The following is a 121,896-nucleotide window of genomic DNA, read 5'->3' on the forward strand; positions in this document are numbered from 1 at the left end:
CTACTAAAAAAGCACAGCCAGCTGCTTTGAAGCTCTGCAGCAATACCAGGTGGCACAGGGACTGAAGCCACTGCCTTCCCATCTGAGAGAAACAGTCATGTTACAGTAGCGCCTGCAGATAAGATCCAACCCCCTTGTTTTAACTGAAAAACTCTTAAGACTGTTTGGGACTTGTTTACATAAGAGGCCACTGTTTTCCCACTCGTTCATCAATTCACTAGCTACAGGACTTACACGTTGACCATCAGTAGAAAAGGAGTATCTGCTGGCAGGCAAGTTTCTGTGAAAAAGCTCCAACACACTGAATTAGCTGCAGTGTGGGCCCTGTGTGGATTTGGGTTGCTTCTGGCAGAACTTTCTATTTATGAAACGATTTGGGACAGAGATGGATTGAGGATCTTATTTGAAAGTCCCAGGAGATTTTTTTTACATGATTACATGCTGTGGTAAAAGAGATAAGTTTGATTTCTTGCATAAATTATGACTATTAATAACTGAATTATAAATTTAAATATTATTATAATGAAGCCTTTAGTACCTAACAATTATAGAGTGTTACAAACTCTGAAATAAACACTACAAGTCTCTAAATAAACAACATATTTGTGGCCTGAAATTGGCTTTTTTTCTTCCATGTAGGAGACCTTGGGGCAACAGACTTCAAAGCTTTGGATTTTCATTTACTCCACAGAAAAGCAAACAAGCGTCAAGAGTAAGTATGAATCAGACCCTGAATCCCACTAGATCTGGCCTCCTCTGACGGAATTTCCACCCTTCTCTCATCCATTCTTCTGCTTTAGTCTCCTCATTCAAATTCTTCTTCAAGATCCTATGTGCTCGTGCACTTTCAGACCTCTTCCACATCTCATCCCTCTTACTCTTCATTTTGCAAACTAGCAGTTCGCTGTATTTCTTACAACAAGGAGGCTCCAAGATACAGAAAGGCTAATTTCACCACCTCAGAAGTGTATCCGTAACTCGCATTCTATTTCTGTACCTAATTCTATATTCAACACCTTTTCGTTGTTGTTGTATTTGCCTTTGAGTCTGCTCAGAGCTCTCACAATCTGTTTTATTTGGCTGTGAAGAACCATGTCCATATGTAGTGTTAAGGGTGAAAGAAACCACAGAGCTGCAGCTAAAGTGGGGCTGGAAAGGGGCTCCCAAAGCAAACACAGAGCTGCCAGAAGAGTTTCCTTCTGAAGAATACTGTGTTTCTCAATAGTGCCTGGCTCATAGCCCAAACTAGGGTTAGGATTAGCACTAGTATTGAGACAAGAAGAAAGACTGATATGCAGCTTGGATGGGGCTGGAAAAGATCTGGCAAAGGCGAAAAAGGGCTGCTGAAAGAGTTCTGGTAATATTGAGGATATGGCCTCAGCCATGTCATGAACCTTTTGGCCTAGCCTAGGCTTAGGGCTGGTGGAAAGGAAAAGCAGGAGCTCCAGTTGGAGTTGAGCTGCCAACGGAAACAAAGGACTGTAAAAGAATATTTCTCTGAGGAACTGACAGTCCAGGGAGCTGCTGCTGTGTCTTTCCCAGGGTTTAGGGTTAAGCTTGAAAAAAAAACAGACCTCCACTGGGAGCGATGCTGCAAAGCAGCTGCCGGTAAACAGTTAGTTTAGCCAAGGGGGAAAGTTTAGCCCATGTAGGGGCTGGAGTGCCCTTGCAAAGCTCTGCCAAGGACAAGAGTGTAAGATTATGGCTGGAAGCATCCATTTCCGTAACAGATGTACACAACACTGTATTTTGTGCTAATCTGGTACACTGGCACCTGTCTTAAGTTATGTAATATATACACATTTAAGAAAGGTATGACTCCAAGGAGAAGTTAAAAAGGGGGAAGATTTATCCCTGGTTCAGACTAGATTGCTCTGTCATAAATGAAAGGAAATAGAAAGGTTTTTAACTTTCTGACACATGGAGAATGGGGAGACTGGAATTCACACACAGCCAGTGGCAAAGGTGCCAAAAAGGGCATGAGCAGGGCCAAGCAGGGCCACACAGGCTGCAAACCCTCGGCATTCTGGGTCTGCCTTCAGGCACTGCTGGTGGGCTACTGCAAAGGTGCCGCTGTCCGCAGCCCACCTGAGTGCACTCGCTGCCAAACCTTTCCTCCCTGCCATCTTCCAGCCTGCGTCAGCACACGGAGCAGCTGACAAAATGGAGGAGGAAAGCGCAGAGCCCAAGATGGATTGTTACACTCCTTGCGGTGAAGTTAACTTTGGAGGAAGCCTCGCTCGGGCATTTCCACTCAGCTCGTGCCACCTGCCGGCAAGCAGGAGCCGCTGCCTCGCAGCCGCAGCCCGAAGGCACGCAGGCCTTGCGCCACAGACCTTGCGCCACTGACCTGCCGAGCTCGCTGTGCCCCAGCCGGGGAGACAGCCCGGCCAGGCCCGACCCGACGCCTCGGGGCCACCGTAGCACCTCTCTCTCTACACGCGCCCCCATCTCCAGGGGAACTGGGGCCTCCAGACCGCCCGTTATCTGCAGAGGCCCGGCTGGCCTGCTGCACCCCGCCCCGCGGGACGGGGGCCGCTGCGCCTCGCCTCTCTTCCCCTTCCCTCCGCTGCCGGAGCGACCCGGCCGGCTCCAGCGCCCGGCAGCACCCCCGTCAAAATGGGGGCTCCGCCGCGGCGGTGAAATGGCTGTCGGTCAGCGCTGTTCGCCCTGCGGAGTGCGCGGGGGCTCCCCTCCGCCTCCCGGTGGGAGCGGCCGCCACACCGCGGGCAGCGCTTGATTGACGGTCTGCGGCAGCCGCGGTTGCGGCAGGCACAGCCCCGCCTGCGGCGCCTTCCAGAAGCTTCCCCGCCCTTCGTAAAGATGGCGTCCGCGCCCGGCCTGGGGCCGCAGCGCGTCACTTCTCCCGGCCTCCTCGAGCCAATGGCGCTTGCCTGCTCCGGAGTCACGTGGGACGAGCGAGCCAGGCGCCGGGAGAGCGTGGAGCAGCCTGGCGTCACTTCCGCTCTTGTGAGGCGGCGGTGGGGAGTTGTGTGCTCGGTGCCAGTCGGGGTGAGAGGGCGAGGAGCGGACGCGCAGGTGTGCAGGGGCGGCGGGGGGGCTCGCTGGGGCCGGCAGCGGCGGGAACAGGGCCCCGGCCAAGAGCGAGTGAGGGCCCGCGGCCTGGCCCAGGCCCAGGCCCAGGCCTAGGCCTGAGGTGGGCGGCGGGCGCGTCCCTGTCCCGTTAGCGCCGTCGCGCCGCCCTGCCTAGGCGAGAATGGGTTTCCTCATGCTTTGGTACAGGAGTAGCTTCGCTGTCTTTCCTTACCGTTGTATTTGCCGGTTAATATGCTGGAATGTTGATGGAGTTCTGTTTTCTCTGTAATTCTGGTGTCGTTCATCCTTGTTCTTAATCTAATGCTTGAAGTTGTCTTGCTTCAATTACCGGTTTCAAAACCAGCGTAATCACGGAGTTGTCCCTGTAAGTTTCTGCAAACGGTACAATCCCAGTGGAAAAGTGGGTTTAGTGGCATAGGCAGGACGTGTTTCTGAAAGAACTTTCACTTATAAAAGCAGGATTTCATAACTGAGCTTCAGAATGAAGTAACATTTTCTAGCAGCAGGATTATGTTCCCATTTTACCTTGCTTGTGGTTAATGCTAGCTCTCCACTGCTGTGGGTGGTTATTTCTCATGCAAGTTTAAAGTTGCCTTCGTTTAGAATGATCTTAAGTTATATTTGGCACCGTACATGTAAGCTACGAACAATTGTTTGAAAGAAAACATATTGGTTGTTGGCGCATCTTGTGATATCAGAGGTTGCGTATGGTCATAATTAAAGTATTTATTACTACAACAACTTGGTGGGTTTATGTATAATGTGTGCACTGCTTGTGGAAGTAAGCTATCAGTTTTAATACTGCTGCAGTCTGGAGTCCACTTCTGCTGTCTACTTGCCCACGAGTGATGTCACAGTTCTCCAGTCAGAACTGCGCAAGTTGACCTGAACTCGTGTTCTGGGCTGTGACCTTGACTGAATGCTATTTCTGTAAAGCTAATTAGTTCGTGAAAGAATAGCTTAATACCTGTCTAAAACTTGTTCTACTCTATATATTGTGCTGTTAGCTTTTTGGGTTTATACTTAGCTGAAGTTCAGATAGATTTGGAGCACCTTTTCGATCATTTATTTGGAGGACGGAGTATTCGTGAAGTGTTATGTCTCAAAATGAAAGTTGGCAAAGTAAACATAAGTACATGAAGGGTTTTGATGTAATTTACGTGTATGAAAAGCAGTACGTTCTTCTGTTCTCAGGCAAGTTGTGAGAGAACTCTGGAAATGGGAGACAAATACAGATAGAATTGAACTACGTATTTAAGGAGGTTCTAGCTTTTATTACAGTACTCTAGTCATAGTACCATTTCTATTACAGTCTATGGAGTAGATGAGATAAGTAGCAAGTGTACCTTGTTTTCTGAAAACCACATAACTAAATAGTAAAGCGTGTTTTTCTCATGCCCTTGCAGGAACACAAGTGTATTAAATTACCTAAGCAACCATGCTGGCTGCAAGGCTAGTATGCCTGAGGGCGTTATCATGCCAGACTATCCGCCCCAGCATTACTCAGGCTTCCCCAGCTTTGAGGAACTCCAATATAAAAGCATATAGGCTGTGGCAGCCTAACCAGGTAAGGCAGTTCTCTTTCTAATGGTTCTGACTGCTGATATTTTAAAGAGTTGAGTGTTTTGCCAAAATAATTGCTTTACATGGAGTACCTGTTTTGAATGATCATGAACCTCTTGTTTCTTTGAGGTACACGCTCTGATTTACAGAACATTACTCGATCAAAAACCAGGGCTTTAAGAGCAATTAAATTAATATCTTCTATTTCAGTTATTAGTTGCCCATTGAAATTGGAAAAGGAGAATTTAAATGAGGTAATTAGCAATGGACAAGTCTTGCTATATAAGGTAGAAGAAGCAGAAAGTCTTGTCTGACATGTTGTCCTGGCTCCCTGTTTCCAAGTAAGAGTCTTAAACATAATGTTAGATATAAATATCTTGAATATAATATTAAAGTAGAAACTTTCTTTTCAAAGACTTTAGCGTGTTTAAAGGTGTGGTCCAGGTTAGAGCAATTTCTGCATTACAGCAGGACTATCATTTGCCTAACTATCAATTTTAAAAACTGGACTGTCATCATCCGAAGACACTGTCTGTTTATTCTTCATTTAGGGAAGATGTTTCAGACATGCTTTCTGTTCACGTGACAACTATTAACATGCTAGATATTGTTAGATGCAAAACACAACAAAACTGAAATGCTGTGGTAAACTTCTTGAATTTTATTGTTCTAATGGCTTGTAGATATCAGGTTGTAGTGTTAAACTCGCAGCTTTGAGTGAGCCTTTCATTGCTCAGGTGCCTGTATAATAATCTAGAAACTCCTAGAAAAAAATGGTAAGGACACTTCAAAAGTTGTTCCTGAACTTAAATATGAGTTTATTCTTTGTTGCTCTTGCAGATTACTAAGACTTTGAGCAGCATGTTGTGTTTATTTGGAGCTTGTCAGCCTTAAAAATTTTAAGTTTATAAGCCTTCATTCAAGGTTTGTTCTCTAAATCAAGGGTAGAGTTGAAAGCATAGAATTTGTGATGGCTTTCCAAATTCAGTGTCTGTAAAGTGTAAGTATTGTGCAAGAAAAGTGTATGCATAAAGAGTTCTTACATAGAAAGCAACATAATTTTTTTTACAAAACAAAAAAGAGTATGTTTTTATATTAAAGTAAATAAATAAATAAAACCCCTACCTCGTGGGACTAAAGTAAAAGAAATGCAAACTGAAAACTTCAGCTTCTGAAATTCTCTGCATTGGCGCTGTACTACTAGAATGTGCGAATGTTACTCACAACAGTTCCTAAACTTTAATGGTCAGTTGTTTTCCTTGAGCACAGTTACTTCATGTCTTTGGGAGGTAAGCAGGAATAACTAAGAGACTAACAATTTTAAGTGTAGCAAGTAAATTGATAAGAAATGTCATCTATCTTACTTCATTTAGTCTTTTTTTATGTTATTTCTGAATCTAACAGTGTTATGCCACCAGAGTAAGAACAGGTGTAAGGCGTGGAAAAATTGGCCAGGAAATTAAAGAAGCAGCATTTGAGCCATCTGCAGAAACTGCACTTAAAGGTAAGGTAGCTCTGCTTTAAATACGGAGAATCTTAGAAGCTTAACTTAAAATTTCCTTGAAGGAATTGAGTTTCTTTCAAACCATTAAAGAAACTGAGAATATTGTTTCATGTGTAAGTTTGCTTAGGGATCTCCCTCAAACAACTGGAGACAGTTTCTCTGCTTGTCTTTCCTTGTAGAGTTTAAAACTGCAAGTGTGTCACAGTATAGAGAAATTCCATGTCTCTTCTTTAAGCTGCTGTTGAGAACTATTCAGTCAAAATGGTTGTCTTTTAATGGAGATATAGTTGCAGATATTGAAAAATATGCTAACTTGCTTTGTTACATCTACCTTGTATAGTGTTTAAAGGAAGCATTTTTGTACAGCATGTAGAGTTTGCAAAAAAAAGTTTCTGGTGTTATGCAGGGCATTGTCTTAACAGTGCTTGTTAGTACAGCTAATGTGGATTGTAATTTCAGTGGATTACATAGGGATTTTTTAGATAACACTATTTGGCAGAACGGACTTGTAAACATCCTATAATAGCACTGAATTGATAAATAAAATATATGTAGATTGGCTAGTGTCTTGACTATAATGTGTTAGAAAAACGCGTAGACTTAAAGGGAGTTACGCAACTGAAAGTCTTTGGTCTCAGCAGCTTTTCTATTTTAACAAAATTTTATGATTGATATTTCTATGAGTAGCAGTAATCTGATACCTGGCATATAGGCAGTATGTCTAAAAATCAGACAGTAGAAACTGGTGGTAGATCATGTGGAGTTGTTCATGAGCTTTGGAAATCCTTTTTTAAACTTATTTGGATCCAATTGCTGCCAGAGAGCCCTGGATGGAGCAAGTATTTAAGGGCAGATGAATGAGAGGAAAGGACACAACATGTAATTTTTCTCCTGTTCTATAGTGAGTTGGATAGTGAAATGATACACTATATCAGCTGACAGGTGAACTCTTCTGTTGGAGAACCTGTTAACTAGTTTTATGTTGGAATTGCTGTCACTAATGAAGGTCAGTAAACTTGGCATGTTACTAGTTAGTGTCTTATTTCTTACTCTGTTCTATGAAGTTATATTGTGTTGGTAGGGTGAATCTAGAGTTTTTCACATGTAGCTCATTGACAACTGGTAATTTGAAATTAAGTGGAGCTTTAAGAAAGAAGTCTAACATGGATCAGCTATTGTTGATACAACAAAACTCATGTGAGGATGTTACTATTCAAGAAAAAGCATTGATAAGAGCATGGATTTTATTTTTCTTTATACAGCTGATCGCCTGGGGAAATTAATTGTTGCTGGAGGGGCTGCTGTTGGCCTGGGGGCCCTCGGTTACTATGGAATGGGCATGTCCAGTGAGATTGGAGCTATTGAAAAAGCTGCGTAAGTAAGGTGGCTTTCTGTTTTAAGTAAAGAATATATTAAGCGAATCTCCCTCGTCTTTATATGTTCTCTTCTTTTGCTGATGTCACCCAGTGTACACACAGCTTATGGGGTTTTTTTTAAGCTCTGAACAGAAAGCCCTCACTTTTTTCTGTACTTTTTAAAGCATGTAACTGAAAGCAAAATTTAAATTACCCAGGTTTAAGTGGATATTGACTTAAGTGACTTGTTTTGCTAAATGTGAAATTTATTTGTGAAGAGTATGCAAATATGTCTTATGAGGTGTGCCACAGATAATTTATGAAGGGTAGTCTTCTGTAAAACCTGTTAAGACCAGTTTGCCTAGTGTTCCTGTGAGACTGTTCATTAAACTTCAATACAGCATGTTGGAAAGAGAGTCTCCTTGGAACACACTACTCATCTTGGCATAAGCTATGCTCTAATAAATATGTTTTACTTAAAACTTTGATGTCTGAAAAACTTTTCATTGATACATCTATCTGTGTTTGGATTTTTTTTTTCTCCAAAAGCCTTGAAGTAATGGGCCAAAAGAGTGAAATGGGAGAAAATGTGTGCATAATGTTTGTTTGGTGTTAGCAGGAAAAGCTTCCTGTCCATAGTATGACCAAACCTTACTGCAGAAACTCATTCATAATGTCTTAAGTCTGTTGCTATTGTTAGAGCTCTCAAAATGACATTCATGCCTGTGATGTCAGATAATCATGTGGACTGTGACTCAGCAATTTGTGAGCTGCTTAGCAGGCTACTTAATGCTCAGTACACGTTCTATAGGCATTTTCCTTAAACCAGTTTGTTACACATCATTCTCTATTTTTCTATAGGTAAAAAGTATTCGTTACTCTGTTTCCCCTGTATACTTTCTCCTTAGAATCGAACTGTAATTATCATCATTTGCAGTGTTTCTAGGGAGTTATATTACATTAGACCAGCAAGATTTAAAACTTCAGCCCCTGTTACAAGATGAACTCATGGCAGAAGTTTAGACCACACCAAACCTTACTTATATCAATAGCTATGAATATATTTAACAGCTTGATTGTGTTTTTAGTTAGTCTTTATTCTGATATTGGTAATCACACAGCTGTACGTGACTTAGAAGTTATATGCTTATTTTTCAGTATTTGGCCACAATATGTGAAAGACAGAATTCAAACTACTTACATGTACTTTGCGGGAAGCATTGGCTTGACGGCACTGTCTGCTGTAGCAGTAAGCAGATCTCCAGCACTCATGAGCCTTATGACAAAAGGCTCCTGGCTGGTAAGCTTATGTTATAAAAATAAAAACATTTACTGGGAAATGACCCCAAATGTGATGGTTGATATGAAAAATATTAAATGTAAATTACTCGGTGAAAAGTAAGTCAAAACTTCACTTACACTGATCTCCTTATCCATTAAGATTATGTAACTATGCTAACGATATTCTGTGGTTTAGGATTTGGTGATTGTAACTACACGCTGATGTGCACCTTGTATACTACTTAATAGTTTGGCAGAGACAAATTATATAAGAAAAAAAAATCCATGCTGTGCTATCCTTACCAGCTATATGCAAGTAAGAATCTGTTGTACATAGTCATCTGAGGCTAATGACGTTGTTTCTGTCACTTTCTAAAATGGAAACGGATGTCTGTGTGCATTCCTACTCCTCCCTGTGCTTTTCTGTATAGCTCTTTGAAAGCTGTCTCCTGTTTGCCAAGACTGAAATGATACTGGTAGGCAAATCATCGAGGCATACTGCTAACAAAATGTGTCTGCTTAGTACATACTCGATGTGTTAAGTGGAGTGGAATGATAATAGTTAAATGGCAACATTTACGTAATTTATGGAGATTAATTTAAAAATGCATCCTTGGTGATAAACCAAAATTGTACATTTTTGACCAGTGTGCTAGCTGCTGGATAATTCTCCTTGCAATCATCAGTAAGAGGAGGAAATGAGGTTTAAACATCATTGGTGGCAAAAGCGTGTGAACTGAGTATTAGCTTTGTGTAGAGAAATGTACAAGAAAAAACTAAGGCTAACATTTCAAGTACTTTAATAAGGACTAGAGTAAGTGGCAGAACTATATGTTTTCCATTATACAACTTTACATTATACAACTAAGAGATTATTGCCATTTTACCACTAAACTTGGGTTCCTAGAACACTGGATAAAATGGGAATTTACTGCAAGCTAGGATCTGCAAGCATTTGACTGTAACCTTACAGGAGTAAAATTGACAAACACCCAAATTATGTATCAGGTTGCTCTTTTCAGATTTATGCTGCTGACTTTAGAGCAGGAGGTGAGAACAGAGACTGTATGTCCTAATGCTAACTTGAGCCCTGTAATGCTTTTTTTACAGGCAATAGGTGCAACTTTTGCAGCTATGATTGGTGCTGGGATGTTGGTCAGGTCCATATCCTATGAAAATAGTCCAGCAGCTAAACATTTGGCTTGGATGATGCATTCAGGTGTGTGATTTTCATTGTAGAGATGTCTGTGCTTCAGTGTGACCAGATTCTTAATTTAACAAAACTTTGACTTTAAGGTAAATTTTTATATACTGCTGTAGGAGAGTTAGATTTTTACCAGAGGCTTGAATGATTTCTTGCATGTCCGTAAAACAGTATTTTTTCATAATCTTCTAAAAGTCATGCTCAAAATGGAGATACGTATATACCACATTGGATAGAATTAGTTGATCTTGTAGCTGCTTTGGGTTTGTGATTGCTTTCTGTCACCATAGCTTCTGTAAGCACTATACTTGCTGTTCTTCAGCTCTGAAGGATAAGAAAGTATTTGAAAACTTGACTAGAAAAATGATATTTTTTTTAGTATTACACTGCAGCTGTTTAAATACATGTTCCCATCAGGTATGTAAGCTGCAACCACAGATCATTTTCTTACTAATGATATACCTTCTTCAAATAACAGTGGCTATTATTTTTAAAACTGTTTTTCCAGAAATAATTCATGGTTCAGGAAAGACATGTGCGTGTTAGGCACTGGAATCGTATTTGCCTCTCCAGAGCTAATGTTTTGACCAAGAAGAAATTGTGTTTATTTTGGGGATTGCTAAGTTAAAAACCTAATGTGATGTTAATGGACTAGATAAGAGGTTTCATACAAGACTCTAGCAAAAAGTCTGACTTAATTACTTAATTATTGCCTAAGTAATTATTGTAACAGAAATCCGTTCTGCTTTTCATTGTTGAGTGCTCCTATGGCTATTATGTAGTTGATCAGTCTGCCAGGTATCGCTTACCAGCTCTGTTCTGAACATATCAGTATGTTGACTGTTGTTAGGCTTTCTTCCAAAGACCAGCTCCCTGAAGTGCTCTCCAGAGCTAGATAAAAGTAAGTCATGGAATTTAAGGTTGCTAATTTATTATGATCCCTTCTAGAGAGGTGCATGATCAAGTGTGTTTATATTTTGTCATGTAAGTAGATTAGTTTGAGCCATGTTACCTGACTAGAAAAAAAAAAAAATTGCTTTGGCAGGTGGTGTTTTTACCAGATCTGTTCCAAATCTAATGGGTGGTGTTTTGTTTTCCTTTGCTAGGTGTCATGGGTGCAGTGGTGGCTCCTCTAGCTTTCTTGGGTGGTCCTTTGCTGATCAGAGCTGCCTGGTATACCGCTGGAATTGTTGGAGGGCTCTCAACTGTTGCCATGTGTGCTCCAAGTGAAAAATTTCTGAACATGGGAGGACCCCTGGGAATAGGCTTAGGCTTTGTTCTTGCCTCTTCGATCGGTAAAATACTGTTTTAGTACTATCAGATAAACTAGGTTATAAAATCAAACTACTAAGATGCAGCTCATGTTTCAATTGCAGACTGGGCTGTCCGGTTACTATATGCTGTAAATAGCCCTTGCAGGCCTAGCACAGCAGAAAATGCTCTGTTAAATGTGTTCTTGAAAACAAATGTGAAGTTACACTTCTGGCACATTAATCTGAAAAATGGCCAATAGTGGTGGCTTGTATTTTTAGTTACTGCTAGTGGGTAGGGAAGACAGTAAACGTGGTCTTAATTCTTGGTCCTTTTGTTCTTCTCCCTTTTGTGTTTCTAGGCATAGTAGTAGTCCTAGGGACAGAAGTACTTTCACGTGAAGTACATGTGATTCCCTAGGGTGTTCAAAATTACTGGATCAGGTTGTATATGTGACGTCTTCAGCTTGTGTGTTAAAGGTCTTGGTATCAAAAAAGCACCACAAATTGAGAATTGAATACCCATTGAAAAATGTGTGCTACAGTAACCACCGTTTGACCTAGCTCAGAGCAGCCGATACATATAGTAGCTGTCTTTAATACTATTGTACGTTCCTCTCCAGGATCCATGTTCTTGCCTCCCACTTCTGCTTTTGGTGCCGGCTTGTATTCGGTAGCCGTTTATGGTGGATTAGTACTCTTTGGCATGTTCCTGCTCTACGATACGCAGCATGTTATTAAGCGTGCAGAAACTATTCCGTATTATGGAGTAACAAAATATGATCCAATCAATGCGTAAGTATTCTGTGTTAATGCAGCTGATCTCAATGACTGTAAGAATTTGCTTCAGGCTATATCAAAGTATGCTTTTAAAAATAGCCAGACCTTTTATTTATTGTTCAAAAGTGTATTGCTATTAAATGTGAAGGATCACAGGGTTTAAAGATGTGGTGTGAAAATAGCTAGTGAATTTAAAACTGAAAGCATCTGCCTGAAATGAGAGAAACAGGGTTGAATGTGGTGTCACATGCCTCCAGCAGCACTTCCAGAAAGTGGTTTTTTTTTCTAAAGCATTGCTGGGAGAATTTATAGCTGTTTTCTGAAAATATCTGTCAGTATCAGCTGAGACAAAAAATGCTAACTCTTTCATAGTCATTTAATATTCACTAGCCTTTGTCACTAAATAAAAAAGCTTCAACAGTGTGACAGGCAGGGAGAGAAGGATTAATTGGCTCTCAGTACACATAACTTCCTTGTAAATGTTGTCTGTGTGATCTTAATTGAATTATTTATCTCCTTGATTCTGGTTTCCTATAATTAAAGTAGAATAATACTGACCTTCTTCAAAATTCTTGGAGCTAAACAGATCAAAGTACAGCATAAAAGCAGACAGCTCCTGTATGAGAACAGCATACTGTCTTTTAAGGCAGAGGTGGTAGAACAGAAATACAGGGTTTTTTTGACATACCAAGCATTGAGGACAATCATAGTTGGGTTTTGTTAGAGATGCTTCATGAAGGCTTTTAAAAATGAAGTGTAATGGTGTGAAACACCAAATAATACAAATAGTAACAATAATTCACTTCGATTTCCTGTTTTCTAGGTGCATGGGTATCTACACAGATACACTGAACATCTTCATTCGGGTGGCCACCATGCTTGCAGGCGGTGGAGGTAGCAGGAGGAAGTAAACAGAGACTGTGTGTCTGGCAGCCTACCTTAGTGCACATACTAAATAAAAATTCATGGTTACAAGCAGTTTTGCTGCAAGTCAGGAATATAAAGCATTTCAGCATATCGTTTCAGTGCAGTGTGATTCAGGCTTACTAGTTTTTCTTCAAACACTTTCCAGCTCAGTGTTAAAATAGTGTGAACTGCTTCTAATCATACATTATTTTGGGAAAGTAAATTATTTTTAATATATGGGTAGAAGAGTCTGTCTGCTTTTTAATGGGTTTGACAGCAGGTCAAGTCTTTTTTTTTTTTTTCATTCTTTTTTTCCTGTTATTGCATAGTAGAGGCCATAATTTCTAAACAGGTATCCCATACGCAAGTAGAGACACAAACTACTTCATGAAATGCTGTTGAGATGCAGCATTTTTCAGTTAAGATTGCGTTGATGTTTTAGTGACACCTCAAGAACAAATTATGGCACTAAATGCAGTAATGACTTCTGCCTGGGCAGATATTTCAGCCAGGATTAAGCAATTGTCAGAAATGCATTGGATTTGACCGGTGAGGTGACCAAAGAGTGTAAATGAGACAAGACGAGGAAACTATGCAGCATTTGTCCCGTGTGAACTTCAGTCTCTTTCTGGAGTACAAATGAGAACTCAGTGCTTTAATGTTGACTGGATATAATAGCTATGTTCTTTTGATACTAGATTTACCAGATTACTGAATAGTAATAGACGTGTGTCTGTCTTCCAGTGACTAAATCTCAGTATTGCAGATGAAGCTCTGTCCTTCAGAAAAGCTTTTAGTGCGTATGTCTTACAAGCTTGTACAATTGGCACAGAAAGAGGGAATTGAGGATAGGCTGCTGTAAACCCAAGTATCATAGATTTACCGTACTGTCGTATGCTTCAGTCTGTAACTTTACTCCCAATTGATATGTTTAGCTTGATCTAAAAGAAATGTTCCCTATCAGGGAAATTTATTTAACATTAAGAAATATATACTTACCAAACTCTCTTGTTTTATGTTGGAATAGAAGGTGAATTCTGGGGCACAAGAAAGTTTAGAGGTAATATCAACAACTCAGACTTTCAATTTCTGGTAAATATGCTGCGCTTATGTATTGACTATGAACAATAAAATTCTAGTCTCACAAGTTGACTACTCTCACTGTCCCTCTGTTAATAGAAATATTTTAGTGCCCCTGCACTAATAACTTGAAGAGTATTATAAATGTTTGTTTTGGCTGCAGTTTCGTTTTTAAGAGAGTATGTATTCCTCTGTTCAAAAAATCCACCAAAATTGTATCCAGTTTCAGTGGCTAGAATCTTTTTGGATCTGCGCTTGCTTCAGGTGGTTCTGTTAGTGCAACCTGTTGGCTACTGACTACAGCAGCCCTGCTTTTATGTCTGTCATATACCGTAGTATTTTTAGACTTGTCAATCATAGGAAAGAAACTGGATTGTGAAGAACCTTGTTGGAACTCCTTTGTGCCTAAAGATTATACGGCACAACCTAGTTCCTGGCGCTGTTAACAGTTGAAGAAAAATCTGTAGTACTTAAGAGGAAGAAATCTCTGATGATGCTGAGTGTAAGTAGCCTATTTAGAGGGGTTTACCTTTTTAAGCAATTTCGTATGCTCAATCAATTTCTACATACTGTTGCTGTAGGTGAACAAACCAGTGCGCTTGTCCTCAAATCCTGAAATTTACAGAATGATATCTTACAATGAAATTCTAAAATTTGTACTTGTAATAAACTGGCAAAACACATTTTGGCTAGACTCTGTGGACAGAGTTTTAGAGATTGAACCAAGAGAGGGATCCTGGACTGTTTGAGACAGTAAGGTGGAAAACACAACACCCTACTTAGGGAAAATTTTTACAGTGAAAGTGAGATGATCCACTAACCTTTTAAGAAAAAACAGGCCAAATAGTGCTTGAGGAAGCATGAGCACTCTTTTGTGCCCAGTCTTCTGAGAAGATGCAGCTTGACTCGTGGGTAAGATGATGCCTGCAGGAGAACACTCAGTGCCATTCGGTGTGGGTGTCCAAAAGGAAAAACAAGATTAAGAGTTGTTCCTTTACATTTGAAGTCCGAAGTGAAGAATTAAGATTTATCTCAATTAAGACAGCTCTGCTTTGGGGGCAGATGAAAATCTAAATTGTGGTAGTTTGATCGGCACAAAACCAGGTGCCCATTTTTTCAGGGAGAGCATCTGTCTGGCAGTTGGTGCTGGCTTAGTGTCAGGCTGCTTTTGGAATGGAAACGGAAAACCTGAAAACTTTTTAGAACTAAAAAGTTCTTCAGATTTACCAGTTGAGTTTACCAGGGTGATGTTATTGTAAGCAATTTATTTTGGATTGGGTTGTGGGGTTTTTTTACCCTCAATTGAGAGGTCTAATTGTAAAACTTGTATTAGGGTCCATTAAGTGTACCTTGCTCAGCAGTTTTGAGAGCAAATACAGCTGAGGAAGAACTTTTTTGTCTTCTCATAAACTGAATACTTTCAGAAGGAAATTAGATGCTTTATATCCTAAGTTTCAGATCTGTAAAAGCTGATCAACACTGTGGTTAGACCATCTAATTAATGCCCTGTTTCATGTGCTGTAAACTAAGAAGGGAAAATGGTTGTTATTAGGAGGGTATAAACTCAGAAATGCAAAACTAGTTGAGGAGTAAAGCCTTTTTATTTTTATGTTTTGAATAATTAATGTTACCAGAAGAAGGAAAAGCCTTTAACAAATAAGGTCGAAGAACATAAAAAATGATAAAGCAGATGTGTGTCAGAGTTGTGGTTGGACACAAGGTTCAATGGAAACACTGATTACCATGTAGCCTACTAATCTGTGACTTTAGAGTCTCTCAGCTGGAAGTTTGAGGCATTTGTACAATGGTTGTCTTTAAGGCTCTGATTTTATGAAAGGAGCAGCAGCTGTTGTATTCTGTCTTTCAGTTGAAAAAAGGGCTGAAGCTGTTTGCCAAGGTAAGTTGGGGGCTGGGAGGGAAATTGAGTGCAGAAGTACATATTTCTGAATCATCCCGGGGAATAAGGGATGTATCCGTGGATTCACATTACTGATACGTCATGTTCAAAAGCGACAAAGGATATGTCTGAAAATCTTGGAAAAAAACCCTAGTTTGAATTCTTATCATTAAATAAAGGCATATTCCAGAGCATCTTGTTGCACCGGCCGAAAAGAAACTAGATAAACTCTTAAAGTTGCATCTTCATAGAGTCATTGCTCTTGGAGGTGGTATCCACATATATTATTCATTAATATTTTATTAAAAGCTTGTGCCATTCTAAGAAGAATCTGTATTTTGCATGTGAGAATTTCTTCTAACCAGTTGAAGCAGCTGTTTCATAACATAAATATAAGGAAAATACATTTTTATGGCATAAAAGGAAAATAAAAATATGAGGAAAATAGGGTAAACGGTCTTGTTAAATTTAGAGATAAATGAAACTAACGTTTGAGCCATGAGAATGCAGGGACCATTAAGAACTTTCAAGACACAAAGTTAATTTAATTCAATCCAGGCTAATGGAGAACCAACCTAGTTCTCTGGGAGTATATGCTTGCCTGCATTTTCAAAGGGAAAGTGTGTGTAGCATCGAAACTGCAGGCTGTAGTTGTGTTCACTCCTAGAGGCAGTAATGAGCATCTGGGATATAGTAACTACCAAAGACCAGAATAAAAAGCAAGACCGAAGTTGTTATTTCTCCTAGCAGTTTATGGCAAGTTGATAATCACTTAGGAGACTGTGCTGGAGCAGGGTTTAAAACATCCTTCACAGCTTTTTCAGCAAGTGCCCTGCCATTGCTTAGTTTGTGCCCTGCAAGCGAAGCCCCTGCAGAGCTGCCAGCCAGCATGCCTATGAGGCTTGTTTATGGTGCTCATGGTCTCTAAGCTCTGTGTGTTGACTCTTTTGTCTCTTCACAGGTCATTCTTCCGGATAGCCTTGCTCTATTAAGGTGGAGCTTGCAGCTGTATTTATTTTGCTCGGTTTTAACCTTCCTCCTGCAGGCAACGTGGTAAAGATGGAATAATAGATGTGTCCCATTTTCCCCTGCTTTCTTAGGTGATTTCTGTTCTCCCTAGCCTCAGAAGACTAGAGATACGATGAGAGCCATTTTACCTGGTAGATGTAGACTTCTAAAGAGAGAGCATACTGAAATGAGGGAAGGCTTCAGTCCAGAAGTGTTTACAGTGGATGCAGTGCTAAGTGCTATGTGTGAGGGGAAACATTTTCTTCATGTGGTAGTCCAGTCCTCTACTTCAAGCAAGATGTGATTTAGGAAACTGTTTTTGACAGCTAATCTGCCAGGGCTCACACTTTCCTGACAGGGCGATGAGAGGAACTGTGTAACCTTATTAGGGAAGCAGAGCTGTTCTCTCTGTGTGTCATTTCTTCCCCCCAGAGTAGATTAAAACATGGGTGCCTAAACAGGGAGGATTATCCTCCTTGCTGTTTACCCTGGCTGTAAAAGATTTGTCCTTCTTTAACTCTCAGCTGCTGCTTGAGAAAGCACTTTTTCTTTGCTTTTTCTTCTTTCAGAAAGATGATAGAAGAATACAAGACACTATTGGGTCTTTTGTGCAAACTGACTAGTCTGGTCGTCCAGTGCTTAGTTCCAGAAAACTTAGTATGAGGAAATGAAGCTGTGCAACGGTAGATGTCTGGGAAGGCATCTTGCTGCTTTTTTCCTGAATAGATAAGGCATTTAATTAAGCTGGCAAGCCTTCAAAGCAGAAAATACTGTGCAGCTGTCAGCCTTTAGGGCTTTTTGGAAAGATTTTGTGATTGATCTGCATATTGATCTCTTTCTTAAAAACATAAATCGTGTCTCTACTGATCTGACAGGAGGTGGTTGCAGGGATAGCAGAGGGAGTTTGGCCTTCTGAGCGGAATGCCTTATTTGGCTGCTGTGGCCTCTTCCTTATTCTTCTGTACATTGTAGATACGCTGATTGTTACACACAACCAAAATAAGTTCATAATATGAAGTCCAGAACTTGAACTAATGCATCTACATTTCTATAATGGTATGTTCCAACTTTTTCCTGCCAGCTCATAGAGAGACACATTTTTCTGAAGAGAATGTTCCATCATTTGATTTAGTGTCGGCTACTTGTGTAAGCTTGCATGAGCTAGAGTCCCATGATCCAGTTCACTGGGCACCATTTCAATGCAATGAACACAGACTGTCTCTCAAAGCATTTGTGGTCACCTCAGTTGTATTTATGTAACTAGGAAGGAGTGGAAGAAAAAACATGTACTTCTTCAACAATGGTTTTACTTTTAGCTAGAAACTGATAGGAGAACTCTGCTGAAGCTTTTATTAAGAGCCCAAGTTTTGTCCGAAGTTGTCTTAAGAGACATAAATGAAAAGAGAGTGAGATTTTTGCATTTCAGCTCAGATTGTATTTCTTCTCATTTCCTTTGTTTCCTTACAGTGTCTTGGGTGGGGGGAGGAATCGTGTAAGTTAGTCTTGCTCTTATGAGTTCTTCAGAAATCCTGAAACTGCTTTCAGAAATGCAGTTCTTGTTTGGTTTTGCAGGGAGAGAGTTGGCATTTGCTTTTTTCCTTTTTTACTTGTGGCTTTTTTTTTTTTTTTTTTTTTTTTTTTAGAAAAGATAGCAATGGATGAGGATGTATTGTACTGCTTAGGAGGAAAAAGTGATCTTCATCTCTTGATGGACCATCACTGCAGTTGAGAAGAAGGTGAATTGATAGTAATGGTAGCATCTGTAACATCCTGTGTCCACTCTAGGTCGTCATGCTATTTCTCTAAATAAAACTGTGGTAATGAAAAAACAGATTTCCAGTAATTCTTTTTGGTGTTAGGACCATTAGCAAGAAGTGGGAATACCTAATGTATTGTAAGATTGTTCATTCATACAAAAAAAACCCCAAAACACCAGAACAAACAAAAAACCCCGACAGAATGAAAAAAATGCACTATCAGTTTAAGCTTAGCTACTGTGTACAAGTTAGTAAAAAGAAATGCCTCAGTGCTAAAGATTTGTTCAGTCATTAATGATGATGTCTACAAGAGCAGACCAAATGGTGTCAAAACAGAGTAAAGGAATTAACAAAGATAGCATGTATTTCTGAACCTATTCCCATTCATCACTGGCAAAGGAGAGGTGGTTAGATCTAAAAGTAGTTAGTTTGAGACATTTTGCGTATGTGTGAATGAGACCTTTATGTTTCTGGATTGTCAGTTCTGTGTTATACTTGTGCTCAAAGGCTATTCTTGCTTGGTAAAATGGGGTGAATTCTGGGTTAGTGACTGATCTCAGAGCCTTGTGCCAGCAGGTTACTTGCTTTTGTAGCAACTGGCTTTCCAGTGCCAGATTACAGGTCTGAACAGCCATCCACATTGAGGGTTACCACAGATTGGTGTACTCTTGTTTCCTGTGTTGTAAGAGCCTGTCTCCAATAACGTCACTGAGATGGCTGGATGTTGTAATTTCAAAATTTGAAGTAAACTTATGGCAACCATTTATAAATTCTAAGCTATAAACTGAAGATATTTATCAAAGAAAAAACAAGCTGCCTTACCAAATTATTTTCAAATATTGGAGAGTTTAAATAATTTGTCCTGCTCTTTAATGTCAGCAGAAATAGGGAAAAATCATCTTTGTCTTTTGGAGAGCAATTAAGGCTGTATAAAGACACCAGGTATGCCAAGTGTTATTGTTTTATAGCTGTACCATTAGAGGTTTCACGAAGGCCAGTACACGCTAGTTCATTGCTTCCAGCAGTGTTAGAGGTGAGGCAAGTCAGATGAAAATTGCAAAGCTACAATTACATGGAATATTTTCATAAGGTGAGATCTAAATTTCGTTGGTATTCTATTGTGCTAACTGAAAATATGTGACTGAGTCGGGTCTGCTTATACCAGCTGACTGGTAAAGTCTGTAAAGAACTCTTTCTTAGGAAAATAACCGATTTGTATGGTTGTGCAAAAAGTTGAAGTAAATTATTAGATGTTATGCAGCCATTTAGATCATGGTTTAAAGTGGAATTACTTGAAACATGGTGGAAATCCTTAGAAACATTAGCAGTAGCCAATATTTAGGGTCAGATTTTAATTTAATTGCAGGATAAACATATGCCCTGCCTTTAATGTTCTCTGACACACATAAAAAAATAAGGAATCCTTATAAAAGGTGGGGAATTTTTAGCCAAATTCTGTTTACATATCACTGAGTAATATCACTGGACCTGCAAAAAATCCCACAGAGCTTTATGGCCATAATTAGGTGTGCCGGTTGTCCTTTTTATTTACATATAAGTAACAACACAGAAGCACTGGCTGTAGTGCTGAAAAAGAAGGAAATAGAAAATTAGCAGGCACAAGAAATGAGCTGGATTTGCTTTCAGGAACAGCAGTTCCAGGATTAGGTAGAGCATGTTTGATAGTCAACTGGGTGTGTGCCCTTTGGGAAAGAAGGCAACAGTCAAGGGCAGAAGGCAGAGGAAGAGCTCCATCAAAGATGGAGTCAAGAACCCCTCTGCTACCACTATCTGTGACTTAAGAAGGAGTGGCAGGGGTAAATATTGGAAGGAAGAAAAATCAGCTGGTAAAGGCAGGCATTTATTCTAGTCCAGGTAATGAATAACCGACACCTGCAATGGATCTTAGCAATGGAGGGAGAAAGGAAGGTTAGAGCTGGTGACATCACAGAATAACTCATCCTGCCACAACAGCAAGGAATTCATGAATGCCAGGGAAATGGGGAGACTATCAGCTGTACAGGCAGGAGCTAAGTGAGCAGGTGAGCAGAGCCTTGCAAAAATCATAAATTAAAAACTTACCTAATTCTCTAGTAGGTGAATCTTTTGTATTAAAATTATGAACATTGAAAGCAGAATAAGCATATATTGAGCTCTGTGAATGTGAAGTGTTTGTACTTCCTTCAGGTATGCAAAGGGTAGTAGTAAAGGCCATATTTTGTAAACATTGACATGATGATTACATCAACCGTGATGAATCTTTCCTTAGAGAAATAATGAATGTGAAACAGGCTTAAGAGTGGATATTTAAATCTGCTTTTAAAAATAATAATTAAAATTGATTATTTGAAGCAGTTTAAACCAATGTCTTCCATAATGTATGGAGGCATAATACAGTCCATTGTAGTCCTAGTCTTTGAGGTGTTAATTTAATTACAGGCTCAACTTTTGCCATAGCTGTAAGGTTCCTTATATTTGTTATGCTACAAGTCCCCCTGAAAAGCAGGGGGTTTTAACAAACACCTGAGTACCTAGCAAAGTTTTTAAAAGACAAACAATAAAAACCCCAACAAACCAATCAACAACAAATTGAAACCCATAACCACCCATAACCAGCCACTCTGAAGTACATGGATGTATTTGGTGGTATATACAGAACACAAGGCTTTTTGTATAACAAAAAAGGAAGGGAATGGAAAACTGAAGTCCTGAGGAGGGACAGGAAAGCAGTCTTGGCATATATGGGTTTTGGGAAGGCAGTTCTTGGGGATTGGCATGGCTACAGCAAGCTGAATGCTTTGATGAATAGGCCAGGTAGTAGGGGTGTGCTGTGAAACTGAAAAGAGGGCTGCTGTGGCCAGGGAGGGTGTGAGCTTCCTGACAGCAGGTGAGAGCGGCTTTGCCTCAATAGGGCAACTGGTGATGGTGAGACAAACCTTGCTGTCTCTCAGTGGAGAGCTCCAACTTCTCGTAAGATTTCAAAAGCTAACTTATTTCAGCTTGGCGTATGCATTAGTAGGTTTCTAGCCACAACACATTATGAGAGATTATCCTGAGTGAAAATTTAGCCCTTGTGATGAGCAGGAAATTTTATGCTTGAACTTTCTCTCCCACAAGAAATGATGGTAGAGCGTAAGCATGTAGGTATGATTTGTGACTGATTAAGATAAGAGCACTTAGGTTTTCATGCACTTCTATTTTATTAAAAAGTCAAAATATTTCTGCCAAAAAGTAGGCTCATGCCTTACAAAGAAATAGCTGGGGGCAATCAGTTAAACAGCTGTAACAAAAAGTGTTGTTCACCTATTACCAGGTCATAATAAAGGAAAAATGAGACTGGGGGAGAACTGCTTGAGAGAGAGAAAGGCATGGGGGTGGAAGAAGGAAAGAAAGCAGTATGAAAAGAGAGCAGACTCAGGGGCAGAAATGGAGGTGACTGTGAACACGAGGTGAGGATATATTTTAAAAGCTAACCTAAATGAGTGTGATTACTGGCACATATATGCTGAGTAGGGGGCACAGGCAGCTGGCAATGGCAAAGGTTATAGGCAGGTTGTGTGAAATAAAGGTTAAGAATCAAAGAGCGTAAGACTAAGGATAGTTTCTCTTATAGAAGGTGAAGTGTCTTCAGCAGAATAGATGAGAGTATCTAGGCTGCAGATACTGTACACACTGGAGAAAAGAAAAATACAGAAATTGATCGTTCTGCCACACTCAAGTAGCAGTCACTGATCCTCTCTGATCTGAGGACCAAAACCACTTTGCAGGTAACATCTTCCTATTTGCTTGACCAAAGATGTGAAGATGGTGGCAGTCTCCTTTGGTAGCAAGCAGACTTGGAGGTTTGTGGGCAATACTTCAGACTCATCTGGCAAAGTCCTTTTGTGCTCTTTTTGGCATAATAGGTTTTAAGCAAGTTTGTTGTTTTGGCTTCTCCAGAGTCAGAAATACAAGAGCAGGCTGAAAGGCAGAGGCATAAACCGTTTAAAACTGTTCCCCTGGGCGGACAGCAGAGCTTCCCACCACCTGCTTCATTGCATCTCTGTGGGGTATTTGCGCATGCAGCGATAAGTGTGCAGGTTTGCTTCATTTCCCATCACAGTAGCTGGAGGGTTTGGATTGTGGTAAGAGAGGAGACTGAGCAGCAGCCTGTCTTTTTCAAGCAGAAAACAAATGGGGCATCGAAGTAGCACATGCTGCTTTCTTGCTTGGGGTGGATGGTATGATTACAATGCAGTTATCTATGTTTAAAAAAGAAGTCTTTGTAAACACTCCTGTTGCCAGTATTCTGTTGTAAATATTTCAGAAGAAAAATGTTTCTTTTTTTGAGGTAGGTGTTGGCAGCAGCTGCAGTGCATTTAACATTCCAACATTTTTCCTGTTTAATTAAATTAACATAGCTGGAAGCGTCAGTAGCCATCATGTGATAAGGTTCTCTAATGCAACTCATAACCCATCTTACCTGGTTACCTTCCTCTTCTGTATTCACTTTTATTTCTTACTGCACACGTGGGAAGAGAAGGCAACGGTTCTAGTCAGTGCTAAAAGGACACGAAAAATTCTTTGGGTATTGTTGCAGTTTACCCCCAGTCAGCAACTGAGTACCAGCCAGCCTCTTTCTCACTCCCCTCCGCTGGGATGGGGGAGAGAAATGGAAGGGTAAAAGTGAGAAAACTTGGGGGTTCAGCTAAAACAGTTTAATGGATAAAGCAGAAGCCATGCGCACAAGTAAACCAAAACCAGGAATTTGTTCACCACTTCACAAGCACAGCTTCATCAAGCCTAACAGTTACTCAGGGAGACAAACACCATCACTCCGAACATCTTCCTTCTTCTCCCCCTGGCTTTATATGCTGAGCATGACGCCATGTGATCTGGGATATCCCTTGGGTCAGCTGTTCCAGGTGTGTCCCTTCCCAACTCTTGTGCACCCCCAGCCTGCTCGCTGGTGGGGTGGGGTGAGAAGCAGAAAAGGCCTTGGCTGTGTGTTAAGCACTGCTCAGCAATAAGGGAAACATCCCTTTGTTAGCAATGCTGTTCTCAGCACAAATCAAAAATACAGCCCCGTACTAGCTACTGTGCAGAAAATGAACTGTACCCAACCAAAACCAGCACAGGTATAAATTCTTAGTGGGTTTGTGTTAATATATGCCTTTTATGAGACTCTTTTCATTTCTACTTCACCTTCATGTTTAAGGAAGAAAGCCAGTTGGGTGAGGCAGCTGCCATTTGAAAAGGCAGAACTGAGATGCACTCATGATGTGATCTTCCTTTTTTATATTTCTGGCATTAAATAAGATATGCTGATATCAATAGTCATTCCTTGGGGGTTGGGTAGTGGATGGTAGTTCTTTATTAACAGAGAAGCATGAGAAGACCTTGAGTAATGCAAAAAGCTTTAAGATAGTCGGAATAGGTTACAAGATTTTGTGGCATGAAAGTTTTAACCATTTATGATTAGAGAGACTATGTCTTTTGATTACAAACGAGGTGGGGTTTTTTGTTCTTGGTTACCATTAAAACATTCTGTTCACATGGTGGCTACCTATGTATGGTTATGCAAAGTCACAAAACTGACTTGCCAGTAAACCAAGGCCTTTCCTTTCTTTTGCCTTCAGGAAAACCAAAGCAATACAGCTTTTAGAAAAAATCTTTTAATGGTGTTCACTGTACATCTTTTGTCTTTAAAAAGCAGGTTTAATTCAACTAGAAGCATATGTAGCATCTTAAAACAAATTACAGAGGAAATGTTATTTCTTGCTTTCAGACTCCACATATGCCTCCCCTCCTGCCCCATCTTTCCCAGACATTTCAGTAGGTCCTGGGAGTCTAAAAAACAAAGGTGGGGGGGGAGGAGGGGAGGGTGACCCCAAAACCCACATAATGGAAAATGTGGCTTGGAGTCAAGTTGGTAGAAAAAGGTCCACTGACTTTTCTACAATATCCTAAATTTTGGTCGTGTTAATTTCCTAGATTTTCAGTCTTAAATACATAGAATGATAAGAGACTTCAAGATTTAAGTGATATTTGATTCAAGATTTAAAAGTGCAGTGGGTTGAGTTCTGTAGAATTAGGCATATATTGGTTTTACTTTCTTAATTGTCAGAGCCATACTAAGAATCTATTAACTGCTTATATCTAGACTCCCTTTGCAATGATTATTGTCCTGTGTTGTTCAATGTCTTCAAGTATACATGAGCTTGCCTAGAACTTTCTCAAAAAGTGTAATGAAGATAAAATACTGTAGTCACTATGTAAGATATGTACTTGCTTCAGTGCTACCATTATGCAGCCTGATTGAATGCTGCAGAAAAACAACTCTCCTACCTATTCTTTCATGTGCTTTATTGACATTTCAGACCTTCTGCAAACCTTAGAGAGTGGGCTAACTAGCTCATGAAATTTCCCAGCTGTTTTACATGGTCAGTTTAGGTTGTGTTTTGTGTCTGCTATTTTTCCTTGAAAAAGATCATGTCTCCTTGTTCTCCACTATCTATGCAGGTATTTGGTATACACAGTGAGATTGTCACTGCTCAAAATCTCTCACTGGATATTTTGAAAGAAAAGATGTAACAAAACCAGCAGAAAAATGTCCTTTTTAACCACCACTAAGGAGAAAATTGCAAGGGCTACATGCTGTGTGAGACTTTCAGCACGACTTGCTTGCCTGTACCTTTCCTTCTTGTGTTTTGTAGTCGCTTTGCTGACTGTGAATTACCACCTAGTCTGCTTTTTTCCTATTTAATTAATTAAATTTGACTTAATATGTGGAAGAATGAAACCAGTTTGTAAAGTCACATGTCCTATCTAAAAAAAAAATATCTCATTTTCTTCTCCGTGACTCCTCTCATCCTGAGCTTTGCTGTCAGGTGGTGCAGGAGTTAGGGGGTAACTACTGCATCTTTACAGGATTATCACTTAACCTAGAAAACCGACAACTTCCATCTTGAGATCTTGGTGTAGGTTAACACCCTATATAGGAAAGTCACTTGCTATGTTGGTAAAATCAAGTGAGTACTTTCCTGAGCAGGACTGGACAAAATACAGTCAAAGATTTTCCTGAATTGGAGTGGGACAGGCTGTGCCATGTAACCAGCACAAATGCAAGTTTGAAATTCTTTGGTAACAAATCAACCTTGGACTGCTAAAATGAAAAGCTGCTGATGGAATGGAAAAGATTATTTGAGGAAAGCCAGGCTGAAGAGATTCTGCTGTTACCAGCTTGGATTTTATTCTATGCTCAAAACTCTATGGGCCAAACTTTCCTCTCCATTTAGAGTTTGTCCAAAGCAACATAATGTTTCTGTTGGTATACATTTGATTAAGTTAATAAAATGGACTGCAGGGATGTTTCCATGTCAAAAATAATGCTTCTAGTTTGCATAATTAGTTCTAGTTTATATATTTTATGTAATTAGTTCTTTTTATAAATCAGCGAAGTGACAAAATCTATTTGGTAGTACTAATGACTATCCCCTTTTTAAAGGGGTGTACAGAACTTCTCAATAAATTAAAAAATCGTTACTGTGTTAAATGGCAAAACTGTTGACTTTAAAATCACAACAGCTCACATCCATATGTTTCAAGTATTCAAAAAAAGCCTGAGATCATAGAAACAAAATCAATCCTCTGTCGTCCCATTCATTTTTCTCTATATCACTGACTGAACTGTAAAATACTTTCTGAGAAGCTTAGTACAGTCTGAAAAATCAAGGTGTGCCAACAGTGAGGCAGGGATGTTCAAAAAGCACTTTCAAAATAGCATTATCTGTAGCAATTGTTGGTAGTGATTTGATCCTGGAGCCTTGCTAATGTCAGCCTTGGCACAAAAAGACTGTCAGGTATTAGCAATCTTTACAATACTTAGATATTTCTAGGTAAGAATCTAGAAATAAGCTTTTGGGGTGAAAATTGGTAGATAAAGGGGTGAGCTGATTTGGAAGGCTGTTGACCCAGTGCAAGAAACAAGCCAAATCCAAAACCTGAAATATGAAAACTTTGAAATTTGGGGAGGGGGAAAAGGGCAATGTATGTGCACCGGAGTGAAGCTGCCTGTCCTGCTGCAGTTCCAAGTCTGAGTGGCTTGCAGGTACCACTCCCAGCTTTTAAGGCTACATAGCTCAGATCATATTCTGTTTGTTGAACCTTGATACTGTGTTGAATTTGATGGACTTCTTAAAATTGATTGTTAACTGGAATCTCTGTAACAGACTTAATTATATGATATAATAGATACTGAGAAGTTAATAATAAACTCAGAAATCTGCTGCTTAACCAGCTGTCCTGTTAATTATGTTAACAACACATTGGCAATTGCTTTGATTTAAACACTCTGGGTTTGGTCTGCCTTTTCAGTTCCAGTTCATTGTCTGCACACCTTTATTTCAGGTGTGCTTGCTGCCCTTCCAAGCATGCAAAGGAGCACACAAGGTCACCTAAGAAGGCTGTTGTGAACCACACACAAACACTCTCCATTGCAGCATCCCTGTATACTCTAATACTGAAAAGCCAGGTGCTCCTTTCTAACTGGTAGGACACTCTCTAATGCAGCCAACTGCTGCCTGATTTTGAGTAAACTACTTCTCGTAATAGGAAGGGCTGTTTCATTTCATCCATTGAAGTGCAATACAAAGGCCAAATCTCCACCCATTCTGAACACAGCATTCCTTTCATCTGCCTTATATAAAGGTAAGGTTGCGCTGGAGGCAGATTAGAGTGCTTGTTCAGCCTCAGTAAAGACATCTGGTCCCGTGACTAGTTGGAAAGATGAAGCTCCTGGTACTTTGTGAATTTTTGTTTGTCTTTCTTTTGTTTCTCAGTGCATTTACTGCAGAAGGTACAGTATATTCTTCTAACACAGTCGTATCCTTTCTTATTCTTTTCTTTTGTGATATAAAATACTTATTCTCTATGTTGATTTTAATTAAAAGAAAACAAACAGAGCTTGACAACTGGAAAGGAAAAAATGAATTTAGGAAAGGACTTAGACTGCAGAATGTGGTTGCATATCAATGCTTTGATTTGTACAGATAGTAGTGTTTCTTCTGTTACTGCTTGTTGCATGTAGAACAGCATGATTAACTTTTACCTTAATCTGTGTTCTGAAACCTGCTCCTCTGAAAAAAGTCTATTACTTTTCCAGTAGATAACCATCTGCCAATCTAAAAATAATATATTTTTTCTGAATTGTGAGAAACGCATTAATGGAAAAAGTTTCTACCCTTATGGAACAAGGGAATATGAAACATTCAGGTCACCAGAACTGGAGTAAATGAGAGGTTCTTCATAGAACAGTGAAACAGGGGAGGGTAGCTCTTCTGAACTTCAATCAGTCTTGACTTGTTTTTTAACCACTGGTATTCCAGTCTTTAATTGCAGAATTCCCTTGTGGCACCCAGTAACCATTTTGCAGTATTCTAAAGTGTGCAAATTCACAGAGTAGTTTAAATCTTAAAACCAGGTTTTTTTACATCTATCTGTAGCCGCATCTCTGGAGATGTCATTCTGGGTTTGCAGGGAGACAGTTTAGTAGGATTTATAAATTGAAAGGTGCAACTTTTAGAGTTACCTGTTCAGATTTGATGTTTGATGTTGTAAATCTTGGAGACCTACCATGATTGTTCCATGTGTTTATTTTACATAAGATGTAAAGAATGAATATGAGATAAGGAAAAACAAATAAGCTAAACGTTCAAAGGTCAGGAGCAGCAGATTTGCCATGCTTTGTATTTTCTAGACATCTCATTAGAATCACTTTATTTGTAAATATGCGTGTGGAGAAACATGTGGAAGTTGTCTTTCAAACTGGTCAAGTAAGCTGCCCAGTTTTCTCGTTTACTGGAGTCTATTCTGAGTGGTAGAGCTGTTTGCCAGAGCTGTGGTACCTGGAGTTCTTCTGCTCCCTTTGCATTTTCTACTTCTATTTATTCAGGCTTCCCAAACCCATTGATGAAAACGTAAGGAAGAGTGCAAAGGGAGTTGGAGAATTTCTAGATTTGTCTTCAGGAGCATAGCAGAAGTCTGTCCGGGAAGGACAGGAGACAGCAGTACCCTGTAAATCTAAATGAATACACTCAGCATCCCGTAATAATGCTCCCTTTTTATTACTGTGCATCCGAGGGGTTTGGTGCTTCAACGAGTCAAAAGGTGGATAGAAAGTGTGCAAAGGACACTGCTCCTTATCCATAAACACACTGATGGGAAGGTAGATGTGCCTGGGTGTGCAAGATGAATGTACTTTTTGTGTAAAACCTGTTACATCAGAATGAAATGATGGTGACAAGCTACTTCAAACCTCTTAGATGCTAGAGCAGCCACAACCACTAGCCTTGGCTGTAGAACCGTGCCACAGGGATTTCCAGAAACATTAAGCATATATGAGATTTTGTTTCTGAGATATCACCTACCTCTGTCCTTTCTGGTCTACCTCAGCTCCAGTGTCAAACATTCTTCTCTCTTTAACGTGTCCAGTACATAATGTGCCAAGTGCAATCAACAGCTCACTTATTTAGGTCTAGTAGGGAGGGAATAATTAAATGGCTTTGCTCATCCAAAGTAATTTATTCTACACTCCTGTTCATATGGACACGGAGATATGCTTTTTCCCTCTTGGTAATCTTTTATATTTTCATTAAGTGATGTAACTATAAAAAAAGTGCAGAGTTTCCTTCTTAGGTTAAAACAGCTAGAATTTGCCGCTTGTATTGCCTGCCAATATGTGACACTTCAAAGGGTAAAAAGTCTTCATGTATCTGGCGTATGTACTAGTAATGATGGAAAAGAACAAATTAATTCACATTCCATGCTAGGAATGGGAATAAATAAATAAATACAGCTGTGCACAGATGTAAACATCAGTCATGATGATGTTTTGTTTCACAGATCTCTCTGTTCAAGGATTTCAATGGTAAATATGGTAATTAAAATGTCTGTGGACTCTAACCCATTTAGAATATATATGTACAGCTATTTGCATTATCTGTCTCCACTGGTAATGTATTCTTTTTCACCCTTAGGTCGGAAGGTTAAAGAAGTCAGTCGCTCAAAACTACTCAAACTCAACAAAAAAGTGCATAAAGGTAATTAGATTTACAGTTTCATTGCATTAATTAGTTAATCATTATAGATAAATCACAGCATGTAGAGGTTTTTCTATTTGAAAACTTTGCAGAATTTTCCATGAAGGTATTATCTTCATTGTACTGCTGAGAAATTGTTCTCTTTTCACAATGAACTTATTGAATGCTTGGATTGGGAAGAAATAAGAGTAGAAGAGAATCTGTTTAGTGCTCACAGTGTAAAACAATCAAGAGAAATATGATCTAGTCTGAACAATGCATAAAGTGTTCATATCACTTCCTGCTTCCTGAAAGGTTTTATTCTTGTTTTGAAGGCAGGAAAAACAGTATCATAGCATAGTTCCTCATTAATAAGAATAGTCTGCAAAAGTCAAGTTTTATCATGCCTTGGCCTTGCTGTATTCCATCACTGTCTATTTGTGGCTGCACCCATCTCCATGTTTTGAGACATCAACCAAAGCGTGATTCTTTAAATTTAAATTTAAATTCCTAAAAATAGTTTTTGAACCCACAGCCCTACCAGGAACAAAAATTACCTGAGATGGAATTTGTCCTAAATTTGCGTGTCTAAAGACTGCACAAGTAGAAGTGCACTTGCATTGAAGTACTTGGTAGTTTTTTCAAGCCAAATGTGTTCCCTGCCCAGAGTAAGTGGAAGGGGAAGACCACCCTGTAGTGTTCTGAGACCATTTATTCTGAGGGGAAATACAGAAAAGCCACAGCCTTCAAAGTGAGGGCAAAGCACTTTATTGCTTTTTAAAGTAGCCACATTCTGGATGGGAGTTTAAAATGGTAGTTTTCTTTTCAGAAAACCAATATCTTCACTGTCTGGGTCTTAGGGTTGGTTTTTTTTTTCTTTCCTTGTTTTCTGAGAGGCTGGTGTCTCACTGTGAACTGGTGTTCAGATGCAAATACTTCCAGCTACAAGCTCAGTAATCCTTGCCTATGTACCTCTTTGTTTACTTAAAATACCCTGTGTACCTGCACAGGGCTGAAATTATCCTCATTTGCTTGGCTCTGGAACAAGGTAATGCCGTGAAGGAGTAAGGCAGCTCAGAGTCAACTTAGCTCCATGTTCAAATGAGCAATCAGAGAACTAAATCCAGAATTAATTTTCTCATTCTGCTTAGAGCTACTTTTGATAGCAAAACGCAGATTTGCTGTGGAGTCAATGTTTTCCAAAGTGGTTATTGGAATTTCTGCCATCATATCAGTGCTTTCACTGTATAAATATGACAGTTATATCTCTTAGTGATCTTGTCCACTTTCGTATATCCTTACTATGGTGATTTGGCACTGTCATTAGTCCAAAACTGCTCAGTTTACTTCTTTCTGTATGTCCATAGTGTCCCTAGTTTCAGTAAGACCCCAGTAAAAAAGCCTAAACCACAAACAAGTTTGGGATAAAATGATTAGGTATGCTCTTTAGGATAACAACATCTTAAGTCTTAAAGTTTCTAAAGTCATTAAAATGGCTAGCTGACAACTTTCACTAAAGATATGGAATTTGATCTAAAATAGTCTATTTCCTGTTTGCTTATTTACCCTCTTCTAATCTTTTCATCATAAAATGACTAATTTGAAATTCCCAGCAAATTCATTCCAGCTGATAAAATACCTTAAATGCTCTATTGCTTTTTGTATTTAGGTAAACCTAAGTGGAAATCCTTGTGCTTCTCTGTGGTTTTCCTTTAGTTTGTGCCTTTCCTTCCAGTATCCAAGTGCTGAATCATGGGCTTTGTTTTATAGGCATTCTCCTATTGGTATTGGGAGCAGTGAATCATGGGCTTTGTTTTATAGGCATTCTCCTATTGGTATTGGGAGCAGTGAACCCATTTCGGAGTTATGCCTGTGGGTCAGGGGTTTATAGCTCTTTGGGGCTCCTTTCTTATTTAATTGGTAGGTGTAGTAGCAACTGAGAACTCCAGCTACGAACAGTCCACGGCAACAACAGTGGGTTCCCAGCCCATCCAAAAGGACTGGGGAATGCAATGCTGAATGCACAGAGGTGGCTGTTGTCACTCTTGGCCTGAGAGGGATGACATGCCCTACCTGGCGAGGCCTATAACCTTTCCAAAGTACTGAGATTTCTTGCAATGAGCATGGTTATTACTTTTCATTCTGGGGTAGCTTCTGCTATCTGACAAAATAGGATGTTTTAGGTTTTTTTCAAGGAACAGGCATGAAATCTCTCTGATAAAATGTGCTTCCAAAACAAATGCTCCTTTGAAAGCAGGCTGCTGTTCCCTGTGGGTAGAATACAGTGATACTGGTCTCGCAGAGCAATGGAAAGTACTATGTTGAAGGGAAGAAAGAAGTAGAAGGGAAGCACTCCATTGAACCCTGTAAATTCACCACAACGATCTCTTACAAAAGGAATCTGAAATGTGCTTCACTTGATGATTTTTGCACGTCCCCTGTTAGACTCTGCCCTGGTTCTCTGAGCACTTAGACATGCTTACTGTAACCATCTCCTGTCCCCAGCTGCAGCCAAACCTGGTTTAGGTCAGGGATTGCTGTTTATCTGCTTTTGCACAGGGTGCCCCTGTCTGCTGCGCATGCCTTCTTGTCTCTGTTACAAACCTGCTTATATGAAAACGCGTGATCTGAATCTGTTTTGACTCTTATTGAGAGGCAGGTGTAAAATTTTAGGCCTAATGCAGCAACTGCCCAAAGCTAAACACAGTGGTTTGTTTCGTACGCAGTTATGGACTGGAATTGTCCAACATTAGCTTTGTTTTGTGTTGTTATGAGATTTCTGGGTGACTTGTGCTTCTGTGGTGCTGTCTGTTCTATAGAAACGTTACTTTATACAGTGTTTTTTCCAGGGTTACTTTGCGCCATTCTTTGTGCCGGCCACGTGCCATGGGGAAATTGCAAAGCCACTTGGAGCCTATCTCAGTGTGGTTGAAGGAGGATGGTAATTTAACCATACTGGCTGCTTTTGAAGCAAAACCACTGATTTTCTAGAACATTGTTCTTTCATCAGAAACAATTATTGTCCCAGAAAGAGAATGTTTCAAGACAACGTCAGCCTGTGGCTTCTGTCCAGGCAAGATGGGTGAATGTGATGATAGTAAGGGGAAGATACTGTTGATTGTGGGACTCAAGCTCAGGAGAGACAGTAGCACTGCCCCTGTGTCTAGGAAGACCTTCATCTGTGGAAACTTCCAGCAGCAGCAATCATGCTTTCAGTGATTGTGCACCCTTGGTACAGAGAGAAAAAGCTGCTGTGAATGGTTGATCTCCAGCAATCTAGTGACAAGGAAAAAAGAAGAAAATTACCATCACATCCATTTTTATTATCCACCCTCATAATCTAAGCCTGCCCATACAAACACAGCTCAGCTTCAGGTATTAAAGTTTTGTGCCGTGCTCCACGCTCCCAGTTAAACAACTCTTTCTGTTTTCTCTCCTTTCCATCTTTGTTTTACAGGTACGAATTTCAAAATCATTCCAGTGGAAATGAGGAAATACTGCAAAGCTTGTCCTCAGAAAGCCCTTAAGGATGCTCCTGGACCCCTTCCACAGTTAAAATGAGCAGGCTGAGAGCAGGATGAAAAGCATCTGCCTGCTGACACATCTCACAGTGCTTTACTTCGTGGAGGGCCCTGCTTTCACAGACAGGACATGAGTGTATATTACCTTTATTTTTTCATTTGGGAAAGGCTTCAGTACTATTTATTCATTCGCTTGGGCTCCGTCATCTTGATAACATTAGCCTGGCAGCTAAAGAGTCAGGCAAAGCTGTCTGGCTGCCACTGGAATTCATGTCACTTGCATATTCCTCTGCAAACAGGGATTTAGCTCCTCAAATGAAAGGAGGAGGAGAGCTGATTGAAGAGCTGGCTGAATCACTTTATTTAGCATTTTTCGATTGCCTGAAAGGTGGTAAAGGACTGATGTTATTGTTTCTAGTTATTGGTGTATATGCATATTTAACCTTTTCTATGAATGATTTATTTTGTATTGAAAAAAGGATTGTGTTTGTAGCTAGGCACATGATGATTTTTCCTGCAGCCTTTGCTCTCAGTGCTTGAAATCCATTTGAAAGTAGATTTCTAGCAAGTGAGAAAGAGTTCATAATTTAAAAGGGGCTGAGAAAGTAGATAAGCAGGCTGTTAAAATAGTGGTAAAGGACCAGATTTGAGTAAAGTGGTAAGCTTTTGTGTATTGCCTCTGAGGGTTTAAATCTGACTTTTAAAGCAAAGGGGCCTGTTTAACTTCCTAGAAGAATGTCATCAGGTGGTTATTAAACAGCATCTTGAAAAGTGTTAAAGCTAATCAGGTTAAATACCTTCCTCCTGAAGTCAGAAAGCATCTGTTCTTTCAATACACCTGAGTTGTGTGATCACCCCAATAAACAAAATTTGCTGGAGCATGAAATAAATGCTAAGAATAATACCAAAGGGCTGAATAATAAAGAAACTGAAGCATGCTCTGCTGACGTCATTAGCAGTGATTGGTGTCTTCACTCACGTATCTTTTTTCCTCTCCTAATTGTCCTCTGCATATGCTATTTCTCTGCCTGGAAGTGGATCCTTAAAACAGAATTATTTGGTTGTTCATAAATTCATTGTTCCTTCTAGTGAATATGAGGAGGAGTAGAAAGATTTTCTGCTTTTGAGCAAACTGCAGATTGGAAATAGTAATTTTTCCCTCAGTACTCATAGTATTACTGTTTCTCTTAAAATAATTTTCAGTACAATAGGAATGGTCTCAGTGCCCTTCAGAATTTGGGGGAGTTGAATGGGGACAGTCAGAGGCCTGTTGTAGCCCACACAGGAAAATGCAATACCCAAGGGTCACATTTGTGGGTAGTTACATGAGGCCATGCTCTCACTGTCAATGTTTCTATCGTAATGAGCAATTGAACCTATTTCTGAGTCTCCTATGTGCTTGTTATTATTTTATTTTCTTATTAGTTTTGAGATTAGATAGATCTGACTCTCAGCTTCCTATTTTTGAAGAGCTGACCATGCATAGCATTTTTACATCAAGTATGAAGGAGCTGCCAGTTCTCCTCGCAAGATCTTTGAGTCAGGAGGTCGGTGAAGCAGCTATGTTTGATTGTTCTGTTGCTGATCACTGGGCCAACACATTTTATTTCTATTTTGTCTTTTGTAGCTCACAGAAGGAATCTGTAGAATACAAATGACAAGTAAATGTGAAGAGAATTTTTGGTATTAAATGTTTGCAGCAGGTTTTTACTCTGTAAAATATGACCATGTGTGTTTTCAGCTCTATATAAAGCATTGCTAACAAGTATGAAATTTTCTTTTAGATCTGAAAAATGCTGTATGATTTTTCTCTCTGCCCCACACTCTCCAATACGTGTGCTCCACACTCTCCAATCCTCTTCAGGCAAAATGTTTGATAGCAAAAACATAAACCCCAAAGACCACTAGCACAATTAAAAAAATTCTATGGGTCTCTGGAGGGATCCTGGGACAACATTTAACGCACTTCAGTATTTTTACTCTCTAAGTTTCCCTGACTGGCCTCAACCTAAGGTTAAGGGCTATTCAAGTTAAAGATGCTACTTGTGTGAAGTCCCAGTCTTTGCTGAACAAAATAAAGCAGATATTCTCAAATTATTTCAGCATAGGTTGTGACTGTTGCCCAAACATGCTTTTTTGTTTCATCTAGAGGTATCAGGATGTCATGTGTCAGCCCTTGAAGGTGATTCCTCAACAGAGTTCGACTTTTATATACCAGGCTGTTTTCCCCATGTGATAGAACAGAGCTACCAGATCATGGCTTCACTTACAGGCATCTGTTCTTCCTTTTGTTTTCCTTTCACTTCTACATATATTTATTTGGTATTACCTGAGGAGGAACATATATTTGCTCCGTGGGTTTTCAAAGTACACAAGCTGTATGCATATATAAAGTAGTAAATTTAGCTTGTCCAAGCTGACAAAAGTTTTGGGTTGGGTTGGGGTTTTTTTGTATCTTGTGTTTTTGTGTACATTTGGCTGTCAAACAAGAAAATTGCACAACAGGAACAATAGTTCCTTCAAAACCCAATAAAGATGTTTTTGAAGCATTTCTATGCCTGTCAGAACAGACTAGATCCTCGTGTGACCTTGTGAACTAAATGAGCCTGGTGGCCCCTCATTTTGTTTAGAGCTTAATACCACCAGCAAACCCCAAATCAGTCTGTCTTATTTGGCACTTATTTGTCAGGAGCAATGGGGAAATGACCCCTGCTGTCAGGGAGTGTTGGTTGGTGCAGAGGCAGGTTTGGGGATCTCTTCTTTCAAAGTGGATAATAAAAGAAATAAAATTATGTGTTCTTTATACAGAATGTATTCCCAAAAGGTCTAATGGGTGCTTTTGCTATTGGCTTTTCAGCCCTCTAGACTGTGTGGCAAACAACTGATACAAGGGCCTAGGTATGGTTGAAGCATTCAGGATTTTGGCTCTGGAGAAGTTCTGTTTATCCAGAGTATGGACTATAACGGCAACTTCTTGGAATTGCATTTGCTAAGGAAAACTAAAATTCTGCATGGACAGTGTCATCTCAAATAATAAACTCAGATGAAACATAAAAGCAGAAGGATAAATACTTCCTGTTGTAGATATACATGACATATAAGATACATATAAAATAACTCTTGTCAAAACTGAGTGGAAAACTCCTGGTGACTTCAGTATTCATTGGATCAAGTCTGGAGATCTGTTGCCTGATTCTATTTTGTCTGACGTTGCTACACACACACACTGCCATGAATAGCTATAGGAAAGTATTGTCAGATGGTGAACGCAGATCAGATGCATATACCTTTTTACTGCAGTTTTTTCTGAGAAGAATTTGGCCAAAGCTTAGCATTGACTTTCTCCTCTTGTAGGTGGAAGGTGAGGGGAAAACCCCCTTCCTCATCACTCCTTTTTTTGCCTCAGATCAACCAGTTCTTATCAGATGTGAGCAGTTGTCTCCATCACGGCTAATCTCTCTGCAGGATTCATTAAGTATTCTTTTAATTGCTGGTGGGAGGCAAGAGGGCTCCTTAGTCCTACATGAAATGACACGAACAAGGGTGTTGTTTCCAACCCATGTATGTCTGTGATTCCCAGTAGCCCTTCAGTATTATAAGACTTAGAGTAGCCATTGGATAACCTATGTTGGTTTTGAACACACAACAGTCTTGTCATGCTTTGCCTTTTAAGCTTAGAGGAGGGGTATTGGCACAGAAGGCATTCCCAAAACTTACTTCTGTTTTCGATATCTCAGTGGTGGGAATATCTGCCAGAAAATGTCAGTGTCTGGACATGGATTTGTTCAAGTTGTCATTCAATCTTTGTGCCAACATTTGTCGGTGTGTTTCAGATGCACTGGCTGGGAATACCTTCAGATGTGGGGGACTTAATTCCACATTTTCAGGCTGATGCTCTGCAAGGGAGTGGCTAAGGCCAGAGATTTGCTGTAGGATAAGCACCTTACATTCACAGTGCCATCTGGTCAGCCTCTTTCAGAGGCTTTCAGCATTATCAGAGAAATCAGGTCACTGTGTGCCTATGACAGATCCTAAACTGAACATGACTTGTCTGTCTCCTTCAGCCTGACATAATCATAAAAATCTCTGTAGTCACAAGAAGCTGTCATTCCAAGCCCAGTTTCCATCAGAAACTCAAACTGCATACAGGATGTTAGTTCAAGAGCTGGTTAGTCCCAGCTGGCAGTACAGCACAGATACTCACAGGTGGTGATTTAAACCTTATATAGGAGGCATTCAAAAGTTCAGTGCATTCAAAAGTTCAGTGCACACAAAAATGCTTGTTCCATGGATGGTTGTGATTAACTGCCCACTAGGCACTTGTACAATCTCTTAACTATATTAATGTGCACATGCATTTGTATTAAGTGCAGTGCAGTCAAAGCAACTAATATATCCTGGCTAATAGGATCTCCAAGTCCAAAAGATAAACAGCAGCAGCGTTTCCCTCACTTGACTGGCAAGATGGCACTTTAGCGCTTAGGTCAGTGAAGAAAAGTGGTTTTCTGCTGGGTTCTGTAATGTTCTTTGGCCATCAGCACTGATCCCAACCTCAAGGTGGGGAAAAAGGCATTCCTGAGGCACTGTTCAGTTAGACTGTAGCCCATATAGCTTGCCTGGTCTATGAAAATCAAATCTCTCTATCATGGTCTTAAAATCAGCTCCCACAACTGAAGTGCACTGGAAAATGCTGTCTTTGCTAAGTGGGTCCTCAAGACAAAACTTCCTGTTTGCATTGTTGAAGAGCCCTGTCTCACAGTCAGTGCCAGCTGTCTGGTCTGTTAACTGGGCAAGGCTAAAACCTATTTCCATCCTTGAATTTTCCCTAAGAGATCAATATGCCTGGGAAGAAAGATGTTGTCATACAAAAAGAAGTGTGAAGAAAAAGACATAGCATTTACAAATGCTATCCGAGAAGCAGCGAGATGGATGAAAACAAGATTCTGAGATGAGATAATGCAGCAGTGTCTGCAAGTCCCTCTTTAAGGTGTTCTTTTCAACTCACTGGCTTTCCAGTTGTTAACTTTTCATTACTTGGGAGACAATAAATGATGGCAATTGTCGCTGAGCTCTTATCTTGAAGTGGTTTGAATGTACGAAGGTTAAACAATTCATCATTATCCTTTGACTTAGTTAAATATCTACCGCTATTGCTGCTTTCTTCTGCAAAAATCTTCAGGTCAGTGGTTGATGAAAAGATATTAAAAAATCTGAGCTGAAGTTACGTCTAGCAAAGCACTATGTGCATGGTTGACCTTAACCTCGTAAGTTCCACCTTTGATGACCTTTGGAAAGAACTCTCCTAGATATCCACCAATTTAAGTATAGACTCAACAGTTTTCAAAACAGATCCTTAAGTCTGAGAAGTGAAGTCAACCTGCTCTTTGTGATGTTATTATAAATGTGCTTTGCACCTTTTCCTGTGTATTGAAAAAATTTTCTCTATGCTTCCTTCCCCAACTTTCTTTCCATGCTTTCTTCTTTTCCTACACGTTTTTACAGTTTTTGATGCCAAGCCTTCCTTGCTGGCTGTTCTCACTGACTAGAAAAGTCATCTTTTGTCTCTTGGCATGATGGTCCCCCACCCATTCTTTGTCTGTGTGAGATCTTATCTTGGATATTCTTCTGCTGTCTGAATTTCCTCAAGTTGTTCTCCTTGTGCTAAACTACTTTGACTCCATGAATTTCTGTTCATGAGACTGACTGGAGTGCACATTGTCAAAAAGATGTAGCATAAAATAGTGCTGCATTGCATTTGTTGTTTCTAGACGTAATTTTTGTACCAAGGACAGTTTCAGTTGCAGGATTTGAGCATCTCTGTTTCAAGATACTATTTAATCATGTTAAAGTCACAGTATGAGTAGAGATTTTTCTGTCATTTCATTTGTGTTTCAGCCTTCACTGCAATAACTTTGGATCATGTAATCTCAGTTACCAGATGTGGAAATGGAAGTCTGTTCTCAGATAATTTTATTAATTTCTCAAATAAAAATCTATTGTTGAGATTCTTCTTATATAGTTTCATTGATTTGTTTTATTGACAGATTATCGGAAAAAACAAAAGAAATAAACACAATGCTTTGAGATAGAATACCTGAAGATGTGGGAGGAAACAGTAAGAGCGCAGGTAGTCATAGGAGACATAGGTAGAGCTAGTAAGCATGAAGAGCTGACCTCTGGGCTTTAGTGAGGTTAAACTATTTATTTTGAGAATCAACATATGTACAGGACTATTGGCTGTAGAAGTCTCTCCAGGCAAAGGCTAGACAGTTGCTGGGAAGTGTTTGTGGGAATAGAGATAGTCCCACATATTTCTGAGGTAAGGTAAATTGCCTCAAAGTGGAGTATTTAGGCCTCTTGCTATAGATAGAAAATTTGCTGAAATGTATCTTGCTTTCTAGGTTAAGGACAAGCACTACTTTGGTCTAAGGCTACCTGGATGCTTAGGCTTCTCCTTGTTACAGCAATGAAAGGCTGAGGTATGCTGTGGGCCAGTTGAACCTCCCAGATCCTAACAAGGTAAGTACCTTGGTACTTAATCCAGTTTGAGAGTTGCTGAGTTGTGGGATTCCCTTCTGAGAATGTTAAGGCTCACATCTGCACTCCAAAGAGACGTCATAGGAAGACCCATCTGCAACCAGGGTGTCACACATTTATCTGAGTAAAATCCAGGTAATCTACTGCACCAGCCCCCGTGGCTGAAGTGCTGGTGTGGTCTAGAGCTGATTTCTAGCAAGGGCTTTAGTTCACCTAATGGCATTTATGCCATTTCTGTACTGAGCAGCTGAGTTTGGTTATACATGGCAGTGAAAGGAGCATGTTTATTTTTCATACATCCCCTGGTTCAACAAATCATATAACTGCCATGTAAGCAGGGCATCTTTACAGTGATGCCCATGGCATGCATGCCAGCCAGAAGATTTATGGGAAGAACACAAGCATTTCTTTGCTCTGCCTTGACAAGTCTTATTTTTCTCAGATACACCAAGTAAACTATAAAATCTTGATTCGTTTGTTATTCACACCCCACCTCTGAGTTATATGTCATCTTTTACAGGCAAAACAATGAACAGTACTAGTTCTTCCATAAATAACTTGGACTGTCTGTTGTTAAATGACACACTTCAGATCTGTGTCATGCTCTGTGGCACCACATCCATCAGAGATCATGCTGCTGCAGTGAATGTAGGCCACCTAAATATACCTGGATATTCTAGCGACTATTTGCTTTTTTTCTGTCCCTGTCAAAACAAAATGAGGAGGGTGATATGTAGCTTCCAAAGAGGCAAGGTTACTGAATTGTAAATGGATTTTGCAGCAGTCTTTAAAAGCCTCTAACGTAGTAAAATGGCATAGCAGGAACTTTAATTACCTAGCAGCTGTGGCAAATGTTCTCCTTTCCCCAGTTACCTACAGCACCTTTTTTGCAAACACTATAAAATGCTCCTTGGCAGACTACAACCAGGATGAGCTGTACCTGAGATGAAACAATGAGAGCATTACTTCTTTTTCCTAGGCATTCCCTAAAGCTTCTCTGCTGCTACTCGCAGTCAAGGACAATAACTCAGGATGAATCATGCAGGCAAGTGCTCCAAGGTGCTTGTTTTGCAGACTAGATTTTTTTTCTGAGGGGATGATAGCACTGTCTCTTTACCTATATGGAAGAAAAACCTCACCACAGTTTGCTGGGAAGCACTTTGACATCTATTTGAAAGTCACCATGGAAATGCTAAAATTGCTGGATTCTTGGTGTCTCCTCTCTCTCTGTTTCCCTATCATTGTCATTTCTTAATTCCTTTGGAGATAAGGACATCACAGCTGTGGTTCTCTCATGATAGCATTGTACAAAACTGTAGCATGTCATTAAATATATTACGGTATGCAAAATAACAAGGCTGCCTGACCTCACAGGATGGTGTTATTCATTTTTTAAGACCTCTTTGTCTAAAGGAGCCCTGGGTACATCCCATTCCTAGGCCATTACCTTACCGTGTTTGCTCTGTTACTTGGGTCACTTCTATTGGTTCCTGATGAGTTACAGTAAGTCATTTCTCACAGTTTGTGCCAAGCAGAAATGATATCAGAGGTCCAGTAAACCAGGGTCCGCAGAGAAATAAAATTGTTTTTCTTTAGATATATATGTGGAGTTTGGCCTGTAAAATACTCTCCCAGCAAAAGATTCTTCTCTGACTCAACTATATCAGGCCATTTAAGGAGTTAAGGACAGGAAAATCTGACATTATTCTGTGCCCTATGAAATACCACCCATACATACCCTCATAATTTGGTCTCTGTCTGTGCATGCTTAAACAATGAAGTGTGTACTTCCTCCTTCAAAGTCTGTCTTGTAACCTCACGATAACACTTCACTAGCAGTTACTAGAACAAGACTGATGACTTCCTTCTAGCTTTTTGTGGCAGTGGGAGTGAACACAGGTGTTTTTAGTGCAGGTAGACTTTCAGTTTTGGTTCATTTTCTTTAAAAAGCTCTCACACTCAGATTTGGTCATGGTTTTAAAGTTCATTTTCACAGGTATCAGATTCTGTAGAGATATGATTGTATACCTGCTCTTTTAGAAAGCCTTGCTATCCATTTGGAAAATATGAGAAGTTTCTTGCTGTATTTATTGCTTTGTATGTCAAGTGTATATGGGCTATACATATGGGACAGCCCAGCTGTGGTTACAGCTATGTTAACAGCTGTAGGTTACAGCTATGTGTCTGTCTTACCTGTGCTGTATGTTGCAGGCCCACTCTGCTTGCCTTCCTTTGCTTTCAAAGCTAAATAAGAAGTTTCCCATCACATTCAAATTTGCAAGAATAGGGGGAGTTTTAACTTGGAAGCAGGTATAAAATCTGAAGACTGTACATAGTTAATATATAAAGCAATGCAGGACAGTGGAAAATAATCTCTGTTATCTCTTTAATTTTATTTTTCTTTCTATTTTTAAATTGCGAATGCATGTAACCATCTGAAAGCTGATTGAAATGCACCTCATGGAAACCTCACATTTATATGCCAAGCAGGCATTCCCCAGGTATGCAGCTCTAATGTGATTGCCCTGAGGTGGAAGGGCCACCCACAATGTGGAAAGAGTAATTTATCTCTGTGCCAACTCAGACTTCGCCCTCTCTGCTCACACTGCCAGCCTGGGTAGCAGTGAGTGCCCCCTGCGATGCCAGTGGCCAAATAGAGGCGCCTGCTCATTGCCGGCTGTAAATGGGCCTCCTCCCACCCCCCCAACAAGGGGAACCCTGAGCTCAGATTGGTATTGCTGCATAGTGCGAGGGGCTGGGGTCTCGTGGCATTTTAATGTGTCCTTTTAGCATTGGCATCTGTTGCTAGTTCTATTCTGGCCTACATTTTCTGTTCAGCACTGGGACTGGGCTCAAGAACAGCTGTCTTGGTGGGGCCCATCATTCCCATGTTCAGGGATGTAGAAACAGAAGTGTAGCTCTCAGTACTGGTGGAAGCCCATTTCTTCTCAGCCATGCTTGGTTAAGGAAGACTACTACTCTCAGATCTCAAGTGGGGTTTAGGGCTAAGAAAAGTAAACATGTTGGGGCCTGGGTTTTTCCAAGATTCTTGAAGGCTCAGAGCAGTAAGAAGGAAGAAGCTGGTAGGGACTTGTGTGTGGTTAGTTTTTTGCCTGGCCCCTGTGCCCTGTAAGGTTCTGGTTTTGGTTTGGGGTACGGGTTTGTTCTGTGGGAAGAGAAGCCTTCATGACTCAGGGCATCCCAGTGGGCTTCACAGTGCCCAAACCAGAATTGCAACCATGCTGCCCTGGTACCAGTACACCCAAGCTGCGTTCAGAAGGGGTGAAGTCTGCAAAAGTGTTCGTTGCATTATTGTATCATCCTTCAACACTTAAACTTTTATTTTATAAAAATTCAGGCTGTCTACCAGTCTCTAGTAGATCTTGTTAGTCAGTGACCCAAACCCTGAACGTTTTTCTTGAAAATACTGGATCTTCCTAGATTTGTTTTCAAACGGTAAAGAGAACATCCTGGGAAACGAAATGGTTCCCATCAGATGTGTATATTTCATTCTTCTTTTATGGTTCTTCCTACTTGATATGCTAAAAATATATGAAACCAAAAGTTTCTTCTACATAGACAGAGGGATCCTTCTATTGCTAAAACTCTTGCGACAGAATATATTGCTCTCCTGAAACTCTCTCCTTCACCTTTTCTTCATAAGGAGAAAATTTATCAAAATCAGCCTGTACTAGCTTTGACCAAAGCATATTTTCTGAGAGAAAAAAAATTACTGTTAGAGTTGCTGTGTTAAGTATGTACCTGAATGCATAGACACGTATCAGCTAGGTTTTCAAACTCTAAGGGGATTACGAGCTCCAATTCATTGAAATTCAGGAGTGAGACATTTTGCTTCCTTGGAGATGCAGGCCCTAGAGAATTAGATTTCCAGGAGATGCAACCAGGGGAACAGACAGCTATTAACTTGGACAAAAGCTCTCTATCACTTTTTCTAGGAAAATGGTCTGTAGAAAAAAAGCTTGTTGTTAGTTCTGGATTGAGAAGGCAGGTGAAAGGACATCTGGATGCTATTTATGTTTCCTTTTGGGCATCATGCAAGTGCATTTCTGTGATTTTATCCATGGCTTAATATTACTTTTTACAGTGGTGGCATAGTTAAATCTGTAACATGGACTACATTTATATCCATCTTCTATATGTGTATACCCTCCCACACAGTTTTCAGCTTTGGATACCCACATCATGAATTTAAATGTACTAAAAATACATTTGTTTTTCTTAGTTGCCTGCTGCAGGCTCCCCTGAGCTTTACAGGCCACAGGTGAAGTCACACATTGATTCGACACGGAGCCTTTGCAAACGCTGCTCTACAATAATAGTCATACAGTCACACCTAAGGTCTGATCTTGTAGTTAGAAAAAGATCAAGATGGCAAAAAGCCTTCCCCTAGTTTAACTTTCTTGCTTCTGGCAGGTGGAGATTTAGTGCCTTACTGAGCCAGGGTTTGCATCTGTATCATCGCATTTGCTAGTCACCGATGAACCTCATCTTCAGTAATTTGTCTAATCAAAAAAATTAGAGCCTTTTTAGGCTTTTGCTCTGCGTACCATTCTCTGACAAGTTCCACCACGGATGATGGATTTTGGTGATATTGCATCCAAGAGTTCTACCTTCCTGGGAGCCTTATGGTTGATTTGTTCTGCAGGCAGAGGTGTCTTCCCAGCAGCACCGTAGGTCCAGGAGAATCTGAAGGTGCAGAAATGCTCTGTTCACAGTATGGGAGTATCACAGCACTGCATCTGCAGCAAAGACTTCTCTCCCCTGGCCTCCTCCATCACTCGTTCACCCTGCAGTTTCAGTAACTGGTGAGTAAGGTATGCTATAAATATGCAGCAGGATCTAACTGCCAGCTCCGTCTGTAGGAAAAATAACATAGAAACTGCCCAGGCCATCCCTCCCCTTTGTGTGTGTGATGAAAGCTAGCCCAGGAGCACTGCCCACCTTTAGCAAGCAGGTGCTGGGAAGGGAGACTCTGTAAAGCTAGGTCTAGGAAACACTTATCTCCTCTCTTCCAAAACCTTATCAGACAATGATAAAACACATGGATGAATGAGGGAGCCAAAAATCTCCACTGTTGCCCAATCTGAAGCTGCTTCCTGGCTCTGCACTTGCTTTCCAGGTCTCCAGCCTGTTCTGGAGCCAGCAGTGGTTGCCTGCTGGCAGCTTAGCTGGATGCTGCAGGACATGCAGCATCCCACCAAGTTACACGGGACCCATGCACTGAGCATGGCCATGATGCCCTGCTGTAGCAGGAATGCCCCCCAGCCCTGAGAAGGCCGCAAGGGGTTGACAGCACCATTGGGTCGTCCTGCAGCAAGCTCTGCAGCAGCAGCAGCTCTGTGGGAGACCTGTGTGTGGGAACGGTGTACCAGGGCTCTCCTCGCCAGCACCCGCACCAAGGGGCTCTGCCTGGAAGAAAGTGTAGCTTCTGTCACATTTTAAAGTACTGCAATGGAGAACTCTGTGATTAAATTCTTAGACATTTCTTTCAGGCAGGCTGTTAATTAAACCCCAGAAAACTCCATTAACACATCCTTGAAGGGCAAGTGCTTTGCCTCACTCAGGTCAAGTTTAAACAGCTAAGCCACTATGTAAACATCTCCTTGACTGGAAGCTAAGTAGTACCACTGATGAAGTTCCTTTTAAGCAGCCAGAAGCTTTGTTTGTGAACAACTTCCCAGGGCGACTGTTTTTTAACTCTATAATTATTGGATTATATATATTTTACAGTAGTGCAAACACCTTTTATGTGCAGAAAATCAAAACAAGCAATGAAAAGAAGCTACTTTATTAACTTTGTGGTTAAACACACCTTTTAGTATGTTGGTTAAAAAATTACCTGCTGAATGTAAATGACACTTTCAGAAAATCATGCAGTTTAAGAATCAAATGATCAGGCCAGCTCTTGAAAACAGCATTTTGATTTCTGCATTTTTAGTATGAAATTTTGTGTACTTTTTGCTATCATAAATGTGATTTTTTCATTTAAATGAGTAACAATCACATTTATTGTTTGTTGCTAATGTTGGATTTTCTTCCTTTGTAGTTTCTTAAGATTACCAAAGCTACAATAAAGATGAAACTCTTTTAGTTCTCAAAAATAGGGGACTGGCTTAGAGAATTAAAGACACAGTTTAGAATGAAAACGGTTTTTTACTTTACCTTCTCTCTGACTTGTGTGCTTGGACCGCACAAACACAGTACTAACAGCAGAACCTATGAGAGTTCACTGATTCCTCCAGATCTTGTCTCAGAAATGAGTCCCACAGCTCCCTGCAAAGTAATTGGTCTAATTAGGTAGTAGGAAGGAGCTTCTTTAAATTCCTCAGAAATTAAGACGTGTCATCCGCTTAACATCTTAGCATCTGTTACTGCCTCTTGCACATTTCTCCACTACATCAGTCTGAAGGACACTTTCCTGGACCTTTCAGAGAGAAAAAAAACAAAACAAAACAAAACAAAAACCCCACACCTTGAAACAGAGAAGAAATTGACCCTTTTTGCAGTGGGATGAAGCATGTAAGGCATTTCAGCCCCTCCTTATTTCTCAGTTTGGTGCACGTCTGCCTGGGTGAGTACAATAATCAATTTGTTAAATAAAAATGCAGGAGGATACAAGCATAACCTTAAATGCTGTAGTAATCCTTACTGATGTGGTAATGTTGTCCTGAAATATTTTCCTTGGCAACTGATCCCTGTGCAAATGTTACCCTCTGTGTTTATAATTCAGAGTTTCGTTTCAAATGGGCTATTTTGAAGCTCTAACAGTCAGTCAGTAAAATGACAACTAATTTGTTGTTTCCTTTTTTTTTTTTTTAACTTTGCTGTGGTCTGGCAGCAAGTAAGTAACTATTTAATTCTGGGTAATTGCTCATGCAGTAGGCATAGTTTTAAGACACAATGTGGTTAGATTACTGGGTAACGTACTGAGGCACTGGGAAAGTTTCAGACTTACATGTGTAGAGTAGATGAGAGGTGTACAGGCATTGGAAGCTGAAAAGGTTAATTTTGCAATGAAGCTGTCTGTGATTGAGATTTTTTAAAGAGACCCTGCTACTTGGTTTGGTTTGTTCCTGTTGGTTTTGGGGGTTTTTTTTCCATATACTCTTCCTCTATTTGCTGCTGTGTGAATACTGGCACAGCAACAGGTACAAGTAATATTATTTAAAATATCTGCACAGATATAGTTCTGAAAGTCCATTGCAGCAAATATGTAAGTTACACACTCATAGTATTACCCAAACAGCTCACGTTTACTGAAAGTCAGGTAACAAAGCCAAATAACTGCCACCTACAAAATGCTTTTATTTGGCTTCTGTTTTGTTTTAATTGCAGTTCAGGCAAATTATGCCCCCTATTTCTTTGATAATGGAGCCAGAAGCACAAATGGGAACATGGCACTTCTCAGCCTTTCGGAGGACACACCTGTTGGTCAGTATTAAAATTAGTATGTTTAAATTCTGAAACTGGACCTTCTTGCTCTTTTGATTAGCAACATATATTTTGCTGTCAGTTATTGTTATATACTGTGGTCTTGTATGCTTTTCTCTCAAGCTTCTAATTGGCCTGAATTTAAAATGACATGTTTGAATTGTAGCTGTAATTTAAAACATGAATTTTAGCTTCACTTTTCTTGGTCCACCAATCTATTCACAGCAACAGAGCACAGATATGTCTGGGATCAGAAATAAATTCATAGGGGTGAGAGACTTCTTACCAAACTGTAGATGCATATGAGAAGAAAGCCTAGTTGCCAGTAATTTTATCAGCCTTGATAAAAGCAAGCTGTACATTGAAAAGTAACAGAGGCATGATTTTCTTTGAACAGTTATCACATTTTTCATGTTTATGGTACAAATGGTAGAAAATATTTCTACTTGGAGTGAAAATTGCTTTGTCTAAATAACTCATGTTTTTCAAAAAGGGTTCGTTTTACTGAAAATTCAAAAATTGATACATTTTTCAGCTTTCAGCACTTTCAGGCAGGTCTATTTATGCTTCTTTTAACTGTAGTTGCATTAAGAAAAATTCAGTAAGAACAAAAAGGTTATTTATAATCAATATTTTTCATGGGGAAAGAATAATCTCATAACATTAAAAAAAATTTTATGTAAAATCTATTACAGTGATGAACACCACCTTTTCTTCAAACATTACACTGAGCTTTTGTTTAGGATTTGCTCCTGTTTGTCTGTAGCTTTTACAGTCTAAATCAGGAAAGTGCTTAGCTATTGCAAACTGACTACTATTTATTAGCTGCCTCATGCATAAAGGAGGGAGATGGCTGGGCAGAGGGTTGCACCCAAACCCCTCCCAGGGTTTAGGCAGCTGGGGGAGGTGAGGTTGAAGGAAGGGTCCAGAGGGCACAGCCTCGTCTGGAAGACCAACGCTGCTGCCTTTGTCTTCCTAAACATGACCAGGGTCACTCATTGCTCTGGGAAGCAGCTACCTGGCATTTGCTCAAAGTCTCCATTTCTGGCCCAGTGGTGTGTCAGCCAAGGTCCACACTGGGCATGCTAGAGGATGAGGACAGGGTGAGTGGGAAGCAGTGACTTCTTCTTTGCCTGCTCAACTACAGAAGAGGAGGGGGAGAAGGTGGGACATAGCATAGAAGTGACGCATCTAGCCAAAGATCTTAAAAAGAGCTTGCTTATGATGCAGCAGGGATTTGCTATAAGCTTGGTCAAGCTTAAGGTGGAAACCTCAGCTGAAGGCCAGCAGTAACGTAGTGGCACTTGCAAAAGCCAGAGGCAGACCAAGGTGCTGCAATTTTTGCTGTACTTCTGCCTGGATTCACGTGGAAGCCACACTTGCTCAGCCCTGGCGATCCAGACAGCTCTGCTGATTGCTTGAGTAAGATTAGCCAGTGGAATCACTTGTCTAATGGTGCAGATAAGGCTTGTAATGCCAGATAGCCGCAGAATGGAAACCTGACTCAGTTTGTTTGGGGTGGTGCTTGCCAACTCCACTACTCAAACCGTATGCAGTACAAGTTGCTTGTCATCAAACTCTCATCCCCTGGTGTGGCGCCAGACCGCAGACATTTACAGAGCATCAGCCTCTCCCTGCCACCGCTGGGAGCCTCCAGCCACCTGCATGGGGCTGGGGAGCTAAAGATGGCACAGAGCTGCAACAGTCAGAAATGTCCTTCCTATCAGGATCACAGCACCACATGGTCTCTCAGATGGCAGCCCTCCCTGCAGCAGCAAAGTGCAGTAATTTGCCAGCACTGAGACACAGTGTATCTGCTCTGGGGCTCCAGGCAGGCAAAAAAGGAGAGCGTGCATGCCTCCACAGAAAAACAGCAGCGTGAGGGATTAGAGCCTGGGTTAGTGTTCTTCTAGCTAGCCCAAGGAAGAATTATGACAAATATATGATGGGCTTTTGCATACACTTTTGTAATGCTAGCAGCCAGATTAGGTACATATAGGTCCCTGGAGAGTTTATAATTTGGTCGCAGCAGTGAAAAAGCTCAAGCTGCTGTGTCTTCAGTGCTGCTGTGCCTCATGCCTGCTGGCTTCATCCAGAATGTGTTTACATCGGTTGCTTTGAAATTCTAATTTGCTGTATAAATGTGCTTTGAAAGACAAGAGAGAAGAAGCTTCTGAGTTAAAGTTCCAAAGGTGCCACCAAAAGCATTTCTCTGAGGTGAAAGGTTAGGAAGTGTTGAGCTTAGGCTTTTGCAAAGGGCCTAGAGAAGCTCTTGGTAAAGGGAGATAAGACCTTACTTTTCAGAATTCCAAATGTGGTAGCTTTGCCACATAGCTGCCAGTGTTTCTTTGGGCTAATTCGCAGAACACCTTGACTAAAAGCCATGAGTACTGCAGGGTCCTCTCTCATGAAAGCACTTTGGGGAATTCCACTGGAATATGGCTGCTTGGGGTTTGCTCAAGGAACACTGGTGCTGCTTCCCACCACCCATGTCAACACAGCCACCCCTTGAGGATGCTTTGGCATGGAGTCTTCCGGGGAGAGCATAAATGACAGCACCAGCACTTCAATGCTGCAGTTCTGGGTGTGCGTTCAGCTTTGTGCAGGGTGAAAGGACCAGTGTTCACGTCAGACCACAGTCATGCCAGAGCTCAGTGAGGGCTCACATGCTGCCTGTGCTAAATGGCTCCAGGCTCATCCTTTTCTGTGGCCCTAGTGATGGGTCTCACACCACAGAGGAGGCTGTTACTCTTCATCGCTCTGCCTTGATCTCCTCCAAAAGGAGGAGAAGGAATCTGGCATCCCATTTACGTGTGCAGTCCCAAGCATCCACACTCCAGCAGTTGTCTTTCAGTTTGAGGAGGATGATCAGTGACAAAACAGGGGAATTAGAACTTCCATATGTTTGATTCTGGATGGCTTCACTTAGGTTTAGGTGCTGCAAATTAGGCAGGTTGCCATTAGATCTTCCCTGTGCTTACATAAAATTTGGAGTCATAGGCAGGATGTTTTTCTTGGCAGCAGCCGGTGTCTGATTGAGCAATACCATGGACAGTAGCTTTAATAAACTCCAGAAATTTTACATTCTTTGGCTTTGCTGAGATTACAAGCAGTTGGCAAAGTGGTGTGTGTTAGTTATATTCCCAGGCATCTGTAGGCAAGGGACGTGCAGCAGTTTGAGCACTGAAAGGAGATGATGGATTCTCTTTGTGACTATAGAAAGAGACATTGCAGTGCTGAGGCTGCATGAATGCATCAAATTCAAGAAAATCACATTATCCTGCTTATATCTTCCTTAACTTGACCTTCTTCTCCCTTATGCAATTTTGCTTACTTACAGATAGTTGTTATGTATCTTGTATGTACCAAGTTACATACGCTGTGACATAAGTTATCTTAAAAAGAGCAAATACTATTTCTGTATGAAAGCTTTAAAGTGGCTGCAGATTCCCAGATCCCATTTGTTGCTGCAGAGTATGAGACCCCTTGAGGTAAGAAGGGCCAGAACAGCAGCCTCTTCCAGTGCCAGATTTAAGAATGGGAAAAGTTATGAACTGAAATAGCAGTTGCAGTTTATGTGGCTCTTTGGCAGGGTAGATGGGTGATTAGCACTTTGCAAAGAGTTGCCTGTGTACATACAAAAAGTACATGTGCTCCTAATCAAGGTCTTACGGCATGTGTGGGATGCTATTTCAGGTTGGTTGTTTCATCGTACCTCATTAATCCCTGTAAGCCCTCATAGTGAGGACAGAGTGGGACTGAGAACAGCTGCAAAGCCAAGGGATTGAAGCATACTGAGAAGGCCTAAGTTCATTACTTTTTCAAAGCCCAAGCAGCATCAATGCCCTAGAGATCTTTGCATGCTTCTCATCCTTGTGTTTTTCCTTTCTTTTTCCCCCGTGCGCCCAAGTGTGCGCTCCCTGCCATGTAAAGCCAGTTTGCATTCACAGTTCTTTGATCAAAGCTACAACTGCCAGCTACGTACCACTGGCTGACCACTTCAGGTCCCTTCACCCTTCAAGTTTCCCCTGTTGTTCCTACACACTCCTGGTCTCATTTCTTCCCATCATTCATAGCTGGCTGTGGAGAGCCCTCTTGTCCCCTCTGTTACCCATCGTTCCTTCCCTGTTTCTATCACCCTGATCCACTGATTCTCCCCAGACTGGTGAGAATCCCTGCTAATGTGTTTCCTAGTCCTTCCTTCAGCTCTCAGCAATCCCGCCCTGGCACTCTGCCATCTCTCTGTATGTGTTTCTGTATTTCATCCTTCACAGACATAATAGCTGAACCTGCAAGGAATTTTTTCTGCCCACAATTTCCAGCCCTCCTTGTCACCAAAACCATCTGAGTGGAAGAATTTACACACTTTTTTTCTTTTTTTTTTCTCAAAATGATAATTCCTTTGTGACTAGAAAGGACACAGATCTGGACAATTTATCCGAAGTTGTGTCTTGAAATCTAGAGACCCACCAAGACATCACATTCAGATGGTTCCAGAAAGGCTAAAATTTTGAAGGTGCAAAAACATTCAACTTCTTGCAGAAACTAAAATCTTCCCCCTAAGAAAACTAGAAGCTTCCAGACTAAAACTGTAAGCCACAGCCTGCCTTCTGCATCACTGCAGCAGAGCTGACACTGCACAAAACAGAGCCCCACTGCAAAGAGAGCACTACACAGACATGCACAGATAACTCACAGGTGTTTCAGCCTTCACTTTTGTATTTTTTCTTCCAACAGAAACTGCAGATACATCTGAAAATTGCCCTCAGATGGTTTCTTCCCAGTCAGTTGCTGTGGGTGCCATGGGGACACATTGCTGCTGTGGTGGTTTGGGCCCCATGATGAGCACTTGGTGCCATACCTCCCTCTCTTGCAGCTGCAGGGCCAGTTTTGGCTGCTGCTGTAGCAGCCATGGCTTTTGGGGTGCTGATCCTGGCTGTGTCTCTGCTTTGCAGGCAGCACAGTCTGCTGGGGTGCAGGGAGGGAGCAGGACTCGCCTGGCTGTGTGCAGGAAGCAGCAGTAGCTGGTAATGAATGGGAAAGGACACATTCTTGGTGTGTGGTCTGTGTCCTCCAGGAGCCTGAGCTCCCCTTTTCTTGGAGTGAACGTGGAATGTAAACCAGCCATATGTAGGTTTTGTGTTAACTGTCAATTACCTTTCCTGGTGGGAAATGGGTCTTTGGCTGAGACAGGTGGAGAGCAGGCACAAAAAACTGGGCAAGATGAATGACTTTTGCTGTGACATTGGCAGCAGAGGTGTCCTGTCCTGGGAGCACGGCCAGGGATGTTCCTCTCAGCATCTTGTTAACAGACGCAGCTATAGTGACAAAGGACAATGGGGAGTTGAGCATGAGACAAAATGTGCTTGGCTTGTTTGGCTTGACAGGGAGGGGATTTGATTGCTGAGTATGGCACAGCAGAGAGAAGAGTGTGTCTTCAGTGAGAGGGCAAAACCAGCCCTCGGAGAAAAACAGAGCAAAACCAGACTGGCTGTGAATAAATTTAAGTCAGAAATAGAGTAAAATGGAGCAATGGCATCATGGAACAGCCATTCATCCTCAGTGGCAGGAGCAAAGAGCAAATGATTTTTAAGATGGAATAGGAAAAAGAGTGAAAGCCTGGAGTGGCTCCTGGGAAGCAGCTGTAGCAGGGAGCAGCATGCGGCATGCTGGGGCTTTTCTGTCCTAGCCTGCTGTGCCATCCCTTAGGTACTCAGAGCATCCAGCTTTTCCAACTGGGGCCCTTACACAGCATTTGCTAACTCTCCAGGTAAAGATTCTTCAATTCCCTTATCTTTCTGACAGGGAGAGGCTGTTTACTTGGTACTCACTGATAAGATTTTAGCTGTTTTTCTCATTTATTTTCTTTTCAGCAAGTGGAGGCAGCACAGTGAGAAGAGGTTTTTAATTGGCGTTAACACTGTACTGAGAAGTGTTCTCAGGGGTGTTAATGATACAGAGAGTACTGTGCAATTCAGAAAAAAAAAAATTATAATGAGCTAGAAAAAGAAATTTTGATCCACAATCCAATTTAAAGTGAACACAAGTGTCCTGTATTATGAAAAATGAAGAAGTATCAGCTTTAGCTGAGAAGCAGACGGTCCAGTGTAAAGATCAATGATGTCCTTCATTACTTGCTCAGAAACCTCAGTAATCTGAGTCTGTACCAATACCAATGTTTCTTCTTACCTTTAGCATCAAGAAAATTCCTGTTTTCTGTATAAGAAAATTCTGAGAAAATTGTGAGATTGGAAGAAGCAGCCCAGGTTCAAACGTATTCATCTAAACTTTCATAGTCTATTCTACTCTAGCACATGTTCTGTTCATGTACTACCAGGGTGGATAGTTCAGAGCAGCCCCACTCACAGAACTAGACCTTGTGCCTGCTTGTTGCCCGCAAGTTCCATGAGACCCCAGATGCGGTTTATGAAGACCATCCTGTTTCTCTACTGCACAGGCAGCACTGCTCAGCAGCTGCTGAGCAGACATCCGCATGAGCTAAAACACGCAGAACAGCCAGTGGTATATAAAGTGGAAGGGACAGGAAAAGTGAAGAAAAAGGGCAGAAAAACAGCTAAGTAGTAAAAACTTCTAATGACCAAAAAAAGGCTGAAGAAAAGCACTGTATTATTCATAATGATGCCGGTGAAGTGCTGGCAGTTGACACCTGAATTCTCCATTTGGCCCCAGATGTGGTATTAAGACAAAGCTTTTGAAAAACAAGAATAAATGCAGTCAGTGCTGGCACTGCAGAACCTTCAACAGGCTTGAAATTTCTGTCTCTTATGTAGACAGCTATATCAGGATGCAAGTTTCCTTTCAGGACACTATATTATCCCAGTTTATTTCTCTCCTTGCATTTCTTTGTACTTACACAGTTCAGTTCCAATCAGAGAAGTGTCTCATCATACCACTCATTGTCTTTCCCTCATAATCTTGGGGGATCTCAGTTACAGATGTGTTGTTATTTTCTACTCTGTTTTGTGGGAAAGATTCCAAGAAAAATGTGGAAAGTGTTTTGTAGTTTTGTGAACCTGTTTTGCAAATCTTGAATATTTGTTGGCTGGCTGAGCTAGCTTATAACAGGGTCTGTGATTTGAGCTCCTGTAGGCCCATTGGTTTTTGCAACGTGAACATTTTCTGTACAAAGTCAGACAAATATTGCCCTGGTAATTATCATAAGAGAGGTTACTCATAAGTGAGCACAGATCCCACATGGCTTGGCATAATCTCTTGCTATGCAAAGACAACAGCCATGTTTTCTAAGTATCACCACTGAAGCCTGAATGTTGCACATCCGTTAAGCCCACTGATCTGTTTGCTTCACATTTTGCATGTCAATGAATAAGCAAACGAGGAATGAAAGGTTGCATTGCAAAACTGAGGAAACATTCAAAAAGCTGACCTGTCAGTGCTGTGGGCAGGACCTTAACCAAAGCTTAACAGAAGCTTATGGATCTGGTCAGTGAAAAACTCCACTGCTATTGCAGAGGGGGTATGAGAAAAAGGTTATGACTTTTGAATACAGAATTAAAAATTTCTCAACTCAGGGCCAGAGTAGACTCCAGTCAAAACTGGAGTCCTCTGAGTTCCCTTTAACAGTGTTCTTCCTTCACTTTATGCTTTCTTAGCAGGGATCCTTCCATCATATCTTTGAGTCCCGTGCACAAGTAAAACTCACTAGAACCAGTGAGTCACTTGGCTACAGTATTTCCAGTGCAGAGAACTTTGTTATATGTAAAGCAGAGTTTCTGTTCTGAACCTCTGCAACTTGAATACCTCAGGTAACATACACAAGGCACAGTCGATTGCAAGGAAACAACAGTGGTTTATATTTCAGGCTTATTTAACTGATATTTTTAAAGTGTTTGAAGTTATATGGATGGAGATATTAATGCACAGTAGAATGACAGGCATGCAAGTTTAAAAAAATAATACTGATAAACCCTTACCATGTTTTGAAAACGTGGGTGTTGTAACTCCCCAGGAAGTATCACTTGTGATAAACAATGTTAGTTTACTGGAAAAACTGGCACCAACTTCTCAAGTGTTAAGGAATAGAAATATCAATCTCTCTTTCCCCAGCCTGTGAAGGAAATACATTGATGAGTTTGGAGAATTTATTCATTGATATGAGCATGAGTGGGTGTGTCAAGTAGAGAATTTCATGAGAGGGAGCTAATGAGGGGGAGTGAAGCAGGAAAGAAGACTCTTGCATTAACTACTTCTGAAAGTGGAAAAGTCTGCAAATGTCCTTTCATCTCTGAGCGTGGGAGCCTGGGTCCACTCCTATGGGAGTGCTGTTTTCCATTAGCAGATCCTTTGCCTGCTGCTTCGCAATTTCATTGTTCCTGTAGAGCAGAGGTAAATGAGGGAGGGCCCTTGATACTGCTGAGATTGTCACCCAGTCCTACAACAGCACCACTTCTGACTCACCTGGGCTGAGAGTTAGTCAAGAGCTTGCCATCTATGTAAACACAATGATGTGAACGGTGTTGATCTAGGCACAGAAAGGTCCTGAAGTGAGAGCAACCAGCACTGATAAACTTGGTTTAACCAGTAGTCTAAAAAGCGTCAATCAGGAGTATTGAACTGTCTACTATTCCTATTTCCCAGTAAGTGGGTTTGATTCAGAAAAAATTTGCCCACTGCAGTGTAGATAAGTTCCTAAGGAACAGACCTATGAAATATTCACCGAGTGAAGTAACCACAGGGAAATGCTGTTGAATGCCAATTTTTCAGGTACCCATGTGTACACTCTTAATGGAACTGATCCAGAAGGAGATCCCGTGACGTACAGCCTGGCCTATGAAGCTGGATCAAGACGCTACTTCTCTGTTGACAAGAATCTTGGAAACGTTATGCTGATTGAGGAGCTTGACAGAGAGGTACGGTGAAATGGCACCACCCCATGTGTTCATGGAATGTCCTTCAGTTTACTTTGATCTGTAGCTTGAGGGACAATGCCAACTTATTTTTCCCCAAAACATGTAATATGCTTAGCAATTCTGAGACATTGTGCTTCACTCATTAAGTTGGTTTTCAGTTGACTTGTGCCACTGACACTGCTATCAAAATTTTCGGCAGCTGTCTGTCCAGCTTTTTCCAAAAGAGAAGTTTACTCTTTATTCCTATCTTCTCCCAACTGCACTCAATCAAGAACTTAGGGGCAGTTAGAGTCCTCTAGTCCTCAGACATGGACTCTGCTGTCATTAGGAGGAAGTAGAGATTTGTAGTGTTCCAGGATACTTCTTTAGTTACATCACAGCCCTTCAGCCCGTGCAACCATGTGGGGTAAAGATGTTCCCAGCAACAGTGGCCTAAAGGCAGCCTTATTCTGGGAATACAGCCACTGAACCCTTCAAGTTTCCTTCACAAGGAAGGGTATACAGTACTTATTATACCCTTCAAAATACTGTATACTGGAACAAAATAGTTTTGAACCAAATGTACCTTTTTATGGAGTATTTCTTGAACAAGATGACTGATTTTTCCTAGCATTTTAAAGGACAACAGGGACCAACCATTTCCTGGTAGTAGCCACAGAAAGTTCAAGGAGCCCCACAGCTGAAGCCTCTGAGGAGTCTTCCTGGCCTCTGCTGTGATTGCTTTATGTTATTAATTGTTACTTCCATCTACCTGCTGAGACACATTTAAATCTGCAGTCCCTTTTCCAATCAGGGCAAACACTATCTCTCTAACAAAGGAATTTTCTTGGATTACAGAAGGAAGATGAGATTGAAGTTATTGTCAGTATTTCAGATGGCCTGAGTACAGTAAGTATTTAATTATGCTGTAGCTTGTAATACTGTCTGTCTCCACATACCTCCTCCTATTAAATTGCCTTACAGGGACTTTCTCATTTTATCAGAAAACATAATCTCATTAGAGTCTTACCTCCTCTTTCAAGAGCCACTGAACTCAAGTCTCACTTCAGCTTCTTGCTCAGATATTAGAGGATAATTACAATGTAGTGTGAGCTGAAAGACTGACTTAGTGTCCTGCAGAATTACAGCAGTTTCCTATGAAGTTTCACTCTCAGCTCAATAGTATTCATACCTAAGAAAGATCTGAAGGCTTTTTGGAGAAATGTATGTCATTATAGGAACTAACATGGGACACCCAAGAACTGACTGTCCCTCCACCTCCACAATGTTCCTCTAGCGTGACATTAAGAAGATTTGCTTAGACAAAGGTGGTGATGGTGGGGGGTGTCTTGTCTGCTGCTCAGTAAAGCTTTCATCACATCTAATTTGAGGACTTATCTGAGGCAGTGCACAAACATCCAATCCTAGTTCTACTTAACATTTTCAGTTTATAGACAGATGCTGTCACAGCCAGGGTATAGACCTGGGCTTCATCACTAGATGTGCCACAAAAGTGGGACACTTACTATAAATAAGACTGGATAACTCTAGAGCCCTTCCTCATCTCAAACAAATTAATTGAGATTACTGCAACAAATTTTTGGGACATGCCAGTGTCCTACATCTGCAACTGCCCTGGCAACCTCTGTAAATAGGAAATAGTGGGATCAAATAGTGGGAAACCAAATGGTATTTTCTTTTAAGTACTCATTTTTAGTAGTGCAAAGATATTCTATTACAACATAATTTTTCATTGCCTTTGACTTTGACTTAGTAGGAATATGAACAGGTACATGTTGAAAATCAGCTTGAGTCCTAATATGCTCTTCGTATTCTACTCCAGGTATCTGAAAAAGTCAGGATCCTTGTAACGGATGCTAATGATGAGAGCCCAGAGTTCATCAATACACCTTACATAGTCCAGGTCCCAGAGGTTGGTGAAGTTCCTTTGCATACTGGAAGTATATATCAATATGATGTAAAGAGGAGCTAGTATGTTTTCAGTAAAATAACAAGATGTGCAGGACTAACTTGCATTCTTTTGGTTTAGGGTTTGGGTAGATATTTAATATTCACTCCAAATTTAGGGAATAACTCTGTAGGTACTTTAAGTGTGCTATTCTGTGGGTAAGCTCCAAGATGTGAGTCACTGAGAGCTTTTAGACTTGACTTCAGAGGGAATAAGATGAACTCTATCTTAGCTGAAATTTTCTGTCATTTTTACTCCCAAAAGTGTTTCTTCCTTCTTGTTCTCCAGTTTCCTCCATTTTTAATCTTTTGCCTCTTCTCCTTCTGCTTTTTGGTTCCCTCAATGCATTTGTATTCTTTCTACCATCACTCTCTTTTTCTACCTCCTTGCATGCTCATTTTTCACTTCTTCTAACTTACCTTGTATTCCACTTCTGTGAGACTCTGATAACTCTTTCTGGTCACAGAACACTCCTTCTGGCAGCAGTATTTTTAAGACTAAGGCAGTGGACAAAGACACAGGTTCTGGAGGAAGTATCACCTACTTCTTGCAGGTAAGGTATTACCTCTATCTTCAAAAATCATCTCCCATTTACGGAGATCTCAGAAATCAGGTTAAAAAAAAAAGATTTTTAGGATTGGGACTGCTATTAGTCCCTATAGGACCAATTTTGTACTTTAAAGTTTTATTTATATATTGCAAAGTTCACCAAAATGCCACTCTACTAACAATAATCTATGCATACAAACTTCCTGCTTTTTTTTTAAGGCCAGTAGAAGTTTGGAACTCGAAGGGAAAAAAACCTTTTTTCTTTTTCCTTTTGCCCTCATCATTTTTTCTGTCAGGCCTCCCTACCTCTTTCCATTCAATGAGCTGTATTAACCAAAGTTTAAGGTTTCACAATAAAATACTAAAAGATTAAAAAAATCTACATTGCAGGTAACTAATTTATTCTGAATAATGTGAGACTCGTGGTTGGTTCATGAATTGTTCATAAACACACAGAGGTGAAATTCATCAGACACATTATTCACCCAAGCCATATCATTATTCTAGTCTTTTCCCTTAGCAGATGAAATAAAAGATGAATCCCTAGGGCAGTGTTATTTCCATACCTGTAATCTCTCTCTGTTTCTTCATTTCTTTTCTTCTAGAACATCCATGCTAATAAGTTTACAATAGACCGTCACAGTGGTGTCCTACGCATCAAAACAGGGGTCACCCTGGACTATGAGAAATCACGAACACATTTTGTTGTCATTGTAGCCAAGGTATAAAGCTTTTATCAAACTAGAGGAGGTAGGGGGTTGTATTTGAATAGGATTGATTAGTTCGAATACAAGTGTGACTTAAGGGGTTGCTGAAACATGAATCATAATACTGATTCATGAGCAGCATCACTCTCTCTGTAACACCTGGAGGTGTGGGAGGTAACATGGAAAAGTGAGTAGGGAAAGATGACCGGTGTGAGCTGCTGAACAACGTCTGAAGGTATTTGGCACAGGGTTTCCTACATTTCGCTTGGCCTCAGTGTCAGGATAGTGTGCCCCACTGCAGAAAGTCGCCTATGCATTTTGAGAGTCACCTAGAAGTGAAGGGTTGGTGTATGCAGCCCTGGCTTCAAGAGGCATCAGCCTTTGGTCAAATGGAGGAGTTCAGGGCTCCATTATGCTGCCCAAGGCATGGCCCTACTTCAACAAGAGCAAGCCCCTGGCAGATAGGTTGTGCGGGTCACAGTCATTAGCCATAGCAAGATACAGAGCACAGCTGGACCCGGAGCAGCACAAATAACTGATGACTTCTCTGGAAATGTCTGTGGATGCTTTTTAATTTTACTTCTCTACTGCCTTGTGACAGGAGATTATTCAAATCCTGCAAATATTGCTGCACATCGCTTCTTGCCACTGTCGTTCTCAGCAGTGCTGAGGATTCATAACAGGCTTTAAAAGTTTATGGATTCTAAAGTAAAGTCTCTCAGGATCCTGTGGGGACCTGTCACACAGATAGACTCATAGGGGTGGAAAAAAGATGATTTTGCTGTTACTTATGGGGACTTTGAGTTTCTTATGTATTATGAAAAATGTACAGATCTTTCTATGTATTTATTTAGCCAGGGTTCTTTTGGGGAGAAGTAACAAAATTTGGCTTAAATACTGCCTTTTGGGCAGGAAGGAGGGAAAAAAAATAGTATGTGCTTTCCAAAAAATGGAAATTTTAGGACTGGTACAGCAGACATGCTGAACAATTCACACTCTTATACAGCAGCATGACTACTGACCTCCAGCTGGTGCTCTGAGACTGAGGGTGTTAAAAGCTTCTGAAATTGCAACTCATCTTTCTAATTGGCTCTGTGTATCAGTAGAACAGAGTTGATTGTAGTCAAGTCCCCAGAGACTGTTTATACACTTTGGCTATCTAACAGTTCTTGGCTGCACAGCTCCTCCGTGCTTTCACTTTATCACGTAAGAGGCCCTAGGAGACTTTGATCATGTGCACTATTTAATTTCCCTCTAGAAATGCATCACCTTGCTACTGTGCATTGTCTTGTGTTTATGACATGACTACATGTGGGATGAAAAGCTGTAGACCTTAGCCGCTAACTTTTTGCATCAGTTTCTAGCATTTTCTCTGGAAAAAACCCCAAAAAACAAAAAACGACCGTTGAATTTCCTGTCCCCTGTGTTCTTGATAAAAGATCATGTATGACTGCATATATTGGCACAACCATTTTTAATATAAGAAATTACTTCTGAGATACTGTGGGCTGTCTTCCTCATCAGAGTGGGAGCAGACAAATGGAAAGGAGAAGGGAATAGAGCAGCAGATATTAATCTGTGTATTGAGAGAGCAAAGGGATTCCTGGCACTGGGCTTCTGAAAGCTCATGAGATGCCTGCAGCTGATTTGCAGACATGTTTCAGCAGAGGGATCTGATGACTTCTCTTCTAGGATGGTGGTGGGAAGCTCCGGGGAGACAACAAAGTGTTTTCAGCCACAACAACAGTTACTGTCAATGTGGAGGACGTTCAGGACACTCCTCCCATGTTCATCGGGACTCCCTACTATGGATATGTTTATGAGGATACGCTCGCAGTAAGTGCTGGTTTTCGCCTGTAGGAGAACAAATGCAATTTTTCACATCTCGGTGGTAATGGCCCTATGGTTTCTACCACAGGCTTTGTTGGAGACTGGGACCTAAACTCTGACTTGACTCCTAGGTGCAATGAGCTGACCGAATCTCAGATTTGTTCTTATTTATATCCATTGCAAATTTGCCACGCAAGGCTTTCTGTTGCTGTCGTTAAAGTCAAGAAGAATTCTGCCATTTATGTTGGTCTAAGCCCAGGCAGTGACTAAGAGCTCTTCCATAGCTGAGACCTGCAAAGGCACTTAGCTGAAGGCTTAAGCAGATTGCCAGTTACCTCATCCAAACACATCATGCTAGAAACTTTTGTGTGTTTATGTGCTGATTGGCTTCACAGTGCTTTTATTTAATAGCTGATCACTCCAGTACCAACAACTGCTTGTGCAAGGTGTGGCGAGAATTTATTCCCAACTGCTCTAGACTCTTTGTGCTGTCCCATGGACATAACCTGGGGAGAAGCAATCCTGACATCCCCAAAATGCAGGATACTTTCTGCTCAGTGATGGCTAGACAGGCAGAATGGGCCAGGAAGTCCTCCCAGGCCTAAAACCCAGCAGGTGATCAAGCAAGCAGGGACATACTTAGGAGAACTACTTACAAGTGGTGACGCTGCATTTGTTGTCATGTGTCTGCTAGTGAAGATATCACTTTGTATCTATCACGGACACAGAATCCAAGGAGTACACTGAGATCCTGGTTGTACCATCACCTCAGAAATGCCCAATGGCAGATTTACTTAAAAAAATATCATTTTAGCAAATAATTAATTATATCTACCATGATGCTTTCAACCACATATTCTTGAAGCTGCAAACTAATAAATTTTCTTTATATCTAAGCAATGGCATGATATCGTGTATGGATCAGCTTTCACCCTGATACAGAAGATTTAATTAAAATTTTCTTCATACATAGGATGAGAAATGGTATATACTCATGAAATTACCCAACTTTAGACTATTGCTCTCTTTGGCAGTGTGATTGCATACTGATCTCCCCTGGAGTTACAGGAAAGATGATGTCTTTACTTTCTGCCCAGAACTCCAATGTACACTGCAGCCTTTGTATGACTGTATATTGCAGTTCAGCGCATAGGCTGTTACATTTCAGCAGAGCAGAGAAGTAATGCTTGTGTACTTTGCAGATGTTTGTAATGAATAATATTATGTATATTGATTTATTCTGCATAGCTAGGTATAGATCTTGAAATAACTATCAGGTGCATACACAAGTTAGTGTTTACTATGGAAATGGGAGTCAATAAATGTTAATTACATCCAGCTTGAGCTCATAACTTACACCATTATGATATTATAATGATGGAAGCACGAATAGGTCCTTCTCAGTGTGGGTTTTGCTATTAGAATGAACTCTAGAGAGAGAGAGACACTAGCTGATTTTAGTGTTGTTTGCACGTGTGGTGTTAATTTTGTAAACTTGGTTCATTTCTCCTTGGTGGAGTTGTCAGGATTTATAAGTACTCTGTCACTTTCAAAGGGACTGCACTGCATTTTGCCCAGTAGACAGATTTTATTGCAGCTTCCAGCATAAATGATAATAGATACAGTTCTGTATTTCCAGTTGCTCTAACAGAGACTTGCTTGTTTGAAAAATTCACTCAAGGGCTGTCATGAAAATGTTGCCATTTGTGATTAACTGACAGTTACTTTAGTGTTCCCTGGTTTTGCAGCCCCAAAAAGTAAAACTTTGGTTGAGAGGCCTAAATTACACAGCTCATTGCCACTTGGGTTAGCATTTTAATGCTGACAGTCATCATCCCGCTGAGTTGATAGGAGTAGTCACACGAGCAAATGATCTCCAGTACACAAGTACATATGGCCCATGGCCATGTTACTTGTGCAGAAAAAAGGATAGTGAAGGTTTAAGGACAGTTAAATCGTAATTTTCATCACCATTTAATGTCCTAAATGTTCTGTAGGCCAAGTTGCTTTGTGATCTCTGTTTGCTTTTGCTGCCTGTCTGAACTTAGTTAGGTAGGTCCAAAGTGATTTGATGACTCCTCAGCAGCTGCTTGTGTCTCAGCACACTGCGCAGCCATGGGGCACAGAGCAACACCAGGAGCCTACACAGCAGCTTCTGGAGGGCGTCTTAGTAGTGACCCAAACTCAACCTTGGGTCTCAGTTTGGTTACGCTAAAGCCTCTGTCCAAGTCTGTGGCTTAAGGTAGGTTTCCCTGGCCACGGCTTCCAACTACTCCTGTGCCCAGCCAGACCCCAGGGCTGAGGTACTCATGGCCACACAGAATCTGCAGCTCTTTCACATCCATGCTGTTGGCACTGGCACAGCAGTGAGTACTGAGCAGCCCATGCAGAGAGCAGTGCAGTGCTCCTGCTGGTTCTCTGGTCCTCACCCAAAGCTGAGTTGGAAAAAGGACAAGAGGGCTGGGCACTGGGCAAACTGGCACTGGTCTCTTGGCAGGCATATGGCATGCCCCAAGGCTGCAGCAAGCCTTGGCCCTCCTGGGGTTGCTCTGCCATCGGTGCAGGCAGTGGCATGGTGCTGGCAGCAGGCTCTTGAGGGCAGATTGCACAGCAGGTCCATAGCAGCAGTGGGGGTGTCCTCACTTTGTCTGGAGGTACAGTGCATGGGTGACATCACTGGGAACAACTAAAACTCTTGATGTAGGAACAACAGAGTTTGTGCAAGGAGTAGTATTCAACTCCTGCTCTGCAAAGCTAAGCACTGATTTTTCTGGGTGGGAGTCAGTTGTCTTTGTTGTGTTCCCCATACAGCATAAGCAAAAGTTCCTACTCTGCCCCCTGCATCTCATTGAAGAAAGACTTACAGAAGTTCAGTTTATTAATATGCAGTTGCAATTTCATTGCTCTTTGATCTCAGCACACAGACTGTGATTTCCCATTTCTTCCTAGGGCTCTGAAGTCCTTACTGTTGTTGCTCTTGATGGAGACAGAGGAAAACCTAACAGCATTCATTATAGCATTGTGAACGGTGAGTAGACTTGTCTTGTATGAAATCTGAAGGGCAGTCGAAACCAGATCTGACATTACATTAGGATGTGATATGCTAGAGTTTAATAAAGCTGAGACAAACTCTCATGAAATAATGTCAGGTACCTCAAACAACTCCAGGGCCCGGTCTGCCAGAGAACAGCCAACATACAATTCACTAAGTTTTAGTTATCCACTCCACAGAACTACACTTGGAGTTGTTAATGCTGCTGATTTGTTAGGCATCAGTAGCCTGCTTGTCGTTTCAGAAAGCATGAAGGGAGATTAATTCATTGCTACTGAGCATCTCTATAATCTGGGAGTTAAGAGAATACATTGGGTGATGCAGACATGGCATCTAGAGGGATATTTTTATTAATATTGTGATTAAAGTAGCTAAATGGTAAAACTTCTGAATTCTTGGAAGAAGTTACATTTACAAGTGAAGAAACAGTGGTTGTACTCTGCACTGGAAGAAAGTAGATGTTATCTGAAGATTAATGCTGTTCATTAGCTATTCTGAGGGTGTCTGTCATATGTCTTTTAATAGCATAAATGTGAGACTTAGCTGAATTGATGATGACTTGGCTGAATTGATGATTTATTAGCTGGTGAAGTCAACAATTTAGCTCAACTAAACTCCAGCATACAAATTTAGTTTTGTTTAGTTCTCTCTTCTTCCAAAAACAAGATTTCCACAGCAAGTGGGCACCCCAACTCCCAGGTGTGAGAGATCCCAAAATTTCATAAGAGAAATCTGAAGTTTAGTTGCAGAGCTATGCAGTAAGTTCTTCACGTGTTATGTGGTGTAAAAAGCAAGGTCTAGAGAGAACAGAGAGGGTTGCAATTGAGGTTTTGCCTTGATGCAGGATGGGATCCATACTGAGGTTCCTTCTCCTGAATGCAAGGGAATAGATAAAGGAGAATAGGTAAAAGGAAGGTAGAAACATTGAGGTAAAAAAAGGTAATAGATGGAAAATGAGGAAAGGTAAAAAGAAAGGTGGAGAATGAGGAGTAAAAACAAATAAGTGGGATGAAAATATGCTGGACAAGGGAGAAATTGAGTAAGGAGAATAAGCAAAGGCAGAGGAACCAGGGAAAATATCAAAGGGAAATAGGATTAATGAGGAAAGGTATTAGATTTCCAAAGAAAATAGAAAAGGACTGAAAAGGTGGTGTGGGATAAAAAAGGTAAATGATTAGTAAAGAGTGGAAAATGAAGATGGAGGCAGATGACAGATAAGTAGCATGAAATATAATAGAGAGCAGGCTTTCCTCATGCATGTTAACACAGGATTTTGTTAGCATGAAATGGAAAAGAGGGGAAGGGAATATGCTTTTAATGTGTAGAAAGTTGAAGAACAAAAATTAGAACAGCCAATCTGCTCCTTCATCTCAGACACTGGCATTACTTGTGGCAAACCATCATCCAAATACCTGCAGGCTGGGTTGTCAAAGGGTGAGAAAATACTAACAGGAAACAGGAAATTTATTCTTTATAAGCATTTTTTATCTGGGGAGTGTGGGATAATTTTAGAAAATACTCCAATCCTCTGAACATGCTGTATGAAGGAACACGCATAATGCTACGTACTCAGAGGTACCAATTTCCTTGTGATAACTAGACAATAACATGAAGTATGGTGGCTTGAAACCACTATTGACTTAAGCTTCTTCTCAGTCAGGATGTACTTTACGGGCCAATGTATCTTAATAATTGACCATTGTATAAGTCAATATCTGTTCAATGTTGTACCCAGTGTACTTTAATGAAGTTGCAGTTATTGCAGGTATTAACAAAATGATATACTATCAGATGTTTAAAAATCAGCATGGGAATTGAGTTAGAGAGAAAGAAAAATTACGGGGGTTTCAGGTCATAACCCTTTATTTATGAAGGCTTGATCTCCTTCATTATAAGGATTTTCCTCTCATTTTCAGTGGCAGGCTCTGCCACAAAGCGTATGCTGCGACCAATACCACATGTGAGTGAGGTAGCATCTACTGGTGCCCATAGCCCCTTGGCAGAGCAGGGCAGAGCCCCCTGAGCTGCTGGCTTGTCCCCTCCCTGGGCATAATGGAGAGATGGATGCAGACATTGTGATGAGACATGCTGCCTCTCTGCAAGCAAGCATTTGCTTCAGCACAAATTCACCAGGTCTGAAGGGATTGCAGCTGTGTAACTGATCTTCAGATCAATGGAAGTTAGGTCAGCAACAGCAATGTCAGCCAGCAGCCCTGTCCTGTCTGTATCATACTCTGCCTCAATCAGCAATGTCAGCCAGCAGCCCTGTCCTGTCTGTATCATACTCTGTCTCAATGCAAAAAAACTGAGGTTTGCCCCATATTCTCCAAAATCCCTTTTCTTTCAGGACAGCCTTGCAAGAGGCTGAGAGGTTTTTTAACAACTGAATATCTAAAGAAAGAAGATGCTTCTCCAGAGATGCTGTCTGCAGAAAGAGTGACTATGTTTCTTTCAGATAGACTGTCAGACTTCTCACCTTAGCTGATATTAGTGAGAGAAATGTTCTTGTTTCTCAGAGACTTAATTATCCATTTGCTAATTACAATGAGGAATGTCTATTTTTGTCTAAACCAGCATATAAAAAAGACAGCATAATAGACATGAATACCAAATTTGCATGCCTGGTTGCTGAGGCTTGAAGGAAACCTGGCCAGGATGGGAAGGAGGAAAGTGAGGGCAGCTGCCCTCAGGGGCAGAGCTCAACTGAGCCATTCCTAGGGGAGGAAAACCTTTTTGGCCCTCATCTGTGTTTTCATCTCACTGTGACTGGGCATAGAAATGCTTCATTTCTGAAAAGCGGTTTCAAATCTACTAATACAGATGGATACAGATATTGACAAAGATATGCTGAATGAAGTGTATGGTTGATTGCTAGTGCTTGCTCAGAAAAAGGAAGTGTCACATGTAACTAGAGCATCTTTGTTTTATTGCAGGAAGTGAAGGTTCTTTTGAAATCGGCAACACGACTGGAGCCATTTCTGTTATAAAAAGCCCAAATCAGCTCAAGGAAGAAGTGTATGAACTAAAAGTTCAGGTATGTTCTGTAGCCACTTGAAGTCTGTTGGTCTTAAATGCTATGAGTAGGCATGATTGTCTAAAATAGCTCAATTTAGCTGACTTGACTTGTTTTAGAAACTACTCCTATATTTGAGGAGAGTGCTAGATAGTATAAATCCGAACAAACTGGTTTTGTTCCTTGGTATATTTCATGTCTCAAATTACTTCTTTCAAATGAAGTCATCTTGTCCTAATTTCATCTCTGAGTCTAAAGAAACAACAGCCTTTACAGGAATTGATCCTTCAGTTGAGAAAAATGCCAACTAGGTTTGCCTGTCTGTCCAAAATATATCCAGTTTAAATTAATCTCACCTAGACAGCAAAACGGAACCTGGAAATGACAGACTAAATCTCAAAAAAAAGTGTGTAATTTTTCTTCTTGAAATATTTGCCTAAATACCTCAAGTACAGTTTTCCTCACAGAGTTTTCAAGGCTGCAGTCCTTGCAGCAGTGTGAAAATCAACTACCTGTGGTACCACAGCAAATTTAAAGATTGTCTTCCTTTCCTATTTTGTCAACACTTTAGGCAAGCAATTACTTTGTCTCTATTAGATTACCTATATTGTCTTTAGAGGACTGTTTTCAACTAGGGTGAGTTACTAAGCTCTCAAAATGAGGAAGACAATTTTTTCACTGGAGCTTTATTGGGACTGGTTTATTACTATAATCTTGTAATTATCATAAACTTCAAAGTGAAATGGACTAAGATTTCTAGAGAAATATAAGGCTGTGAATCTTTGTACAAGTTTGTGTGTTAGGGTGATTTGTACATGCAGGTAACACCTGAACATGAAAGTGATGAAAGAGAGTATACCACCATCGTTCTCTCTCCTGCCTGCTGCAGGCATCAGAAGTCGGTCAGGAAGGTGACATCTCAGCGTACACTTTTTCCACGGTGACTATACGGGTGGTCGACCTCAACAACCATCCACCAACGTTCTATGGAGAAAACGGTCCTCAGAACAAATTTGAGCTGACCATGTACGAGCATCCCCCAGAGGGTGAAATCTTGAGGGGATTGAAGATTACAGTCAATGATTCAGATCAGGTAAATGGAAATTATGAGGACTTTCAGTATTCCTGTCCTATTTTCCCAAAGACTAGAAAGAGCTGTCAGATGGAGAAATGTCCTTTTAGGAACTCAACTATTTCACCTGCATTCCCCCAAAGCCTAGGGCAGACAAAGTAGTTGTAGGGTCCATTACCACAGAGAATTTGGATGCAGAAGTATACTTAATCTGTCACATTACTCTTATGTTGAGAAGGGTGGTCCTAAACCTGCAGCCCAGTTCTTGCAGCAGCTGAAGTTGAACAGTCCTTATGAACTTCCCCTAACTTCTAGTTAAATTCAGTTGTTACCAGTGTAATGTCCGAGAATGTAATTCCATTGGTGATTTACTTAGAGTTTCCAATCATTTTAGTAATTGCACTTTAAGTGCAATTTCTGTCTGTATCTTCTAAGCCCCTGATAGAAACAATGCAGTCCATACTCTTACACTGGTTTTATTACAATATATTATCCTTTGACTCTTACATAACAGCCAGAGTCTGCAGTACATGCTTTGATAAATCATTCCCAATGGAGTGATATTTTTAGGTAATCTTATAAATTATGCCAACTGACAAAGACTATGTCTAGCCAGATAAAGGAAAGAAGACTCCATCCATCTCAGCCTGCTATTTAACTGACCTGTGATGCCCATAGATACTATGGTGATGGTTGCTATAGGGATTCCTAAGCTAAATACTGTATGAATGGCATCCGACTGAGTTAGCCAGGGGTTAGGTAGTGACAAGAGCAAAGCTTAATGCATCTGAGAACTGTATTACTATTGGAAAGAGCGCTGTTATATAACTGTGCTCAGTATTGTACTGTTTTGACTGTATTGTGCTCTATCAAACTCACTAGCTTCTTCCTCCCTCCCTGCTGCTGCTCTGCAGCAAGCAGAAAAATTACTGCTTTCAAAGCAGTTCTACGTCTATCTTGCTATTGTCACAGAGGATGTTGCTGCGGAAGGAAAGAAACAAAACTCATCTCTTCTATTTAGAGACAATGTAGATATGTATCATATGTAGGCCGAAAAAACATTTAGGCTGCAAGTTAGGCTACAAAATAAGCAGAAAGCATTGCTAGATACACTGTATAGATATGTCAAGAAGCTTCCTAGTACTGTATAAAACATTACTCTAGGTTGGGTTGGTTTTCTGTCAAGGCATAGAATGCAAATTTTTCTCTTCTGCGCAAGTGGGCTATATAGAGAAGAAAATTAAACATATGTCTGCTTCTGTCACAGCCATTAGTGACTCTTTTGGGGGAGTGGCTGGAACAGGTGAGGAGGAGGAAGCTGTGGGTGAGGTCTGCTTTAGACCTACAGTTTGATGAAAATGCCATCTTTACTTACAAGAACATTATACAGAATTTTCTTCCTCAGCCCTCTTTATCCATCAGACACAGCTTAGGGGCTCAGTGCTATTGTTCCTTCAGACATTCCTGTGTCTCATGACTGGCTGCTTGGAGACATGCAGCAGCATGGCTTACTTTGAGAAGATATGGGTTCAGGGGACTTCAGTGTCAGAAGTCACTCAGCTGCTGGAGGGAGGCAGTTCTCTTCCTCCCTGCCCCATGCCACTGTCCATCCAGTCACGTACAGTCCCAAGGGCAGGAGACTTTGTATGGTGAGACAAAACACTTTCCCCATCAGCAGTATTTTCCATAGTCAAGCAGCTCTGGCTTTGTGTTTTTTGGCTTTACTACCCAGCAAAAGAGAACCTGTTGTCATCTTTGTAGCTGCAGAGGTTTATATGACCAAGCAACGCAGACCATTAAGTCTGGAGGAGAGTCCAAGGTCTTTGTTTCCCTTGGGGGACTACTGCTGAACACTTTTCCTCTTGACATGAGCTAGGGTTGCAGCAAGAAGTGTTCATAACAAGCCGTCCAGAGATACAGCTGAAAGTAGAGTTACCCTGTTTAAAAGTTACTAGTAGAAATTCTTCATCTCAAGATTCGTGCTAGGGGGAGAACATGACACCAGGCAGGTGGTGAATCTGGTTGGTTTGTCACAGTGCAAAGATGACATGATTTGAGAAATTGCTGTACCCAGAGGGTTGGTAACGTGGGCTCAGCTCATTTTCCCACCTTCCTTGTAAGACAGAAATATGAGAATCACCATTTCGTCTCTCCTCTTTGGTGCCCCAGTTTGGTTTAAGAGAATTGGTGTGGCAACTGGCTCTGGCTCACTCTTCCTAACTCACACACAACTGGTGGTAACCTTTTAGATACTGCTGCTTTCCACGTCCTCTCTGGCTAGAAGGTTTATCTATATAATGGGATTTGGCTTCTCACTTTACCTTGATCTGCCAAATGCACATCAGATTTTATTCTGCACAAGTGGAGCTCCTATGTCCTCCCAAGTGCATCAACTTCCAAAAAGTTTAATGGCTGTAACTCTGGGCTAGTTTAATCCAGTCAATGCAAACTGTAGCATACCACCTCTGTTTGGAAATTGCACGTCTTCGTGGTTCTTCATCATCATCCCAGGCTATGAGCTCTTAGCACCCAGGCTGAGTGTTTGAGGTGTCTGTTGTCCTGACAGGCAATTCAGTTGTCTTACCTTGGCAGGAACCAGGAGGAGGCAGGACTTGCCTGCCAATGTGCACACCGTGTCATCTCTGTCACCTGCACTAGCTCACAGTGTGAGGCACAAAACCCAAGGCCGCTTGGCACAAGATCCCTCTCTTAGCCAGTCCTGCTGCAGGATTTTTCCATTCTGACTGAAAGAATAACCGAGCTTGTCAGTCTATTTTAAGAAAAGCTGTGTCCGTTTCGTGACCAGGGCTGGAGGGATTATTTAACTAAGCTTCTTAGCAGCCTCTTACCCAGGAGATGGAGAGCAGAGGGTTCTAAGCAGTAAGACTTATTCTGATATTATACAGTGTGAAGAAACAGAGCCAGTCTAGGCTGTAAGAAATGCATCATTCACTGAAAACAATGCTGTGTCTGCTTTTATTCACAGGGAGCCAATGCTAAATTCAACCTCCGTCTTGTTGGACCTGGTGGCATCTTCCAAGTGGTTCCTCAAACTGTCCTGAATGAGGCTCAGGTTACGATAATAGTGGAAAATTCTGCTGCTATTGACTACGAAAAATTCAAGGTGTTAACCTTCAAGGTACTTCCACTTTCCGGGTCCTCTCAGCCTGTATGTATGATATGTAGATGATGGCTTATGTATCTGATGAGATTTAGCTTCTTAATCCACCCAGAGCTGTCTGATGCCTTGTCAGTGACATTTCCATGTAAGGGAAATTCATTTCAGCCTCCGGTTCATCAACTTCCAAAGGTTTAATGGATGCATCTGTGAACTAATTTAGTCTAGTCAGTGCAAAATGTTGAGTATTATCTCTCTGTGGAGACTGCACATGTTAGTGGCTCTGAATAATTCTAGACTGAACCCTAAGGGTGTTATTTCTGCTCTTACAGTGATGAATGCACAGGATGAAATCCTATTTCTCTGGGGCCAGAACTTTACCCGCTTAGTCCTAAGTAATTTTGTTCATGATCATGCTTTTGAATGTTGGCAGGCTGAAGACCCCAGCCGACTGGAAGATAATTACCAAAAATTGCTCACTGCCTTTGTCAGAGTGTATGTATCTATACGGCCTTTTGCAGACTGACCTGAATCTACCTCACCCATGCTCTAACCTAGCCATACAAGAACCAGCTTCCAAAAGCTGGACCCTTGCATTCGCACTTTCCTTGATGGATTCATTGGCTCATCAACAATATAATTAAGTAGTCTAGTTTTGTGTCAGCCGCCTGTGAACATGAGTATAGATGGTTCAGTTCTGACTGCAAAGAATGGTGTAGACAATCCCTGAAATCATTAAAATAAAAATGCCCACACTATCTAGCTGAGTATTAACATATGCTCATTTTGACTTTGTACAAAATGGTGGCGTTTGCACAGCCCAGAAGCCAACTTCCTGGATTTTTTTCTCACCTGTGCTATATGCTTTACTTTGTGTCCTTACCTAGTTCCATTGCAATATGCTTCATGTCTCCTCTTGTAATGTTCCTTAGTCATTTTGAGCTTCATAGGTTATAGATGCTACGAAACTATGAGGCATCATTATTGTATTAAAATGGAAGATTCTGAAAGGGCTATGAAGTGCTGCCGACACTAATTATAGTAAGTGCACATTTATTCAGGTTAAACTATCAGAAGACCAGCAAAGAAGTTACACATGGCCTCCTCATGAATACTAATAGAAATCAAAGTAGTTAATGTGATCGCTATGAACACTGAAAGCGTTAATTACCAGAAAAAATAATACATATTTTTTTTAGCTTAAGCAATTATTCACTTTCTTTTTTTTTTTTTCTGATTTTTTGGATGAAATTTTTTTTTCTACTGGAGAAAGACCATAAGGCTTTGCTAAAAATGTGGATCCTTTGTCTAGATTCCAAATGAAGAAGGTGCAGCTGTATGATATGGTAGTAATATATGGCAGCAAATAATTTATAAAGACCTCATTGCTGTCTCCATTTCCCTGAAAAGTTCAAATCACTTCCTACCCCGTTTTAGTTACCAAGTAGTCATTCTGGTTAGAATTTTGGATGAAGTAGATTCTTATTTCTACACAACATGTATCCATCCCACAGCAATTTTGAGAAGCTGTTCTCAGGGGGTTTTGGTTTGTTATTGAACAGTAAAATGCCAGAGAGGAGTTAAAATTAATTTGACTGAGAGATGCACTGAAAACCTACCTGAATCAAAGGCTACTAGAGAAAATCTATCTTCCATTTAGGACTGGCTCGTAAACATAATTAGTCAGGACATCCTTCATTTTCAGCTGTCCAAGAGTTAGAGTGGGTTTCCCAAGGTATAGCAGCTGCTGTAATTTGTACCCCTCCAGCCTGGCCTTTTAGATCTCAAGTCCCTCTGCCAAAGGGGACACATATTGTTGTCTCACCTTGTCATGGGCTTCCTTCTCTGTGGTGGCTGCTCTTCCCTGCATCAATTAGCTGTACATTAAGGGGCAATGTGAGAAACCACCTTGCTAACCCAGCACTGCCATCCCTCAGCTGAGGGATGCGATAGGTATGCACTGGCGTTAAGCTCTGCTGATGGCTAGCCAGAACATCCATGCTGCTGACTTCTCCTATCCCTGTTCATGCTGTGTGTGGTTGCCACCCTTTTCACATGAGCAGAGTTATGAGAATGTGTTATGCCAGAGTTCACTTGTTTGCCCTCAGAGACAGTGAGGTAATTCAAAAGTCCCTGTGGGTATGTGATAACAACCTAATCAGCATGAGGCAGTGAGAGTAGAGTTCCCAGAAGCCTGGTGGCAGGAGTCCTCACAAATTTTGTGCAATGGGATTCTGCTGTACATGCTGCATCCCTGACCATCCTGCATTTGCGGTTGTAGTACTGTTGCTTCCAGACATCTCAGGGCACCAGTTGTCTCATCTCTTTACCCTGTTTATTGCCCTGACTTCTTTCCTAATGAAGAATGTAAGCATCTTCTGCAAAGGATAATGATCAAATTTCCATGATTATTCAAAATCATTCAGTGCTTATGTTTCCCTAGTTTCTAGGAACTGCCCAGGGATGGGTGTTTGCTTGCTTCTGTTATGGCTTTTCAGCTGTGTTGGTTAGTTATGATGAACCACATCTGTCACATGAAGTCTACTATATATACACAGGTTTGACGTGCTTTTTCCACAGCTGATTACCTATTGCAAGCATGCAAAAATGAGCCTGGGCTGCACGCTGACCTAACTCATCATGTCCCTGGTTTTGAGCCAACCAGGCTAAAATACGCCAATGTGCCATGATTAGTGGAAGGAAGCTCCTTTAAGAAATAATAATCGCTGTTTTGTAGTAATTCTTCGGTTTTCTCTTCTCAGCTTCTTGCAATAGAGGTGAACACACCGGAGAAATTCAGCTCAACAGCTGATGTAGTGATACGCTTGTTGGATACCAATGACAATGTCCCAAAGTTCTCTTCTGACTACTACATTGCCAGGATCCCTGAGAACTCCCCAGGGGGCTCAAACGTAGTTGCTGTTACAGTAAGTTGCATTCATCTCTTAAGAAATGCTCTCTTTTCTAGGTGTCTCTGGAGACAGTATCTTAAAAATAGGGGACAGAGACAAGTAGCAAATCTTACTCGCCATTCAGCTTCCAGACCGAACTCCAGAACCTTTCCAGAATCAACAAAAAAAACCACTTCTGAAAAAATAAACTTTTAGGCAAACGTTTTTCAGAACCATAAATTTATTTTGGTTTTTAATTAAAGGCCATCTCCTTTTAACACAAATCACAAGGTCTGTGAGTACTAAGACAGCCCCAGCCAAATCAGTGTCCAGCAGGAAGATTTAGTTATGACTAAGCGGAATTGGATTTACTGGGTTTGCTAGCTTAAGTATGAGTAAAAAGAAAACAAGATGGCTGCTTAGTCAGTATTAGTCTCCTTTTAGTGGGAGGAATCTGGCTGCTAAATGCATAATTAGACAGTTAATGAAGACAAGAATATAACATTAAAACGCTTAGAGCATGGAAAGAAGAATCCCTATGTATGTATCTTCTCACAGTGGGAAAAATATGCCTATGGATTTTCCAGTATCTCACATTTTCATAGACAGAAAGTCAGGGTATTACATAGACCATATGTGCTGGAGAACCATTTTCAGCTGCTGATGTGAGCTGTATCTCTTTAATGCGACTGCTATGACTGGAAACAGACCTCATGTCACAGAGCCGAGAAAGCACCTCATCATCTGGGGCTCTGTGGGTGATGCAAGTCACCTTGCAGATGCCTCTCGGATGGGTAAGAATGATGGAGGCAGGTTGCCAGAGATCTTCAGCACATGCTGACTGCAAGTAAGAAAGAAAATTAGAATCAGAATAAGAAAGTGCTGAAGGCAAATTTTAGGGGTGGAAGAATGAAAGAAGAAGTAGAACATAAACAGTACAGAAAGTTTTATTAGAAGAAACTAGGAGGAAAGCTGCAGAAAACAGATTCCCAAACATCACTATCTTTGTAGCAAGAAGAATAAAAAATACTAGGAGGTGAACAGCAGCAAAAAATAAAAAAAAGAACTTTAAAATAAGTTTGCAAAACAACAAAATTACCCATTCTGAGCCAAGGCACACAGGTCATTGCAGCTGGCAAGTCCATATAAAATTTACTGTCATATGCTATCAACATGTCCTCAGAGCTATCAGAGAAGTAGGAACTTCTGGAAATAGCTGTTACCAAATCAATAGGTTTCCTAATCCTGAGCTAAGAAAGGAAGCCAGCAAGAGTCTGGAACAAAGATATCATCTGGTGTAGTATCTGCATTACAAAATAATCACACAGGCACAAGAGTGATTAAAATATAAAAAAACCTGAAACATAGAAGTTGAAGCATTTGTTATGCATTACTTTAAATTGAACCAATTAAACAAGCAGAGGCTTAAAAAATACTCTATATAAAGTAAATAATTTTGTCTAGGGAATATACATTAATATTTAACTGATAATTAGAAAGGTTTGAGAATGGGCAGTTTGCTTGTGTCATTAAGATTAGCTCCATCTCTATTAAAGGAAGGTTATGTTAAATGTCAACAGATAGAGCCATCTAGTGGCTTTCTCCCAGCTAGAGCCTCTGGGCACCAGCCTGGCCAGGAGGCAGGCAGCATCTTAGCAGCTTCCTGGGACAACCAGTGGCATTTCCTTGTGTTATATTTTGCACTTTGCTAGGTGTACATTTGGTTTATGTGATTTCCCCCTAAAAATGTGATGGCAAAAAGTGTGAAAAGCGTTTGGGTTTTTACATGGCCTGTTTTTAGAAAGAAAAATTAAACATTTCTCTTTTGCAAATTAGTAAAGGATGATTCTCTTATTTTCTTAAGGCTACAGATCCTGATTCAGGGCTTTGGGGAGAAGTCAAGTACTCCATCTATGGAGCAGGAGCAGATCTGTAAGTAAAAAAAAAAAAAAAAAAAAAGAAAGAAAACTACATAACATTTAAGCAGAGTTTTAAAAGATTTTTTTTTTTTAAAGAACAGACTCATGACTCATTCTTGACCTGCTCAGTTCCAAGGACATTTATGCCATGTTCTTTGTGAGTTCTGTGAAAACAACAGCAGAAAAACTAGTGTGATCATTAAACATCTGCTTCATGAACCCATGGAATTTTACCCACAAGCCCCCAAAGAGACATAAGGCAGCTGAAGTACCAGTACAGAGGATCTGTTCAATCACCATTTAAAAAACACTTATAAGAGGAAGAGGAGATTTTGGTCTAGTTGTTGTGAAAAATCAGTTATGGAGGACAAAAAAAAAACCTTGCTCTTTCCCCTTTACTTCCCATACAGTTGTATAGATAGTTCAGTTTCAACTCTTGCCAGCGTAAGTCAGACAAGACTTTCAAGAACATAAACTTCAGCTTTGGAGGCCAGCTGCATTGGGTGTTCAAAGCATTTTGTATATTTAAACCTCATAGTCCTGCATAGTCCAGAAGAACGAAATCTGATGTTCACTTGATTTCTCTTACTTGATTTTGTAATGATGCCTAGCTCCCTCTCCCTGTTTTGGGGGACAGTGCTGGGTAAGAACATCCTGAACCTGAAACACTGGTTTCTCCCGCGCTGATTCCATCCTAGCAGTTGCCCTGGCCCATTTGCTGGGGCTCTCCAGCCCATGGCTAGCCATGGCTAGCATCTCTGGCCATCACGGTTATTGCTGCTGGAACTTGCAGCTCTGGGGTATGGCTTATCCCCAGAATCCGTTTTTATCTGTACATTATTCACCTGTAGTTAAAGCCGAACTCTTCCTGTTAAAGTGAAAGCCTTTTAGGAGGCATAATTAAAATCCAAAATCCAAGATGTTAAGGGTGAACCTCTTCTGTAGCCGGAAGGGTACACACACAGGAGCATTTCCACGATGGATTATTTTGAGCTCTTCAGTAAGTCCTTAAGCTAGCTGTTAACTGCATAGGGGCAAGCAGGCAAAGGTCATGTCATGCAGGCAGACCTTTTAGGTTTAGAATATAGCAGCTGGTGCAAAGAAGCTTGTGAAGGCTGTTGACTAAGGATTTAGAAAAAAAATGTGAGTGCAACTTTATTCTGATTGGAATTATGGGGATGCTCAGACTCACTGTTCTTATGCTGAATGAATGAAGAAATTGAGAGTGACTACTTTTTTTCCTCCTTCTTAAGTATGAATTTTTTTTTTCTTTGTGCCAGAATGGCATGTCTCTGTAAGGCTGGATTGATTGCCTAGCCCTGGGACCTCCAGATCTGCTGAACACACAAGTTTGATGCAGATGTGAGAGTTTCAATTAGACACATGACTTTTTCTGTCTCAGGGGTTTCATCAGTGGATATGTAGTTGCATTGGCAGAAAGATGAGTTGTACTAGAGTAAAGAAGAATCGTATTAACTGTTGACGGTGAAACCATTATGCTACATCTAAGCTCTCAGCGGGAGTGGGGAACACTGCTGTAATGCCTTCGCATTTCTGTGCTTCTATTCTTCCACTAAAATGGGGGTGATGAGAGTCCTCTCTGCATGGTTAGCCTGGGTTGTGTACTAAGGAGGCACTCAGCATAGGCACTGTCTCCTATCAAGAGTTTGCACAGATCTTTCCAACTCTATGTCCTGGCTTTCATCAAGACTTCTTTATATTTAGCGAGGTAATGAAGACAATTGAAGGTTCTGGATTATTAAGTGCCCCTTTTACAATCACTCTCAATTGCGCTCACAGTTGGAATACAGAAAATATTTTGTTATCCTGTACATTAATTAAAGGGTATATAAAACCTTTCATCTGTTTAAAACTGTACTGTTTGGAACCTGCGCTGGCAGTCCATTTTAAAAAGACACCGTGTTGGTATCTTCTCTATAAATCCAGGCTTTTGGCTGACACTTTTGACAGTGTATCAGTAATTACAAATGCGTAGAATTGAACTTGCTACGGATAAATCTGAACACCCACTCCATCCCAGAGCCAGTCTATGAAAAAGTCATTATTTTTGGAGGAGATAATTAGCCCCACACTTTGCGGGATTTGAGAGCAGCCATTTTTCTTACCCATTCTGAGAAGTGAAGAGCTTAAATATGATACGCAGCATGCTTCCTTTAGCTGTTAAGGTGATATCGATCAATCTTAATTTATGCAGGACATGATCTAATATATTGTAATTATAAACTAGGAAGAAAAAAGAAAAAAAAACCCACAAAAAACCAGTTCCTTAATGTTTTAACACTAAGAAATCATTCTAGGAGAAGACCATCACACTGAGCATTTACTGAGGACAAAGACTTTAACAGAAAATGCAGCTAAAATGGCTAATGCTCAATAGATCGCAAAACACCAGGCACTGATAACTGTCTGGTTTTAAGGCCTAAAGGAACTAGCCAGACAGGAGTTAGATGAAGAGTAAGCAATCTTTTGGCACAGCATTTCAATGTTTAAAGCCCACCTTTGCCCCAGGCTGTAAACACACATTAAGTGACCAAAAAACCCAAAAGTCGTTACATGCTTCTTTTGCAGGTTCCTAATCCACCCATCAGCAGGCATAATTTATACCCAGCCCTGGGCTGTATTAGATGCTGAAGTGAACTCAAAGTATAATTTCTATGTGAAGGCAGAGGACACAGATGGGAAATACAGCTTGGCTGAAGTGTTTATCACTGTGCTAGATGTCAATGACCACTCTCCAGAGTTCAATGAAAACATCCAGGAAAAGACGATGATCATTGGGTCACCAGTGAAGATACAGGTGAGAGACAACACAGTGCGTCACAAAGCAGAGTGCTTTGGAAAAGCCCCAGCTCTGATGTATATTGTTCAGGAAACATGATGAATGTCTGAAAGTTGGCTTTTCCTGTGGCTTTATTTTGCACAGCCATGTACATGTAACAAGTGGATTAAAGCATGGAATGATAGTATTTACGGACTGCTGAGAGCGAAAAATTCTATAAGCAAAAGATACAGTTCTGTTACAGTATTTGAACCACCCACTGGTGGAGGATCCTGGATTATAGAGAGATTATAAGAAGCCCAAATAAGATGAGTGAATGAAAGTACAGCGATTTGAATACCTAACCTTCCTGCCACGCCTTTGTGCCTAACCACACGACTTCTTTCCCTTTGCTTTGCAGGTTTGTATTCATTGATCCAGTGTGGAAAAGGAGGTTAAAAAATTGCAATAACAACTCACAGGCAAAGGAGCAGAACATCTTGTGTTACACATATTTGAATGCATATAGTGAAGGTTACACAACATGTAATGTTAGCAGAAAAAATACCACAGCACAAAAATTAAGGCAGCTATAGTTTATAGTGTGGATCTAATCCCATTGTTCTCTATCACTTCACATTTGTCCCTCATGCTGTGCAAGAAACTCCGCAGCAGTGGACCATTTGCATTCTACAAATAGGTTACGGTTCAGTTTTTCCTCTGATTTTGTTTAATCTCAAAAATCGCTTATACAAAAATAACTCTAGTCCTGCTGTTTTTCACTAGAAAATGGCATAGCTGATACCAGAAAAAGGGAAATTGTTTCCAAGATGAAAGAAAAACAGCCCAGTCACAGCACGGATATTATCCGAAATGAATGCTCAGAAACCCTGAGTTTTGTCTTCAGGCAAAGATACAAACAATAACATCTTTATTCTTTACACTTCTCCTACCAGGCTATAGATCAAGATGCAGAAGAACCCAACAACATTGTGGATTATTCCATCATGCAAGCAGATCCAGCCAATGTGTTTGATATAGACCAAAGCACTGGGGAGATCAAGCTGAAATCCTATATCCGTTCCCTGGACATCATCCACAACATCACAAAGAACAAAGACTGCATATGGTCAGTGGTGGTGCAGGCCAAAGACAGGGGCTCCCCATCCTTCAGTACCACAGCAGTTCTGAAAATTGATATCACAGAGGAGGTAAGCAAATGTTTTTTTTTAAAAATCCTTATGTGAGATGATCCTTGAGAGGCACCAATGAGTAGACACTGCTTGCTTCATTCCTGAGTACTTTAAAAATGCTTCAGGAGTTGAAATCTACAGCCAAAAAGTTGCCCGCCGTTCCTTCTCCCTCTTTGCTAGCTTTGCTTTGTAGAGTGTTTCTAGAGCCTTGTGGTGAAGCTGGATTCTACAGCCACAAGTGTAAAAGACATTTAGATCAGAGAAATTGCAAAAGTACGAAGGTAGGAGCATAATGTGGTTGGGCGATTAATTTCTTGCATCTGATTATTAGGATAGATGCAAATAAAGGGCTACAGACTTCTGAGAGTAAAGGTAAATCCTGACTGCTAAATTTCTGCTTTTTTTATTGAATTTAAGAGAAGAAAACAATCCTTTTCGCCTACAAAAAGTGAATGGAAAATAGCTGGGGCCAGAGTGAAATAAATCAGACCAGTTTTGCATGTCAACATAAGTGACAGAGGAAAAGTGAGAAAACTATTATAGAAATGCTTTAAAGTACGTAGATTTTTGGATGTGAGTTTAATAATTGCAGTATTATCAGCAGACAAAACAAGAAGACTCTAAAAGATAGCACACATAGATTGAGTTTCCTGTTAGTCCAACTTGTACATCAACAAAAGAACAAGCAGCATATGCTTGCATGATTCTTATTTATTGTAACTGCCTTGCCATGCCTTTAAGTAAGTACCAGCAGGGAGGAAATGGGCTTTAAAGTAGATGAGAAACACATCATTAGCCTGACAATCTCTGGACCACACACATACTGGGCAAAGATGCAAATCTCTTCCTACAGAGAGCAGCTGGCCTTCTCTTTGGTCAAAATGCACCTACTGCTCCTTTATTTGTCACAGTCTTTCTCCGTCCCCTCTTATTCCACTGATACTCCTTATCAGGTGCATTTATATGATACTTCATATACACAGTTCAGAGCCTGCTGGAAGTTAAGAGTTGTCTTCAGAGAACACCCGTGCACATTGGCAAAGTAAACTTAGCTACCAGCAGCACAGGAGTAACTCTCGGTCTCTGTTGTCAGCGCCTGACCTGCCAGAACTGCCAGGGGACTTGGGTCTGCCCTAGCAGAGGGGGTACCTGGCATGGTGCTGGCCAGCCCTGCTGCAGGCTCCCTGAAAGCTGCCATGCAGTGGTGCTGGGGCTCGTCATGGGCAGAACATGCTGCTTCAAGGCTATGACACGTGGAGCTGGGGGACTGCACATGCTGGGTTTCTGTGGTTACTCTAGAGATTTAGCCATTCTTTCTGATATAAAGGAAATAAACTGCTTAACATTTTGATTTCCCATGGAAACCAGAAGTTTTGGTGGTTTTTATATAACAAGAATTTCTACCTGCAGCCAACAGTGGGAGCTCCTGTCCTCCCTGACTTTTGCTTCCAGGCTTTTCACAGAGTGCACCTTCCAGGAGTGCGTGGTATCAGGTGGCCACAGGCACTGTCCTCAGTCTTGGCCCCCAGCATCTAGCCTCCAGTTTTCCCTTCTCTCCCGATGAGCTGGTGACTTCTCTGCTAGTATGTGGGGCAAAGGTACAGGGCTGAGGGGTGTCAAGGGGAGTGAGGGTGCCCCATACCTCTCTGCGGGAGATCTATCCCTAAACCGGTTGATGAAGGACATCTGGAAGGAAATTAAGCAGCTTGTTTAGTGGTTTCCTTCTTGTGCTTGCAGCAACATCAGCACCTGTCTTATACAAAGTTTCCCCTCTGGTTCCTTCCCTCCCCCACCAGGGGCACAGATTTGGCAAAAGTGAGGGATAAAGTCTAAAGGGGAAGCAGAGAGGGCAGTGAGACATGGATTCTTCTCAGTTTTTATTTCTCTTTCTCCCATGCTCTTCTTGATGCAAAATCCCAACACAGAGTCTGAGATAGCAACAGTATCTTCTTTCTTCACTTGAGTAGGTCTCTTCAGCAGGCTCTGCACTGCTAATCTAATGTTGCATCCTTCATAAGCTTTTGTACATTTCTCCAATAATTCTTCCATTGCTTGCAATGATTTGTGTTGGTTTGGTTTTGTTTTGATTTAATCCAAAAGCATCACATCTCCTTGCAAAAACCTCTCTCAAATTTCAGCTTGCATGTGAGTGAGATGCAATGCAGTGCCAGCGTACAAAACCTTTGGTGCCTCTCTATGTCCCAGAGACAGTGCAGTCACTGCTAAGAGTTTGTGAAGAAGAACAGGTATAGGAACATTGTGTACTCTTTGGCTTTCTCTCTGAGGCTGTTACAAATGTATATTTCATCCCTCTGTTCTCCAGCTGTAAAAAGCCTCTTTTGGCTAGCTGTTTGGTGGGCATTTATGTATTACTGATTTTGGATAAGGAAGATATTTTTGACTGCATCCTCTAGAGGTTTCCTGCAGTGTTAATCACACTAAGTAATTAAACAGGCATATTTTCTGATTAACATTTACCATTGCAATTAGTGCAAGGCTGTGCCCTTTGAGATAGATGCCTTGTGGCTAAGTTCAGCAGTATTGCGCATCAAAAGGACCTTTTGCTCTTGGAATAATATAGTGATAAAAAAATCCGGAGGCCTTTTAATTTAACTGAGTCTGGGTTTATGGAAATTGGTATTGAGTGGCGACTGTTAATCTATCCTTTCTCAACAGAATAAGAAACGTGCTGAAAAAGCCGCTCTTTTTTCACTCTTATGTCTCAATCAAAAATCTACTTCTGCTGCCTGAGATTTTCATAGAAAGCTGATTCCCACTCCTGATCCTGAAGGTTGGCCTGATGGGGAGATCCCTCTGCCTCTTCGTTACTCCACTGAGATTCTGCAAATATATGGGAGTGTTTATTTACACCTCTTCATGGACTGAGGCTTAAATCCACATTTAGACAGCATAATCTCCAGTCCTTAATAGCTTTGGCCACTCATTTAGACTTCTAAATATAGCTGGTGAGTCTCAGTTTTGGATTCTCCTAATTGAAAGGTTCAACAAATACTTTCTGTGAATTAACGTGGAGATCTCCTTGTCTCTCATATTAACCCTGCAACCATGGAAACTGTGGTTGCTGATGGCACTAAACATCCTTTACCACATTTGCAGAACAGTTAGCCTCTGCTTTCTGGACCTTGAAAACAATTGTTTAGAGAAGGTTGGTTTGATTTGAGAAGTCTTGTCCCATGCTGGCGTTTGTATTGCAAAGTGATGTAAATGCAGCCTTCATATACAGTCATAGCACTGCTCTTTGGAATAAGCACTGGAGGGGGCAGCTTGTGTTCTACCTCAGATCAGGAGTTACTTCTGAGGCAAATCTCCTTATCAGCCCACATTACTGTGGGATGGTTCATATCTCAGATAGCTCCAAGCACACAAAGTGTATTTCTTTCAGATGAAAATGTGTTTAGGAAGCACACCAGTTGTGCTTTGGCACTAGCAAGCAGTCTGTCCCTGCAACCAGGCTAGAGCAATCTGAAGCAAAACTCCAGAAATGCTGAATATGTGGAATTGAGCTCCACAGAACCAGCTGGTTTGTTGCACAAATCCAATTGCTCAAGTCAACACAGCCTGAGTTGTTTATAACCTGTGATAGCTTGGGCTCTTAACAGCTTCACCTACTTAGACTGCTAAATACAGCTGATGAGCTTTAGCTGCTCTTGTGGTTGAACAGCTCAACCACACACTCCTGTTGTGTCCAACTTCTGGATACATCAACCACTTGTTCTGCTCACTGCAACCCATGCATTATGAAAGGCCCTTGAGAAGCTGCCAGGAGGTGTGGATGTCTGCACGCTGCAAACTGTTGTGACAGGAAAGAGAAAAGCAAAGAAAATTAGTTACCATTTCAGTAGCAAAGACACACATGGGTATCGTCTTTGGAAAACATAACAACATAAGAAGGATGTGAACCTGTTAGAACAAGTCCAGAGGAAGGCCACAGAGGTGATCAGAAGGCTGGAGCACCTCTCCTGTGAAGACAGGCTGAGAGAGTTGAGGTTGTTCAGCCTGGAGAAGAGAAGGCTTCAGGGAGACCTTAGAGCAGCTTCCAGTGCCTAAACGGAGGCTACAAGAAATCTGGAGAGGGACTTTTGACAAGGGTGTGTAGTAATAGGGCGAGGGGGAATGGGTTCAAACTGAAAGAGGGGAGATTTAGATATTAGGAAGAAGTTCTTTACTATGAGCGTGGTGAGACACGGGAACATGTTGCCCAGAGAAGTTGCAACTGCCCCATCCCTGGCAGTGTTCAAGGCCATGTGGGACGGGGCTTTGCGCAACAGGTCTAGTGGAAGGCGTCCCTGCCCATGCCAGGGAGATTGGAACTAGATGATCTTTAAGGTCCCTTCCAACCCAAACCATTCTATGATTCTATGAAAATTCAGGTTTTTGAGGAGGAAACCACTGTTGAAGAAGGATGGCAAGAATAAGTCCCACATGCTGCAGAGGGGTGTTTTCCAAAGACTGCCCTTCAGGTACACAGCCTGAAAGCATCTATCTATACTGAAACTTCACAGTGCTGGATTTATGAAACCAGCTTCAAAAGCATGTGTCAATGTTAGAGCCTCTCAAAGCTCGTGAGTGTCAGTGGGCACTTCAGCACTCCACAGGACTGAGGAGCTTCTCTGCAGAGGACAGACAGTCACAAGGTTTCTGCAAGGGACCATACATGTCCATTAAATAAAAATAGGTGATGATATCTTCGAATCCAAATAGTTACTTTAATCTTTCTATTCTTGTCCCAGGATTGGACTTCTCCTTTCCCAAAGCTGATGGGAACAGCTTAGATACTTCCAAACTTCTGCCACAGTTCTGTAACCCTCTAATTGTCCCCAGCCCTTTTCTGGGCCAGCGCTCATTATAACTGTGAATTCACAGCAAAAAACCAGCAGAGCATTATATTTTGTGAGCAGTGGTATTTTATCTTCTTTGATGGCTATTAAGGAAGAGAGTGTTTCTTCCAGGTTTTGGCCCACAGAGATATGACAGTGCTTTCCATACCAGCTTTCATTTCATTGTGTATCTGTGGTTTTTTTATGTATACAACAAAAATCAGTACTCTTCAAAATGCAGCATGCCTCTTAGGAAAAAAGCAACAGCTAAATAAATTAGAAAGTGGCACTATTTGTTGACCCAGTTCTGAGGCACTGTTGGTAATCAATACAAGGACTTGGTGTTTTGCATGAGCAGGGTAGTGCTCAGGGCCAAACTGCTTAAACTTAGGTGTCCAAATTCTCCCTGACTTTTCTTTGCTCAGAGGATGCTCAGACTTCTCTCAGACCTGTTCTGTGTGTTAAGTGACTGGGCCACAGTGATGACACAGACAAGATGACGGAACTTTTTGGCACTTACATAAGCATCTCTGCAGGCCAGCTAAGGTAATGACATTCCAGGCTTTGTTTGCAAGTTATTGCTCCTATTTATCCTACGAGTGTCACAGCTACGATAAACAGAAATTCTTCCACTGTATACTTACAAAGTGCTTCATGTTTTTATGCAGAATTTACAGAAGAGTTGTTATCCAAGGCTGATTCTAAGCAAAGCTTTGAATAGTACAGGCCCAGTAACTAGAATACAGGCTGAACCAGCTGTTTTTAATAAGTGTAGTTTTGGTATTAATCATCTCTTCATAACTAGAAGCTCTGAACAGCTGCCAAACTTGGTGAGACAAGGGGGAGTTGAACAAAGCTGAATTCTGAGGCTCCCCATATGATTTCAATCAGTTCTTACCCCTGCAACAGTTGTACACTGGCAACAGACACATACTTCTGCCTAATCCCATCTATTTAAAGTTTTCAAATATCTAGTAAAATAATCATTACTGAGATACAGCATCTTCTTAAGTATATGTCATCTTTCTCCTTGTGCTGGTCCTATCCTATTCAGCCATCAGTGCCTTGCTACGAAATAGATCTTGACAACACTCATAATACGTGGACTCATTTTAGGTCATGTAATACTTAGCAACATTTATCTGACACTTAGTTCATCAGACTTCCACATGAACTTCAGTAAGCCAGGGTAGAATTTCTATCATCTGATGAGATTTTTAAGTACAAAAAATGCATGTAATGCAGAACAGCAAAGATGATGTGAATTCAACCTCCACTAAAGTCATGGGCTGCTCTGCTTTTGGTTTCTAGCTCAAGTCCATTGTTACTTAAATAATGGGAAAACTCTTTGCACAGCAAAATGATGAAAATTGCTCACTACGTGTAAGGTAATATGGTGCATGAATTTCAACAGCATTTCTTCACCCATTTCTCTTTGGCAATAGGAAATATTTAGGGTAGGAGAAGAGTGGGCTTGGACAATGTGTTCGAGGTAGGTTATGAAAATACAGAAGTGAAGGCAATGGGGGTATTTATTAGTGAATTTACGTTCTCTAAGTTTAGGGATGTGATTTAAATAGTGTTGCTGTGTAATACCTGACAAGAGGTACTCTGAAGCATTTTTGAGGGATACTCTTAGTCATCTCCCTCCACAGACTGGGGAGGATGAAGAGATGAGCATCCTAGTTTAGACTGATACAGGGAAATCCACATGATCTCACTTTAACTGACTAAAAGCCAGATGTTCAAGTCCAAGCTAGTCACAAGGCTCTCCTTATACACACTGTCTTTGAGATGTATTTTAGCATGTGGTGACTACTACTTTGGAGGTGTCATTTTCTCCCCATTGACTGAAAAGCTGGGAGCTTAGACCACCAACTAAAAAGCAGATAACCTGTTATTAGAAATGCAAAGTTTGGGTGATGATTGTGTCCTGGAGTCAAGGCCAGAGGATTGGGGCACGATGAGTAGCACTGTCTCTCCACAGCCGCATGTAGCTTTATGACCAGCAATTTGTTAAATGAATCTGCTCATGAATGTGCTATTTCTGAAGGATCTCCTGGCCTTCCAAAACCCTACTGTCTGCCCAGATACAATTGCAGGAGCTTGTATTCACATGAACTTCTCTTGAAAATGTAGTCCCAGGGTGGGCTACCATGCCATGAATAAAGGTGATCTATGTGCCATGCTACCACCTTCTGTTCCCTGATCAACCAAGTGTTTCTAAGTGCCTCCTAACTTCTGTTAGTGTTTCTGGATTCAGTTCAATGTCATTACTACTGTATCTCCTCCTGTGCCTAGTTCAACACTTAGCTCCTTTTATATTATATGCCCTCTGTCCTGTACACATTTCACCCTAGTTCCCTAGCTGTACTTGTAATAGAAACTGCCCTCCTTCAAATGTAACTATGTGAGGGTTGACCATTTCTCTTATTTTTGATATTTCCAGATCAAGTCCAGGGTAAAATCCTATATTTTAGGCCTCAAGAAGCATCCATGGACAATATTTGGAATTTGCATGAGTGGCGTCCTTTCCACCATTTCTGTAACAATGGTGATCTCCACCATCATGTACTGGAAAAGTGTGAAAAGATCCAGGCTCCACCCGCAGGGCAAAATCCGCAAAATTATACGGGGACCTCCAAGACGCACAGTGTGCTAAGCTGCAAAGTGAACTGGCCATTCATTTGTCCTTAATATGCCATATGTAGCTTATGGTATTGCTTATTTCTTTTATTTCTAAAAACAAAGCTCTTTACTCATCTCCCCTACCTCAAAGAGTTTTGTTATGTCTGTAAAAGAGTACTTGAAAACAGAATGGAGCACATACCTGCTAACTACTCATTTGTACACTGTAATTTTATGAAGTGAGATTTTCTCATAATCTTTTCAATGCCATGCTCAGTAATAGTCCTATAAACTGCATCACTGTATCACCTGCAACTGTTGTTGAAAGATCATTTTCTACTCATAAACTTCCATTTGGGTTCAACTCTATTATTCCTAAGAAATTAACTCTGAAATGTAGTACAACAATACAGCTGCAGATCCTGGACCCAGTTATTTTCTTCCCCAGTTCTTGCAATTTAAACAAACACTATGGTGACATGCAGGAATCCATCCAAATTTGGCAGTAGTACTCCCGTAAGCTTTCACATTTTATGGTCATCCATCTCATAATACTGTAATTCTTGCACAGTGTCCTGCTCCATCTAAATTCTCCAAACCTGGACTGGCTCTTTGACTCTCATTTTTTTAGAGACAACTTCCATTAGTCAGCCCTGCTTGTTACATATTTTGGACAAATGAAATGTCTGGGTCACTGTCTGTCCCATAGAGTAAGTTATGTGTTTTCTTTGTACTCTTTTACAGACTCTTCACAAAGGGCCTATGGCCGCCTTTTTGATGCAAACTAAAGATAACCCCATGAAAGCCTTAGGAGTGCTAGCTGGTGTCATGGGCATAATGGTGCTGATAACTATCATGATCTCTACTGCCATGTTCTGGCGCAACAAGCGGTCCAACAAAATCATGCCGGTAAGACGGATCATAAAAAAGAGACAGACCCCACAGCCCCGGACAGTGAGGATGGAATGGCTGAAGTTCAAGAGGCCCAGCAACGCTGCAGAGAAGTTTGTCGTTGAAGATGATGCCAAAAATCTACACAATGAGAACAGCAACAACAACATCCAGGTTGCCGCTGTACCACCTACTGCCCCCTTGCCTCCGCCGCCCCCCACCGTGGCTTCCAGGGATGATGCCCCAGGGTGGCAGGTGCCAACCGTGTCCGGCTCCCTCACTCCCAAGTTTGTAAACAAGCAGGTGAAGAAGAGAGGTCATGGCAGTGCCCACAATGCCCTTGTGTCAGAGCTCAAAATGAGGTTTGAGAAGAGGAATGCAGCTATGGGTGAGCCCCACATCTAGGTGCTCTTGGCAGCCCGCAGTGACTGCAGATTGTGGCTGTGCATGGATACATTTATGTGCTGTGGTTTTCGCTGTGTCTGTCAGCATTCCGCGAACTGAGAGCAGCTTTGTGCTGCAATAGCCACCCCTCACCTTCTGCAAGTATTACATGCTACAGAGTCACCCCACCCATAGCAAACGCTGCGGTCTGTGTCCGCTTGTGGCTGCAGTTCCTTTGGCTTTTGTCCCAGGGTTGGTCCCTCCCAGCAGCTGTCTGACCAGGGTACTGAGTACCTTCATGCCAGCCACAGTCTCCCCAAGTGAACAGGGATTCAGGTTGCCCCTATTTTGTGGTCCCTAGCCAGAGTCCAGGTTTTCAATCAAGGAATTCTGTAGCCAAGGCACTGGAAGATGCCAGTTCCGACCTGGACTGGCAGGTATGTCTGAGGTGTCCAAAACCCATCACTTCCAATCCCAGACCCACTTTTGAAGACGTTGGCCTGGCTGTGGTGCCAGGACTGACTTGTGCAGGTCTCCTACAGCAGTGACCCTGCACACTGCGAGAAGGTACAGCATAGCTGGTACTGCTGTCCTCAGGGCACTACACACTTTGCAACAGCTGGCGGAGCGATGTGCTCATGGCCTGAGTACCTTCATTCCCAAAAGGTAAGCGGACAGACTTGGAGAAGTTCATCATTTTCCTGCATATTATGTTGGGTTTTGCCAGAGTACATTGACATGATGCTGTGCTTTGCTTCTGCCCTGGACTTGCCTGGTAATCAGGGGACAGAAGGGCCACCTCAGCCTTCCTTAGACCCACTGGGGCAAGGTTGGAGCACAGTTCAATAGCAGCACTTGCTCAATACTGCCTCCTTCTGACACAATGTTCCCTAATGAGGGGAAGCCCAGTAGGAGAAAGACATGATTAAAGCAGCAGGGAAGACAAGAGAAAACCAAGAAAAAAATGATAAGTGAAAAATATAGACAAGTGCTGGAAAGTTGCATATGTCAGTCAGGGAAGTGTGTGGAAAGATCATTTGGTTTTGTACGCTGCTAACAGGAGGTGTTGAGGAATATATTTTACCACACCTCTCCTGGCTTGCTCCAGGGACTGGTGAGTGCAAAAGGAGGTTTCTGGTTTGTCCTATCAGTATTTTTGAGTTAATTATGCAATGGTCAGGAGGGGGAATGCAGGGGGTGGGGGACAACTGACACTTTTTTCCCTGTTATGTGACAGTAAAAAGGTACCGAAAGCAGAATGCTTTTTCACTGGATCTACCCCACAGTTTCCCCTTTGTGTTTGTTTCTGAGGAGATGTTTTTCAGCTGGGCCTGGCTGTTTCCTATTCTTCCGGGAAAAGGCAGTGTGCACCAGGCTGGCTGGTGAACAGCACACTGCACCGCTGCCTGAGCCCTGGCCCCGCAGGGCAGCTGTGCTGTCATGGATAGGCACTGTGAACATCAGGATGGGGAGTAAACCCTACAGGACAGGACACTGTTAATTCAAGGGGTTCAGGAGACTCTTCTCCAGCTCCAGCAGACATGGCCCTCAGGGGCTTCTCTTCTGTCACCCCATCAGCTGGTCTAATTCCCTTTCTTTGCACCAGGACTTCAACAGCTTAGGGGATAGCTGGTTGAATAAGAGGCTACCTAGTTACAGGGAAAATGCTGTATTTTTTAACTTCAGTTCAAGCCACCTAGAAGTCAGAGGGTGACCATAGCTCATGTCACCTGTGGGCCGAGCAAGGAGCTGTATCCCAGAGGCGCAGCAAGATCTCGGTGGGGGGCTGTGCCAGCAGTGCTGCTCCCCTGTCATGTCTCTCATTCCATCACTTTTCTTGCTTATCCCTCCTCCTGGGGCTTCATGGTGTGAAGCCCAGGCTCTTGCGTTGTGTGTGGTCACCTCATCCTTGTCCTCCAGCTGTGGGTGGAGGGAGGGGATGTGCAGCCACTGGGCACACTCCTGCTGCCCTGCGCAAGCGTGCGTGTTCTGCTGGTTGTGTCTCCACCAGGTTGTGCAGTATTTCCCAAGGTATCAAAAGTCTGTGGTTTATTCCCCGTACTACTGTTTTCCCAATGTTTTGTTGAAGCCAGTATTCAGTGTTTGTTCTCCAATGAGGAAAGCCTATAAAAACCATTCAGTTAAGTGAGATTTATCAGGCATTATAGTCTTACCGTCTTAGAGATTATATTTAAGAGAGAATAAAGATGTTTTATTACTATGTTGTGAGATTTTTCTCCAGTTACTCTGTATTTCAACTTCAAAGTTGGGTTTTTTTATAAATAAATAAATTACTAAAAACACTTGCAAAAGGTGCTTCTGTGCATGGTATGCTTCTGTTGGCAATGAGGCGTTGCTATTGACCGCATGGGTCCAGGCAACCAGAGGGCTTTCTAGGATAACAAAATGGTTGCTTTTGTGGGCCGTGAGTCAGAAGAGGGGCCGTGTGGTTTTTGGGCAACACTAGCCTGGAAGGAAAGGAGGTGAGAAGCAGGATGCTGTGGGGCACAGGGCACAGGCAGGGTCACAGATGAGTCCCTAGGCGAATGCCCGTTGTGCTCTGCAGCCCACTGCATCATGGCCCTGGGGGTAGGAAGGCTCCCCATGAGACAGCAGGTTTGTCTGATGCCAGTGCTCACTGGGTATGCGATTTGCTATGAACTTTCTACATGTGGTGATGGGTTGGTTTGTCTTTCCTTGGCTGTTCCCTCACTGTGATTCAGCAGTTCTCTCTACAGTCTCCACAGTTTGATGTTGTTCCTCCATGTTGACTGGGGTGGGACAAGGCCAGTCCTTATAGGCACTGGTTTGTTTTTCATTCCCGCTCATACACAGCCCTATGTTGGACCTCATCCATCATCATCGCTTGCCTGTCCCTGTATGCACCATCTCCCCAGGGGTTTCTCCAGGACAAGGTCATCTCCCTTGCTTGGCAGGCTGCTGCTGCTCCTTTCTCATTGCTCCAAACCCCGTGTGACATGTGCTGCAACTGCTGGGCATCCTCCATCCGTGCAGCCGAACCTTGGAGCCCCTTGGCATACAGGTATTTTTGCAATTTGTAACTGTAAAAGGCTAGAAATGAAGCAGAGGACATCTGCATATTCTGAAAATCCATCGTGTTTATTACTTTGACACCAAAAGACTGACAAGACTAGGAAGTCACTTGAAGAATAACACTGAGAGTCAGCGCTGACAAAACAGGTCTCTCTTCAAAAGTTGCGCAGTAAGTTACAGCAGAAGGAGGTGCTGGGAGAGGAAACACAGGGCCTGAGGAGAGATAATATGGAAAACACAGCAAAAACCAAACCAAACTGCAACTAGAAAGCCAAACTGCCATGTAGGGAAGCTCACATTAGACTTTATCTCTGCTTACAGCGGAGGTTCCTGCTCTATTTTTTTTCTTTTTGAGGAGGTTTGTAGCACATATTTAAAAGTGCTGTGGGTCTGTCAGCCACGCGCTTTTGTTGTACTGGGAAGCACGAGGCCAAAACCAAAAAATAGTGAGTCATATATCCTCAGATCCCCAAGAAATGAAGCATGAGCTGCTCTGCGAGTGGGGGCCAGTTGCTTTTACGTGCACATCTGGGGTTTTTTGCCTCTAGGAAGGAGTCAAGCTTTGGTTTCAAAGCAGCAGGGTGGGCAGGCAGCACATTTGCATTTGTGGAAGGTGCCTGGCTCCCAAACCCTGGCTCCACCACAATCTCTGCCCCATGCCAATTGTCCTGCTAGCCCAGGCCAGGCCAAGCATGCCAGTCACCTCCCGTGTCACCCCACAGCCACAGCGCTGTCTTTTCACCAAGTGAATTTAAATAGCTCCATCATGTTGACTCAATCTTCTCCCCATTACTTTTTGTTGCTGGTTATGACCACAGACCTGCCCTGGCTCCCTGTCGCCATTTCCATGAGGCAGCACCTGGCACAGGGCAGAGCTGTGAATGAATCTCTCCATCCATGCTCCAGCTGGGAAAAATAAAGAAGTGAAGACACGCCTGTGCGAGTAAGCAAGGGGAGACCTTTGTCATTTTGCCACATGCACTGCTATTGGTTTGGTTAGGGATTTTTCATTAATGCTGTTTTTGTGTGTTGCTCCATGACAATGTTGAAGAGGCAGACCTAGGCTGTGGGGGCACAGCCACACACTCTGGGTGCCCCCATTCCCAGGGCATCCGAAGCCTGCCACAATCCCAGTGGTGTGCCCGACCATGCCTTGAGTCCTTGCAGCACGGAGCCTTCTCTGCATGGTCCCTCAAACAAACCAGCACATGCTGTGGCTTGAGGTCACCTGTGAAAGGTGCCGCTGCAGACAGGCAGGGCGGGCATGGCTGGGCTAGTAGAGGTCGGCGCTGTTCCTGTGGGGTGGCCGGGTCTTGCCAGGCTCTTCACGGGCAGGGGGCCGCCGGGCGCCACGGCCACCCTCGGGGAGGCAGAGCCCGTCCTCGCTGCCAGCAGGCAGGCTGTCCAGCGTGCTCTCCTTGCTGCCCGCAGCCTGTGCCTGGCCCCCGCGGCGGCGGCGTGGGCACATGCTGGGGCAGCGGGCCAGGCAGCCAGGGCGGGCCTCGGCAGTGCAGGCGTACATGCCAGCGGGCACAGCCAGCACCATGGCGCAGACGATGACCACAATGTGGATGAGCTTCTCGCGCTGCTCCAGCTGGCTGATGTCGCTGCCCGTGACAAAGATGACACACTGGCCCTTGCGAGGTGCCTGGTTGCGCACGGCCACGCAAACCTCATACTTGGTGGCAGGCAGCAGGTCAGTCACCGAGTAGGTGTTGATGCCGGGGCCAATGTAGATGGCATCCTTCTGGGCCGCGTCATAGCGGCCCACCAGGAGGGTGTACCAGGTCTCCCCCGGCTCCGCTGCTGCTGCTGCCACTGCAAACCACTCCAGCGTGATGCCATAGACTGTCTGCTTGGCGATGCGCACTTCTACATGGGCTCCCGACTCAGCAGGGCCAATGGGGGCCCAGGCTGGGGTGGTGGTGGATGCCCACGGGGACCGCACATGGAGACTGATGGCCACCGAGGTGTTGCCCAAGAAGTTAGCAGCTGTGCAGGTGTAGTTGCCAGCATCTGCTGGCCGTGCTGCTGGGATCAGCAGCTCTGAGCGCATGGTGTCCTCACTGATGGGCTCCGTGGACACTGCAGACAAAAGGGAATTGTGTTAACATGCAGAAGCCCCTTTGGGTAGTCCCAAGACCACTCTAATGTGGAATGGGGGCCAGGAGGCCAGGCAGAACCTGCCCTGCACCAGGGAAAGAGGAAGAGGGGTGCAGGAGTGTGCCAAACCCCACAGAGCTTGTCAGAACGAAGCATTTTCCAGGCTGAAAGGGAATAAATGCACTTGGACACCCAAGCATGGGAGACAGGGAGTATGTCTACCCCAGCGTGAGTGGCTGGGGAGGTTGCTGTAGGCAGAGGCCAAACCACCTGTATTCCATCTGCCATCAGTGTGCTCAGGTCAAGGCAAGCCAGGGAGAGCCACTGAGGTGCAGCAGGCATAGTTGCATTTTGGACAAATGCTCTGTCCTCCATTAGGACTGAATGCAGAAAAATGTCAGTCTAAAGAGGCTTGGGCTAAAAAGAGTTGTGTGGAGCCAGGCAGTGTTGGGCTGGAAGTGAGATGCAGCTTTAAGAACAGCATGAAACACCCCGCTGCCTACCCAAACAGAGGCACATGGCTGTGGTTGGGAAAAGCCTGTATGTAATTAATTCAACACGTGCTTGCAGAAAGATGCACAAGTGCTCCTACAATGCTGCAATTAATGGAAATATCAGCCCAGGATTAAGGGCTAATGCTATCTTATTTAGCTAGCTGGCTTATTAAGAACCCACATGCATTATTAGCTTATCTGATGAAAATAGCAACTTGCCCCACTGAAGGCTCTTAGTAAAAATAAATGTGAGGGAGGACTTGTAAGACCCAAGCTGGATAGGGAGGAAGAGGAAAAGGCCTCATATTTCAAGGCCCTCAGTAAAAAATATAAATAAGCAAAGCTTATGGAGAATGGCAACCTCTGTTTTGGTTATAGAACATGAATGGATACAGACAGGCAACAAGTCTGCATGGTTTTGTGGTTTGTGTGGGTATTTCTTAAGAAAACACAGGAGTAGTGTAGAAACATGCAAGTGTGCATGTGTGTGCGTGCGCTCCTACAAACACACACATGTACATAGAAATATATATATACATATGCTATATACATACATATACAGCATAAATGAGCTTCATGTCTAGATAACTACAGATTTATTGTATATGTGTGACTGATGTATTATTGATAGTTCTTAATATCAGGTGTGGTGATGAAAGAGCTACTACTAAAAATCCATACATAGAATCATAGAATAGAGTTGGAAAGGACCTTAAGATCATCTAGTTCCAACCCCCCTGCCATGGGCAGGGACACCTTCCAATAGGCCAGGATGCTCGAGGCCCTTGAGCACTGCTGGGGATGGGGCATTCATAGCCTCCTTGAGCAGCTTGTTCCAGTGCCTCGCCACCCTCACAGTAAAGAACTTCTTCCTTATATCTGACCTGAACTTCCCCTGTTCAAGTTTGAACCATTACCCCTTGTCCTATCACTACAGTCCCTGATGAAAAGTCCCTCTCCATCATCCTTATAGGCCCCCTTCAGACACTGGAAGGCTGCTGTGAGGTATCCACGCAGCCTTCTCTTCTCCAGGCTGATTTACATAAAATAATTGTGTAAAAATGAGGCTCTGCTCCTTTCATCTTTGATTGATATCCTGCGTGAAGCAGCTGTTCTTGTGCTGGTCAGGCGTGCTTACACATGTAGGATGATTAAGATTATTTGGATTATTGCCACTACAATAACTGCAATGCTCTGAAGGGTTGGAGAGCTGGTGTGGCCACTGTGATGGCCTGAAGACCTATGCAAGTAGAATAGCAGAACATAATTTTTTAATTAAATAAAATAAATAAACAAGAAAAAGCTTTGCTTACCATTAAATGCCCTTAAAAGTTTGAGTGAATAGGTCCACCAGACAGCTGGGGAAGGGCTGGCTTGCACAAAGCAGGTCAGGGTGACGTTCAGCCCCACTGAGACTGTCAGGTTTGTGTCAAGGGCTGAGGTCAGGGGCTTCATGCAGCTGTTGAGCTCCACTTCATAAAAAAACTTCCCTGCCCTGAATTTTGGGCTTGAGCAAGTTAAATAGGAATTCATCAGAATAATAGGTGGGCCAACTGACTTGATAAACTGGACAAATCCTCGCAGGCGGCAGTCACAAATCCAGGGGTTGTCATGAAGAGCCAGGACAGCATTGGAAAGAGCTTCTCTATGCCCCTCTGCCCTCTGGCTTCTCTGGTAGACCGGCCAGCTGTAGAAGACATCCCTGGATATGACGGTAAGCTGATTTGAGGATAGATCTAAATAGGTCAGGTCAGGCAGATAGCGGAGTGCATGTTCTGGAAGGACATCCAGCCGGTTATGCTTCAGATCCAGGATTTTCAGAGCTGGGGTGTCTTGAAATGCTGTCCATGGCACTGAACTTAATTTGTTCCCTTGCAAGCGCAGCTCCTTCAGAACTGGCAGATATTTGAGGCTCTTAATGTGCATCACTGTGATGTTGTTAAAATTGAGCCAGAGATACTCCAAGGCACTAACATTCTCAAAAGAACCGCGAGGTAATTCTGTTAGGTGAGAATTTTCTATTCTAATTTTCCGGATGTCCTGAGGGATGTTTGCAGGGATCTGCCTCAGCAGTGCAGACATGCAGAGCAAACTCCTAAGGAGGAAACCAGAAAATTCTCCAGGTCGTACACCATGTTCATGGCTAACAAACCAGTTCCCTTTATGGGTCTACAAGCACTTGAATAATTAAAAGGCATTGGATACAAAGCATGCATAAGCCATACATCCTTACTTCCTTGGGTCTTACATCCCTTTTCCCACAAGAATACAATTAAGTCATAAAAATTGCTACATATGCAGCTACATATCTCAGGGAAATAAAAGGAATCTCATTCTGTGCTCAGCCTAGTACTATTCAAGTATTAGAGGAGGCACACCATGAGGCCACCAGTTTGGTTTTGGTGCTCACATCATCAGCAAATATACACTGGGACTCTCCAAGCTGCTTCTCTGCTGCTACGACTAGGGTAACTAGTCTTACCTTCCAAAGCTGTCTTGAGAACAAGAGCATCCTGTGATACAAGATGAAACAGACGGGTTTGTCTTGTGGAAGGCCAGAAGAAGAAGAAAAATATGACAAATAGGGTCCATATTCTCCTTTACGAAAGCACTGTGCAGGGTTTGCACCAAACATGCCAACAGCCTCCAAGAAGCAAATCCTATTAGCTGTAATCTTTCTTGACGCAGAAATAAATCCTGCTGGGGACCCATCCCTAAAGAAGACATGTAGTATGCTTCATAGCCTATGTCGAAGTGCTAAAAATCAACCTCAGGACCACCCCTGGCATTTATCCTTCATTTTGTGGGTAATATGAATATGGAAACAAAACCACTTCTGTTCCCAAGCCCTCACAAGTAGTTAACCAGGTCTAGTTACCTTTTTACCTTTCCCCCAAGGGGTCTGACTCGAGCTCCAGTATTTTATTGGCATTTGTTAAGGCAAGAAAAAAAAACACAGTAAAGGCCAGTTTGCAGCTGTGATTTGCCAGTGCATAGTGCCATATTTCACACTCCATCAGGCCACAAACCCTGTTACGGACCCAAAAGCGTCATAACTTTGTGTACTTTTACACATGGTGAGTGTAAAAACTACTCCCCAAACTTAGTTGCTCTGTCATGGAAACATAAGTATGACACTATTTTTCCTCCAAAACAACTTCCCTCCCAAACTATCTCCATTCTTACACGTTGGTAATGAAAACAGCAATATAGCTTTTGCCACTCTGTGGACTTCTCTGAGAAAATGTCTTGGAAGTTAATCTCTATTATATAAATATAAAATTTCAGTGCTATTCTCTGGTTTCTCTGTAAGACGTGCTGATTGCCTTTTGGTCAGCTTGAAAAACTCAGTCTAAATAATTCTACGAGAAGGGACTTGGAGTAACCGAGTTTATCTTCTTTTAATCCAAAATAGAAGGGTTTGGTCATAATTTCCGAGCAGCGCTGTGTTCTCTTGGGGCCATCTAGTGTGTATGGGCTTCATTACAGCCTGCAAAAGGCAGCGTGCTGCCAGGAAAGGGCTTAACCTCGCTGCCCAGTATGTGTGAAGCTGGGTCACAAATCAAGATTAGTCTGAACCTACTTAACCTCTAACCTATGGGACCAGGATAGAAAAATATTTATAGTGTGACAGCTTATACCTATATATGGCTGTTGGGGGGTGTGCAATAACAAAGCCTACCGAAGACAAAGATTGGTTCTACAGCTTTTAAATTGACAGGTGCTTTGATTTCAAGGCAAATCTGCAAAATGAACTGGTGGGGAAACAGCTGGGAACTGTTGCAGTGCTTCCCAATTGCCTCCCATGTGCAAGCAGCAGGCCATGAGGAGCAGGCCTGTTGGGCTGCTGATGCACACTGTGCCCAGCATCTAACCACAAGCATATGGGATTTTAAATTTTCTTTTTAAACTGAAGTGTTCCTTGCTTGTTCATGGTGCAGTACTTGATATTTCAACAGCTGCCCCACATTTTAACGTGTCAGTAAGCCATGAGTGAAGGAGAAAAGCTGCTGGTCTAGCAGAGCAGAGGAAGCAACTATAAATCCCCCACCTGACTGTGGTGGCTGCTGAGGGACATTTCTTGGTGAAGCTCTTGATGTTGCAGCATAAGTGGCACCAATACAGACCCCATGAGCTGAGACAAACACTCTTTATGCACTTTCAGTGCCGCTTAAGCAGCAAAGCAGGCACCCGTCAGTGGAGCTGGCTGGCTTAAACTGGGAGTGCTGCGGGAGCGACACTGGCAGTTGCGATGGGAGGATGTGTCCTTTCCAGTCATCCATCCAACAGCCACTGAAGCAGAGGCCCTCAGGGACCCCATGCCCACCCTGCATGGGCATGAGCTTCTGGGGAGACAAACACCACACTCACCAGTGCCTTTGGTCCTCTTCTGTGATCTGCCATAGAAATATTCCCTAATAAAGCAACAATATTATTAATTAATAATAATAATTTTATAATTTTATGGTTTATTATGAATGACTGGTAATAACATAGTAAACTACGTATGACAAAGTTGTTAGAAAATAGCTAGGAGTCAGGAGCAAAACTGGCATTTGCCCATGTGTGGTTTACAGGGTCTGAGAGAGAAAAGCTTTCAACAGAGACACAAGAAAAACAGTGTCCTGATGGTGTTCAGTGTTAGAGATGATAGTCTGCCTTCTCACGATGGGATAAATGACTGGATCATTGGCTTATTCAGTCATGCTGGCCAGGTATTCGTGAGGTAATGGAGATACTCATCACTGCATGGGGTTCATGAGGGAAATGTGATAGAAAACTACCCACTTTGTGAGCGGCACAAGTGCCACCAGTGAGGACTCTGGGTTGGGACAACTTGGTTGTCTCCAGCATCAGGCAGGCCACCAGGAGGGAGTCACCACTTTTAAGGCCCAACCTTGCAAAAATCTCCTTTGCTTGCAGGAAAGGTGCCTCCTTTGTCACCTTCACATCCTTCCTCCAAGGCCTGCGGGGAGGGTCTTAAAGTATATGGCAGCTAAAAATCCACAAAGAAAACCCTTTCCTTTATTAACAGGTTTATATATGGAGTAAAAACTATTGGTTGGTTCCGCATTCCCCCATGTACATCTATGGGAACAGTACAGATCTATAATGCCTAATCTCCTGGGATGCAGCAAGTAAAATTTTAACCAGGCTTCTTTGTTAGAAATACATTAATTTAAATTGTTGATTAACAGGGAAAACAAAAGGATTGCAGTTGTTTTCTTTCTCCCACATGAACTCTCCTCCCAGTCCCACCTGTCCTCCTCAAGAATGGAAAATGGCCTTTCAAAAAGAGTGGTGTCAGCCAGTACCGTGGGCCAATCCTCCAGCTGTTTTCAGGCTGATGATACTTATTTGCTGCTTGAGAGGCCATTTCTCTAGATAGTCCCAAACCCCAAGCGTACTTAGAAGATTCAGTAATAACCTGAGAAACTAATGGTGAATTACTTATCAAAATCAGATGAATTAGTGGGTAGAGAGGCTACTCACTCTGAGAGGGAGAAAGGGGAAGGAAAGGAAAGAAAAAAAAGCTGAAGAAGTAAAAAAATCTCCCAGACACAGTTAGCCACTTCCAATATGTTTATGTTCCCTAGTGGAGTGTGATTTTGTTGTCTTTTTAATTCAGCCCAGTTTATGCCTGCCTGTAAATTTGATGGTGACTTTTGTGACAGCAGATGTCCACTCAGTTCAGCTGCTCTTTAATGTCATGTGGCATACTGGCCAAAGCCAAAATGCAGAACAAGCTGTCTAAAACCCAAGCTGTCAAAATAAACCTCCATAGAGACATTGCTGCTAACCTATGGGAAGTGGAGTTTAAGAGACTGCACTGATTGCCAAAGGAAATGTTGAAAGATCGCCTCTTGTGTGCTCAAAGTCATTGAACATCCATTCATCTTTTAAAAAATTGTTTCTTTTAAGATATATTTTATAATGTTTTACTGTCATTCTTTACACATTTGGGTGTTTTTGTTGTTTGGGGTTTTCTTCTCATGAATTTGTGTATATATTTATGCACATTTTTGTGTCTTTCATTTTTTAAATCATTTAAAGACCTTTCAGTCTAGTCTTTCTGGGCAAACTGAAGTAAATGTGAAAGTGACCACACTAACGCAATTATAGCCTTCCAGCATGCTTAAATCATATTGTATACTTAAGATGTTTGTCAGCCTGAACATTATTTTGCATTTGTGGAATTTTTATACATATGTGGAATTAAAAATATTTGAAGTGACTTCTTTATAATTCAGAGCAAATATTAGCCTTCGTCTGGATCTAGCCACCACATAATCTGGAAAATTTTTAGCATGTTTTAAAAAACATATTTCAAAACCTCAACATGGTTTTTTACATTTCTTCTTATACTTTGCCTACTTGCAGTACTCCCCTTTAATCACTTTGGGCACATTATCTCATTTATATTCTGCTCAGTTCCCTCATTTTAATAGCTGCTTTTCTCCAGATCTTTTTAATAAGGAAAAAAAAAATCACAGCAATTTTTCAGTACAGTTCAGAGCTATTTGGATCAAACTTTAAAACACAATTACCTTAGTTTTAAAACCTTACCCTTAATTTTGCACTTTTTCACTACTCTGAAGTCTAAAATAAGTATGAAAAGATACTGTGGAAGGAGAAGCTTGTCTTTCTTTGTTATATATAACATGAAGTGCCAATCACGGAGTGGTTCGTGCTGCTACAAAGTGCTAAGTATTACTGAAGTGGTCCAACACTCATCTTCTTTTATATTTATATTTTAAAATGGGTGAACATAAAGGTAGGGAACACTGTACTTGAAGAGATTTGCTTGACAGTGCCAAAATACTTGAAATAGACCCCAAAAAGCAACAAATTCATCAAAACTTGACACAAAGAGATCATTAACAGAGGAACATTTTGCAAGGAAAAAGAAAACCCAACAGAACAAAGTGTAAAAACAAACAAACAAACAAACAAACCAACAAAACCCCCAACATTTAAAATGCTACTAATGCAGTAATTCCAAAAGATATTCAGATGTTCATTTCAGTTCTTACAGCACACATCTGTCCAACGACTGACTTTAACCAAGCAGGAAAGTGTTTCCAGGGATGAATATTCTCCTTGCCTGAACTCTGGGGCAGGTCATTCACATGGCTCATGACCAGAGAGGGAAGCTTGCCTGAGCTAACCCTGATGAAAATAGGTGCCTAACATCCTTTCGGGTAAAACAACAGTAAAAATTCCAGTGAGGTATTTATCTTTACATGCCTCATATCACTGAAAATCTGACCCAAAGCCTTGAAGTCACATTCAGCAGAAAATCAGTTTACTTAATGTTTTGAAATTTCACTCACAGTTTAGCAAGTATAGAGTTTCTCTCCTGACCGACACCAGAAGACACAGAGCTTATGCAAGTTTCTATCTGTCGCCTATCTTGTATGAATCACCAGTGCAGCAGTGAGGCTTGTTTTGGAGCAGCAGCCTTTGAGATGCTATACTGTGATGCCTCACCTATGAGACAGTGAGAATAGCCATAGGAAACAGAAAAGAAAAATCGTGTTTGTTATACTTGGGATAGCTATTTATTCAAAGTACAAAAAATATCCAATAGTCTGTAAAACTTAACACATGCACAGTGAATGTCACAGGATGACCTCCCCTCCTCACAAGCAAAGCGCAACAGTGCTGGCCCAGTTGTGCCTTTTCCACTGCTGGCTCACAGACTGTGTGTTGGAGCTTGCACCCTCTGAGTGGGTGAGAGCTGCTCCTCACCAGGGCTGGATGTGACAAATTACCCCAGCAGCTGAAAGGTAAGTACCTCTCCTTCCCAGTCAGTGCCTGCAAACCTGACTTCCAGGAAAGTCCTTGGGCAGTAGGTCCACTCTGTTCATCTCAGGAGAACTTTAGGACAGCCTTGGTCCATCCAGGGCCACATCAGTCTAGTTTCTGCACAGCCCAGTGATGCTGCTGCAGATGCAGGCAGGAATCAGGCTCAGTAATACAGCAAACCTTGCAACTCATCCCAAAACCTGCACTGGAATAATATTTTTGTTCTACCTTGGAGACAGATTCTAAAAATCATCCTGGGAAATGCAACTGTATAAATACATACTGTATTACATAATACATATTTCTTCGATTTGTTATATTAAAATACATAATTTTGCAAAACATCTGTAAACCCACAAATCTATGCAGCCCAGTAATAGAAGCAGCATGCTTTATTTTATACAGAATTTGACAAATTCTCCCAGTGCAAGAGAAGTTCTTTATCATTAATGTAAGGAATACAGAGAGTCCTATCAGAAACTATCGTAATGTATTTCTTGTTACTAGTATTTATGTTAAGATCGAATGACCGGCTTTTTCCATCAGGCCAAGTAATCTGACATAACTGAAACCCTCCTGAATAAGGAGAATGTTCTTAACCTACACTGTACATAGTCATCCAGAAAGTGAGTGGAGACCCTTCCAATAAATTTACAAATACACATTTCAAAACAACTTAGCAAGCTTTATCAGTTAACATTTCAACTTGGCTGCATCCCTCTCATTCAACATTTGGCAGAACATACATAATTTTCTTCATGAAGAATATTTATTCCAAAGAGAAAAACTTTATATACAGTATTACTACATGAGGGACTGGAGTGGAAAATTATACAGCCGGGAAGTGCTTTGTGATAAGCACTCAGATCCAGATTCCAGTGGAGCTGCAGGACTTGACTTAACTAATTAGCTCACCCTCACTGTGAAAGTACATTTAGATGAATATTAGTTTTTATCAGGTTCTTGAACTTGTAAATTGTTTGAAACCCAAAAGTCCATGCTGGGCCTCTGCCATTACTGATGCCATGGTGGAAGTATGGCTGATGTGTGCCTGGGCAATAGCCCTCCACTACCACATCACATACCCCTGCTCTGCACAGAGCAAGGTATTTTCATGACCAGACCACAAGGTACCTGACTGAGCCCTCTGGTCTTCACCACCAGTTTTGTCAGGACAGCCAGCAGCAACGACAGGGCTAGTCTAGGAGATTCTTGCAGAACTGCCTAATGCAGGTTTTTCAGAATTATAACAAAGCATTATAACACCTCACATAATTTTCAGAGTAGGCTATTGTATGATTTTTAACTAGTACAGCTGATATAAAACATACTCTATTAATTAAAATACAGCTAGAAAATTCCAGTTGGGAGTGATACTGAAAGACCTCTGTGGAAAGATACTGTATCTTAAGAATAGAGTTTAGGGCCAAAACGCAATCACAAAATGCTCTTTATTATGTATTCTTAGGAGTGGATTGGGTTTTGTCTCTTGATTTCTACCTCCTTAGTACATTTCCCTGAATGCAGAGCAGAGAGCTGCTTTTATGTTGGAGATACTAGAAACAGTTGCTGTGCATCTGTCTTTAGAGATTTATTAAGCATCAAGCCACATGTTTCATGCAAACATGGGGGATGCAAAAGGTAAGACCCTCAATCTTTACTTTCATAATATTAAAATTACTAAACACTCCCCTGTTTGTCAACCAAAAAATATCAAAAGAACTGAAAATGAAATACTTAGCATATTGCAGAGCAGGTACTAAAGAACACAGAGTAGAGTGCACTCAGAAATTTTGCTTAATGTGCTCACACTCAGTGTGCACACTTCATCTTATGAATATAAAAGTGGTCCAGGAGAATGAGGCCATTGTCACAGAAGCTTTTGACTGGGTACAAAGCAGCAAACCTTGTGTGGGATAAGCAACATGTTTTTGTAAAGCTTGGCCACCATCTACCCTTTTGCATTGTCCTCCGGAACACATCAGAGATAGAAGCACTGACAGGGTGGCCTGCAGTGCTGTAGCAGAGAGTCATATATACAGCCATGTGCCCTCCGTCTAGTGAGCTGACAGTCAGTCTAGTTACTGTCAGCAAAAGTATTCGTTAGGTTGCCCCTCTATCTTTGGTATTGCTTCTGAATCCACACTGGATCGGGCAGACAACAGCCTGTTCGACTCATCGGGGGTATGTCTAGTCAAGTATTCTCCTTCCACACCTTTCGCCTTGGCCCCAGGAGACAGGCTTTCAAAGGTGACATAGGATTCCTGAATTTCCTTTGGTTTCCGCACAAAGCATTTTTTGCAGCGCCTTTTCAGTGCTCCACAGCAGACCACCAGTGTTAGAGGAACAGCAATGACACAGGCCACACTGATGACAACCACATTGATGAGCTTCTGGGTCCCTCCTGCGCTGGCAACTTCGTCTGTGGAAAATATGATGCATTGCTCTTTCCTGGGAATCAGCCCTTTTACACAGACACACACAATGTATTTGGTCTTTGGCAGCAGCCCATAAATGGTGACCTTGGTCTTCCCTGGCTCCACGTTGATCCGCTGCATGTCCCTCTCTCCAAAGATGGCATAGAGGACACTGAATACTGTTGTGTTCTTTGCCAGAGGCGCCTTCCAGACCAGGGTGATACTCTGGTCGGTGTCTCCAATCACCCTGACAGACCTCACTATCCGCTCTGGCTCCTGCTGAGCAGTAGGCGGGCTCACCAGCAGGTTTCTGGGATTGCTATCTTTTGCCACATCTGGGAGGATGCCCTCTCCAGTGCCCAAGGTAGGCACAGTGGAGGTGGTGATAACGTACCTTGCCACTAGCTTGTCATTGTAGGCAGCTGCTTCCATCCCACTCACCTTCCCACTCCATGTGCCTTTGGCATTAGAGTTGGGGTCATCCGTGCTTTCTGAGTCTGTGATGATGAGAGATATGAATGCCTCTGTTGCCCCCAGAAAATTCTTTGCTTTACAGATGTACTCTCCAGAGTCAAGATAAGAGACTACAGGCAGGCCCAGAATAGACCAGCTCATCCCATCACTGGAAATTTCTTGGTGAACTGCAAGGAAGGAAATATGTAAAATAAACAGGCAATAATCAATAGAATTAATAACATGGTTTCTAAAATACTAAGATTCAATCAGCCATGTCTGCTTGATACAGTAGAATAATTTCTTTTTTGCCACCAAGACACTGCAAAATCAAAGTAAGTGCAAGAAAAGGACAGTAATACTAAAATTAAGTTATGTTGGGATTTACACTGTTTCAGACCAAATATATATGCCGCATTTGATGCCATTTCCTCCAAACTGACAATTTGAAAACAAAACAGGAAAGGTCCTTCCATTAAAAAAAAGAAAGAAAAAAGCTTAAAGGCTCTCATGTAGGTACCACATTTAAAGAGCAGAAGCAGTAGGCAGTAACACAATCTATTTGAACATTAGATGCAGTCCTCTGAGTCACAGAAAATAGAAATAAACTGGAAATTTTCTTCTAAAAACCTATATGGACTAGCACAGACTATATGGAGAAAAACAGCTGAAAAATAATATCCATTTTATTGCTAAATTAGTGCAGGTTTTCATGTTGACCCAAACACAGGGAAGTCTGATCACTTACCACTGAATGATATATACACAGTTGACTGTTGATTTTCTCACCTGGTTTACCAGGAGCCTAAAACTAACTCTTTTTTGCCTTTTTTTATTTGTGCAGAAAAAAAGAGCTGGGATCAGGGCAAAGGGTAAAGCACCCTCTTCATTATTTAACCAGCCTCCTTAGGATGAGCACATACTATCTATCTCTGCCCTTTCCCATTGATGGGTGAAAACCAGGGAGATGTCTGAAAGGCAAAGTTAAGACAGGATGCAAACTTCTCCCAAATGCTCATGGGGTCAGGATTCAGCCTTGGCAATCAGGACACGTTCCAATGGCACTAAAATACAATGGCAGCAGAACTTACTTTTTCAGTTTAATTATTTACTGAATGGATATATTAAAAAAACATAAGGCTATGGTCTTCCTATGGCACTCAGCCATACATACAGACTGTGGGCTGTTTCTCACTCCTTTCTATTCAGAACACCAGTATTTCAGTTGTATTATAGCATTGGCACAGAAGCACAGAAGCTACCATTGTTGAGAAATAATGTATATTTTCAGCCAACTTTTTATTGAAAGGTGCTAAAGTCTGATTTAATGGGGCACAAAATACATCACAGAAGGGTTACAGGGGGCCTTAGTGCACAGAAACAGGGGAGAGAGAATTCTTTTTTCACTGCAGTAGAACCACTTGTAATAATTAGCCCTTTTTGGGATCTGCACAAGTCATTGCTCTGTTGTACATGATGTGCAGGATGTAGCAGAGCTGCTCCTCACAATGATGTCTATCCATTTTGCTGCGAGCAACCCTCCTACGCTTGAAAGAGAGCCACAACAAAGAATAAAACAGAGAATGCTTTCCTGAAAGTGTATGTAGAGTTTACTTTGAGCTACAACTAAGAATAACGTATTTTGCCTTTAAGGCAGCAAAGGTTTCTTCCCTGAATTTCCCACACATAAAAGGAACAACATTGCAATATCAGGTCCAACCATTCTTGTGAATGGAAATGAAAACATGATCAGTCACAAAAACAGTGGCTATTTGAAGGCTTCCCCCACAAGAACTGTGAGCACAGAAGAGGAACCTGGTCGGTGTTTCTCCCACAGAGCATTTTCCCAAGACACCCTGTCAATCCATCACAAAAGAACCATTTCTTGGAAGCATTGTCACTGAAGTATTGCATCCTTCAGCAGTTTAGTGGCTTTTTTCTCTTTTGATATATCAGTAAGGTTGCATGTTTGCAACATTCTCTTTCTTTGACACAGCAGATTTGAATCCCAGTTGAATTCACATAAAACATCTCTCTGTCAGAGATGTTTAGTAACTGATTAACAGTAGCTCATCATTAGTCTCAAAGACCCATGAAATAATTCAGTGGTAAGCCTTTCCAGTGACTGAATAATGTTACAGCTGGACATATTTAATTTCTTCAGCTCCAACAGATTTGCAGAAAATGCCTTGACTTGTCTCATTACCACAACTGTTAGGAAACAAAGCAAAACCAATCTTTTACATGACAGTATTCATTTATCTGATGATATTTATGTCAACATGTAAGTAATTTTATAGTCTATAGAAAAATCACAATGCAATAGTGAATTACAGAAGACACTATTGTGAATTATAGCGAATGTCAATTTTGCACCACTTTCACTTTTTGGGGTCTTTTATCAGTGGGAAGGATATACTGTCATGGAAGCTTCTGTTTGCTGAAAAGTCCATAGAAAATAAAGGTGCAGCTCAAACTCACTCATTCCACGTGCAGGAGAAAAGCTTAAACCAAACCCACCTGTGCCGTTTAGCTGAGCACCATCAGCTCTTCTCCAGCTGAGCTCAGGAATGGGCACCCCCGTTGTCCCGCATCGTAGTAGCACAGTGCTGCCCAGGATGGTCTTTACTTTGGCTACAGATGTATGTACAATGGGGCTTTGACATTTCCTTAGCTCAACTCGGCTGAAGTAGACTCCTGCAAGGCTCCGGGGGGTGAAGCATTTCAGCCTGGGCTCAATGAATGCTACGTTAGGAGACTGGAAATTTAGGAAATGGACCATTTCATACAGACTGCAGTCACATATCCAAGGATTGTCTTGCAAGCCTGTCAAAATAAATCAGAGCGCTAAGTCACTCCAACAGCACCTTCTGAAGCCATTGCATACCATTTTCCCTGGGCTTGGAAAGGGATTTGAAAGTGGGGGACTTTGGTGGGAGGGCACTTCTTACAAGTTAATGTATTAAAGTTAAGGTGACTAAGCAAAGAATGAAAGTTCAGCTTGGCTTTGTGGCTTCTGGCATTTTTGCTAGCAGCTTACTTCTGAATTCATGCACAATTTGTTGCAGATTGCCTGACAGATGTCCCAGCCCCAGCTGGTGCTGTGGCACCCCCAAAGCCCTGGCATTTGCTGCCCTGCATGGCAAAATCCTGTGGGTTCATGTGGGCAATCCTCATGTGCAAAAGCTTGCAGCCTTGGCACAGACTATAGCCAGCCGGCTACCACTGGAGGTACTACTTGAAGTAGCCTACAACCAAGGGATCTAAAAAGCAGTCACAATGATGCACTGTAGACAAAGGAAGGAACTGGGCTGACTCTTTACTATTCATGGATTTTTTTATACCTCCATGAGAAGCAGTCATAAGCAGAGACAAACAGAAACGTGCAGCTGTGTTCTCCCATTCTGTTCCTGTGAGGGACATGTGTTTCATATACCTCATCCCTATGGTGTCAGCAGGATAGGACCTAGGAGCTGGAGCATCTATACGTTACAGTGTTAATCTTAGCATTATAGTCATTTGCCTACCTTAATTTTTTAGGGTTCTGGCACAAGCAACCTACGTGCAGCTGGCTATGTAAACACTCAGGTTGGCCATGAGCATCAAGGCATGAACTGTTCTTCTTGACAAAATACTCTCCTAGTCTTGTATTTAATGGAATACACTTTCGCATGTAACTTGTCTCTAAAGAAAAATAAAGAGTATGATCTAGGCAGTGTCTTGTTATGCCACAAATGAAATGGGCAATCCCAAACTGCCAGCTTTGGCTTAAACAACTTAATACTGCATCTGGCAAAACAAGATGTCAAAAAACCTGCTCCTCTCTTGTTGCTGATGAAACCTTCAACAACATTTGCTAAGGACACTACAAGCTTTGTAGGTGTCAGTTTGAATCTTCTTAGGGTCTTGTGTCTCTTTCCACTGCATCTGGTTTTAAACACTTTTCTTCCCTAAATTTATTCAGAGAACATGGCTGTAGAGGCAGTACACACAGATGCACACAGCCCAGAGATCAAACAGTCAGTGGAGATAGGTCAGCTCATAGCAAGGAAAGACAGCAGATGGCAACTCTGAACCATCATCAACCTGCCATGGATTTGAATTAGTGCATGGTGGCTAAAAGGCTGAGTAGTAATCCCCAGAACTAGTAAATGTGCCCAAAACCTCATCTGGGGATACTGCATCAGAGGATTCAAGATAGCCATCTGTAAGGTACCCTCTGACACAAAAATGAACAATTGCCCCAAAGCCATACTTCTGAGGAACCCAGAACTATCACCAAAAAGTGGATTCTTGTAACTTTATAATATTAAAAAGACTTTAGGGGGACTAGGGCCTAATTCTGTGTGAACAGATAGAAAAGGCTCTGGAAAAAAACAAACTGGCAATCCTGACCCATATTTTGTGCTTAGTGATGGCTTTACTCCTCTTTAATTTGGACATAATAAATATCCATCTTTTTATTTAATGCTGCTTAAAATGGATCTATTCCATAGCAACTGTTATTAGAAAAGAGCACAGGAATGCTGTGGAGCTCCAATTATATTTGTATTTCTGTCAAAAATGGCAGTGTCAATAAATAAAAAGGGCTTGAGCAAGAGTCACAAGTTTTGTGTTACAAAGATTTGAGCAAGTGATGAAGTTTATGGTGTGACAAGCCAGCTGTGGGGAGCCTGAGGTGAGTTTGTTAATACGTAAACAAATTTGCACACTTTATATGGGGTATTAAATTTTACACAGCAGTGTACTTGCTGTGGTAACCACAGTGGGTGAAAATGCTGCAATAAGATGCAGAGCTCCTGACATTTATGCCCCCTGCAAAATGACACTTCTCTTACCTAGGATCATCTTGGAGTTATCATTTGGGAAGTAAGGAACAGCCTGGAGGTTGGCCCAGGTGGCGATAAGAGCCTGAGGAAGAGTCATCAGCTTATTGCTAGACAGGTCCAGGTATGTGATATTCTTGACATAACGAGCAGCATCTGGGGGGATTGAGGTGAGTTCGTTGTTGTGTAAATCCAGAAGTCTTAGCTGTGGCATGTCAGCCAGGGTTTCCCAGGGGAATGATATTAAGTCATTCCCATCCAGCCTCAGCTCCTGCAAGCGATGAAGGCCCTTGAAGGTGATCCCGCTGAGGCTGGCCAGGGAGTTATAGGGCATCCAGAGGTACTCGAGGTTGTGGAGTCCATGGAAAGCCTCTCCTGGCACCCTGCGGATGGCTGTCTTTTCTATCCGAAGCTTGGATGTATCTACAGGGATGTTCACAGGAGTGAGGGTCATCTCCGGGTCATTACATAGCACTGTCCTGGTGGGGAAACAAACACAGACGTGACTTTCTCATATTTTGAAAATATTTTGACACTTTATTTATATGCAGGATTTTGATCTGCCTTTATTCACAAGATTTCTTCTTGTCATTTCTTACTTGCTGCTGATCTCTACTACATCATCACCATAAGAACATCAACCTGCAGTAATTCACATGTACCTTTTGACTGCAGAGATTGTAGTGTTGTGCCTCTGCTGGAGTGGTGTGAGTCTAAGTCTGGCTCATACAGCACTCCTTTATTTTTTTTTCTTTCATTTTGTAGAGTACTTATGATAGACAGTAGTGACAACATTCATGCATAACAGAGGATTCTAGTGTGTGTTAAATCAAAAGGGTCTATGAGTTGAACATAAAAGACATACAAAAAGAAGCCTTACTGACATGTGGGATGGCAAGAAGCAATATAGATTAAATACAGTACAGGATCTTTGATTTGTGAAATGAGAATAAGAAAGATATCAACTCACTGGAAATACAGTTCAGCAAGCTCTGTTTTACTACGAAATAGTCTGTAAGGTGTGTGCAGTCATAGAATCACAGAATAGTTTGGGTTGGAAAGAACCTTAAAGATCATCTAGTTCCAACCCCCCTGCCACGGGCAGGGACACCTTCCACTAGACCAGGTTGCTCAAAGCCCTGTCCAACCTGGCCTTGAACACTTCCAGGAACGGGGCAGCCACAACTTTTCTGGGCAACCTGTTCCAGTGCCTCACCACGCTCATAGTAGAAAGCTTCTTCCCCTAGAGTGACTACTAAGAACCAATCTTCTACAAAGAACCAGGCATATAGAGTTATGAGACTGAAATTGCAGAAAATTAATTCTCTGGAAAATGCTATACTAAAACCAAGGCAGATTTATGTGTCTTCATCATTCCTTCCTATTTCTAATCTATAAAGGTCAAATCATGAAAACCTTATGCTGCATTTTCACAGCCTTTGTACAAAAATGGTGACTTTGACTTTGCCAAGATATGGGATTGTAGATAACCATGAGGAATGAAGGGAGTCAAAATAGGTCCCTCAGACTGCACTTTAATTTGCATACAAGCAATGAGAGAAAGACAAGTTCTTAACAAAACACAAAGCGACCTTGCAAAAGGTAACAGGTTAGATAGGCATGTCCCAATCCACATGCTAAACAAGATACCGTAAGAAGTGTAGCGTGATCAGTCAAGTACCATTTTCTTATCATGCTGACTGACTGATAAACAGAATATTAGAAAGCTGCCAAAACCAGATTGGTTTTGGCTGAAAGCAATTATTCCTCTACTATCAGCAAAACCAAATAATATCGCTAAACTGCTCATGCAATTTTCCCAGAGTTAAATGTTATTTGAGCTTATAATTAAATTGTTCATTTATAATCAAAGCATAGTATATTACTCTAATCCAGCACTTTTATTGTGGCATTAAATCCTGCCCATCCTCAACTGAAAGTTCAGATGTTGAGGAAGATAAAAATTTATCAAACAAGAAAAATCCAGAAATCCTCTTTCAATAAAACATTTTCGTGTGTGTGTGTGTGTGTGTGCGTGTGTGTGCAGGCATGACACAAAAGGTTTGATAACAGAGGCACTGTGGCAGTAAACCAGTGTGCTTCTCATATTGTGCCTAACTATGTCAGTGGGCACTAAACATTTAATCTATGGGATAATCTCCTTCTACTAGTGAGAAATATGAATCATAATGCAGGAAAAAAGGTCACATTATGCTCCTTAATGGATATTTCCTCTATTATGTGTCTTACCATAATACAGTACAGCTTTTTCCAGACAGTGAGAGGAAATTCCCCTGCGAACTGTGACATTTATGGAGCAATAATTGGTTCTCCTGCTATTGCACTCCTTTTTAACAACTGCAGATTACTGGTGTTTCTATCATGCTTCTTACTGGGAAAGTTTCTGGTATTAAATCTATAGCACCATAAAAACAATAAGAAAGTAGATCTATTTCATGAGGATCCAAAATACAGGAGACAGCCTTTCATTTCAGTACCGTCGTCTTGTCTAGGAAAGATTTCTTCCAAAGGATTTTGCAAATATTGCATCTCTGTCACAAAACCTTCTCTACTGTGAACCACACCTTATAAAAATGTAGCTTGTGTTTCATGTAAGTCAGATTGTTACTTTGTGATTACCCTTCAGGAAGACTTTTTTATTACAGTCCTCCAGAGAAATGTCTGTACAAGGGCGTTGCATTCAAAAATGGATGTCCTTCTGGTCCTGTCTTCTTTTTTAACTGGAAGTTTACAGTTTGAGAATTATATGAATTTATTTTTAGTATTATCTTTTTTTTTTTGTTCTCATCTAGAGTCTGTTGCTTTGTCTAAAATCTCCATCTGAAGGATTTTTTAAGTAAATGGAATTGCAGTTTGTGGTACTACAACATAAACCAGATCTAGTTACACTTCAGAAACAAACCAGCAGAGCAGAATAAAGCTTTTTTAAACTAGCATTTTCAGCATAAAGGTAAGAAAAGAAAGAAAATGTTTAAATTTTATTCCATTTTGCCATTACAACAGCAGTAATTATGTCACTTCTTACAGACGAGATGCCCAAACGCTTTCTCTGAAATCAGCTTACTGTGTTTTTAGAAGCTAATCCTCTGCAAATAAAGCTAGAGCGCAAAGCAACTGGAAAAATAATGGACAGGGAGTCTGGAAGCAATATTTTCTCCTGCTAGCATCCTTACAGAGCAAAAGAAATAAAATCCCCAACACCCAGAGAAAGAGCGGCAATAACCCTCAGTGAGATACCGGCATACCTGGCTTTCATCCCTTCGCTGAGGCTGTGGAAGGCGCAGCTGCACTGCGACGGGCATGAGCCACCCGCCCGTGGAAGCCCTCCGAACGTTACGCAGCAGAGCAAACTCACCACAATCCACATGGCTACCTGTGCATGGGAAGGACACCTGGGCACTAGACAACGTGGAGGGCTTCGCCTATTGTTTTATCCATTGACTGGTCACATCTTGTTAACTCCCTTTTGTTTTCAGCCACACTGTGATCTTCCAGCCCTCACTGAGTCCATCAGATAAAAAAGGATAGGCAGGGATTAAGGATGGGGACTTGAGTTATTTTCATGAAGGTGCTTATTGCTTCCTGGAACCGTACTGACAGTATTTCTTCCCTTGGGGAGCACCATCAAAACACCCTCCTTGGGCAATCCATGGCTCTTTTGTAAGAAAAAAGCAAAGATACTTTTTGGGGACCTGCATCACAAGCAAGATAACTATTATCTGACTAGGAATTAGCAATAACTTACTTCCTCACAGGGAACTGGAGCACTTAAAAATAGTTTCTTGCGCTAATGGAATGTAAGCCACCTATATAAGAATACTAAAAACATATAGTGACAATATTAAAAGGCTTAATTTTCTTTTAAAACTCCTACTTTGATCAAGCAATTATTAAACTGTTGGCAACATACCTGATACTGATAAACAATGAATAACCCAGTAAATGCATATTCTTCATATTTCAGTTTATATCAGGACTAGCACACGCTTGCAGGGCTGAGCACTATGCCTTATCTTGCTGATACTGTAAAGCTCAGATGAGGGACCATTTTTGGGAGTGCCACCTGATGCAGAGCTGTGGAACAGCTTTAGGAATGCTAAGAAAAGCTCAGATGGGATGTCTTCAGGACATTCCAGGACTGACTGTCAATTTATTTCTGTCCACTCCCCTTGAAGACAGTTGTTCCCATCTATTAGCAAAGGCAGCCATAACTGCAAAGCTGGTAGAGACCACCCATGTTTTCAGCAGTCTTCCTCTAACTCCAGAGAACACAGTACATGAGTAGAGCCGAGATATGCACAAATATAAAGCTTAAGAAGTTGTTACTTGAGACAGGAGCAGAATTTTATTCATACTAGCAATGACATCTCATGTTTATAAAGACTGTTATTTTCCGTTCCGTGTAAAAGAAGTATATAAATCACGCCACAAATGTGCAACACTCTCTTAAACATAAAAAGCTTTGGAGAAAATAATAGATTATTACTTTCAACGTCATCAGATTGCTAGTCTCCCAGTTCCCAGCCATACTGCATTATAGCTTTGGCAGAAAAATTTACCTCTGTGCCAGACACAAAACAGAAAACACAAGTTAATAGTTCACAGAAATGAGGAATAACTGAATAGTGCTGAACAGCTACTAATAAAATACTAACCAGAGACTACATCTACTCCTTCAGAGATGTTTTAGGAAAATATTTCTTTTCCAGTTCTGGAGCTCAGGAAAGCCTCAGTGCTCAGCAGTTGTACAGGGGAGAGTCCCCGATGCCTCACTCAGTATAAAAGATGAGCAATTCTACTAAAATCCTGGACCCTGTGAACTCAATAGGAACTCTGCCATCTGCTTCACCCAAAGAAATGGGAGTGTGAGAGCAAATGTGGCTTATTGAAGGAGAAACTACGTGGCATCCTGTTGGTCCTTCAGCACCGGTCACTTCCCAGCCTTCCTTTTCTTTACCTAAGGTCAGAGAAGAAGGAGAAAAGAATTACAACCACAAAGATTTCTCTAAAAATTGGTTTTCCTGGGTCTTAACCAAAGTCATATTGATCAGAAAAAGTGCCTATCAGAGTCTCTTCTGTCAGTGTTTGAAGATGCTATGGCTCTTCTGTCCACCTCTTGTAGATAACCATCTAAATTCAGATTTCCCTAGGAGAAATGACTCTGCACCTTTTTAAAAGCCTGGTTGTATCTACAGCTGCCCTTCTGCAGAGATGCATAGAAGAATCAAATTATATAAACTGCTGTAAAGCCAAGGAAGAAATATGAGCAATCTAGTCCAAAAGATATTTTGGAGGTTAGAAGAAAATATTGTTAAAACCAACCAGCCAAAGAAAACCACCACAGACCATTCAACATGCAAAGTTTCCATGTGAGAGTGCTACGAGAGAGACATGTTTTGAAGACCTCCTGTGAATGTTACTCCTCAAAATTCAAATCTCTTCCAATGCTAGTGCAGCCATCTCAGATCCCTAACGAAAGACTAGTCGAAGGTATCTCTCAAGATGGACAGGATGTTCCAAAATCAGTGTAACATGGGCAACTTTACTTGCCTGTTGCCAAAGCTCATCTCTTTTCCTGTTGGCAACAGTGGTAATTAAGGGAGCCCAGTTCCCCAGCTAAGATGGATGCAGAAGGCTACATGATGTAACTACCCTCACATCTCCACCGCTTCCCCACTGGCCCCCTCTCTCCTACCTGGCCTGAGGATCTGCCTGTGTGAGGAACATCCCTGTGGGATAAACTGGCTGAAGTATCTCCAGCTCCAGAGATTATCTCCCACCTCTCCTTGCCAACACTTCTCCCTGTTGCAGATCTGTTGATTTTGCTTTTCCTTTCAAATATATAATCAGAAGTCACCAGTCAGAAGTGCAGCAATAACATACCTATACCTACATGCAAGCTAGCTGAAGGGAAATGAGTATGTTAGTGCAACAGTATAGGGCATTGTTCCTAACAAAGATTGCTTGCCAGGATTTCTGGCATATAGCTGTTTTCATGCAGATTCATCCATTCTGTGTTCTTCAGCAGAATGAAATTACACTGGCAATTTTTCAATAATTCTGAGTAATGAACTCTCAGAGTTTCAAGGTAATCTAGATGTGGTTTGGGGCTAGCTATTAAACAGACATTCTATGGTGCCATACTTTCACATAAGCTTGTTTCACAAGTAACTCCAATAATTAACTAAGGCTTGTCAAAATCAGTTACTGAAAGGATGGCCCAAAGGATTTTTTTCCCCATGCTATTTTCACATTTTACGTTTATTGTTGTTCAAAGAGAAATTCAAGTATCTCACTATTTATTTCTGAAGAAATAAGAACATGATGCAGTGCTGCTCATCAAATATCCGTAGTTGTTCCCTCATCGACTTCCATTAGGTCCCATTTCTAGATTTAATGATTTCTCAGTGCCCTTAATGATCTCCAGCTAAGACCAAGTTCACTGGTTTTTTTAGTGCGCTCATTGGTCAACTTGCCTTGCCACCCAGACTCTGCCTCAGCTCAACACTCACAACATTGACCAAAACAGCTCTCTGCCCACTGAAGTTAAATTCTACTTGAAAAAGCAATTCAGCATAATTAACCCCTTGGCTCTATTTTTTTTGAATGCATCTGATAAAGTGGTGTCCCTCCATTGGATCTCTGGAATAATAAACTTGTAGAAAGTAGCCAGTAACTGTATGGTAAGATTTGTTTTCACGAACCTCAATTTTGCCTCACAAATGAAACATCTGCGTTACAACTAAATGCCAGGAGCAGTAGAAGTAAACCTAATTTATAAAAAACAACAGCAATAAATAAAGCATGCCTTAGCGGCTGCTAATGCTATGCACTTTGTCTAGAACGCTGCTATTTAGTTAACATGACAGACTCACTTCTGAACAAGAAAGAGAAATACCTGGTGGTAGACTCAGAGATAAATAAACCAAGATGTATAAAGGTGGCTACATTAAGGAGGAAGGCCTTGGTGCACAGGGAGCAGATATGTTCCCCTGGTGCACAGTCTTCATAGATGTAACAGAAAGGAGCAGGCAGAAGAGGGAGAATTAGTAAAACACGGGCAATGAAACGACATGCCCACAAACATCAGGATAGATGCCAGTAGTTGCACTTCAGGGGTTACATGACAGGAACTGCAGGCACGCGTGAGGCAGCATCGATGAGTGGGCTGCAAGGAGATGCTACTTCTGGTTACATCCATGCTCTGTCCCTAATTCAGTGACATGGAAGAGAAAAAACTGGATCAAAATCCAGCTACTCTGTTCAACAGACTATGTATTCACCTTTACACACAATTCTGGTTTGATCTGAAGCATTTGCTTGCAATGCAACAGCTTTCTAGATCTTCATGGTGTTTTTAAGGCATATTACCTCCTTCCAACTACTGAACAAGTATTCACACATTATGCTACTTAATTTAAAATGAACACTCATTAACTAATTTCCTTGTAGGTGCAGGTGATATTTATGTGAGACTGTTTAAAATCACTGTCACCTTTTGCAAGTGCCAAAGGTACCAGTGCAGAGTAAAAACATTTTTTTAATGACAGCAAATTCCATTCCATAATGAAACTAGCGGGAGGTAGGCCTTTCACTTCCATGGACAAAATTCTGCATTCTAAATCATAAAAATTGTGCTCCTTGCTGCTTACTTTGGAAGTAAAGTTTGTTCTCTTCACCCAGCTAAAAATATCAGATATAGAAAAAGCACTTATAAAAAAGGAGAAAGTGTAAGAATTTTGTTTGCATTCTTTGAGAATAGCCAGATCCCCTGTTTATGTTTGTGGTGAAAGCAAATGCAAAGCAAATGGGGCCAAAGCCCACTGTTAGCGAAGTTCAGGACATGGCAATCTTTTCTTAGTGATGTATAAAGCAGAGAAATTTTCTTACTTTGTTTTAATAGGCTTAAGTTCACTAGACATTATAGTTTCCATTTTTCATCCCATATAGACTTTTTGAACCCATAATTGATTTATCAGCAGATTATACTTAAAAGCTCAAAGCAAAACTTGAGTGACAAACTCAGCATGCTCCACTACGTCACTCATTTTTAATATGGCCATTGGACAGAATTTATTTTTACTTCTTTTCCCCACATACTTAAGAGAAATATGGCATAAAGCAAATAAACCAGCATATTTTAGCATAAATGAAAGCCATAAAATACCTTATTATCATGATTTTTTCTGAAAGGTTTTATTAGCATGCAACACAAGCCAGACACTAAATCAATTCATTAGGCAAATGCATCTCCAAGAAGCTTCTGGCAGGGCACATCTTTTAAAGTGGAAAATCCTTCCCACTGATGCAAGTCAAGAGCATGTTAATGCATTACGTCATTCTAAATTGGATCTTGCACTTAATGCTGTTGAAGGCAGCTCCTTCAAACATATAGGACTGAAGTCATTAATAGACCTCTAGGCACGCTGAAGAAATAAAATAGACCCAAACAGGATTTTTTCATGGAGCATTAAAAGTTTATTGGGGGTATTTCTTTTGTGAATACTTTTACCTTGGTTATTATAACCAGCACAGAACAGCAGAAGTGAGTACAGACCTCTAACCCAAGGGGGAGATAAATGCATACACCTCCCCTGTGAATGCAGCATTTGACCCATTTCTGCCCACGTAGCAGAAGCCGCTTCACAAAGGCACATTGCAGTCAGCAATGCTCAGTGAGGCAGTCTAGCAGAAGATGGAGGTGTGCACCAATCCACCTGGTCTCTCCCTCTCTCCTTCCTTCTGGGCTCATGCACCTAGGCAGGTCTCGCCACGACTGATGCAAATTTAAAATGCTGGTGTCCATGGCGCTATGGTACCATGGGAGATGATCCCCTCAGTAACTAGTAAGGCAGCGGAGGAGGTGACACTAAATCTTGCCTCATCTTAAGGGAGGAGTGGGCCAGCCACCGCAGCCATGCCTCTTCTACTCTTCTTCTCCAAAGGCCCCTATGGAACAGACAAATGCCACCGGGGTCAGATGCAAAATTCTCTGGGACAAGCTCTCTGTAAACTCCTCTGCAGAAGGAAGACAGCAGATGAACTATTTATCTTTATTAAAAGCCCTTTGCAAACCTGTCTTTGAGGCTATTAGTCTTGAACAGTAATGAGAGAGCAAGCTTGTGTTGCCCACTAGATGGAAGCTGTAAGGTGCTTCCACCCAAAAACTATAAATGCACAGAAAATATGTGTAATTCCATGTTAGTAAATGCCTTAACTACCACAAAATCATCCACCAAAATAATATTAAAAAACACCACAAATGTGAAAAACACAGCTGAGTTGCACAGGGTGAATCTCTTTGCAAATACTTATGTTTCTGACTAGTTCTTTTACACACAGAAAAAGACCTTTAAAGCTCAAAACAAGTATCATTCATACATGCTACAGTCACCTAACAGCTTTCTGCTATGTCAGCTCTTGATATTACAGCTGTTAGTAGGGGGAGGAAGAAAAAGGGGAAAAGAGAAGCTTTGCAGCAAATTCTCGCTGCTGGTATGTATGCTTTACAACATGCTTACTATTCCACATTTATACTGAAAAAATGCCCAGGAGCTCTAATAAGGCATAAGCAATCTAAAAGCTTTTATCAATGACTGACGCCTGTGTCTGTAATGAAGCACAACCAAAGAAGACATGACACAACAATTAGAGAAAGAAACATAGAAACAAATCAAGACATAGTAGATACTGTAGATATATATACAAACATCTAGATTTAAAGCTTAATTTATCATGAATAGAAATATTAATAGATATGCTCTCCTAGCCATTAAGCTAGGAAAAAATCTTGACTGATTTCTGATCAGAATCATGGGTAAAGGGGATTTTTTACAAGTCTTCTAAAGATGGAAACCAAACACACAGTAAGAAAGACTGGAGAAGTGTTTAGGTGTCTGTATACACATGCACACACCCCTAGAGTTATCAAAACATACACATAGAACAGCATAAGTGTAATGTCCAGTAGCATCATTCGCATGGGAAAAAAAACCCTATTCTTCTCTGAGATGCCACAGCCATGTACTAGTCCACTGTAGTCTATTTTGATGACTGGATATACCATAATCATATCTGACATATGAATTTTAAATGGGTAAAACTTTTCTAGGTTTATACTCCTGGCCCCTCTTCTCTATTTTATCTTCATTCCCTAAAGTCCAGAAACCCTAAGGTTTCTACAATTTAAAAAAAATCAACTAACTTTGGGCTTAGCATCCTTAGCTGCATGACAGAGGGGGTCATACAGTAATATTGCTGACTGCAACAACCTTTTCTGATTTGGACCTTAATAGTATTAGTCTAAGCCCTGCAGAGTCACCTTTGCTTAGGAAACAGTGCCTGTTTCATTTTGCTTCCTCAGGCATGCAAGAAGAATTAAACTTCAGGCACTGTTTATCTGGCTCCTGAATGCAGATGGAGCATAATGTTTTACACAGCAACCCTCTTCCATTTTTCCAGTCTGATAATCACCAGCTTTCCTATTCTGATTTATCTGTCTACAGCCTCAAGATTTTGCAGGCTAAGTACATGCCCTTGTGGCAGTTTTAGTAAACCTCTGGGAAGCTGCAAGTCTTAGACACAAAAAATCCAGGGACCAAAAAATCTACAGGTAAAAGAAAAAGTAGAAAACAAAAGAAGTGAGAAAAGGCAGGAAGAAAGGAAAAAGGAAAGCCTTTGCCCTAGTGTATTCTATTTTCTTAATGTTATTCTCAGAGCAATAAGCTCCTCTCAATCTATTATCTTCAGTGATGCAATGTATGTATATATATGCATGTGGTGGGGTCATAATAGGTGAATTGCATTGCCTATGTCATTATTCTATTTTAATTCTGATTATTAATGGACTAAATGCTTCATGACGTATATTTTTTTTCAAATATAATTATTCGTGAAATAAGATAGGGGGAGTTTGGTGAGGCAATAGCAGAGAATCAGGGCATGCCTCAGGTAGCCTCTCACTCCCACGACTGTCCTACTGAGCCACAGAAGGGCAAAAACGGAAAGTACCACGCTTCAGTCCTGATTTGCTTTATGGCTCATCCTTCATTTGTTCAACTTTTGAAGATATATAACTGGCCTAATTTTGATGACCTATCTTTACCAAGATTAAGAGTGAAAAAGAAACCTGGGAAGATGAGGGACGCCTATGATGGCCAGGAGCTTCTTCTAAGCATTGACTTCCCTGTTCTGTCTGCCTGCAGACACAGTAATATTAAGCCCATGAATACTCCAGAGAAACTCAGTTTACTTCAGAGGATCTTTACTAGGACAAAAGTAGTCCTACAGTCCCACTCAGACCAGAAGAAACATGGGGAAGGCTGATGCTCCAAGGGCAACAGGCAGCATGTGGGCTGCAATGCTCAAGAAATGTATAGTGAGATGAAGTTTTCCCTAAGGAATTCCCACAGAAGCAAAGGGCTGTGCAAGGTCCTTGGAAGGTCCTGTCATCTAGGTTCACTTTAGTCATTTATCATAATGGACATTAAGCCTTTTTAACAACATATTGGAAAAAATTACCAAGCTTCTCTTGTTTTCTTGACAGTTTACTCATTGCCTGTATTTTAACCTCAACAATTCTAGGCATTTCTACTTTATTAAATAAATGCATCCATTAAAGTTTTTAAATTATCATTTATATTTTCTTCAATGTCTCATGTAAAGTGTCTAGTAGATTACTTTATTTCACTGGAGGAACATAAGCAAAATGATTTTTTTCCTGGATATTCTCTCTTATTCCGAACTGGTAGATTACCTGTAAAATACTCATGTAACATGCGGTTCCTATAGTTTGTCTGTCTGAAAAGTAA

General features: G+C 41.5%; 4 protein-coding genes and 1 long non-coding RNA gene across 9 annotated transcripts; 3 read left to right on the top strand and 2 right to left on the bottom strand.

Annotated features, from left to right (window-relative positions):
* Window positions 1-2,683: 2,683 nt before the first annotated feature.
* GHITM (growth hormone inducible transmembrane protein) lies at window positions 2,684-14,052 on the top strand. 4 transcript variants are annotated; one of them, XM_030485727.1, is made up of 9 exons: window positions 2,684-3,039; window positions 4,464-4,624; window positions 6,025-6,124; window positions 7,387-7,498; window positions 8,638-8,779; window positions 9,871-9,979; window positions 11,071-11,259; window positions 11,838-12,009; window positions 12,818-14,052. In XM_030485727.1, the coding sequence occupies exons 2-9, from the start codon at window positions 4,496-4,498 to the stop codon at window positions 12,903-12,905; spliced, it is 1,041 nt and encodes a 346-aa protein (XP_030341587.1). In that variant the 5' UTR covers window positions 2,684-3,039; window positions 4,464-4,495; the 3' UTR covers window positions 12,906-14,052. The 4 variants fall into 4 exon arrangements, with proteins under 4 accessions (XP_030341587.1, XP_030341589.1, XP_030341588.1 ...); XM_030485729.1 differs by having other exon boundaries at window positions 2,928-3,012; XM_030485728.1 differs by having other exon boundaries at window positions 2,985-3,020.
* A 14,193-nt stretch (window positions 14,053-28,245) lies between these two features.
* On the top strand, window positions 28,246-37,472 carry LOC115607902. Its single transcript, XR_003991386.1, has 2 exons — window positions 28,246-29,720; window positions 33,157-37,472. It is a non-coding gene; the product is annotated as an uncharacterized LOC115607902 (long non-coding RNA).
* An 8,616-nt stretch (window positions 37,473-46,088) lies between these two features.
* On the top strand, window positions 46,089-91,103 carry CDHR1 (cadherin related family member 1). Of its 2 annotated transcripts, XM_030488577.1 has the most exons (17): window positions 46,089-46,349; window positions 47,114-47,209; window positions 55,952-56,097; window positions 56,935-56,985; window positions 57,920-58,009; window positions 58,512-58,598; window positions 59,200-59,316; window positions 60,994-61,137; window positions 64,081-64,159; window positions 67,117-67,217; window positions 68,086-68,289; window positions 71,255-71,407; window positions 74,149-74,313; window positions 76,142-76,209; window positions 78,786-79,014; window positions 79,932-80,186; window positions 88,379-91,103. In XM_030488577.1, the coding sequence occupies exons 1-17, from the start codon at window positions 46,289-46,291 to the stop codon at window positions 88,928-88,930; spliced, it is 2,598 nt and encodes an 865-aa protein (XP_030344437.1). In that variant the 5' UTR covers window positions 46,089-46,288; the 3' UTR covers window positions 88,931-91,103. The 2 variants fall into 2 exon arrangements, with proteins under 2 accessions (XP_030344437.1, XP_030344438.1); XM_030488578.1 differs by lacking the exon at window positions 59,200-59,316.
* Window positions 91,104-93,236: 2,133 nt separating this feature from the next.
* On the bottom strand, window positions 93,237-97,152 carry LRIT2 (leucine rich repeat, Ig-like and transmembrane domains 2). Its single transcript, XM_030488069.1, has 3 exons — window positions 97,043-97,152; window positions 95,874-96,655; window positions 93,237-94,048 (listed from the first exon to the last, which is right to left on the bottom strand). The coding sequence occupies exons 1-3, from the start codon at window positions 97,150-97,152 to the stop codon at window positions 93,237-93,239; spliced, it is 1,704 nt and encodes a 567-aa protein (XP_030343929.1).
* Window positions 97,153-104,425: 7,273 nt separating this feature from the next.
* On the bottom strand, window positions 104,426-113,453 carry LRIT1 (leucine rich repeat, Ig-like and transmembrane domains 1). The gene is made up of 4 exons (XM_030488385.1): window positions 113,332-113,453; window positions 110,078-110,544; window positions 107,760-108,065; window positions 104,426-105,427 (listed from the first exon to the last, which is right to left on the bottom strand). Exons 1-4 carry the CDS (start codon window positions 113,451-113,453, stop codon window positions 104,457-104,459), a joined length of 1,866 nt encoding a protein of 621 aa, XP_030344245.1. The 3' UTR covers window positions 104,426-104,456.
* Window positions 113,454-121,896: the final 8,443 nt, after the last annotated feature.

Source organism: Strigops habroptila, chromosome 5 (genome assembly GCF_004027225.2).
Source record: "Strigops habroptila isolate Jane chromosome 5, bStrHab1.2.pri, whole genome shotgun sequence".
NCBI lineage: Eukaryota > Metazoa > Chordata > Aves > Psittaciformes > Psittacidae > Strigops > Strigops habroptila.

What these genes read in the sequence shown, in the direction of transcription:
- GHITM (XM_030485727.1), top strand. Translation starts at nt 4,496, where the DNA reads ATGCTGGCTGCAAGGCTAGTATGCCTGAGGGCGTTATCATGCCAGACT. An exon ending in GGAGCTATTGAAAAAGCTGC is followed by an intron (nt 7,499 to 8,637) that starts GTAAGTAAGGTG and finishes CTTATTTTTCAG; the next exon opens with TATTTGGCCACAATATGTGA. An exon ending in AAATATGATCCAATCAATGC is followed by an intron (nt 12,010 to 12,817) that starts GTAAGTATTCTG and finishes CCTGTTTTCTAG; the next exon opens with GTGCATGGGTATCTACACAG.
- CDHR1 (XM_030488577.1), top strand. Translation starts at nt 46,289, where the DNA reads ATGAAGCATGTAAGGCATTTCAGCCCCTCCTTATTTCTCAGTTTGGTG. An exon ending in GTATCACCTACTTCTTGCAG is followed by an intron (nt 58,599 to 59,199) that starts GTAAGGTATTAC and finishes CTTTTCTTCTAG; the next exon opens with AACATCCATGCTAATAAGTT. An exon ending in TGTATGAACTAAAAGTTCAG is followed by an intron (nt 67,218 to 68,085) that starts GTATGTTCTGTA and finishes TGCCTGCTGCAG; the next exon opens with GCATCAGAAGTCGGTCAGGA.
- LRIT2 (XM_030488069.1), bottom strand. Translation starts at nt 97,152, where the DNA reads ATGGACCCTATTTGTCATATTTTTCTTCTTCTTCTGGCCTTCCACAAG. An exon ending in TCTCAAGACAGCTTTGGAAG is followed by an intron (nt 96,656 to 97,042) that starts GTAAGACTAGTT and finishes TTTCCTCCTTAG; the next exon opens with GAGTTTGCTCTGCATGTCTG. An exon ending in ACTTTTAAGGGCATTTAATG is followed by an intron (nt 94,049 to 95,873) that starts GTAAGCAAAGCT and finishes TTTTGTCTGCAG; the next exon opens with TGTCCACGGAGCCCATCAGT.
- LRIT1 (XM_030488385.1), bottom strand. Translation starts at nt 113,453, where the DNA reads ATGTGGATTGTGGTGAGTTTGCTCTGCTGCGTAACGTTCGGAGGGCTT. An exon ending in TAACTCCAAGATGATCCTAG is followed by an intron (nt 108,066 to 110,077) that starts GTAAGAGAAGTG and finishes TTATTTTGACAG; the next exon opens with GCTTGCAAGACAATCCTTGG. An exon ending in TGCTCAGCTAAACGGCACAG is followed by an intron (nt 105,428 to 107,759) that starts GTGGGTTTGGTT and finishes CCTTCCTTGCAG; the next exon opens with TTCACCAAGAAATTTCCAGT.